A 144,179-nucleotide genomic window follows, 5' to 3' on the forward strand; every position below is an offset into this window, starting at 1 on the left:
AACAAATGAATAAATAGGCCATATGACCGTCAAAACGCTATTCTCTGCCACTTCCTCTTGCTACCAAACTGAAAAAAAAAAAAGAAACCTCCCAAAAAAATAAGAAAACAGGCCCTCCCATCAGCCAGTTGTTCCCATACTGTCCACCCACTGCGGCCTCCTGCCAACCACCCCCCCCACCCAATTGGGGGGGGGGAGAAACACACAACAGGCCCCCCTCATAAAAAATAAAGATAAATAGAGCAGGTCCAACACCCCCCCCCCATTTATTCCCATACAGGCCACCCCCCACACCGCTTCCTCTCACACGCCCCCTTCCCACCCCCAAAAAATAAAGCACAGGCCCCTCCTGTAAGCAATCTGTCCCCACAAAGGCCACCACCCACCATTTCACCCACCATCATACCAAAAATAACAAAGACACACTCCTCCCATCAGCTATTTGTCCCCATAAAGGGGTCACCCACCGCCACTTCCTATCCACCCCCCCAAAAAAAAAGCAGAGTTAAAAAAGGCTAAGGTCCATCAGCAATTTATCCCCATCAAGGCCATGCTCACTGTCCTGTCACTTCTTATTTTTTGTTCCCCTTACAGAAGCAGGACGTTTTGTAACCTTACCGTTTGGGGCCTTCAGTGGTGGTCGGGCCACCTCCAGTCACTCGCTCTCTCTCTCCATGCGGCAACGGCGGGCTTTGACTAATCTTATGCGCGGCCTGGCCTCCGGCTCCCCTGGGCCGCACTGCAGGAGGCAGGCTGAGTGTTCTTCCTTCCCAATTCTCCTCCTCGGTCCCTCCCAGGCAGTGGCACCAAGCAGCCTGGCTTGTCCTACCTATGCACAGCAGTGGACGTCAGACAGCAGCATCTCCTTCTATCTTCCATGTACTCCAATGACTGCGCTCTGGTCTGGGTGGGCTGGCGTGGTAACATAGCTAGCCACGCCCCCGCTTGCAAATCGGGGCAAGAGATCAGAGCATGCATCCTCCTTGGCCAATAGAAGACAAGAAGGACAGAATGAGGCAGGGGAGGATGCTGTGGGGTAGGGTGAGAATACTAGGTTGTTCTAACCCAGCAGTAGCGGTTGTCACGTACCTAGTGGAAGAGCCCGACCTGCAGGGAGAGACCTCTCTTGCGGCTCTGATTTGAGGGCCCTGGTAGAGTATACAGGAAGCACAAGAGTCAGGAGTGGCACGAGTGCCTGGCAGGATCAACAGCAGTGGATGGATCTGGAACCCAGGAAGCACTGTGAAGTGGAACCTCCGACAGGATCAGGAGACAGGCTGGGACCAAGAAGGAACTGGATCAGCAGGCGGGTGCAGCAGGCTGGAACAGAGCAGCAGATAGGCAGCAGGAACCAGGATTCTGGAGCAGGAACTCAGGCTGAAACTGGACTGCAGGGAGGAGCTGGACCAACAACTGGAAGCTGGACAGCAGACAGGCACCAGGATGCTGAGAGCAGGGTAGTCAGACAAGCCGGGTTGTTGATCAGGCGCTCAGCATAGTACCAAAGGAAGAAGCAGGAGGGTAGACGGACAAGCCAGGTCGGTAATCAGGCGGACAGCAAAGGTACCAGAGGATCAAGCAGAAGGGTAGTCAGACAGGCCGAGATCAGGTGCAGGCGGATAGCAGGGATGGTAGGTAGACAAGCCGGGTAAGTGAGCACAGGAGACAGGTTCTCAGAGTCAGGATACGCACACGCTGTAGATCAGACAGCAAGATCTCAGTGTGACAGACAGAACTAAATAGCCCATCTGGCGCCGACAGGCGCACGCACACACACTCGCGCACAGGCGTGCGCTCACGAACGCGCGGCGGAAGGCCCAGACCATCTGTCGCTGGCAGATCTTTCTGACAGTGGTGCTGTTAACTCTGTCATTGGCAAAAAAATTCCTGATGCCTGGGACAAACGCAAAATATCAGGGCATTTAACGTGAAACGTTTAGATCTGGGCATGGGTCCAAAATTCTGTATTGTTCTGGGAAAATCGGGAATATTGGCAAGTATGCCCTCTGTCACCCTCTCCAGTTTCAGAGAGCGGCAGCATGCCATCCCCAAGTTACAGTGGAACTAAAGTGCAGGGGCGTGCCATTACCGACTACAGCCAGGAAAGCCGAGCTCTTCAGGCTCCCCTTCCCACTACCAGTGACAGACGGGCCCAGCCCCCAGCAGGTGTCTCTTTAGTCCATGTCCTCGGCCATTTCTCAGCTTCACATAAAATTTGTTTGGTGTACGACCTATCTGCGCCTCATTCATCCCTCATTCGTAGTTTGAATTCCTTAATTCCTTCAGAGGAATTCTCCCTGAACTATGCTTCAGTTGACATGGTGATCTAGGCCATTATCAAAATAGGCACTAGTGCCTGGCTCTCTAAAGCCGACATATCAGATGCATTTAAGCTTCTACCCATCCAACCGTCCCTCTGGTGCTGGCACAGCATTAAATGGAAAGTCATATTACTTTGCCACTAAACTGACTTTCGGCTCTAAAAACAGCCCGTGGCTCATTGACACCTTCTCACGTTACCTCACTTGGATCCTGTCGCACCAAGCCCAGTGCCAGATGGTCATTTATTATCTGGATGATTTCATGCTAATCGAACAGCCCGGTGTGCCCCCAGTATACCTAGATAGGTTAAGAGGTGTGTTTGGGTATCTAAATGTGCCCATAGCAGAGCACAAAGTGGAAGGCCCAGCACACTCTATCACCTTTCACCTTCCTCAGGGTCAACCTTGACATTCATTACTTTACCAGTACACAGGGGTGTACTAAGAAATAGCTTCAATCCCTCTTAGGGATACTCAACTTCACATTGAGGATTATTCCACAGGGACAATCTTTTATTTTGCGCCTCTTGTTCTTCCTCTCTCACAGGACAGGATATATATATATATATATATATATATATATATATATATATATATATATATATATATATATTTTTTTTTTTTTCTATTAGTATTTATACTTGACTAGAATTTTTTTAAACTACAGTTTGGTGTCACATACAGTGTCTTGAAAAAATATTCATACTCTTTGAAATTTTCCGCATTTTGTCATATTACAACCAAAAACATAAATGTATTTTATTGGGATTTTATGTGATAGACCAACACAAAGTGGCACATAATTGTGAAGTGGAAGAAAAATGATAAATGGTTTTCATAAATTTTTACAAATAAATATGTGAAAAGTGTGGTGTGCATTTGTATTCATCCCCCCTGAGTCAATACTTTGTAGAACCTCCTTTCTCTGCAATTACAGCTACAAGTCTTTTTGGGGATGTCTCTACCAGCTTTGCACATCTAGAGAGTGACATTTTTGCCCATTCTTCTTTGCAAAAAAGCTCAAGCTCTGTCAGATTGGATGGAGAGTGTCTGTGAATAGCAATTTTCAAATCTTGCCACAGAGTCTCAATTGGATTTGGGTCTGGACTTTGACTGGGCCATTGTAACACATAAATATGTTTTCATCGAAAGCATTCCATTGTAGCTCTAGCTGTAGGTTTAGGGTCGTTGTCCTGCTGGATGGTGGACCTCAGCCCCAGTCTTTTGCAGACTCTAGGAGGTTTTCTTCTATGATTGCCCTGTATTTTGATCTATTAATATTCCCATCAACTCTGACCAGCTTCTCTGTCCTTGCTGAAGAAAAGAATACCCACAACATGATGCTGCCACCACCATGTTTCACGGTGGGAATGGTATGTTCAGGGTGATGTGCAGTGTTAGTTTTCTGCCACACACAGCATTCTGCTTTTAGGCCAAAAAGTTCAATTTTGGTCTCATCTGACCAGAGCACCTTCTTCCACATGTTTGCTGTGTCCCCCACATGGCTTCTCGCAAACTGCAAATGGGACTTCTTATGGCTTTCTTTCAACAATGTCTTTCTTCCTGCCGCTCTTCCATAAAGACCAGATTTGTGGAGAGCACAACTAATAGTTGTCCTGTGGACAGATTCTCCCACCTGAGCTGTGGATCTCTGCAGCTCCTCCAGAGTTACCATGGACCCCTTGGCTCTTCTCAGATTGATGCTCTCCTTGCCCGGCCTGTCAGTTTAGGTGGACGGTCATGTCTTGGTAGGTTTGCAGTTGTGCCATACTCCTTCCATTTTTGGATTATGGATTGAACAGTGCTCTATGAGATGTTCAAAGCTTGATATATTGTTTTATAACCTAACCCTGCTTTATACTTCTCCACAACTTTATCCCTGACCTGTCTGGTGTGTTTCTTGGCCTTTATGATGCTGCTTTATTTAATAATAAGGTGACTTCTGAAGGCAATTGGTTCCACTAGACTTTAGTTAGGGGTATCAGAGTAAAGGCGGCTGAATACAAACGCATCCCACACTTTTTAGATCTTTATTTGTAAAAAAAATGTTGAAAACCATTTATCATTTTCCTTACATTTCACAATTATGTGCCACTTTGTGTTGGTCTATCACATAAAATCCCAATGAAATACATTTAGGTTTTTGGTTGTAACATGACAAAATGTGGAAACTTCCAAGGGGTATGAATACTTTTTCAAGGCACTGTATTTGCATTTAATTGGTTTGCGTGTTTATCCTTTTGCCCAAAATCCAGCTTTGCGATAAACAGCGCAACGATAACTCAAAATCTGAGGAACGGGGAATTGCATAGGCTTGGAGGAGGTCATGGCTACCTTTGTCGGTGACACACAACCCAGTAGCACAGGCGATATAGAAAATGGTGTGGGGTCTCTAGCTGGTACAGTTCAGACCTTTAACATCTAATGGAAGTTATGTAACCCGCAGACTAGCATGTAACACTGACCTCATTAATCATTGGAGAAATTATCTCCTAATCCCATAGTCATTTCCTGTTCTTTAACTGGCAAGTTTTTGGAAGAAAGAAAAAAACATAGATCAGTAGTTCTAAAAATCCCACAAATTCCATCTGATCAGATACTGCCAGGGAAATTGTTTTGTTTCTCTGCTTGAGAAATGTACTCAGAAAAGTATCTGAGATCTGCAGTCATTAACCGAGGTATTGATTTCCATGTCATGAAGCCAACGCCGTCCTATCTGTCTATATCGCTTTCCTCCGGGGGCATCAGGGAATAGCCTTGGAGCAACACCACTTTTCCACATTTACTGAGCCTTCTCTGTGTTACTTAAAGCTGAACTCCAGGCAGCTAAATACACATAGGGGTGCGGTTTTACTTGGCAAAGGATTTGTATCTCTGTCCACCCAGTCCTGAGATTTACACAGCTCTGCCACACAGCACAGCCATTTCTGGAGGGGTAAGAGACCTCTGCTGCAATTCAGAAACACTTCCGCCTCATACACATGATCGGACTTTCCGACAACAAAACCGGGGATTTTTGCTCGAAGGTTGTTGGCTCAAACTTGCATACACACGGTCAAACAAATGTTGGCCAACAATTACGAACGTAGTGACGTACAAGACGTACGGCGAGCCAATGAAAAGGAAGTTCAATAGTCATGCGTCACCCTATGACCCTATGGGCTCCTTCTGCTAATGTTGTGTTTGGTGAGCATTGATTTCAAGCATTGCGTGGACTTTTGTGTGACGGACTTGTGTACACACGATCAGAAAGTACGACAATAAATTGTGTTGGCTGAAAATTTGAGAACCTGCTAGCCAACATTTGTTGGCGGAAAGTCCGCCAACAAATGTTCGATGGAGCCTACATGCGGTCGGACTTTCCGCCAACAAGCTCACATCTAACATCCAACAAAATCCGATCGTGTGTACACGGCATTGCAGGTCTTGTCCCTCCCTCAGCCTGTGATTGGGCAGTGAAAGGAAAGGCAACAGACTGATAAGCTCATCTCTCTGTCCCTCTTCTCCTTCTATCAGCGCTTGTCCATAGTCTATGTATAGAAGGAGTGGATTTGTACTTATTTTCTTTCTTTGTTTATTATGGTCAGGGTTAAAAAAATAAAAATAAACAATTTAGATGAAATGTTAAAATAAAACATATTTTTTTAACTTAATAAATAAACAATGTACCATTGACCTCTGGAAAATTTACCCCCCTTCATGACCAGGCCACTTTTTGCGATACGGCTCTGTGTCACTTTAACTGACAATTGCACGGTCGTGCGACACTGTACCTAAATAAAATGTTTGTCCATTTTTTTCCCCATAAATAGAGCTTTCTTTTGGTGCTATTTGATCACCTCTGCGATTTTTTGAACTATAAACAAAAAAGACTGACAAGTTTGAAAAAAAATATTTTATACTTTCTGCTATAAAACACATCCAATAAAAAAAAAAAAAAAAAAATCTAATTTCTTCATCAATATGTGTTCTGCTACATATTTTTGGTAGAAAAAAAAATCCCAATAAGCGTAAATATTGATTGGTTTGCGCAAAAATTATCGTGTCTACAAACCGTGAGATATATTTATTGAATTTTTTTTATTTTTTTTATTTTTTTCAAATATACGTTTTATTGTATAGACAAGGCATACAGAAACGTACAGTACAATGATGGTCAAACATGTTTTTTCGAAGAAAAGAACTGCAAATGGGTCAAATATCGGTGAAGTGGTCCGATCCCAATATACTTTACAAAGAAGAGCTTCCCCCTAAATGGGTGGGATTTTAAATGACCATCAACACCGGACACAAATAGACAAAGAAATATACCATTTTTATTATATGTTTTTTCCAGCCTATATGTGGGTCTTCAATAGAGATGCACATTCAGTCCCTGGAAGGGATAGTATAAGATCTGTCAGCCAGAGTAAAAGACAAGGTAAGTCCTTATATACATATATCGTCTAGGTCGTAAGTCAAACCGTATCCTTTATATAGATGTTTAGATCTGTATATTCTTACTATAAGTAAAGGATGGTGTCGTCCATCTGGCTACTAACTGCTCTCTGGCTTTAGAGCATTGGGGTGCATAGGAAGACCCTTTGAAGATAAGACCCTTAGTTGAGGAAAAATAAAAAGAAAGGGGGGGGGTGCAGTATAAAGACGGTAGGGGGGAAATGGGTAGGGGGTGGGTATCTGTTCAACGCGAGAGCGACGGACATGACAAGGGAGTTGCCATGTCACTGGACTATATCGGTGTGGAATTCAAGAGTTCAGTAAAGTCTGTCCTTCGTCAGAGAAAATGAACATATTCCACAATGTCCAGGTTTTGGGGTGTTTGTCTCGTTTGTGCTCGGCTGTGAGCACCAAGTCTTCCATTTATTTAATATCTTCTACTCTGCGCAACCACAATCCCACTGACGGAGGCACATTCTGCTTCCATGTAGCTGGGATACATGACTTTGCAGCATTAAGCAAATTGCCTGATCACGGATTGCTTGTACGACCGTGCCGGAACCGCGGTTGCGTGCAACAGAAAGAATATTTTTTTTTACTAGTAATGGTGGAGCGTGGTGGCAATCAGCGGCTTTAAGCAGGACTGAAACATTACGGCGGACAAATCGGACACCTAACTGACACTTTTGACACTTTGTGGGAATCAGTGACACTAATACAGTGATCAGAATTGAAAAAGAAGATTGGCTGCACAGCATGAAGGGAAAACGTCTGTAGAGCGTATTCTTTATTGTCAACCATGCCATAGGCCAGTGATGGCAAACCTTGGCACTCCAGATGTTTTGGAACTACATTTCCCATGATGTTCACCTACACTGCAGAGTGCATGAGCATAATGGGAAATGTAGTTCCAAAACATCTGGGGTGCCAAGGTTCACCATCACTGCCATAGGACGTCACAGGAACATATGTTGGTGCGTTTCACACGGGTAATTCGTGCTTGTTCACAACACAAATGTAGCCCTAAACCTGAACTATTTAAATGCTCCACTCCAAGGCAATGCAACAGAAACAACCCGGTTTAATTGGCTGACCAACATGTATAGCAATTAAACACACCAGATATAATCATTAAATCACAGAGTGTGAAAATAGAGAAAAAAATTAAAATAGAGAGAAGAGTGAGGCATAGGGAGAAATATACATAAATAAATAAATATAAATATATATATATATATATATATATATATATATATATATATATATATATATATATATTTATATATATATATATATATATATATATATATATAAAAGCGCTGCGTAAATTGCTGGCGCTATATAAATCCTAAATAATAATAATAATATATATATATATATATATATATATGTTTATATATATATATATATATATATATATATATATATATATATATATATATATATATATATTATTATTATTATTATTTAGGATTTATATAGCGCCAGCAATTTACGCAGCGCTTTTATATATATATATATATATATATATATATATATATATATATATTTAACATATACACATATAGCATAATAAAAAAAATGCCCGGAAGAATATCAAAAAATGAAAAAATACAAAAATGAATATAAAAATGAGACAGAATGAATGTAAAATAATATATAATGTGTTAAGAAAAAGATAAACAGAAAACAAGACATGAGAAGCAACCACCAAACCAAAAAATGAGAACATATGTCAATTGTTGGAAAACGATCGAAAAAATACAATCAGATCGTAAATCCGACAAAAAAAAGTCCTCCCTTAAATTCTTAAAAAAAAAATATATATATATATATATATATATATATATATGTATATATACACATTTTTATATATTATATATATATATATATATATATATAATATAATATATAAAAATGTTTGGACGATATGGATCCAATCAACCACACAAAAACCGTTACAAAAAATTGAGATTTAGGAGAGGATATAATAGGGAAACAATGTAGCAATGGATATCAGATATTCACAAATGCTACATAGAAGCAAGAAACATGACAATAAACTTCAGAAACCTGTCCAGCACAACAGTAAATATCTGTGCAAAAACTCAAGATGGAAAAAAATACCAAAAATTATAAATAACTGGTTGAGGAATGGGAACATGAGGAAAGTCTAATTATATGCACTGTCACTGTACTAATGACACTAGCAGAGAAGGGGTTAAGGGGTGCCTAGCCAGTGTTTTTGTACAGTGGGGGAGGTGCTTTTACTAGGGGAAGACATGAATCCTTATCCTTGCTCTGCAGGAACACAGGATCCATGTCTTCCCTACTCAGAGAACAGCAATCTGCCTTGTTTACATAGGCAGACTGCTGTTCTGCCTCTGTACCGAATGATTTGCAGGCGCATTTGCGCCCTCTACCCATTACAGGATCATGTGTATAAACGTGATCCTGCGCACAGCAGCCACCCTGTAGCAATAAATCTGCTATAGAGTGGTCAGAAGGTGTTTAAAAGTATTGAATAGGTGATTTGTACTTATTTTCTTTCTTAGTTTATTATGGTCAGAGTTAAAAAATAAATAAACATTTTATTTTTATTTTTATATTGCATATTATTATGGTGCAGTCCTCTGCCTAGCCAACGGGTGATGCTCTACTCTCCTTCAACACAATTAGCATGATTCAGCTGTTCAGGTAGAAGCTCATTGTTTGCAGAACTCTGAGTCACTGACTTCTCCCTTATCATACAGCTGAGTACACGGCTTCAGTTAGACAAAGGAAGCTGCAAAGCAAGGTGTTCTACTGTGCTGGCTCGTTAGCAAGCCTATAGTGCTCCAAGAAGCCTTTGTGTTGAGTTGTATGTGTCAAAATATTTATTTGCAGAGCAAAGATTTTTATATACTGTAGATATAACCTTGGGCCGCTCGCAAAGTTGAATCTTTGATAAGATGATCTATTTCAAGGGGTCTCCACAGTAGATAAAATATACCTGTATTCTATATTCAATGTCTGATATGTATTGTCTGACTTGATATGTATTTTGATTAATGTATGTTTTTCTTTTCTTTGATTCATAGTCACAAATTGATAATCTCTCAAAAAAAACTTGCGTATATGTATATAAATAAAGCTCCTCCTGATGAAGCGGTAAACGTCATCCGCGAAACATGTAGAGCAATCAATACACAGATGGTATTATTGTCCTAATTGTCACACTGACTATAGAGCTAATGTTGGTTGATTATCCTTGTTGTTTCCAAACAATATTTTGTATTTTATTCAATATATATTTTTGTAATAAAATTATTAATCTTATTTGAGACTATTATCTTCAGTTTTGCATACGGTACAGTCAACGTCCATTCTAGCCTCCATCCCTGTACACTTTTTTTCTAAATACTGTAAATAGTGGGAAATAAAGGAATAAAGCAATAAATCTAAACAAAAAAAAGGAAGCTGCAAAGTGAGGTGTTCTTTAGCTAGCCCATAGTGCTCCAGAAAGCATTTGAATTGTTTGCATTGAAATATTTACATGTAGAATGAAAATTTTTATATAGATAGTGAAAAAAAGGAACAACAAGTTTATAAACTTTAAAAAAAGAAGCTGCAAAGCAAGGTGTTGTATTATGTTGGTTCTTTAGCTAACCCGCAGTGCTCCAGGAAGCCTTTGTATGAAGTATGTTGTAAAATATTGGATGGTAGAACAATGTTTATATAGATAGTGGGAAAAGTATTTCTAAACAAGGAAGCAGAAAAGCAAGTTTTCTACTGTGCTGGTTATTTAGATAACCCATAGGCTGGCATATCTTTGCATTGTATTGCATGCATTAAATCACTTTTTTTTTTTGGAAAGCATATTTTTTATACAGATATTGGAAAACCAGGAATAAAGTTTTCAAACTTAAAAAAAAAGCAAGCTCTAAAACAAGTTGTTCTAATGTGCTGGTTCTTTAGCTAACCCATAGTGCTCTGCTGGAACTTCTTTGTATTGTATTGTATTGTATTGTATGCATTAAAACACTCTTCTTTTTCTTTTTTGGAAAACATATTTTTTTATACAGATAGTGGAAAAAAGGAATAAAGCTTTCAACCCTTAAAAAAAAAGCAAGCTCTAAAGCAAGTTGTTCTACTGTGCTGGTTCTTTAGCTAACCAATAGAGCTCCAGGAAATCTTTGTACTGTACATTAAAATATTTATTTTAGAACAAATATTTTCAGATAGATAGTAGACAATACGAATCACTGAATGAATCTAATAAAGCTAAAAAAAAAAAAAAGAAGCCTTGAAGCAAGATGTTCTGCTGTGCTGGTTCTTTAGCTAACCCATTGTGCTCTGGGAAGCCTTTATATTGTATTGTATATATTACAATAATTATTTGTAGAACAATATATATATATATATATATATATATATATATATGTATATATATGTATATATGTATATATATATATATATATATATATATATATATATATATATATGTGTATATATATATATATATATATATAGACATATATTAGCAATAGTGTAAAAAAAATCAATACATTTAAAAATCTCAAAAAAGGAAGCTGCAAAGCAAGGTGCTCTACTGTGCTGGTTCTTTAGTTAACTCGTAGTGCTCCGGGAAGCCTTTGCATTGTATTGCATACATTAAAATATTTATTTGTAGAATAAAGATTTTTTTTTTGAATCTGGAAAAAAACCAGAACAACAAGTATAACCCTACATAAATAAATAAACAAATTGACCCAAACCATTGAAGACAAAAAGTTGTTAGAGGTAAGAGTATGTTAAAGGTGTTCAACGTTTTACTTAGCTCTTTGCCCTTTAAGCACCGATTTAAAACCAAAAGAGCTGGTAATACTTACCATAAACATTAACAAGCTGCGGTAAAGGAAAATGAGAGGCATGCTAACATTTGCTAAGCTTAAATGAGCAAGATTTTCAAACAGCGATGCCTTTGTGTTTAGTCCCTGACTCTATATTTATGCGTTTTTATTGAACCATGATGTGTCTGGAAAGAGTTCAAAACTTTGCTCAAAGTTCCATCTCTCTGCAAGTAAATAGTTTGGGGATGTACCATCGCAGACATAATATCACAACAGATAACGATGTTCCATGCATCTTAATTAAAAGCACGCCTTGGCATCCTGATGTAGCCAGGGAACTGGAGGAACTGATGTCTCGTTATAGGTGAGGCTAAGAGCCAACATAGTTTCGGGAGGATGGAAGTTGAACCTTTTCAAGATGGATTGTCTCATATTTTTCTTTAAAGGAATTCAACTCTGACCCTAGAAAATTGCTGCAGCTATGTTACATCTTCATTCCATTAACCTCATGAAGGTAAGATTAAAGAAGTTGCGGTGCAACAATGTCATCTGAAAAAGAAAAGAACTAATTTGTCTGGATTATGTTCATCATGTGATTCCTAATAGAGATGGGGCAACTGGAGAACTCAATAAATCCCCAGTGACCTTACATGTGTTCTGTTAGATTATAGGAGATTTGAAGCCGTACACACAATATCTCACAAAAGTGAGTACACCCCTCGCATTTTTGTAAATATTTTATTCTATCTTTTCATGTGACAACACTGAAGAAATGACACTTTGCTACAATGTAAAGTAATGAGTGTACAGCTTGTATAACAGTGTAAATTTTCTGTCCCCTCAAAATAATTCAACACACAGCAATTAATGTTTAAACCACTGGCAACAAAAGTGAGTACACCCCTAAGTGAAAATGTCCAAATTGGGCCCAGTGTCAATATTTTGTGTAGCCACCATTATTTTCCAGCACTGCCTTAACCCTCTTGGCATGGAGTTCACCAGAGCTTCACAGGTTGCCACTGGAGTCCTCTTCCACTCCTCCATGATGACAACACGGAGCTGGTAGATGTTAGAGAACTTGCGCTGCTCCACCTTCCGTTTGAGGATGCCCCACAGATGCTCAATAGGGTTTAGGTCTGGAGACATGCTTGGCCAGTCCATCACCTTTACCCTCAGCTTCTTTAGCAAGGCAGTGGTTGTCTTGGAGGTGTGTTTGGGGTCGTTGTCATGTTGGAATACTGCCCTGCGGCCCAGTTTACGAAGCATGGGGATCATGCTCTGCTTCAGTATGTCACAGTACATGTTGGCATTCGTTATTCCCTCAATAAACTGTAGCTCCCCAGTGCCGGCAGCACTCATGCAGCCCCAGACCATGACACTCCCACCACCATGCTTGACTGTAGGCAAGACACACTTGTCTTTGTACTCCCCACCTGGTTGCCACCACACACGCTTGACACCATCTGAACCAAATAAGTTTATCTTGGCATCATCAGACCACAGGACATGGTTGCAGTAATCCAAGTCCTTAGTCTGCTTGTCTTCAGCAAACTGTTTGCGGGCTTTCTTGTGCATCATCTTTAGAAGAGGCTTCCTTTTGGGACAACAGCCATGCAGACCAATTTGATGCAGTGTGCGGTGTATGGTCTGAGCACTGACAGGCTGACCCCCCCCTACCCCTTCAACTTATGCATCAATGCTGGCACCACTCATATGTCTATTTCCCAAAGACAACCTCTGGATGTGACGCTGAGCACATGCACTCAACTTCTTTGGTCGACCTTGGTCTGAGTGGAACCTGTCCTGTTAAACTGCTGTATGATCTTGGCCATCATGATGTAGCTCATTATCAGGGTCTTGCCAATCTTCTTATAGCCTATGCCAGTGATGGCGAACCTTGGCACCCCAGATGTTTTGGAACTACATTTCCCATGATGCTCAACTGCACTGCAGTGTAGTGGAGCATCATGGGAAATGTAGTTCCAAAACATCTGGGGTGCCAAGGTTCGCCATCACTAGCCTAGGCCATCTTTATGTAGAGCAACAATTCTTTTTTCAGATCCCCAAAGAGTTCTTTTTAGTGAGGTGCCATGTTGAACTTCCAGTGACCAGTATGAGAGAGTGAGAGCGATAACCCCAAATTTAACACACCTGCTCCCCATTCACACCTGAGACCTTGTAACACCAATGAGTCACATGACACCGGGAGGGAAAATGGCTAATTGGGCCCAATTTGGACATTTTTATTTAGGGGTGCACTCACTTTTGTTGACAGCGTTTTAGACATGAATGGCTGTGTGTTGAGTTAATGTGGTCACAAATTAAAACAGTGTGGGAAGCTGAAAAAGCTGTCCCAATGTGTTTAGTCTCAATGGACTTCAACTGGGGCATGTATCATGTTGTGTAAATTGTATGGAATTTGTTAATAACAAGGAAAGCGGTAAAATTTGTAGATTCCCTGCAGCCAGCAGCACTAGACCCCCACAGCAACAATAGATCTCCCTCAGCAGAAAAAAAATCCACAGCAACAATAGAAACTCCCAAACACAATATCTACACCCAGCAACAATAGACCACCCCAGTCACAACAGATCTCCCTCAGCATAAACAGAACCCCCCCCCCCCCCCAAACACAATACCTACCTCCAGCAACAGTAGATCTCCCAGTAGCCAGCATCAATAGACCCATCCCTCAATAGTAGATATCTCCCAGCAACAATAATCCACCTGCAATAATAGATCCCCTCCAGAGATAATAGATTCCGCAGCAGCCAGTAGCAATAGGCCCTCCAGTACACCCCAGCATCCCTTGCCATTGCATACATTCAATGTCAGACGTGTCAGAACTGCATTCTCTGGCATTCCTGTTTAAAATAAACCCTGTATATAGCCAAATGTCAGCCACTCCATAGCACATTTACTGCTACAGGGTGGCCACGCTGCGCAGGATCACATATACACCATATTGTCAAAAGTATTGTGACACCTGCCTTTACACACACGTGAACTTTAATGGCATCCCAGTCTTAGTCTGTAGGGTTCAATATTGAGTTGGCCCACCCTTTGCAGCTATAAAAGCTTCAACTCTTCTGGGAAGGCCGTCCACAAGGTTTAGGAGAATGTCTATGGGAATGTTTGGCCATTCTTCCAGAAGTGCCCGCCGGCTGCACTGTGTGATTTTACACAGCAGAGCCGATCAGCACCCGCTAATCATACTGTACACTATGTAAACAAGGCAGATTGCCATTCTGTCAGTAGGAAAGGCATGAATCCTGATTTCCTGTAAAGCAGGAACACCGATCCATGCCTTCCACTAGTGAAAGCACCTCCTACACAGTTAAAAAACACATTTAAGGCAAACAGTTAACTCTTTGATCGCCCCTGATGTTAACCCCTTCCCAGCCAGTGTCATTAGTACAGTGACAGTGTATTCTTTTAGCACTGATCACTGTATTAGTGTCACTGGTCTCCAAAAAAGTTTCAAAAGTGTCAGTTAGTGTCCAATTTGTCTACCGCAGTTTCGCAGCCTTGCTATAAGTCGCTGATTGCCGCCATTACTAGTAAAAAAATAATAAATAAAAATTCCATAAATATATCCCATAATCTTTTTCATTACTGCCTCATGGATTGGTCTTTTCTCATTTTTTTCTGCGTTGGATCATCTGGTCCATTGTGGCTACTAGTGAATGTATTTTTTTAGCACGCACTTTATTACTTCACACGATTTATTGTGTTGACATATAATTTTTATGCACTTAATAGAGTACATTTATTTATATCATTATTTGCACATTTACATGTCAGTGTTTATTTACATATTATTGACACAAATTTATTGCGCTTGTATTGTGTTTATTATATGCATAATTTTTCCAGCGCTGCACTTTTCCTTATATAGATATATCCCATAATTGTAGGTGTTATAACTTTTGCACAAACCCATCAATATATGCTTATTGAGACTTTTTTCTTTTTTTACCAAAAACATGTAGCAGAATATGGCCTAAATTTATGAAGAAATTCGATTTTTTTTTAAATGTTTTTATTGTATAAGAAAGTAAAAAATATTTTCTTTTTTCAAAATTGTTTTTTTGGGGGTTTTTTTGTTGATAGTGCAAAAAAAAAAAAAACACGCAGTGGTGATCAAAAGTCACCAAAAGAAAGCTCTATTTGTGGGAAAAAAGGACATACGTTTTGTTTGGGTACAGCGTTGTATGACTGCGCAATTGTCAGTTAAAGCAGTGCCGCATCGCAAAAAATGGCCTGGTCACGAAGGCGGTTACATCTTCCAGAGGTGAAGTGGATAATCCATAGAAAAATAGCTAAATGGATACAGCTAGTAGAAGTACCTGATTTTTCTTTATTATTGCTACCTATAGTCTACGACACAGCAGCACCTAGAATGGGATAGAGGGAGTCTGTAGGCAGGTAGCGGTTAATGCTGCTCCAGCTGGGAAGCTTGGAGTTCATTATGTTTCCTGGGTCTTTCTTGACAGGTTTTTCCTGGGTCCAGCCTCCAAGTCCTGTGTGCTATGAAAGAGATGAAGGTCTGAGCTCTGGGGGTTCTTGTTGCTCCTCTGTTGGTTTATTTCCAGCCAGTTTGTTCTGGTCTGACCCATTCCCTGCCGTTGCTAGAATATGAATTCCCAGTGACATGCCGAGGTCAGAGTTCCCACTCCCTAGGAGGATTCCTGGGACTTACGGTCATTCCTGAAGATACCATGCATGGACTCTACCAAGACTGGACTCTTTTCCTAAACAGGTATGCTGGGGCAGCCACAAGCTTGAGTTAGGGACTAAGGATGTTAGGGAAATGACTGGACTTTATTTCGGACTGTAATCTGTATCAATTGTATCATCAAAATTTTTTTTTCATGTAAAGTGTTTGAAACTTTGCCTTTGCCTAGTGTGAAGTTACTAAAGGGGTGTAATGCAAGTAACCGGCACATATAGTCTACAGCTCAGGTCACTGAACACATTGGGGTATAGACATGCGCACTGCTGAAAAATTTGTTTGTTTTCATATCCGTTTCATTCGTTTTTATATTATTATTTTTTCAGTTCGTTCGTTATGATCGCAATTCTGAAATTCCTAAATTCGGAATTCTGTAAATTCGGAATTCTGTAAATTCGGAATTCTGTAAATTTGTAAATTCGAAAATTCGGAATTTCGTAAATTTCTAAATTTGAAAATCCGAAAATAAGAAAACAAAATCCAAAAATTCTAAATAACTAACTAACTAAACTGGAATTTACTTTCAAATATGGCTGCTAGTGAACGTTCAAATTTATCCAAAGTTACGAATTTATCCGAAATTATGAATTATCCAAAATAACAAATGCCGCATCTAAACAAATGGAACGGAATAAATAATAATAATAAAACCTTTTTATTATTAATACTATTGTTATTTATTATTAATGTGTTACTTTCCATTTGTTTAGATACGGCATTCCTTATTTCGGATAATTCATAACTTTGGATAAATTCCAATACCTATAATTTAATAGTGAGTTAATATTTCCGATTTTCACATTTTCAGGTTTTCGGATTTCCGAATTTAAGAATTAAAAATGTTTCTAATTGTAAATTACAAATATTCTGAAAAATTCATCAAATTGGGTTTTCGATAATTGTTTGTTGAAATTTGTTATAAAAAGAATTAAGAACGAAACGAATTGCACGTCTATTGGGGTATGAACATAACAGTACAGAAATTCCTATAGTCTAAAGATACAGTGGTTACCAAGGGTAACAAAACCTCTCTCTCAAGCAGCCCGTTGCAAGTGTGTACATGTGGCAGGTGAGATAGCCTATTGCAGTGAGGGAGACGTTGTTGCCACTTCTTCAGCAGCGATCTGTCTCCCATAGCAATGAGAGCAAATCTGCACCACCCTGGCCCTCAACCTGAACATAGGTACGGAAGAGGAAGAGTTAAGTGAAGTGCATGCATGGAGTCCACGCTAGCTGCATGGTGGTATCCCTTACCATTACTGGGAGTGAGGTAGTGGTGATACACTGGACAGGTGGAGAGGGCAAGGGCTCTGCATGTCCCTCCAAATTGCAAAAGTGCCCGTGGTGAGTTTGTAAGAGATCAGTTGTCTGTTCCAATAAAGCTACCCCATGTGTACGGCAGTGACCCTATTCAAAGTGCCTAGCATAGCCCAAAAGAACCCACCCTGGGGTAGGCCTCACCTGTGACCCATGCTTGGTGCCCAAAGAGAGGGGAAACATGGCGGTCGTAAAGACGACCAGCCACACCCCACCTACGCTTACAAGTCATTATCGGAGCTCAATGGCTGGTGGTGGGTCAGTGACCAAAGCTGTTTTGCCTAAAGCACCCAACTCTGGAAAAAGCAATAAAAACCTTGCTTGCAGTGGGCCTATGCCTTCATTGCAAGGGTGAGCTGGTTGTTTGGGTCTAAGGGGACAGGTAGAGTACTTTTAATTACTCAATCCACAGCTTCCCCAGCAGACGGCACTCCATCATGCTTTGGCAGTGAACTTTACCTTGGTGTCCTCACATCTAATGTAGGACTGGATCTAATATCTAATACTATTTAATCACATCTAATAAGCCCTGGGTTGCTCTTGATGATGTCAGAGGGCAACTGACCACCGGAGTGCAGGGGAGAGGAGACTGTGGGAACTTGCCTTACAGCCTGGAGGGAACCTGTGGGAGTGGAGGATTAGGTAAGTAAAACTGTTTTTTTTTACATCCCCTAGACATAAACTATGATTTTAAGCTCAAATATAGATAAGGGAATTTTTCCATAATTACATTGGTCCACCATGGACCAATGTAAGCATGTATGTGCCATACCTGTGGGAAATTACTGCAGTATGAATTGATACTACAGCAATCTACATTAGCTTCTGGGTCCCGGGCCATGTGACTGCCCTGCTGTTTACTGAACACAGAAGGTCGATTGCTCAGCACGGGCACCATTCAGGGAACACTTTGCATTTTCTCAATGAATGCAAAACATTCTCTGATTGGATGAGGTGGAGATGGGACGGTGATGTCACAATCTCTACCTCAGCCAATCAAAAAAACATTTAGCATTCATTAGATGTGTCTATGATAAAGTCCAGCTATGGGTGAAATGCATTAGAGGTGTGGCTTCAGGCAGAAGGTGCTTATTCAACTAAAGCCAACTGGAAGAGGTCATTGGTGTGCAGCCCATTTTCATTTTAGTATAAGTGCAGCATTAAACTCCTGGGCTCTGGCACTCGACTAGTTCTCAATAGACATGTGCATTCATTTTCGTCCAAATGCATTTTCGTCCGAATTTCAGGTATTTTCGTTATCGTTTTAACAAAACGATAACAAACGTGCAGAAACCAAAAACCGAAAGAGCCGACATAAACGCTTTATTTTCGTTTTGACAACAGTTCGATATAGATAGGAGATTCGACATGATGCTGACAATAGCAATCTGTGTCCATCAAACCTGCGGTCGAATGTGCCTAACCTTAGCTCTATTAGTCCAAGATTATTCTACATAGAGAGAAAAGATTTGTCATTATAGAGACAATAGCAAAAAAGGTTGAATGTGCCTAACCTAACTCTATTAGTCCAAGATTATTCGACATAGAGAGAAAAGATTCGACATGAAGATTCGACGAAGCAGTCGCCGCGAGTGGACATTTATGGTCAAATGCTCCGCCCATAGGCTATAGAAGAATTCTAATGTTGGTTGACTAGTAATAATAATTAATTAATATAATTATTACTAGAGTCATACAACATTAGAATTCTACTATAGCTTGTAGGTGGAACATTCGACTGGAAATGTATGATTGCGGCGTCGTACAGTTTAGCTCCGTCGAATCTTCTTAGAACATTCGACAGACACCATAAGCCTTCAATGACAGATTGGACCTTAATTATTTCGGATTTTCGGACGAATGCATTTTTTAACGAAACTAAATAAATAAAAACGAATTTCGGGAGTAACTAAATAAATGTATTTTTCAGATGAAAACTAAATTCCAAAACAAAATATTTCAGTGTGCACATGTCTAGTTCTCAACATCAAGGAAGATCAAGGTAGCTTTGGACTTCCAAAGGTTATCCAACTGCAGGACAGGAGGTGTTTGTAAATATCTTCAACAAGCAGACACAATCATGTTTCTCTTTTTGCTTTTTTTTCTGTCAATGCCTTTCTTTGACATCCGTTCCTCACATTTCTTCTATGGGTGTCATGGGAACAGAAAATTAGGCAAAATCTCCCCAATGGGGTCACAGACATTGATAAACACCTGGTATGTTTTATTTCTTCTCCACTCTATACAACATTAAAAAAAATGCCCTGGAGTTTGCTTTCACATAATTATTATCATAAAATCCAATCTGTTATGTAGGTTTTCTTCTTGAAGACCAAAATTAAGCTTTCAGGATTTTATGCTCCACTGTCAAATTAAACCACATAAATACATCTCCAGCTACAAGCAGACAACCATTTTTATACCATCTACAAATTTCACCAGATATGTCACTCTTAAGATGCGTTCAATGGTTTTTTTTTTTTCAATCACGGCTCGTTCCAAACCCCTTAAAATCCCTCTGAATCTCGACAAAAAAAAGAAAAGAAAAAAGCCACAGATCTCCAGCCCAAATCCAATTTTCCTTTACAGCTTAAGAATGTTTTTCCTCATCTTTTATATGTCTTTTGTATTGTGATTTTATTACTTGCTTGAAAACCAAATTGGGAGCTGGCCTATGAGATGACAGAGACATGTATACAGAAAGGCATTGTGCTTCTTACGACTCGTGCCAAAGTGATACTTTATACATATAATTTTCCTATAACATAAAATCTGTGGAGAACGGCAAATGTGGGAAGAAGGAGACTGGAGAAAACATAATTTTAGTGTCAACTTTTCAGGTTTCGTTTGTCTCGAAACTTACATAGACTTTCCAAGAAGCCACAAGAAAGTTATATATATTTATATATATATATATATAAAATATTATTATTATTATTATATTTATCATGCCATCCACAACATCGCCCCCATCTACATCACCAAGCTCATCTGAAGATATCACCCAAATCGCCCCCTCCGGTCCTCCCAGTACCTCCTGCTTTCTAGCTCCCTTGTTACCTCCTCCCATGCTCACCTTCAGGACTTCTCCAGAGCCTCTCCCATCCTCTGGAACTCCCTGCCTCGGGCTGTCCGATCAGCCCCTACCCTATCCACGTATAGAAGATCCCTGAAAACTAATTTATTCAGGGAAGCCTATCCCACACCCACCTAACAACTGTCCCTGAGCCACCCCCATCAAATCATTCTCTGCAGCTATTACCTTTTGTACCACCACCCCCTCCCTTTAGAATGTAAACTCTACGAGCAGGGCCCTCCTGTACCTTTTGTATTGAACTGTACTGTAATTGTGTTGTCCCCCTTATACATTGCAAAGCGCTGCGTAAACTGTTGGCGCTATATAAATCGTGTATAATAATAATAATATAGCACCAACAGTTTTCGCAACACTTTACGTTAGGACAGATAGTACAGTTACAATACAATTCAATACAGGAGGAATCAGAGGGCCCTGCTCGTTAGAGCTTACAATCTAAAAGGGAGGGTCAAGTGATACAAAAGGTAATCACTAAACAAGGAAGTGGAAAGAATTTAACTGTTTCCTGGAGAACTTCAATAAACTCAAAGACCTTTGGCAGTGTCCTTCATGTAATAAACACTGTCTGTGCTCCCTCAGTCTTGTTTCTCTTACTTCTCCTTCCAGGGGTAGATGACTTCCCCAAACAATAGCTTCTTGTACATAATAATATTGTATATGCAGCGCTGATATTTTTGCCAACGAATGCTTTAATATGTAAACCTATGAACAGTTTTATAACTTCGTATGTGGCGCCATCTAGTGGCCAAAAACAGGAAATGGACTTTGATTATTTTCCTTTTCTATAGCACTGAACAAGGGACAGGAAGTGACTATTTTTTACTTTTTATTTTGACCTACCTACCCAGAATGCCAGGTGACCTACCCATGATCACCCTGTACTGAACTGCATGCTGGGTAGGCTATAAAAGGACACACACAGCCATTTTCTTTGTCTTCTAGATGCATGGCCTGCATGTAAGGACCTGTGAGGAGGGCTCCAGAGAGCGCGGCCTACAGCCACTGCGGAGCGCAGCAGTTACAGACTCTGCTATTCATCTGATTGCTGGAGAGACTGAGTGACCGAAACGGGAAGGATCCAGAGACAGTTGTCGGAGCCATCAGAGGGACCCGGAGCCGTGTGACGGAGCCGGCCGGCTAGATGCAAGACAGAGTGCACTGGAGCTGAGCTGTACTTTCTTCAGATACAGTTTGGCGAGAGGGCTGTTACCCACAGTTTATTATGCACTTGCACACACTTAGCCCTTGTACACATGGTCAAACATTCCGACAACAAAATCCGTCGGATTTTGTCTGACGGATTTTGTCCGAAACTTGTGTTGCATACACACGGTCGGAGAAAGTTGTCGGAAAATCCGATTCAGTTCAGTTCAGAATGTGATGACGTTATTTCGTTATGACGGGACTACGTTCAGGCTAGTAACCAATAGCTTTGGTCTAGGAATTTGATCTGAGCATGCGTGGCACTTGGTCTGATCGGAATTCTCTACACACAATCGGACAAAGTCCGATCGGATCATGTTGTCGAAAAGTTTTACAGCTCAGCTCTAAAACTTTGTCCGTCGGATATTCCGATGGAAACGGTCCGATGGAGCCCACACACAGTCGGATTATCCAACAACATGGTCCGATCGGACATTTTTCGCCGGAATGTCCGACCGTGTGTACAAGGGCTTAGACTTCTTCACAGTGTTGCAGGGACCTCTAGTCCCACGGAGGAAGATCTAATAAAGACTGAGTTTAGGCAGGCCTAAAGCCTACCCTTTGCCACACTTTAACACTGTGTCGTGCTAGAGGCAATTACAAGTGGATTACCTCACAACAGTTTCAGCATTCCCTTCAAGTTAACCCTCCTTACTACGCCACTGTTGGGTTACAAATTGTTACAAACACTAATAGCTAGTAGAAGAAAGAAGATCAAAGACTGCATCTAGTATTGCAAGGCCTTGTACCTTTATTAAAGTAGGGGGAGCTCCCTTGTAGTTGTGTTGTGCCATATTTATCTATTGTCTGAACCTTCTGTACTGTCATGTTATGTTGATGTGACAGTGCAACTGCTGTAATTATTACTTTAAACATAACCATAGTAAAGATACGTTTTTGGTTAAGTACTTTGATGTGGAGTATTGTTCCTTTCTCAGCAGGTGGAACCATTGGATGCCCAGGTAATAACAAAGGTATACTGTTATTCTATTGTATATTGTGGGGTTATCCTTCACCATTAGCTCCAAACCAACATTGCACCACAGCTGTGTCAAGGGGACTGAGCCAAGTCAGTGGGGGTTCACTAGCAGAGTGCAGGCCCAAACAAATTCAGTAGCTCCTTCAGTATATATATATATATATATATATATATATATATATATATATATATATATATATATATATATATATATATGTACAATTGCCCCCTTTTCATTACCACCAAGAGTAAAGGCACAACACAATAAAACATTGGACAACAATACACATGGTTTAAATGGTACTTGCAAAGGTGTGCCTACTCTAGAACGGGCAAAGGTGGGGATGAGGGTTAATGAAATGTGGGCAAGTGCAGTGATGAGAGTAGAGTGTTGGGATGGTGGAAGCTGTAGTGGAGTGAACAGGAGATTTAGGTGTTTGCAGGTGCAGTGGTGCATTTTAGAGTGGAATGGGTGTCAGGAGGACTTGTGAAAGTGGGAGCCAGGAGGCTACTCAGCCATTGGAATCAGTGCAGTAGTAAGTGATGAGGGGGGGGGGGGGGGTCAGTGTGCAGGTGTGGTGATGGAGAAAACAGGGAGGAAGGGATTGTGGTGATAAGGCACTGGGTACAGTGTGGTGGGGGGCATTCAAGGGCATTGCCACATGTACTAGACTCCTAGGGGATGATTTACTTGAGTATGCAAAATCTGGTGCAACTCTGCATAGAAACCAATCAGTTTCCAGGTTTTAATTTCAAGGCCTAACTGAACAAGCTGAAGTGTACTCCAATTTTAGTAAATCTCCCACCTAGTGCCTCTCCTGCGATCCATTGGAGCTAATCAAGGACAGAGCATTTGATTAGCTTCTTCCCTGGCCACAGCAACCAGAAATGATAGCTCTGAACCCGGAAAATGAAAATTAGTTTGATGCTTCCAGGTTCATTTACTGTAAGGAGAATAAGAGAGTGCATGTTTGATAAGCTCTACTCACTGACACCCACTATGCTAGTCCCAGGTGCCCAGGAGGGACAGCGGATCCAGGCATACATGGTGGTTTCATATTCCACATGTGCATTACACGTTATATCATTTTTCCTGACTGAGCATCACATTAACAGTTAAAATTTCCTTCATTCTGATTAGAAATGAAGCACAACAAAAAGTTCTCCATCCAACTCCTTTGAATCTACTCATCACTACGATCAAAGACAATCCTTAGTTTCTGCCCATTATCCATTAGATAATTGATTGAACATTTAAAAAAAAAAAAAAAACATTTTGTAGCAAAATTTTAGCTAGCTTAAAACGTCTGTAAACCAAATTTTTTTTAATAACAAGCATGTCATACTTACCTGCTCTGTGTAATGTTTTTGCACAGACCAGCCTCAATCCTCCTCTTCTGGGGTCCCATGCCGGTGGTCCTGGCTCCTCCCCTTTGCCAAGGGCTGTCATAGCAAGCTGCTTGTCATGGGGGCATTTGTGCGGGCTCGACCCTAAGGCACGCTTTGTGTGTCCATTGACACACAGAGTGGCTTGCCCCACCCTCATGGTTTTGAACTTGTTAAGATCATTATGACAGCACCCTAGGCAGTGGCGGCTGGTGTTTTTTGTTTGGGGTGGCAACAAACAACCACTCCCCCAGCAGCCAGTCGGGCATCCTGAAAGGGGCTGGGTGCATGGTTAAGGGGGTGGCACCCGTGCGCCCTTAATGGACGGGTCGTCCGTGACCATAGGGCCAGCATCTACTTCACATCTGTATGCTGACTCGTCGCCTACAGGAGCTGGTGCTCCTGGCTCCTCCCCCTTGCCAAGTGCCCTCATAGCAAGCTGCTTGGTATGGGGGCATTGGTGTGGGCTCGATTCCAAGCTATGCTGTGTGTGTGCTCTGCTTACTGGCTGTGATTGTGAAAAAACTATACAATAAGACATTGGGGTTGATTTACTAAAGGCAAATAGATTGTGCAATTTGCATGTGCAATTTCACTCTGCAAGGGTATTTGCTGCAGAGATTAGTAAATGAGGGAAAGCTTGACATAACCTAGTCATGTGTAAGCAAAAATGCTGGTTTTGTTTAATTTTCCTTGCAACTTTGTTGCAGATTCCTACCTTTTTCTGGTCTGAAGAAATAGCTGTTTGTTTGACCATGTCCTGTGCAGAGTGACTATAAATGGGAGGCCTGATTTATTATAATTACCTGTTGCACTCTCAGTGTTCAGAAGAAGAAAGCATCATCATCATCTGCATGGTTTTGAACTTCTTAAGGTTATTACGACAGCACTATAGGGCCAGTAGATCTACTTCATGTCTATATGCTGACTCGTTGCCATCTTGGATGAGACTGATGGCGGTTGTGTCATCCGTATTAACACTTTCACAGATATTTTCTCTAAGATGAAGCTATTTGGTATAGATCAGGGGTCTCCAAGCTGAAAACAAAGGGACAGTTTACTTCTCTTCAAACTTTAAGGGGGGGGGGGGCAGACTGTGGCCAGTGGGAGTAGAAAATGCCCTGGCATTGGTGGAAGTAAACAATACCATAGGCTTGGTGATCAGTGGGAGTAAAAAAATGACATCATTGGTGTCAGTGGGAGAATTTGTTTCCCATCTCATGTCCGTGGAAGGAATAGTGATCGAAGGCCTGGATAAAAGCAAGCAAATGGTCACATCTGGCCCTTGGCCTTGGAGACCCATGGTATAGAGGACAAAGAGTAGCCAGAAGAGAAAACATCCTTAGAAAGCACCAGTACTGACTGTACAGGCGTTGGATATGATTTACCCCAGCCCCCCCTGCTGCTTCCTGACCTGTTTGTCACAAAGTTAGTAGTACATCGGCAGATTACAAAGAGCTGGGTGAGTTTGGAGGATTTCTGGAGTGATAATGTTGGTGGAATGCAGACCTGAAATCTACAAACAGGATCAATGCATGCATCACTGGGGATTCAAGATATTGTAAAATGTAGTGCAACTCCATATTGAAAGCATCCTTCACTCATCTATTCACTCTACAGTCAAACTGCAGATGATCCAGCAGGGGACCTTCTGTGATGTCCTTCTGGTGGGATAATGCTAGTTTCTGAAAGGTCTTCATCTGGGCTTTTTTTACTCATAAAATAGGTGCAGGAACTCAATCATGACCCCCAAAAACTCTCTTCCCCCACATATACACACACCCTCCAAACCGCAGTCAATTAGTGGGTGTGGGTAAATTTAAACGGTGGGAGGGTCTTAAAGGGGCATTGAATACCAGGAGTGCATAGTACTGATCAGTACAGTGCAGAGTTTGGGGGGGTTTACACACAAAGTGCAGAGTTCAGAACTATGTGCAGAGTTCAGGGGTGTACTACATACACAGTGCAGAGTTCAGGGATGTACTACGTACACAGTGCAGAGTTCAGGGGTGTACTACATACACAGTGCAGTGTTCAGGGGTGTACTACGTACACAGTGCAGAGTTGAGGGGTGTACTACATACACAGTGAAGAGTTGAGGGGTGTACTGCATGCAGCGTGCAGAGTTCAGGGGCGTACTACATACACAGTGCAGTGTTCAGGGGTGTACTACGTACACAGTGCAGAGTGGAGGGGTGTACTACATACACAGTGAAGAGTTCAGGGGTGCACTGCATGCAGCGTGCAGAGTTCAGGGGTGTACTACATACACAGTGCAGAGTTCAGGAGTGCACTGCATGCAGCGTGCAGAGTTCAGGGGTGCACTACACACAGAGTGCAGAATTTAGTCTTCTTTTACAGCGGCATACCTCTGCTTCCCCATCCACATCTCACTTTTCACCCTCTTCTTCTCTAGTATCTCCCAACACACTGTAGGTGGCTCCTCCTCTCTCACTTGCAGTGACATCATCCATTGGGGTATTGGGCATACGCACTGCACCTTGGGCACCTGCATCTCCCTTGCCCCTATCCTGCACTCAGCGGGTGCCTCCCGAGAGGTCAGATCTGTGGGAGCCAAGTTGTCACTTGTAAACACAGAAGCTGGACTTCTGTGTTTACAAGTGATAGTGGTGAGAAGGGAGCAGAGGGCCTGAGCCAGAGGTGGTGGCACTGAGTTGCACCATGTCTGGAGAACACGGTATAATATGGGTTGTACAATATACTGTATGAATATGCTGCATTGGCAGAACCTCTTCTTTGGTCACACTATTCTTCCTCTCCATTTCATGAATGATACACATGGGAATGCAGGCTGCACCTTTACACCTTCCTTTATCCAAACTTATTCCCCAAAGATAACCAAATGAGACAACCAAATGAATAATACACACACCAGACATGTTTATGGCAAAACATGGCCACTTTATTTTGGTTTGAAAACAGTATAATAACCATGCAATCAATAATGTAAATTAACAATGTCGCATTGCTTAGTTATAAAATCCTACGCAAACAAGACATTTTAACAAAATAACAAGCCCCCCCCCCCCCCCCCAATTTCAAGGTAACATACCACAAATAAGTTCTCACGATGGGTGGGAGGGTGGGTATCTCCTTTTGATGATGCACAAAAATTAAAACAGGTTACATTCATGCTTTAATGCCATAAATAACCATAGTTGGCGGGAGGTGGACAGCCGCAGGCCCATGCAAGTGTGCCCAAATAAATTGAGCCCACTTGAGCATACTTCTTATACATACAGGGGTTGATTTACGAAAAGTGAAGAGTGCAAAATTTGGTGCAGCTGTGCTTAGAAACCAATCGGCTTCAATTTTTTCCTTTTTTTTGTCAAAGCTTAATTGAACAATCTGAAGTTGGGAGCTGATTGGCTACCATGCACATGCAAATTAACCCCACAGTATACTGCAGTCTTTACTATTCTCCTCTCTATTTTTTAAATAGCACAAATCATTTCTCCTTTTTTTCTTTTTTTCCACTTTCTCCTCTTTCTTATGATATATGCAATCCAATTATCTCTTTTTAATATATAGTATCTCTTTATCTCTTTTTCTAAAAAAAATAAAAAAATAAAAAAAAGATGTAAAAACCAGACATTTTCTTAATAGTAGTCTCCAAAAATCACAGGGTGGAGAGCCTAAATGATTTTGTTTGTGATGGGAATTGTGCAACATTGGAAGGAGAATGGAAGTATTGAAAAATGGTTACTTGGTAAGGTCAGGGAGGAAAAAAAAAAATAGAAAGGCAATTGGCAGAGGAAAGAAAAGAGGAAAGAGAATATTAGAAGAAGGATTTAAACTGTTTAAGAAATAGAGAGGAGGATATTAAATATTTTAGTGTATGTAGAGGAAAAAGTTGTCAAGAAATAGAGAGGAAGGATAGCGCATACCGAAGAAGCAGTACTGCCAGTGCTGCATATAAAAATTGTGCACCATTCCTATTATAGTTAACACTATATCTTTTGTGAGGTTGAAAACGTGTGGGGAAATTAAAGAAAAAATAAATAAAATATTATTGTTGGGGATAAAAGCTACATTTTAGTACTTAAAGGATAAGATCAATCAATGTCCCAAAGGCTCTCTTTTCTCAATTCTCCCATAGAAATACAACCGTAGGATTGTGATTATATATTGACAAGTTACAAATAGAAAAAAACGCTCTGCACAAATGTCCTCCCTAACTCATGAAAACATCCTCGAATGCCTATTTTAATTGTTGGAAATAAAAGCTAAATTTTAGTATGGAGTGGGTAAGATACTAAGTGTGTCAATTTCCGGAAATTTCTCTTTTATTTATATTCTGTGAATCATTTTTTTTATTTCCTTGATTAAAATGTTGGTATACTTGTTCTGTTTCTTTACATTTTGGGCCCCGGTGCTGCACAAATGATAGTTCTCTTGTAGGAGCTTTAAGGTGGTCTTTGATCATAGATAGCTGTATGAATTAAGAGGTTGTGGGCAACTATGGAGACAAAAAAAAATCTGAGTGGTTGCAAGCTCTCAATGGGAAGCTCTAAGTGGTTGGTGATGAACTTTGGCATTCATTATCACCTGCTGATCAATATCACTATCATCAGGGACATACTGTACTTTATTTTTAGCTTGGATATGATAATGGGTATATTGCATGTTTTTCTAGAAATGATTTGGAACATTTATTTTTTTCATATAAATCTTGCTAGGCACACCCTTTAAGAGTCACCGGGGTTCTATTTCTTGCACTGGAACCTTCTTACAACACTTCTCTACCAGTAGAGATTCTTCCAGCCATAACCCTGGACCAAAAAGTTACTCTGGAGCATAATGACTCAGTCTATTCCTCAAGGTATTATAATATTTCAGGAAAACAGAGCAGAAGGACAATTTATGCTAAACACAGAATTGGCAGTGTCACCAAGGACCAAATAAAAATGATGAATACTATTAATGGATAAAAAATCCACACTATTTTATTTCTCTAGTTGGGCACAGAAGTGGTGGCTCCTGCCAAATGTAAATCTCCAAACGGTTTGCAGTGAATAAAAAAGTCTAATTAATGTATTGACGAAATTTAGGAAATGTGCTCAACAGAACCGCTTCCATTTTAAGTTATTAAAACTAAGACCAAATTATGAGCCATCACCTAATCCTGCTGGTGGTTCTCCAGGACTTCACTCTGGAAGACCTCCACCTGGCAATCACTGTCCGTTCCAGCAAGGAAGCCCTACCCGTGCCTCTTATAATTGAAACCAGTATGGGGCTGTCGATGAAAAATTTGGTTTTAATGTCCTGTGGCTTCCAACTGAGTTGTAGAAAACTCATGTCCAGAAATAGCAAAACAGCAAATGTGCTGCAGAAAAACATTGCATGGAGAGACAGTTTTAGATTCGAACTATGTTTTGTCTGTTTGATAAAAATTATTGAATTAAATGTATTCAACATGATGCAGTCTACATTCTAAAGTATAAGTCCTCCTAAAACCTTTATTTCAGATATGAACAGAGATAAATCAACCAGCCGCATAGTTTTCATGCAACCCTTTCCATGGAGTTCCTCCAATGTGTTTGGCGGTCCTCATGTGCCATGCAGACCGCCATAATACATTAGCTTGCTTTGTGCAGAACATTGTGTATGTTCCTCACTTAAGTCTCTATTGGAATGCAAACGTGGATAATCCATCAAGGGCACCATGCAATATTGCAACCAGACAATATTGTTTTAGGTTGTAATGGAAGCAACATTTAAAATCTCAGAAAATCGTGGGCTTTTCTTGCTTGGTTTACAAGAGTTTAAGAAGCTAGTGGCTTATTGGTCTTCATGATATCTACTCAAACATCTCAGTAATACATTTGAGGCAGCTGTTTTATCTGCCATATAATATATATTTCTGTCCATCCATTTCTGAGATCTATGCATCTCTACTACACAAAAGTTGTCTGTCTGTCAGGATAGGAGACTGAATTTTCCTCCACTGCAGTTAAGTAACGCTTACCGGTCTTTTCCCTCCCACGGCCTGGTACTGGACAGAGAAGCAAAAGAGTTATGAGCTTGTAGGCAGGCGCAAATATATTGGAATTATTGAGTTAGCAGCTGGCAGGAAGGTAGTGGTTAACTGTTGCAGCCTCAATTCCTGGGCTTTTTGGTCCTAGCCAAGGTCCAAAAGCTGTTCTTTTTCCTGCACTTATTGATTCTGTTTGTGGTATTGGGCCTGCTTCGCCTTCAAGCCCGTTGAGGACACTCGGCCTCTCAGAGACATCGCAGTGATGGACAATGCCATAATGTATTCTCACCTCACAGAGGCATGCCTGGACAGCCACATTATTGTAGTTAGGGTTAGGGGAAGGATATTGTTCATATTGAACTGTAATGTTGAAGTCTCTTCAGTAAAGTTACAATAACTGTTATAAGCCTGGTGTCAGTAAGCGCATGCCAGCACCCAAGATGGCTGCCGAAGAAGACAACCTGTTACCTCTTCATGTCAGGAAGGGCATGCCAGCACCCAAGATGGCTGCAGAAGAAGATGACCTGTTACCTCTGCCCCTGTCAGGATGCCATTGATGTGCACGCACCATGTGACAGCTTTTGCCGCCCAAACAGGCTATTTAAACTCAACCAGTTTCCAGGCTCAGTGCCGTCTGCTCTACAGCGTTCCCTGTGTAGCCTGCAATTAGCTACTTGCCTTCTGTTCCTGTTTTGATCCGGCTTGCTTCCTGACGTTCCTGTTTCCTGCCTGCATCCGACCCCGGCTTGTCCCCCACTCCGCACCTGCCTGCTCCTTCTGTCACTCCGCTGCCAGCCTGTTGACGACCCGGCCTGTAATCTGATTCTGCTTCAGCCCCTGTTCCTGGCGTGCCCGTTGTGTATGACCCGGCCTGCCTGTACTGGTGCCACCATCCCTTCTGCTGCATCTGCACTCCTGCCTGTGGGGACCAGTTGTCTACTTGTTCCAGCTACCTGCCTACCACTGCTCTGGGATTTCTACAGACACCTCTACAGCCCGGCCGAGTGCTCCGAGCCAGCTCCAGGTTCAGCGATCTCGCCAGGCACTCGTGCGACTCTGCATCTCGGCTCTTCCTGTCAGCTTTATCAGGGGCTCCAAGTCAGAGTTGTAAGAGAGGCCGTCCTCTGCATATCAGGCTCCATCACCAGGTACGTGACACCTGGTCTGAAGTTATTCAAAGGGGTCCATGTTGGTTCTGGCATATCTAAAGAACCAGGGGCACTACAGGGTATGAAGTAACACCACTACAAAGGGTAATATTCAGCAATATAAGGAAGAGGAATACAGTTGCTAAGCGTAACCAAGTACAAATTCAAGAAGCAAGCAGCCAGTCTTTAGGCGTGGTACCTGGTAAGGTGACAGGTCCTCTTCCTAGTGGTCGGTATCCAAAAGCAACTGGATCTGCACTCTCGATATAGAGATCTATAGCTTGGTCACGAGGTACAGGAAGGAAATACACTGAGCAAAATTATAAACGCAACACTTTTGTGTTTGTCCCTACTCATGAGCTGAACACAAAGATCTACAACTTTTTCTATGTGCACAAAAGGCCTATTTCTCTAAAATGTTGTTCACAAATTTGTCTAAATCTGTGTTTGTGAGCACTACTCCTTTGCCGAGATAATCTTGTCCAACGGATTTTGTCCAAAACTATTGCATACACACGGTTGGACAAAGTTGACGGAAAATCCGATTGTACATAACGTGATGACGTTATTTTGTTACGACGGGACTACGTTCAGGCTAGTAGCCAATAGCTTTGGTCTAGGAATTTGATCTGAGCATGCGTGGCACTTTGTCCGTCGGAGTAGGCTACACATGATCGGAGTATGTCCGATCAAAGCATGTTGTAGGAAAATTTTATAGACAAGTTGGAAAACTTTGTCCGTCGGATATTCCGATGGAAACAGTCCGATAGAGACCACACACAGTCGGATTATCCGACAATACGGTCCGATCGGACACATTCCGTTGGAATCTCCGACCGTGTGTACAAGGGCTTAAATGTGCAGTTTTATCCCACAGCACAATGCCACAGATGTCGCATATTTTGAGGGAGTGTGCAATTGGCATGCTGACTGCAGGAATGTCCACCAGAGCTGTCTCCAAAGGCATTTCAGAGAATTTGGCAGTATATCCAACCCACCTCACAACTGCAGACCTGGACAGCTGCTGCAACAATCAGTTTGCATAACCAAAGAATTTCTGCACAAACTTTCAGAAACCGTCTCAGGGAAGCTCATCTGCTCCTTGTCCTCATCGGGGTCTCAATCTGACTGCAGTTCGTCATCGTAACCAACTTGAGTGGGCAAATGCTCACATTCGATGGCGTCCGGCACTTTGGAAAGGTGTTCTCTTCACGGATGAATCCCGGTTTTCGCTGTACAGGGCAGATGGCAGACAGCGTGTATGGCATCGTGTGGGTGAGCGGTTTGCTGATGTCAACGTTGTGGATGGAGTGGCCCATGGTGGCGGTCGGGTTATGCTATGGGCAGGCGTATGCTATGGACAATGAGCACAGGTGTATTTTATTGATGGCATTTTGAATGCACAGAGATACTGTGACGAGATCCTGAGGCCCATTGTTGTGCCTTTCATCCACGACCATCACCTCATGTTGCAGCATGATAATGCACAGCCCCGTGTTGCAAGGATCTGTACACAATTCCTGGAAGCTGAAAACATTCCAGTTCTTGCACGGCCAGCATACTCATCGGACATGTCACCCATTGAGCATGTTTGAGATGCTCTGGATTGGCGTATACGACAGCGTGTTATAGTTCCTGCCAATATCCAGCAACTTTCTCACAGCCATTGAAGAGGAATGGACCAACGTTCCACAGGCCACAATCAACAACCTGATCAACTCTATGTGAAGGAGATGTGCTGCACTGCATGAGGCGAATGATGGTCACACCAGATACTGACTGGTTTTAGGACCCCTCGACCCCCTAATACAGTAAAAACTGCAAATTTTAGAGTGGCCTTTTAGTGTGGCCAGCCTAAGGCACACCTGTGCAATAATCATGCTGTCTAATCAGCATCTTGATATGCCACACCTGTGTGGTGGATGGATTACCTCAGCAAAGGAGAAGTGGACAGTACTTGCTAGAGAAATTCTGCACTTTTACTGCACACAGTGAAGTCTCATTTCTAAATTGGGGAACTGTCTTAAAGGAGAATTCCAGCCTGAGCTCATTCGGCTGGGCTTCTCCTATGGATCACAGGAGTGCATCATTCGTTTTGCACTCCTGTGACCCGTTTTCAGTGGAGAGTGGTCTGAAAGTCCGCTGTCTGTACTGATGGCAGTCTCAACCTCTCAGCGAGCCACTGAGACAACCGCTCCCTGCCCCTCCACGGCTCAGCGCTCCAGTGAGCGTGGAGGAGCAGAGCAGGAGAGCTGCTGATTGACAGGCAGCATCTCCCCTCTTGGGGGGAGAGAGAACCGAGCCATCTGCAGTGTTCGATGGCTCGATTCTCAGTGAAGAGGCGGCGGGGGACAGATGCAGCATCAGTCTGAGGTAAATATGAATCTCCAAAAAAAAACGAAAAACCCATACTTCTCTTTTAATGTTAGATTCTTCACATGACCACAGTCTCCACCTGGTCACGGGGATTGATAAGCACACTACGCACGAAAGCCACCCCTACATGGCGGGCAATGTAGGACCTGCCCACAACTTGGTGTTGTCAAAAAGACCCTCTTACTAACCAGTCTCTCTATCTCTCTCTTCTCCTATCAGGGGAGGACTCCACTGCCGCCATTGTTTTCATAGAAGTGCTTGAAATCACTTCCTAAAATGTAAGTGTATTACTTTTAATACATTTTAATAGCCATACGGAATTATGCCATGTGGCCCTGTTTCTCTATTTCTCCTACCTACTGATTGAAATCTGGCGCCATCTGATGCATAACCACCTCTGCATGGAGACAGACTTTTCATAAGTTTTGAGACGCATTGGGTCTGAAGTCAGTGAGGATTCCAAAGGTCACATCTTGGTTGTCGGTTGACTCATAGAACGTATGTTCTTTTGGGTTCAAATTATCCGGTAAGCCTACATCTATTTTGGTGGTGGTGCTGCTACACTGGTGTCTTCAAGTTTCAGTTTTGTTGCCAGCATGGTGGTTTTAGGATCTTCAAGTTTCTTAAATATACACTGTTAACTAAAAAAAAATTCTCACGGGCATATACATTTAACCACTTAAGCCCGGACCATTTGGCTGGCCAAAGACCAGACCACTTTTTGCGATTCGGCACTGCGTTGCTTTAACTGACAATTGCGCGGTCGAGTGACGTGACTCCCAAACAAAATTGACGTCCTTTTTTTCCCACAAATAGAGCTTTCTTTTGGTGGTATTTGATCACCTCTGCGGTTTTTTTTTGCGCTATAAACAAAAAAGAGCGCCAATTTTGAAAAATATATAAACATATAAAAAAACATTTTTTTCCTCAGTTTAGGCTGATACGTATTCTTCTACATATTTTTGGTAAAGAAAAAAATCGCAATAAGCATTTATTGATTGGTTTGCGCAAAAGTTATACCGTCTACAAAATAGAGGATAGATTTATGGCATTTTTATTAATATTTTTTTTCACTAGTAATGGCGGCGATCAGCGATTTTTATCATGACTGCAACATTATGGCGGACACGTCGGGCAATTTTGACACATTTTTGGGAACATTGTCATTAATACAGCAATCAGTGCGATTAAAATTGCATTATTCACATGTGAGATTTGGTGTGATATATAATTTCTGTTATACGTTTTGTTAATATTCACTTGTAACTACTGTTTACTGATTTTATGCATGTTAGTTATGGTATTTACAGTTAATGGCATTAGTCTGGCTAAGCCATTAACTTAAACACTTTAGCGCTACACTTATGCACTTCCTTGAATATAACAAAATTATCTGTCTGTTGTGTTAGCTGCTACTATCTGCCTAGGCAATGCAGGGTTGCTTTATTTACACTAAATTTTAGCTGCCTCGGAGGGGACAGGGAGGGGGGTGGGACGAGCGCCATCAGATTACATACAGTGTCCAAATAGTGGGCAGAGGATGACCAGGTTGTAGACATATGCAATTAGTTTCATTCCGAATTAGTTTTTTAATGAATTTTGTCAAATTCATTAATTCGGATATATACCCGAATTAACGAAAACCTGTTTAACAAATTTTTCTGAATATTCATAAATTCGTAAATTCGAAATTTTGTAAATTCATAAATTCGAAAATTCGTAAATTTGAAAATTCATAAATATGTAAATTCGAAAACCCGATAATCTGAAATAATAACTAACTAATAATAACTTAACTATTACTAACTTTTAAATTATAGGAATTGGAATTTTCCTTTCAAATTTGGCTGTTAGTAAACATAATAAATAGGAATTTATGCAAAATTACGAATTATCTGAAAAACAAATGCCGTATCTAAACAAATGGAAAGTAACTAATTAATAATAAACCTGTTTAACACATTTTTCTGAATATTCGTAAACTTGAAAATTCATAAATTTGAAAATTCGTAAATGCATAAATTCGAAAATTCGTAAATTTGGAAATTAGAAAACTGGAAAATCTGAAATAATAACTAGCTAATAATAACTTAACTATTACTAACTATTAAATTATAGGTATTGGAATTTTCTTTCAAATTTGGCTATTAGTGAATGTAATAAATACAAATTTATCCAAAGTTACAAATGATCCCAAATAACAAATGCAGTATCTAAACAAATGGAACGTAATTAATTAATAATAAACCTGTTTAACAAATTTTTCTGAAGATTCGTAAATTCAAAAATTAGAAAATTCTTAAATTCATAAATTCGAAAATTCGTAAATATGGAAATTCGAAAAACGGAAAATCTGAAATAATAACTTGCTAATAATAACTTGTCTATTACTAACTATTAAATTATAGGTATTGTAATTTTCTTTTAAATTTGGTTGTTAGTGAATGTAATAAATACAAATTTATCCAAAGTTACAAATTATCCGAAATAACAAATGCTGTATCTAAACAAATGGAAAGTAATTAATTAATAATAAACCTGTTTAACAAATTTTTCTGAAGATTCGTAAATTCAAAAATTTGAAAATTCATAAATTCGTAAATTTGGAAATTCTTTATTCTTTATACAAGTGTTATCCTTAAGGTTGTGGCTGAAAAAAATGTATTCTTCCAAGAATTAAATGTGTGTTAAAAGTGTTTTTTTAAGGTTCGAGAGCTTTTGGGCAACAGTGTATAGCACCCTCTAGCCAGAGTGCTACTGTATATAGTTAGTTGGTAGTGTAGGTAAATTGGCTTGGCTGTGACCCAGGCCTCGGCTTAATCTGGGTCAGGGTTAGAGTGACTCAGGGAGGCTGGATGACTCATCAGACAGCTCTTCTGGTGCTCCCCTCTGTTTTCTGGAACCTTGGAGAATGTTCTAGATGTAGTGGGTGGGAGCTAGGAGGGGCTTTCATGCTTTCATGCATATTTATGAGGACCCTGGCCAATCCCCAGAAAATGGGCTGGCAGAGGGGCAGCTTACCTTACTAAGAGTCATACCAGTGGAAAGTCTGTGCAAGTTGGAAATGGAGTCTGTTGGAGGCCCTCACAGGGTGCCCCCTAGCCTGGGGGGGGGGGGGGGGTGACTTCAGGGCCGGGGCTTGGGTGCTGGAAGGATTCCCCACAACACACGGAGACTTCCCTTCCTGGTTCAACAGAAGCAAGGAGAGAGGACAGTGGGAGCAGGTCAGCATGTCTGGGAGATCTCCTGAGAGTCAGCCGGGTGGGCTGGTGTGTGTCAGTCTGGGACTGTGGAGGGGGGCTAGTGAAAGGTACAGCTGCTGCCAGGCGGGGTGGCAGTGCCTGAAGAGGGGCTGCTGGGATCAGTAACCACAGAAGGAATGTATGCTGGACACTGACTTTTTGCTACACATCTAACGGTCCTTGGATTCCAGCCTATAATAGGCTTTTGCTCTGCTCTGACTAAGTGCCTTGTCAGATCCATGAACAGAGTAGCAGTGGAATTCTGCAAGCAAGTGAGTGCTGGAAAAAGCAGAAGTGTGTATATAGGTCTGTATATAGGAAAAGTTGTCCCTGAAGTGGCTCTGAAGTCAAGTGGGCCTCCCATAATGCCAGGGGCGGACTGACAACTCATGGGGCCCCCGGGCAATAGGAGATTATGGGGCCCCTGGGCAATAGAAGATTATGGGGCCCCTGGGCAATAGGAGATTATGGGGCCACACAGTATACACATACATACACACACACACACAGACACATACTTTCCCTGGTTATATTGAGGCTGGCAACCCTGATGGGGCCCCCTAGTAGCATGGGGCCCTCGGGCAGTGCCCGAGTGCCCCAATGGTCAGTCCGCCCCTGCATAATGCCCAATCCTCATCCAAGTTGCAATCCCTCAATAAAACAAAAAAAAAACTAAGTACAGGACTGTTCTCTGTCTCTGAAGTGACTGTGGAAATGTGGTGTGCCTGGCAGTGCAGGGTGGGCGATCCCAATTACTTGCAGCTCCTCAGGGTGTGCGCTACACGTGTGAGAGATGAGCACTACATCAGACTGCCTTCACTAACGCAACTGTTCCACTGCCTCAAAGGGAGAGTCCTACCTTGAAAGTTCCAAGACTCTCTGTTTTGTAGCTTCAGAGCACCATGGTTTTAGCTCCTGAGCATTGTGTATATGCATGTTAGACATGTGCACACTGAAATATTTTGTTTCGTCATTTTGTTTTTCTCCGTAAAATAAATTTATTTAGTTACTCCCGAAATTCATTTTTATTTCTTTTGTTTCGTTAAAAAATGCATTAGTCTGAAAATCCAAAATAAATGTACAGTTTAGCTGCTCCGTCGAATCTTCTTAGAACATTCAACAGACATATGGTGTCTGTTGAATGTTCTAAGAAGATTCGACGGAGCAGCTAAACTGTACAATGTCACAAACGTACATTTCCCATTGAGTGTTCCGCCTAAAAGCTATAGTAGAATTCTAATGTTGTATGACACTAGTAATAATTATATTTATTAATTATTATTACTAGTCAACCAATATTAGAATTCTTCTATAGCCTATGGATGCAGCATTTGACCATAAATGTCCATTTGCGGTACTGCTTAGTCGAATCTTCATGTCAAATCTTTTCTCTCTGTCGAATAATCTTGGACTAATAGAGTTAGGTTAGGCACATTCAACCTTTTTTGCTATTGTCTCTATAATGTTGAATATTTTCTCTCTATGTCTAATCTTTTCTCTCTATGTAGAATAATCTTGGACTAATAGAGCTAAGGTTAGGCACATTCGACCACAGGTTCGATGGACACAGACCGCTATTGTCAGTGTCACGTCGAATCTCCTATCTATATCGAACTGTTTTCGCAACGAAAACGATAAAAAAGCATTTGTTTATGTCAGATCTTTCGGGTTTCGGATTCTGCACGTTCGTTATCGTTTGTTAAAACGATAACGAAAATACCCAAAATTCAGACGAGTATGCATTTAGACGAAAACAAATGCACATGTCTAATGCTGCAGGAGGCATTCTCCCTGCCTTCATTGCCCCTGCACATCCCAATGGGATAAACAGAGACAATCACTGTCCTTCCCACTCCAATTCTCTATCATCCCATTTTGTCAATACAATAAAAATAAAACCCCATAGACACCACCTGCTACTCTAGAAAAATAAAGAAGTGAGGTAAGTAGACATATTCAAATTCCCACCCTGTCTATGATGGAGTAAAAATTCTTAAAGAAGCAGTCAATGATAAAGAAGAATGCACAAGAACATTTTTGTGGCATTTGTAGAAGTTATATGAAGTCATTCAATTTGGGGTTGAGGGGACTGAAGCCTAATAAAATGTTGCATCAGCTAATCAACATAAAAAGTCATAAGGAATTGTCATAAATCTCCAAGACGAAACAACATATATCTTGTAACGGAACAATAAAAAATAAATATATGTGCTGTCTGTATCTGACTCATTATGAAGGGGCTGGAAAACTTCCAAAATCAGCTTGGGTTCTACGAGGAAAATGGATTGGAGTCTGTTCAGGATGCAATACTTTTTTCTCTAATGCTTTGCTACCAGGAATCCCATATTTATATAGTAAATGTATAAGTGAATTATTAACATAGAGATCAAGGATCACAAAAGCAAAGACATTTAGGATGTGGAGGAATTCCCTCATATGAGCTTAATGCCAATAATTTAAGCAAGATGGAACTTGATACATTTTTGTGAACTGCTTTTTTTTTTAAACCTATTCAATACATTTAAACAAAAAAAATAGGTTAAATATCTCTAGAAATCCCTCCCTTGTTAAGTTCTGGCAACATTTCGGTGATTTAGCCTAAATGTTTTTTAAAATTGGACTTGGCTGTCCTCATCCTCAACTCCTCCACAGTGCAATGAAGATGTACTGTATGTTCAGACGGGACTGGCTACTTAGCTGGAGGTAGTCACAACAGGGGCCACAGAAACATCTCTAACAAAAGTGTTCTATGGGCCTGAAAAAAGATGAGCTTTCAAGTTCTAACCATTTCATGACCAGGGATCACTGATGACGAGATGCCCAGCCAAAGTTAGCAGCGGCAGTTCTAAACAAGAACTCTTTTGCCGCGTACACGTGACCAGACTTTGACGGACATGGTCCGGCGGACAATCCGACGGACTTTGCAGCTGAGGTCCTCCGGACTTTCAAACGAACGGACTTGGCCACACACGATCACTCCAAAAGTCCAACAGATTCAAACGTGATGACGTAGAATAAGGAAGTTCATAGCCAATAGCCTATAGCTGCCCTAACGTCGGTTTTAGTCCGTCGAACTAGCACACAGACGACCGGATTTTTCAACCGGACTCGAGTCCATCAGAAAGATTTGAAGCAAGTTTTATTTCTAGGTCTGCTGGACTTTTGGGAAGAAAAAGTCTGCTGGAGCCCACACACGATCAAATTGTCCAACGGATTCCAGTCCGCCGGACCAAATCCGTCGAAAAGTCTGGCCGCGTGTACGCAGCATTTGAATAATCTGCAAACCAAAACTTTTTTTTATATATTTTTTTTGAAAGACATTTATGGCTTTTCTTTAGTACTTTATATAAAACACCTTGATTTTTTTTTTTAATTATAGAAATCAATTCGACTGCAGATGAGGTAGAGCTGAATTAAGGCACCATATCCCAACAGAAACCAGAACAAAATCTTCTTTTAGGCGCCAACATTTACAAAAAAACATTGCATGAAATCTATTTTTATTACAAAATGTTTGTTTACATCTCAAACATTGTTAATTTTTTATGCAATACTATGTTTTGTTCACTTTGGCAAAAAAAGTCCAATTTAATATCCAGTTGAAGACCAAGCATTTTCTGGCACTTGATGTGTACAAGTGAAAATCTGTATTTTATCTAGAAAATGACTTATGCCGCGTACACACGGGCGGACTGTATGGCCTACTTAGTCTGTCGAAACACATTTCAGCGGACAGTCCGCTCGTGTGTGGGCTTCAGCGGACTTTTTCAGCGTGCAGTCTGGCGTACTAAGTATTTCGGATTTTTCGAAATTCTGTCCGTCATACTTTGGTTTCAGCGAACAATCCGCTCGTCAGTAGGCTAGTTCGACGGACTAAGAATGGCGCATGCTCAGAAAGGATTTACACGGCGGAAGGGTGCATTGCTGTGTATTGGACTTCCTATTTCTAGTCCCGTCGTACGTGCTGTACACGTCATCGTGCAAGCTTTCGATGGACTGTTTGTGCATCCGTGTGTGGTCAAGTCCGTTCATTCGAAAGTATGACGGACTGTCCGTCGGATTGTATGACGGACTAAGTAGGCCATACAGTCCGCCCGTGTGTACGCGGCTTTAGAATTTCCTAACATTATATATATATATATATATATATATATATATATATATATATATATTTATGGTCCAGCGCCCTCTGACCGATACGGATAAGGATGACAAACAAGGTTAACATAAACTCGCTTACTCGAAATGGACCTGAAAGTGTGCCCTGGTCTAACGTACGGTATACCAAAATAAGGGGGCATACCTTAGATAGAGAAGTGGGTGATAAAATGAAATGAAAATGAAATGGAGTGAAATGAGTACTCTCATGAGGAGTATAACGCTTGAGAAATGCCCTGGAAAAGGGAATGGGAGGGTGGGTATCGCGCACCGGAACCGACGAGGAAGATAGGCGAACGGCTAGTTAAATACCCCACCGGGCTCCTCCCATAATTTCAGGCCACCATACTGGCCTTTCTATTTATGGTCCAGCGCCCTCTGACCGATACGGATAAGGATGACAAACAAGGTTAACATAAACTCGCTTACTCGAAATGGACCTGAAAGTGTGCCCTGGTCTAACGTACGGTATACCAAAATAAGGGGGCAAAAACATTCAGGTAGGGGTTGCATCTTCATTGTTTCAAGCTTGTTACTGGGTGAGCTTGACAAAGGCCTGGGCCATCTCCACTTGCGGATCGGGTATGCAGCGGGCGAGACAGGTGGACCTCCATCTGCCCAACCTCTTGTTAGAGTGGTCCGGGACGCCTTGGCGGGATGCTGTTGAAGCTGCTCCGATACGGAATGGATGTCCGGAGTAGTGAGTAGGATTGAGGTGAAGGATACCCTAGAGTATCCTGACGTGTTCCATAAAGCGGGCAGCGTTCAGAGGTTTAGTGTGAAATGGCAGAAGCAGACTAGTTCCTGGTTGATCAGCCAAAAGGGTCAACAAGCAGGTGAGAATGGCAACCGGGTACCAGCGGTTGTTGGACTTATAGAAGTGTATGTCCATACCCGAGCCAAGCTGCTGCGTCTTAGAGACTGTTAAGTGTAAGACGAAATGGTCTTCGTATCGGACCAGGTGGTGCTTGCACAGCATGCGTGCTGTGGGGCTACTACAAGTAAACTCGTTCGGCCGTAAGAAGCCGTAGAAGGCCAGGTGTATGGCTGCTTGTAAACGACACTAATGTGGTGACCGAAAGGTGAAGTGGCCAGGATATCTGACATATTCCTAAAACGTCTCCTGTGATAGGCAGTCGTTTGGTGCCGGCCATCGGCTGGCGCTTCTGGACACCGCGCATAACCGCCCGAACGGTGTGGTAAGAAATAAGGAGGGTACAGTAGGGTCCTGGAGGGATGTGAAACGTTGTACGCCGGTCAGGTATAGCCGGGTCGTATTAAAGGATAACGCCAACTGCGAGTGGCAGTATGAAATGAAGGCTATGACTTGCTTGACACGGGACGTCTCTGTGCTGAGACGCGTGATGAAGCGGTTAAAGGCCCTCCAGGCTGATTGATAGGCCTGGGGGTATTGCGGGAAAGGGAGTGATCGACGAGTTGGGTAGCCGCTCGGAGGTGAGGGGCTAATCCAGGGTCAGTTGAGACCAGTCCGGGATAGCTGCTGATGTTAGTCCGGCTCCGGGTACCTGATTGAAAATGAAACAATGTTAGAGCGGGAAAGGGCGTCCGCTGCCTGATTGAATTTACCGAGGATAAAGGAACAATGGATGTTGAACTGAGACAACAACAAGAGCTGGACCAGTCGACGTAGGAAGGACATAATTAACAGAGAGGACGCCTTGGCGCAGCCAGGAATTGCCAGTAACTGGGGAGGCCAGGGAGCTGCGAGCCAGAGGTGGCCAAAACAGCCGCAAGCCCGTGGAGGCAGCTGCATCGGTCATCACCTGGGGTGAAAGGGAAGACACACAGGGAATGAACAGGGAGACGCCATTCCCAGACGATAGGAAATCCTCCCGCATGGCAAGGACTGCTACCGCCGCGGGACCCAGGCTGAGGACTTGCTCTGAATCCTGTGAGAGGGACAGTGAGGCCAATAGGCGTGACACAAAAGCGCGACCCTGAGGGATGATGTGCATAGCGAAACTCAACATGCCGTGTAGGGACTGTAGGAGTCTATAGGATGACTAGACTGGGGAATATGCGAGGACATTATATGCCCCTAAAGATGGCAGTTGTGAAGGGCGAGCGTTTGCCGTTGGCTATGAGCTGATGTCTCTGGATGCCTCGTAGTGGGGATCTTGCTGTATGGGCCTTAACGACAGATGGCTCTCCGTGCATTGTAAGGGTAAGAAATGCTGAACGCTGGCTAGAAATAGCCTGGGCGAGCTACAGGAAGAAGCCAGTTGCGTGTGTCAACATGATCCTGGTGCAGGACGGAAGTTGAACTCAACTGTCCTGAGGAAGAGACGGGTAGGCAGACAACAGTGAGTGGTTTGTAAGAAAAGCCACAGGAGACAAGTGGCCAATTGAGTGCTGCTGAAAATGACGTGTAGCCAATTTGTGTGCCACTGAGAATGTGCTTGCCAACGAATGATTGCTATAAGTTATGATAAGTCACGAGCCTTGGCATGACTGAAAAGTTGTGTTTAAACATGTGCTTGCGACAATTGCCCGGGAGTTTATCACTGGAGATGTATGCGTAGTGACTGTGAGCAATTCGTGTTACCGCATGTGCACTGCGAAGACTGCAGGAGTTGTGCTTAAATGTATGTTTGGATGCGTGCTTGCGACGATCGCAAGATGTTACCCAGGATACGTGCTTGTTATGATTGCAGGATGTTATGCTGGAAGCGTGCCTGCCACTAATGCGAGGAGTTATGCCAGGACTCGTGCCTGCAGCGATTGCAAGGAATTATGGTAGGTTACATGGGTAGCCAGGCCGGCAAAGACAGAAGTCCATCCGGTCCAACCACAAATCAAAATAAATAAGGTATCACACAACCCGACACACCTAATTCTACGCCCATAGCTGATCCAGAGGAAGGCAAAAAAAACCCCAACAGAGCATAGGCCAATTCGCTACAGCAGGGGAAAAATTCCTTCCTGATCCCTCGAGAGGCAATCGGATTTTTCCTGGATCAACTATACCTATAATAAGTACCCCGTAATACAACGTACCTTTAGGAAAGTATCCAGGCTTTCCCTAAAGCAACCTATTGAGCAAGCCAGAAGTGCCTGCCAGCCATGATTGCAATGAGCTGTGCCTGGACATCTGCTTGCAACGACTGCAAGAGGTCCATGCTCGAATGCGAGCTTGCCATGATCGCAAGAGGTCTAAGCTTGAATGCGTGTTTGCAATGATCGCAAGAGGTCCGTGCTCGAATGCGTGCTTGTAATGAGTGCAAGAGGTCTATGCTCGAATGCGTGCTTACGATGACCGCGAGAGGTCTATGCTCGAATGCGTGCTTGCAACGATTGCCAGAGGTCCATGCTCGAATGCGTGCTTGTAACGAGTGCAAGAGGTCTATGCTCGAGTGCGTGCTTGCAATGATCGCAAGAAATCTATGCTCGAATGCGTGCTTGCAATTATTGCAAGAGGTCTATGCTCGAATGCGTGCTTGTGATGAGTGCAAGAGGTCTATGCTCGAATGCGTGCTTGCAATGATCGCATGATGTCTATGCTCGAATGCGTGCTTGCAACGATTGCAAGAGGTCTATGTTCGAATGCGTGCTTGTAATGAGTGCAAGAAGTCTACGTTTGTATGAGGAAAGAAAACAGTGAGAAACGCCTAAACGAAGCTGTGTTTCCCTTTGTGGTAACGTATAATGAAATGAGGCCGAGGAGCAAGGCCCCTGGTAGGCATCCAAAACATTGAAGAATCAACTGGACCCAAACCGGGAAGCGGTATGTGACAATGAAATGAGTGAATCTGCCATGACAGAGATCCGAATCGCCATGCCACAAACTTGCGACCGAGCACGAAACGGATTCTGGAGCATGTACTGAAATGAGGCCGTTCCTGGGGCACGCCGAGACGAATTTGGTACACAGATGTGACTATTCGTACCGGAACGTGATAGGTGAAATGAAATGAAAACCCATGACAAAGACAAGAATCAGAGGACGAGCCCATGAACCAAACAGATGAATCCTGTCTTTGGAGCATGTACTGAAATGAGGCGTAACAGCTGGGCACACCGGAACGAATCGGTGCATAAATAAATGCAACAGGATTCGAATCGGAGCGTAATAAGTGACAGAAATGATATGCCATGACAGAGACAAGATTCAACAACTGGACAGATGGTTACCACAAAGAATCCGTCTCTGGAGCATGTACTGAAATGAGGCGTAGCAGCTGGGCGCACCAGAACGAATCGATGCATAAGGAATGCGATGGGATTCGAATTGGAGCGTAATAAGTGAGAGAAATGATAAGCCATGACAGAGACAAGATTCAACGACTGGACTGATGGTTTACAATAAAGAACCCGTCTCTGGAGCATGTACTGAAATGAGGCGTAGCAACTGGGCACACCAGAACGAATCGGTGCATAACAGAATGCGACAGGATTCGCATTGGCGCGTAATAAGTGACAGAAATGATATGCCATGACAGAGACAAGTTTCAACGACTGGACTGATGGTTACAACCAAGAAACCGTCTCTGGAGCATGTACCGAAATGAGGCGTAGCAGCTGGGCACGCCAGGACGAATCGGTGCATAGCAGAATGCGACAGGATTCGAATTGGCGCGTAATAAGTGACAGAAATGATATGCCATGACAGAGACAAAATTCAACGACTGGACTGACGGTTACAACAAAAGAATCCGTCTCTGGAGCATGTACTGAAATGAGGCGTAGCAGCTGGGCACGCCAGGACGAATCGGTGCATAGCAGAATGCGACAGGATTCGAATTGGCGCGTAATAAGTGACAGAAATGAAAAGCCATGACAAAGACTAGAATCAAGGACCGTGCTTGAACCTGCGAGTGACTCAGTCTCTGGAGCATGTACAGAAATGAGGCCGAACCCTGGGGCACTTCGAAGCGAATCGGTGCATTGGAGATGCGACGGGATCCGCATCGGAGCGCGGTAAGTGACAGAAATGATGAAATGATTTAGAAATGGTAGAAATGAAATGATCCGATATAACAGACTGAAATGATGGAAATGACTCGAAATGATTGAAATGACTGAAATGATTGAAATGAAATGAAACGAAATGACAGACATAGTACAAACGGCATGAAATGATTGAAATGTTTAAACTTATTCGGATTTGAAACGGTCCGACCGTTTTTACGGTTTGAACAACATGAGATTGACATTGTCCGGACTGCTCAATTTAACGTGACAAGCAGACAGCTGTAATTTCGAAACGGTTCGATCGATTCGAACATAGAGAAATGATCGGGGGAGTCGTTCAGTTTAGCAACGACGTGCTACGAACGAAGTGCCTGGTGGCACGAACGACATGTACCGAAAAAGTGATAACGACTTCTTTCGAAGAAGGGGTAGTGACATGAAGTAACGAATACGAGTGCCACAGTTAAGACGTTCGTGCAATCTAGAGCGAGTGGTTCGTGAGTTCAGGAATCTAGTTTACGTGATTTGTAACACATGAAATGAAACGGGTGCCGAAGCCCTACCTGCGACAGCCGGCCCAGACGTGTTGTACGACAACGGAAAAATTTCGATTTTGAGTATAGCGACTCAGACGGCAATCAGACGGACGCTGACGAACGACAAGGCTTTGTCGACACGAAGGCGGACGGAATAGCGTGGGAACTCACGAACCCGGCTCACTGTAAGGTCTCGAGGATAGTCGGCCCTTGATTTCTGACGTATCAGATATCGCGCACCGGAACCGACGAGGAAGATAGGCGAACGGCTAGTTAAATACCCCACCGGGCTCCTCCCATAATTTCAGGCCACCATACTGGCCTTTCTATATATATATATATATATTAGAGAAGACCCTAAAAAATAAAATGGCGAATGTTGTTTTAAGTCACACATTTTTTCAAATGCAATTTGTTTTTAAAAACATACACATGAATTTTAATGCAAAAAACACAATATATAACCCATTTTGTTGTTAAAATATAAAAGATGATGCTAATGTGATGATGAGTAAATAGATACTAACACTTTAACCACACACTACTCACACTTTAACCACTTCAATAACAGGCACTCCCCCCCCACACCCCACTTCCTGCCCAGGACAATTTTTTGAATGACAATTGCGCGATCATGCAACACTGTACCCAAACTAAAAAAAAATTCTTCCCACAAATAGAGCTTTCTTTTGATGGTATTTTATCACCACTGGGGTTTTTATTTTTTTGCTAAACAGACTAAAAAAGACTGACATTTGTGAAAAAAAAAATAGTTTTTCTTTGTTTCTGTTACAAAATTAGGTTTTCTTCTTCACTGATGGGCACTGATGAGGCGGCACTGATAAATTGGCACTGATAAGGTGACACTGATGGGCACTGATGAGGAGGCACTGATATGTAGAATTGATGGGCACTGATAGGCGGCACTGATATGCAGAACTGATGGACACCGCTTGGACAAGAAAGGGGGTTACAGTGGTGGGGCAGATGAGCAGGCAAGTCCAGATGAGAAGATGGTTCAGTGGTGAGATAGAAGAGCATTGGGGTACAGTGGCAGGGCAGATAAAAAAGAAGATTACAGTGGTGGGGCAGATAAGCAGATAAGTTCAGATAGGAAGATGGTTCAGCGGTGAGATAGAAGAGCATTGGGGTACAGTGGCGGGGCAGATGAGAAAGGGGGTTACAGTGGTGGGGCAGATGAGCAGATAAGTTCAGATGAGAAGATGGTTCAGCGATGAGACAGAAGAGCATTGGGGTACAGTGGCAGGGCAGATGAGAAAGGGGGTTACAGTGGTGGGGCAGATGAGCAGATAAGTTCAGATGAGAAGATGGTTTAATGGTGAGACAGAAGAGCATTGGGGTACGGCGGTGAAGCAGATGTGCAGGGGGGTACAGTGGTGGGGCAGATGAGCAGGGTGGGCAGTGATCTGAAGTGTGAAGTTGCATGAATTGGGGCTGATCTGAAGTGTAGAGTTGCAGGATGTTAATTTCTCACTACTACTCAAGTAGTTTACAGCATTTACTTTATTAAAAAAAATCCTTTTCATAATTGAGAATGTGAAGTTGACATTTTTTTCTTATAAAATCGTATAAAGAGCTTGCCTTTGAATTTTAATGATACAGTTAGGAACATCTGTTTATACCTGTGGCAAAGAAAGCTGACAGAACATGAGCCCAAGAAATGAAATGATTCGTGCATTTGTTGGTGTGATTTCCCTTGCAGCGCTCAAGCTGGGACAAGATTTGTAGCAGATAAAGGAAACGCAACCTGCCAAGTAAGGCAGATAAAGATCAGATTCAGATAATATCCTGGCTGAGAATATTACAACAAGTAGCAACCATCCCTTTCTCAGCCCCCTGAAACACTTTCTGTTCCAAGGCTTGAAAAGTGTGTGTCCTGGACGGAGTTATTTAGAAATAAATGCTGGTATTATTATTACCCTGTTTTACTGCGATGCAAGGCATGACTCAAGAGTGAGTCACGGGAGTATCATCATACCAGGCCCTCTTCCCGCTATTTCCGTGCCAAAGAAATAAAAAATGAGAACAAAAACACCAATTCAGAACAGTAAATGATCGTAAAAAGCAATAGACTATCCTGCATATGTTTTGCTTTATATTAAAGTGAACCTGCATTTTGCTCCTATTGGTTAATGTGACAGGTTCGCTTTACTGTTGGGGCCCTTAACTACCTCAATACCGGGCACTTTCACCCCCTTCCTGCTTAGACCATTTTTCAGCTTTCAGCGCTGTCGCACTTTGAATGACAATTGAGCGGTCATACAACACTGTACCCAAATGCATTATTTTTTATCTTTTTCTTCACACAAATAGAGCTTTCTTTTGGTGGTATTTAATTACTACTGGGATTTTTTTTTTTTTACAAAAGTTTTTCTTTCAGTAAATTTTGTAAATAAGTAATTTTTCTCCTTTACTAATGTGCGCTAATGAGGCTGCACTGATGGGCACTGATAACCTACCAGAATAAGGAAAGGGATGGTCGGCATTAAGGATGAAATCCAAAATAGTTTTCCTTTTTTAAATACATGTACAGAGCTGTAAGCCCTTGTACACACGGTTGGAAATTCCGACGGAAAATGTCCGATCGGACCGTGTTGTCGGATAATCCGACCGTGTGTGGGCTACATCGGACTTTTTCCGTCGGAATGTCCAACCAACAAAGTTTGAGAGCTGGATATAAAATTTTCCGACAACATGATCCTAGAGTGTAGAGAATTCCAATCAGACAAAGTGTCACGCATGCTCAAATCAAATTACGAGACCAAAGCTATTGGCTACTAGCCTGAACGTAGTCCCGTCGTAACGAACAAACGTCATCACGTTCCGAACGATCGGATTTTCCGTCAACTTTGTCCGACCATGTGTATGCAACACCAGTTTCGGATAAAATCAGTCGGAAAAAATCCAACAGATTTTGTGGTCGGAATTTCCGACTGTGTGTACGGGGGCTTAAACAGCACTACGTGTTTCAGACGTTAGTTCTTAGTCATGACTAAGGATTAACCTCTGAAACCTGTAGACTGTAGAGCTCAGTTTCAGGGTCTTGGCAATCTTCTTATAGCCTAGGCCATCTTTATGTAGGGAAACAATTCTTTTTTTCAGATCCTCAGAGAGTTCTTTGCCATGAGGTGCCATGTTGAACTTCCAGTGACCAGTATGAGAGAGTGAGAGCGATAACGCCAAATTTAACACGCCTGCTCCCCATTCACACCTGAGACCTTGTAACACTAACGAGTCACATGACACCTGGGAGGGAAAATGGCTAATTGGGCCCAATTTGAGTTATTTTGAGGGGACAGCGAATTTACACTGTTATACAAGCTGTACACTCACTACTATACATTGTAGCAAAGTGTTCTCACATGAAAAGATAGAATAAAATATTTACAAAAATTTGAGGGGTGTACTCACTTTTGTGAGATATTATATATATATATATATATATATATATATATATATACACCACATTTATCGGCGTACAACACGCGCCTTAACTTTAAGAGGGAAGTTTCAGCAAAAAAACTTTACACAGCCCCCTGGTATAATACACAGACCTCCTATACATTACACAGACCCCCTGCACATTACGCAGACCCCCTGCATAATACGCAGACCCCCTGCGTAATACACAGACCCCCTGCGTAGTACACAGACCCCCTGTGTAGTACACAGACCCCCTGCACAACACACAGTCCCCTTTCATTATAAAGACCCCCCCTCACTCCCAGGAGACCCCCAGTCTCTTGGGCCAGCGCTGCCAGCATACTCTAAGGTTGACAAAATTTCACACTGTCAGCCCCTTCTCATACACCGCTCCTCCGGTATCACTCTCATTGTAAATTAAAGCTTCTAAATACCTCCATTAAAGCACCCGGTCATGTGACTGCTCTCCTCTCTTTCATTGACGGTCATATGACCGCTCTCCTCCTCCATTCAAAAGCTACATTCGAGGAGGAGGCAGAGAGGAATGAGGAGAGCAGTCACAACGAGTGGCATTTATTCAGGGATTCAGAGGCTTAGATTTACAGTGAGAGTGACACAAGAGGAGCGGTGTATGACAAAGGGCTGGCAGTAATGTTTTCTGAACTTTAAAGTTTACTGGCAGCACTGTCCCAGGTCAAGGAGAGGCAGGGCAGCTGGCCTGACACCCTCCCAATGGGTTGCACCTGGGGCAGACCACCCGATCTCTGCCCCTTGTTGGTAAAAAAACAGATATCGGCGTATAACACGCAGACACAGTATACTCTCTATTTTTAGGGTAAAAAGGTGCATGTTATACGCAGATAAATACTGTATATATTCAGGCCCTGCCAGCCCTCCTGGCTGCAGCTGCCTCTTTCCACTGTCCATGCCACCACAGACCACTCCACTGGCTCTGCACCCATCCCAGACTGCAATCCCCCAGTCCTCTCAGGTGTGCCTCCCCAGTCCTTCCCAACTGTGTGTCACTCACCAGCCCTCCAGGCTGGGATCTGTTGTTCCTCCCTGAAGACTTTGCCTGGCAGTGCTCTCCTGCTGTCCTCTCCTTGCTCCCGTGCCACCTGTCTAGGACACCTCCGTGGATCATGAGGAGGGTCCTCTCTGCACCCGAGCCCCAGGCCCAAAGTCAACCCCCCCCCCCCCCCCCAGACTGGGGAGCAGCTCCCTCAGGGCCATGACAGCCTAGCACTCCAGCTCCAGCTTCCACCCAAACAACTCCTCCCCCACTGGACTGACCCTGGGTATTTAAGGAGGCCTGCCCCCTGCCAATCCAAGTTGGGGATTGGTCAGGGCTCCTCAGAACAACCAGGCAGCTCCACCTTTCCTCTCCTCCTTCCTCTTCAGAAGACACTAGAACATTCTGGAGAGAAGTGGGAGGTCTTGGTGAGGTTGCCTGTGAGTCACCAGCTCTGCCTAAGTCACTCCAAACCCAGATCAAAACACACAGGCTTGGCTGCCAGCCAAGCCTGACAATTTGCCTACACTAGAAAAATGCTATCAATCTCTAGCACAGTAACTAGATGGTGCTACACAAGCATGGCGATTGCCCAGGACTTCTACTTTCTTATAAGGCCTCAGTGCCATCATTTGCAACCTTCAGCAGTGGACCTTTAGGTGCTAGGGTGGAGTTCTCTGCACAGGATCCATCAGCAGCACTGGTTTTAATCTTTCTTCTGGTTCAAACCTACACAACCTACACCACAGGTCACTGAAAGACCCCTGTTCTTTGTAGCCTGCTTGAAATACCCGGTCATATACTGAGGCAAGAAATAATGCCCAAACTTTCTTCCCCCTTACCAAATAAAGTATTCTCTCAGATTAACATATCTGCTGATTGGTGCTATACTACTATTGCGGGGTTCTGCTGATACATGTAGGCCAAGCTAATTGTAAAAGTAAATATTTAATTCCACAGCCAAATATGCACTGACAGTGTTTGCTGTTGCTGATGCTACAGTGCCTTGAAAAAGTATTCATACCCCTTGAAATTTTCCACATTTTGTCATGTTACAGCAAAAAATGTAAATGTATTTTATTGGATTTTTCGGAGATAAACCAGCACAAAGTGGCATATTATTTTGAAGTGGAAGGAAAATGATAAATGGTTTTGATTTTTTTTTACAAATAAATATCTGAAAGGTGTGGCGTGCATTTGTATTCAGCCCCCTTTACTTTGATACACCTAACTAAAATCTAGTGTAACCAATTGCCTTCAGAAGTCATCTAATTAGTAAATAGAGTCCACCTGTGTGTAACTTAATCTCAGTATAAATACAGCGGTTCTGTGAAATCTTCAGCGGTTTGTTATGCCGCGTACACATGATCGGACTATCCGGCGGACTTAGTCCAGCGGACAAACCGCCGGACTTTGCAGCGGAGGTCCGCCAGACTTTCCGAATGAGCGGACCTGCCCACACACGACCGGACTTTTCCGGCGGACAATCCACCGGACTATGGCGGGAGTCTGCCAGACTTTTGAAATGAATGAACTTGCCCACACTCGGAGAAAAGTCTGTTCATTTTGAACGCGGCTCCAGGCAGACTGGACTAGCGAAGGAAGTCAATGTTGCCACCTTCATCGGCGAGATTGACACCCCAAATTCCATATCAGACCCTTATCCGAGCACGCAGCCCAAACGGTCAGGAAAGAGAGTGGGGACGGGCGAGCACCCCCCCCCCCGAGCCGTACCAGGCTGCGTGCCCTCAACATGGGGGTGTTTTAGGGAAGGGGGGACCCAAAGCACCTTGTCCCCATGTTGAGGAGGACAAGGGCCTCTTCCCGCCAACCCTGGCCGTTGGTTGTCGGGGTCTGCGGGCGGGGGGCTTATCGAAATCCGGGAGCCCCCTTTAATAAGGGGGCCCCCATATACCGGCCCCCCACATTATGTTAATCAGAAGACCGGCCACCGCTAGTAAAAGAGCTATAGGAAGATAGCGGAGGCCCGGCAAGAAGAACTGAAGAGGGGGACAAGACCCCCGAAGAGGGGGACAAGACCCCCGAAGTCGGAAGGAAACCCCCAGCCAGCGGCGGCGATGACGAAGAAGAAAGCCGGGCTCGTCCGCTAATAAAAGAGCTAGCAAAAGAGCAGAAGATAGTGGAGGAGACCGGCGAGAAGACCCCCCAAGACGGAATACCACCGGAGCTGTGCAATAAATTATTTTAAAAACATGTGTTGTGTTTTTTTCTTTACACTTTTTTCACCAGGTGAATGGGGAGGGGGGCATGGTACCCCAATACTCAATCACATAGGGTGGGGGGGCGGTATCTGATATCCGATAAGCCCCCCGCCAGCAGACCCCGACAACCAATGGCCAGGGTTGTCGGGAAGAGCACTGTTCAATCCATCATTCAAAAATGGAAAGAGTATGGCACAACTGCAAACCTACTAAGGCGTAGCCATCTACCTAAACTGACAGGCCGGGCAAGGACATCTTTATTCAGAGAAGCAGCTAAGAGGGCCATGTTAACTCGGGAGGAGCTGCAAAGATCCACAGCTCAAGTGGGAGAATCTGTCCACAGGACAACAATTAGTAATGCACTTCACAAATCTGGCCTTTATGGAAGAGCAGCAAGAAGAAAGCCATTGTTGAAAGAAAGCCATAAGAATTCCTGTTTGCAGTTTGCTAGAAACCATATGGGTGACACAGCAAACATGGGGAAGAAGGTGCTCTGGTCACATGAGACTAAAATTGAACTTTTTGGCCTGAAAGCAAAACTCTATATGAGGTGGAAAACTAACACTTCACATCACCCTGAACACACCATTCCCACCGTGAAACATGGTGGTGGCAGCATTATGTTGTGGGGATGCTTTTCTTCAGCAGGGACAGGGTAGCTGGTCAGAGTTGATGGGAAGATGGATGGAGCCAAATACAGGGCAATCTTAGAAGAAAATTTGCAAAAGACTTGAAACTGGAGTGAAGGTTTACCTTCAAGCAGGACAACAACCCTAAACATGCAGACAGAAATACAATGGAATGGTTTAGACCAAAGCATATTCATGTGTTAGAATGGCCCAGTCAAAGTCCAGAACTAAATCCAATAGAGGATCTGTGACAAGACTTGAAAATTGCTGTTCACAGATGCTCTCCATCCAATCTGATAGAGCTTGAGCTATTTTGCAAAGAAGAATGGACAACAAAATGCACCCTAGATGTGCAAAGCTGGTAGAGACATCACCAAAAAGACTTGCAGCTGTAAGTTCTACAAAGTATTGACTAAGGGGGGCTGAATACAAATGCATGCCACATTTTTCACATATTTATTTGTAAATTGGAAAACCATTTATCATTTTCCTTCTACTTCACAATGATGTGCCACTTTGTGTTGGTCTCTCACATAAAATCCCAATAAAATACATTTAGATTTTTGGTTGTAACATGACACAATGTGGAAAATTTCAAGGGGTATAAATACTTTTTCAAGGCACTGTATTTGTGAAATCCCAAGTACAGCTTTACGGCAACCCCCCACTTTATGGTATCTTTTACAAATTGTTTTGGCATTTCTCTACATTCTTCATGGCAGTGCCCAGCTGCCTTTTTACCAATAGTTTGCCTATTAGCCCAAAAAAATTGCTAGAATTTACTAACAGGATTCACCCAACCCCCCTTAAACTTCAATGGGATTTTCCACTAATTTCTTGTTCAACCCATTCCAAATCAAATCCATTTAGATTAGCTTTTTTCCGAGAGATTAATGGTTTTGTTAATAAAATAAAAATACTAACCCAAATGTTATACTGTACACCTATCAGCCATAACATCAGGATGAGCCACCTAATGTTGAGTAGGCCCCCCTTTTGCTGCCAAAACAGCCCTGACCTGTCGTGGCTTGGACACCACTGGACCCCTGAAAGTATGTTGTGGTATCTGGCAGCAAACCATTAGCAGATCCCTTAAGGCCTGGTTCACACCTATGCATTTTTTAGTGTGTTTTTAGTTTTGCAGAAACACATTACAGTCTACTAAACGTGGTTTCTTCTGGGTCATGTTCACATCTGTGAATTTCATGGAAAAGGCCAAGGATTTTTTTCTGGTCTTTGTTCTATAGGCTTCCATGGATCAAAAATGTGTATTAAAAAACACTAAATGCACCTGGAATATGCAAACTGCACCCTGCACAAGTGTGAATCGGGCCTAAGTCCTGTAAGTTGCAAGGTGGGGCCTCCATTAAACTTGTTTTTCCAGCACATCCCACAGTTGCTCAATAGATTGAGATCAGGAAAATTTGGAAGCAAAGTCAACACCTCAAACACGTTGTGTTCCTCAAACCATTCTGGGACCATTTTTGCAGTGAGGCAGAGTGCATTATGCTGCTGAAAGAGGCCACTGCCACCAGGGAAGAGTTTTTATGATGCAATATATTTGGTCAGCAACAATTTTTAGCTAGTTAGAAAAAAGGCAAAGACATGAATGGCAGGACCACATTTTCCCAGCAAAACACTACCCAAAGCATCACACTCTCCGCTAACTTACCTATATCCCATGCTGCATCCTGTTGCCATCTACACCCAGCACCCAGCTATCCATCTGATGTAAAAAAAAAAAACTGATATATCAGACCAACCACCTTGTTCTATTGCTCTGTGGTCCCATTTTGATGTTCACATGCCCACTGTAGGCTCTTTTGGCTGTTTACATGGGTCAGCATGGGCACCCTGGCCATTCTGTGACTATGCAGCCCCATACACAACAAACTGCGATGCCCATTTTTCTGCTTTCAACACATCAAATTCAGGAGCAACATGTTTAGTTGCTACCTAAAATATCCTCCTGACTTTCAGATGCCTTTGTTATGATGTAACGCACCCCGTCAGGAGCCACAAGTAACTGGGATCCCCCCAACCTACATGCACTCCAGTCAAAGAACAGTCTGTAACTTTGCATTTTGTTATTTGTTGAGGGATAATAACTTTGATAAGGATGGGAGATTATGGAATGCCCACTTGACTTCAACAACAAATTTTAGGGACAATTCTTCCTATATATAGTCACTATATATACAGTCTCTACTTTTTCCTCCAGCACTCGTTTTTAGAACTCAGCTGGATCACTGTGAAGATCTGACAGACTCTCAGCCAGATTTAAAGTGTTGGCCCATTACAGGCAGGAACCCGAGGCCCCTTGGAAGTGTAGCAAAAAGAACAGTGTCCAGCTTCTATCACTCTTGTGGCTACTGCTCCCAGCACCATTCAGACACTGCCAACCCACCTGGCTGCAGCTGTCCCTTTCACTAGCCCTCCAGGCTAACTTCTCTACCACAGTCCTCCAGACTGACACTCACCAGCCCAACCAGTTGACTCTCAGAAGATCTCCCAGACGCGCTGATCTGCTGTCCTCTCTCCTTGCTCCCATTTCTCCAGGAAGTGTGTCTTGGCAGTATACTTCCACCCCCCGAACCCCCCGCCCCAAGGACACCCCACCCCCCCCCCCCCCAGACTAGAGAGCACCCTCAAGGGCCATCGACAGCCTCCAACCGACTGAATGGCCCATATCTATTTATGAAGTAAGCTCTGGCCCCTGTAGGCCCCATGGGGATTGTTGGAGCCAACAATTGTTGGCCAACAAGTACGAATGTATTGATGTACAAGATGTACTGCGTGGTTTTTCAGCTCTTTAGCACCACACTTTGGGCTCCTTCTGCTAATTTCATGTTAGTAGAAGTTTGGTGAATGTTGATTCGCTCTTTTCTTTTCGTGTTTTTCATTTCGCGCTTTTCAGTTCATGCTTTTCAGTTCATTTCTGAATGGTCGTTCGTCAACCAGCCATGTTGTGGAATCGGAGGAGATAACGTGTTATTTATTATTGGCCTTGGCGTTATTGCTTTGACATTATATTTTTGGTTGAATAATAATGATTTGATTTGGTATATTTTCTATATTTTCGGATGCATAGAATACACTTTTTGGTTAAGTTCTATTGGCAGATAGCATGTCTAATTTTATTTGTTTTGTTTTTTTAATGCACAATAAAAAAAATTGTGTAGAATAATACTTGGCTATGTGTTTTACTTTAAATGACAGTTTGGGAGTAGGCAGTTACATTTAAAAAAATACAATGTAAAATTGACAAGGGACAACAACATAGATGTATCTTTGTTCTTAAAAAGGATAATGGTGTTGTGGTAACTCGCCCAAATAAAAAAAAAGAAAAAAGAAAACCATAATAATATTATTCTTGATATCACTAGAAAAAAAAGCCTTTGAAAATTTGTTTGCAATAACTCCATCAGTATCACCAGCAAAGCAGCTTCATTATTATCCTACTAAAGAAGAAGAGAATTGTGCGCTGCATTTCGAGATTGCCACGTCACAAATGTTAAAGCGGTTGTATACCCGCTGACACTTTTTTTTGTTTTTTTATACCCCTGTAAGGCAAAAGGCATAATGAGCTAGTATGCACCGCATACTAGCTCATTATGAGATACTTACCTCAGAAGGAGGCGTCAGTATCTCACCTGGTCCACGCCGAGGGAGCTGACTTGTTGCCTCTGCGTATGTTCCAGGTATTGGAACTCCCACGCATGCACGTGGGAGACTTCTTTCCGGAAAGGTCCAGCGTCTGCCAAACTTTCAGCCAAGAATCCCCTGTGCGCATGGGCCGCAGTCAGTGGCTCATTGCAAGGGGAATATTTTTTCTTACATACAGATAAGCCTTATTATAGGCTTACCTGTAGGCAAAAGTAAAAAATGTGACCATACAACCACTTTAATTCTCCATTGCGAATGCTAGTTTACAAGACCGACTGCTTCAGTTTCCGAGCATGCGTGTTTGTACTTTGTACTTTTGACCGATGGACTTCTGTACACACGTTTGGAAAGTCCGACAACACACATTTGTTGGCGGAAAATTTGAAAACATGCTAGCCAACATTTGTTGTTTGAAAGTCCGACAACAATTATCCGCTGGAGTGTCCAAGCGGCCTGACATCCAACATTTCCCATCGGAAAGTCCGATCGTGTGTACGGGGCTTATATGTAAATGTTCATGACTAGGGATGAGCCGAACACCCCCCGGTTCGGTTCGCACCAGAACTTTCGAACGGACCCCACGTTCGTTACGAACGTTAGAACCCCATTGAAGTCTATGGGACTCGAACGTTCGAAATGGAAAGTGCTAATTTTAACGGCTAATATGCAAGATACTGTCCTAAAAAGGGTTTGGGGACCTGGCTCCTGCCCCAGGGGACATGGGTCAATGCCTAAAATGTTTTTAAAAATGGCTGTTTTTGCGGGAGCACTGATTTTAATGACGATTAAAGGGAAAAAAAAAAGTGAAATATTCCTTTAAATATGGTGCCTGGGGGGTGTCTGTAGTATGCCTGTGAAGTGCCACGTGTTTCCCGTGTTTAGAACAGTCCCTGCACAAAATGACATTAAACGGAAATAACACCATTTAAAACTGCTTGCGGTTTTAATCTTATATCTGGTTCCTGCAATATGATTGAAAATCATTGAGAAAAATGGCATGGGTAGCCCTCCCTGCCCATTACCAGCCTATTTGGGTCTTGTACGCATATTAAGGGGAACCCCGTACCCATATTAAAAAAAGGAAATGCGTGTGGCCCCCAGGCCCTATATACTCAGAACAGCAGTATACAGGCGGTGCAAACAAGACAGGGACTGTGTAGGTTTGTTGTGTTAAGTTGAATTTGTTTGTAATTTTCAACTTGTACATTTTTAAAGTGTAGCTCCAGTCAAAAAAACTATTTTAAGCTTTTTGGAAAACATAGGGAAGGGTTATCACCCCTGTATAATTTGTTTTGTCGTCCATCTTTTTTCATCTCACTTGCTGTTGTCTCCTTCCGTTTGCAAGTAGGAGATGTTTGTAAATTGGATGTTTGAAAGTAGGGGCCTGCCCTATATGCTCTGCAGAAATGGCGGAACAAGGTGTTGGTTTTGCCACAACATTGTAAGCCCTCAAAGTTACTCTTGGTGGGCGCTGGAGCGCTCTGCTGTGAACGATTATATCAAGAATTGTAATTACATGCCATTGTTGAACAGTGGTAGAAAAATTGACCTTTGGTGGTTGTGGTGCTGGTGCCACAACACTATAAGTCCTCACAATTACTCTGGGTGGGCACAGGAGCGGGCCTTCCTGTGAAATATTATATCAAGAATTGTAATTACATGTCCCTGTTAAACAGGGGCAGAAAAATTGGGCCGCTGGCACTGGTGTTACGACACTGCAACCTCTCCCATATACTCTAGTTTTATTGCAGGAATTAGCCCTGCTGTAAAGCATTGCATCAAAAATTGTACTTAAACGCCCCTGTTAAACAGGGGCAGAAAAATTGGGCCTTAGGCACTGGTGCTGGTGCCACCACACTCCAACCTCTGCCATATACTCTAGTTTTATTGCAGGAATTAGCCCTGCTGCAAAGCATTGCATCAAAAATTGTAATTAAACGCCCCTGTTAAACAGGGGCAGAAAAACTGGGCCTTAGGCACTGGTGCTGGTGCCACCACACTCCAACCTCTGCCATATACTCTAGTTTTATTGCAGGAATTAGCCCTGCTGCAAAGCATTGCATCAAAAATTGTACTTAAACGCCCCTGTTAAACAGGGGCAGAAAAATTGGGCCTTAGGCACTGGTGCTGGTGCCACCACACTCCAACCTCTGCCATATACTCTAGTTTTATTGCAGGAATTAGCCCTGCTGCAAAGCATTGCATCAAAAATTGTAATTAAACGCCCCTGTTAAACAGGGGCAGAAAAATTGGGCCTTAGGCACTGGTGCTGGTGCCACCACACTCCAACCTCTGCCATATACTCTAGTTTTATTGCAGGAATTAGCCCTGCTGCAAAGCATTGCATCAAAAATTGTAATTGAACGCCCCTGTTAAACAGGGGCAGAAAAATTGGGCTGCTGGCATCACCCAGAACCAAAAATGTTCTTCCAACATATCAGCGGAGGAGGAAGAGGATAGACAATCAACATAACAGGACAGTCACTCAGCATCAGCATAGGCAGTCTTGAAGGGATGTGGTATTTCAAAAAAAATTATTCGGTTACATCAGCTTCAGGTGCTTGGTAGCTGTGGGTGATCCAAGACTGATTCATCTTGATGAAGGTCAGTCGATCAACTGATTCGGTGGACAGGCACACCCTGTGATCGGTAACAAAGCCACCAGCAGCACTGAAGGTGCGTTCCGAAAGAACGCTGGATGCAGGACAGGCCAGTAGCTCAATTGCATACTGTGCAAGCTCTGGCCAGTGATCCATCCTCAAGACCCAGTAAGCCAGAGGATTTTCGGTGGGAAAGGTGTCCAAGTCTGACCTTGCCCCTAGGTATTCCTGCACCATGTAAATTAGACGCTGGCGATGGGTGCTGGAACCAATCATACCTTGGGGCTGCGGACTAAAAAATTGTCTGAAAGCATCAGTCAGACGGCCACCTTCTCCACCGCTCCTTCTGACTGATGCCTCAGCAACACGTTGTCCAGGACCAGGAGTTTGTGACCTCCCAGTCTCTGGGAACGCGTTACACAGAGCTTTCTGCAAGGCCTCCCGGAGATGTCTCATCCTCTGCTCCCTCTGCGATGGCAAGATAAGGTCGGCAACCTTACCCTTGTACCGTGGATCAAGGAGAGTGGCCAGCCAGTAATGGTCCCTCTCCTTGATCCGAAGAATACGAGAATCCTTCCGCAGGCTTTGCAGGATCAGGGAGGCCATGCAGCGTAGGTTAGCTGAGGCATTCGGTCCGGAGTCCTCTGGGTCACTAAGGACAACATGATCTACAGCTACCTCCTCCCAGCCACGTACAAGTCCACGTGTTTCTTGGGACTGTAAATCATCCCTATAAGACTGCTGCTGCTGATGCTGATGCTGAGTGCCAGCCTCCACCTCCATGCTGACACAATCATCCTCCTCCTCCTCTTCCTCCTCCTCACCCTCTTCCTGTGTGATGGGTGGCACAGCAGGAACACTGTCTGGATAAAGGGGGCCTTGAGAGGCAAGGAAGTCCTCCTCTTCCTGCCTCTGTTCTGCCTCAAGTGCCCTGTTCATTATTCCACGCAGCGTATGCTCCAAGAGGTGGACAAGAGGTACAGTGTCACTGATGCATGCACTGTCACTGCTCACCATCCTTGTGGCCTCCTCAAACGGTGACAGGACAGTGCATGCATCCCTGATCATGCCCCACTGGCGTGGTGAGAAAAAACCAAGCTCCCCTGACCCTGTCCTGGTGCCGTAGTCGCACAGGTACTCATTGATGGCCCTCTGCTGCGTGTGCAGCCGCTGCAGCATGGCCAATGTTGAGTTCCATCTGGTGGGCATGTCACATATAAGGCGGTTCTTGGGCAGGTTCAACTCCTTTTGGAGCTCAGCCAGCCGAGCACAGGCATTAAATGATCGGCGGAAATGCACATAGACTTTCCTGGCCTGCTTCAGGACATCATGTAAGCCGGGGTACCTGCCCAAGAACCGCTGCACCACCAGGTTAAGGATGTGAGCTACACAGGGCACATGGGTCAGTTGTCCCTGTCGGAGGGCGGAGAGGAGGTTGGTGCCATTGTCGCAAACCACCATTCCTGGCTTAAGCTGGCGTGGCGTCAACCACCTCTCGGCCTGCCCGTGCAGAGCTGACAAAACATCCGCCCCAGTGTGGCTCCTGTCCCCCAAACAAACCAGCGCAAGCACGGCATGGCATCGTTTTGCCTGCGTACTTGCGTAGCCCCTGGAACGCCTACGGAGCACCGCTGGTTCTGAGGACAGAGCACTGGAAGAGGCCATGGAGGAAGAAGAAGAGGAGGGGGTGGAGGAGAGAGGTGTGTCACAACCAATAGTAGCATTTTGGAGGCGTGGTGGTGGAACAACCTCCAACACTACTGCACCTTGTCCTGCATCCTTCCCAGCAGCCAGAAGAGTGACCCAATGGGCCGTGAAAGACAGGTAACGTCCCTGTCCATGCCTGCTGGACCATGAGTCAGCGGTAATATGCACCTTACCACTGACCGCCCTGTCCAGCGAGGCAAGGACATTGCCTTCCACATGCCGGTAGAGAGCGATTCCGTGAGAATCGCCTTCCGTGAGAAAAAGTGGCGTTTGGGGACCTGCCACTGAGGAACCGCACATTGTACAAACTCACGGAAGGGGGCCGAGTCTACCAACTGAAAAGGCAGCAGTTGAAGTGCTAGCAATTTAGCCAAGCTAGCATTCAACCGCTGGGCATGTGGATGGCTGGGAGTAAACTTCTTCCGCCGGTCCAGCAGCTGGGGCAGGGACATTTGCCTGCTATAATCGGATGTGGATGTACCACTAGCAGAGTTCCCGGAAGCATTTGGCTGTGACACACCTAATTCTACACCTTCATTCCTCTCAGAGCAGGTTTCAGAGAGGACTGAAGGTCTAGTGGGGTTGGAGATGCCAGCTGATGAGGAGCAAGGAGAGGTCCGCTTTGTTCTTTGGTGTGGGTCTTTGAGGTACGCTTGCCAACGAGCTGCATGGCAGGTCAACATATGTCTGGTCAAGCATGTGGTGCCCAAGCGGCTGATGTTTTGGCCACGTGAGATACGCTTGAGACATATGTTGCAAATAGCAGCGGTGCGATCTGATGCACTCGTCTCAAAAAAGGCCCACACCAAAGAACTTTTAGAATAACGCACAGAGGAAGCGCTCTGCGCAGGCGGAGCTCTGCGGTGTGATTCAGTCGGTGTGCTGCCCCTAAGCTGGCCCCCGGAGGGCATCCTGCCTCGTTGGACATGTGCCTCCTCCTCCTCCTCCTCCTCCTCCCTCCTTCCAGGCACCCACGTGGAGTCAGTGCCCTCATCATCCCCTCCCTCTTCATCGCTGTAGCAAACCTGGCAGTATGCTGCAGCTTGTGGAACATGACTGCCAGATTGCTGTCCTTCTTGAGCATCCCCTCTCTCTGCGCTCACGCTACTGCCTTCCTCTAGCTGAGTGTCATCATCAGAGCCCACCAAACACTGGGCATCCTCCTGGAGCATGTACCCAACACTGTGCTCAAAGAGTTCAGGAGACTCCTCAGGAGGACGTGGTGGGTCTAGGGAAGGAGTCACTGATGATGACATTGAGAGGAGGGAAGACGATGTGTTGGCAGCTGCTTTGCTACTACCCTGAGACTGGGTGAGAGAGGATGAGGAGGATGAAGAGGGCTTGGTCATCCACTCTACCAAGTCGTTGGCATGTTGCGGTTCAACATGTCCAGCTGCAGAAAAGAAGGACAAGCATGTCCCATGGCCACGTGCTGATGACAATGCACCGCGTCCACGACCAGCACTGTTGTCTCTAGACACAGAGCCTGCTTGCCCTCTTTTATCGGCTCGCGCCTGTCTGCCTCTCCTTGCTGGCCTTCCAGACATGGTAATGGCCTGAAGGGAGTTGGGTGAAACAGTAGTTGGGTAGTTTATATTGTGCTGGAGGCACACAACACCCACTAACTCCTGCAGATGCCTTTTTTATAGAACAGCAGAGATAAAGGGGTATATACAGATGTATACTGTGCTGTGCTGGAAGCACACACAACTTCCAATAACTCCTGCAGATGGCAATTGGGCCCAAATAGAGAACAGCTATGTAGGTGGATTATAGCGGTATTTACTGGGTACAGAGCACGCAGACAGCACGCACTATCTCCTGACACTACTGACTTCAAGCTCTATTATTAAAGATGGACCACTAGCTATATAGGTGAGGTGAATATCACGGTGTATACTGCAGTCAGGGCACGCAGACAATAACCAGAAAACAGCAGAGTTAAAGGGGTATATACAGATGTATACTGTGCTGTGCTGGAAGCACACACAACTTCCAATAACTCCTGCAGATGGCAATTGGGCTCAAATAGAGAACAGCTATGTAGGTGGATTATAGCGGTATGCACTGGGTACAGAGCACGCAGACAGCACGCACTATCTCCTAACACTACTGACTGCAAGCTCTATTATTAAAGCTAGATCACTAGCTATATAGGTGAGGTGAATATAGTGGTGTATACTGCGGTCAGGGCACAGACAATAACCACTACACAAGAGCAAGATAGGAAATCAGCCAAAAACGATTGGTGTGTAACTGTGTTGAAGGTACACAGAACACCCACTGCTTCAGATGCCAACACACTACACGAGGCCGCCTCAAAGGCGGCCTTATATAGTGTGGGGCGTGCACTACATAGCCTGAGCTATGATTGGCCACAGGCAGGATGCCTGTGGCCAATCATGGCTCTCCTCGCTGCTGGCGCTGCGATTGGCCAAGAATGCGGGGTCACAGTGCATGCTTGGCCAATCACGAGCCAGCAATGCACTGCGCCACCGCAGTGCATTGTGGTCCGCGCGCGCCACACGAATTTTGACGCGAACGGACCAAGAGTTTGGATTTCGCCGAACGCCCGAACAGCCAATGTTCGAGTCGAACGTACGTTCGACTCGAACACGAAGCTCATCCCTATTCATGACATCAGAGTGATATTCTAAAAGCGGAGGTTAGATTTATGGTATGGTTTAGGTATCTGAATTCTAAGAATATTATCAAAGAATGTTAAAAAGCATTGGCTGCCCCCAAAGACACAGGCTTATATATTTCCTTAACATAACAATAGCAAGGCAAGCAGCTAGAAGGTAGGAGATGTTGCTTTTGAAATTACTGCAATAGTCATGTTATATAAATGGGGATGAGATGCTTTTTTGGCACTGAACCTGCATACCTCCTGAGTACCGCATGCAGACGTTTGGCGCTGCAAGCAGGATTCTTCTTTGCTTTTAGGCCAACCTTAATGGTCTATGTCAAAAACCTGTTCCAAAATTTCCATCTTTATTCTTCCAGAAATTCATCTCTGTTGAATTCAGTGTATGTCAGCATTCCTTTTTATTTAGGCCTACTGGATTTCATTGTTATTTTTTGTATACAGTAGTTTCTGGTTAACAACTAGTCCAGTGGCATCAGTCTAATAAAGTCAAACAAAGGGGGAGTTGGACTCAAGCCCGGACTTAGGCTTAACTCAATGCTATGGAAGTAAATCAGCAAATACTTCCCAAGGAATCATCATGCCTGCTGAGCCAAAGTGAAGAATGCTAAAGTAATTAATGTTCTGCTAATTAACCACTTGCAGGCAGCCCACCCGCAATGTACTGTGTACGAGTGGCCCGCATGTGCATGTGCAGATTGGCTGTGTGCAATCACAGCCCAGAGCTCTGTGTTGACAATCAACACAGAGCTCTGTACAGAGGGAACAATTTCCTGCAAAGCAGGAATGAGAAACGAAGCAAGGACGTGCGGTGAGGTCAACGCTGTATCCTGGCCTAGGCCGAAAAGGCCCAGGCCTAGGGCAGCACTTTGCAGGGGGGTAGCAAGGAAAGAGTCCCCACCGGCTTGCTCTGTTAGTGTAGAGCCAGTCTTATTGGGCGGACTGGGCTGAGAGGCAAATTAGTCTAGCGCCCCCATAAAGCAGCCGCACTGCTTCCAGTATGCGGGCAGCCGGCTTTCCGTAACTGTAAGGGGGGCACCGCTTCTAATTTTGACTGTCCTATCATCCTGGACCACAAACCTTCTTCACTGTGCTATATGTTTTCTGCTGATCCATTGGCATGGTTCTATCTTCTTAGTACTCTCCATAAAATTATCAGAAATTTAAGTAGAACTATAGGCAACACTTTTTTTTCTTTCATTGTGGAAAGAATAAGGGAGGGTTATAACCCCTGTCAGTTTATTTTTTTTTACCATCCCTGTCCCATTGCAGAGATTTCCCTTCACTTCCTGCCCCATAGCCAAACAGGAAGTGAGAGGAAATCTATACAAATTAAATGAATCCATTCCCCCCCCCCGACCCCGGGCCCTCACAACTAGTGTCCCCAGTCGAAAATTTCAGGGTGGGTCTTAAACAGCAATGGGTGTGGCCTTGACAGGAATGGGTGGGTTATATCTAAATTAGGGGGTGCACGGGTTTACACAGGCCTAGGGCAGCACAAAACCTAAATACACTACTGGGTGAGGTCAGTGACTGGTGAGGCACTGGCTAGTATCAGAGCCAGATACACACAGGGTACATATTCACAAGTTACGTATTCAATTCTCTTTATGTAAGCAATTGCAGTTCTACTAATTATACTCATTTAACAAAAAATGTTATATAAATAGTGAGTAAACCCCACATCATCATTTAGTGAATAAACCCGCATCACCGTTTAGCGAATAAACCCCCACAGTGTAGCCGAGCGCTGTGAGATGAAAATTTTCATCTTCAGCCAATTGGCTTTTGCTTAAAAACTCGCACGTCTAGACGCAGGCAGGCAATTAGGTTCCCCCGGACAAATAAGCGTCAGGTGAAAGGAATATTGGACAGCAGATTGTTATTTTTTTAACGCCTCGTCTATGGATATTTTTAAGCACTGAAGTTTGGCGCCATTCCACGCGTGTGCACAATTTTAAAGTGCGACATGTTAGGTATCTATTTACTCTGCACAACATCATCTTTCACATTATACAAAAAAATCGGGCTAACTTTAGTGTTTTTTTATTGTTTTATTCATTTTACCAAAAAAAAAACACGTTTGAAAAATTGCTGTGCAAATACTGTGTGACATAAAAAGTTGCAACGACCACCATTTTATTTCCTAGGGTGTCTGCTAAAAAAAAAAATATATATATATATATATATATATATATATATATATATATATATATATATATATATATAATGTTTGGGGGTTCTGACTAATTTCCTAGCATAATTATTATTATTTTTTTTTTACATATAGAAGATAAGTGTCAGAATTGGCCTGGGTGGCAAGTGGTTAATTATCATAAGACCCCTTTCACACTGGGGTGCTTTGCAGGCGCTACGTCGCTAAAAATAGCGCATTCAAAGTGTCCTGTAAGAGCCGCTGCTGTGTCCACAATGTGAAAGCCCTGAATGCTTTCACACTGGAGCAGTGCGCAGGCGGACACTAAAAAAAGTCCTTCTAGAAGCATCTTTGGATTGGTGAAGGAGCGTTGTATACACTGCTCCTTCACTGCTTCTGCCCATAGAAATCAATGGGGCAGCCCGGCTATACCGCCGGCATAGCGATACGGCAGTTTTAACCCTTTCTCAGCCGCTAGCGGGGAGGTAGAAGGGTCCCGCTAGCACCCGAATAGCACAGCGAAATTAACGGTAAAGCGTTTTACTGCCGACGCACCCACCACCCCAGCGTGAGAGGGGCCTAAGTATGTAATATACAAATCATTATTATATATTGTTTTTAAGGTAATTTAATATGTTTTCAACATCTGTACTCACGCCTGTGGCTTAACGGACAAATTACTGACGTTTGATGTTATAACTTCCACCCATTAATTTCACAGTAAATAGATAAATATGGTATAACATATATAGAATAATAATATATGATTTAGCTTGATTAAAAAAGTACCTTTTCAGCAGCAGCAGATTCTCCCTCTTAACTGTGTGAGAAAAACATGGGATTATGGGTAAATCTTATACCCATAAAACCATGCTTTTTCCTTCTAGTTAAGAGGGCTGGGCTGGAAGGCAGTATGTATCTTTTAGACACATGCCCCTTCTATGACACTGCAGTGAGAGACGTGCCTCCACTGCAGAATTTTTATTAAACAGCTTGGACTAATGGTGCTTTACCATTGGTCTAGGGCTCCAAGCTGTCCATTGAGCTCAGTGCTTCTGACAAGAAGTCAGAGGCACTGTGAGCTCATCCTCTCAGTCTGTTGCAAACACAGTGGGGGTTATTCACGAAAAGCAAATCCACTTTGCACTGCAAGTACACTTGAAAGTTCACTGAAAGTGCACTTGGAAGTGCAGTCGCTCTCAATCTAAGCGGTAGATCTGAAATGAGGGGACACTCTGCTTTATCATCCAATCATGTGCAAGCTAAAATGTTTTTTTATTTTCCTTGCATGTCCCTCTCGGATCTACAGTGAATTTACTTCCAAGTGCACTTTCAGTGCAAAGTGGATTTTCCTTTCGTAAATAACCCCCAGTGTGCCAGCTTGTATTTAAACTGGCTGCGTTGTATGTAGCTTCTGACAGGCTGTGCAAGGAGCCCCGTATCTCCGGAACCATAGGTGGCAGGAGCCAGTGGTGGAGTAGGACTTTAAGACTTCAGCTACCTAATTTTGGGTCTCTGTGACCCCAGGTCACCTAGCTGTGATGCTTGAAGATTGATCGTTTTTTAAATTGGTCCAAGACTCCAAGCTGTCCATTGAGCTCAGTGCTTCTGACAAGAAGCTAGAGGCACTGTGAGCTCATCCTTTCAGTCCGCTGCAGAATGTGTCAGCTGGTATTTAAACTTTGTATGTAGCTTCTGACAGGCTGCACAAGAAGCCAAGTATCTCCAGAACCATCTGTGACCCCAGGTCGCCGAGCTATGACCCTTAAAGCTCGATCTTCTTTTTTTTTTTTTTTTTATTTTTTTTATTTCTTTTTTTATGTTAATGGAACTCTGCCTCACCTGTCTCCCCTGACTGCACGTCCCTACTGTGGGCGGATCTTAAGAGGTTTAACAATACTTTCCTGTGTGAAGAAATCTACATAGCGCCAGTTGGAACTTTCAATTCCTTGAAAGTTAGATTACTTGAAATCCTACAAGCTACTGGCCTACAGATGTTAAGTGAAGTTTTATTTTACAAGGTATGGTATTGTGAAAGTGATGCCAATTTCACGGTTCTCTCTAAGCTGAGCTGAAGCACATGTTGGCGCCTGTGTTCAGGTGCCGATCTACAGACCGCACCACGTGATTTTCCTCCCCAAAAAATTGCAGGACTCTAAATTGCCTTGCAAACTCTGACAGCTAACTATGCGATGGTTTGATAAAAGACAAACTTAGCAGTGCAAAAAAAAATATTTTCCTTGCAACCCAAGTGGAGATTTAGACTTTTAACAGAATATATGTCATGATGAGGGATAATCCTTAAGAGGCTGTCAGCAAAGCAAACAGAAGCCCCTTCTTATGTACTCTGCAGCCCTCGTCAACCCATTGCTCTCCAACGTCCCACGCGTTGCCCGACCAGTGACCCTGAACTTACCTATGGGATCTATGTTTTGTAAGAAGGACAACAGGATCAGGCATGGGTAATCTTAAGTCACTATATTGATTAGATGTAGGAAATATTCTTGCTGACCATGGCATCCCAGTGGATATAGGTGTATCTAGGGTTGCACATCCATGCTCTTGGAAGCATCCTTCCATAAAGAATACTACAGTGCATGTATAAGCAAGCCAAAAGCAAAAACAATTCAATTCAAATGAAAAGAATAGCTGCTTAACTACTTGACTTTCGGAAGGTTTTACACCCTTCATGACCAGGGGACTTTTTACTATTCAGCACTGTTGTAAAAGTTCGTATTTTTTTTGTTTTTTTTTAACCACTTCCCACCCGGCCAATGCACATATACGGCCGGGTGGGAGCCGTCTACTCCTGATAGGACGTTCAGGAACGTCCATCAGGAGGAGCGGCGCGATCCCGATGCGCCCGTGTCGCCGGGACACGGCGCATCTCAGATCGGCAGGAGGGCTCTGTGATTGGCCCTCCTGATCACATGATGGCCGTGTCTAATCACGGCCGTCATGTGATGTAAACAAACAGCCGGTTGCTAGGCAATTGGCTCCTCCTCTCCTCACACAGAAGTCATCGCTGAGGAGAGGAGAGCAGATTGCTGCAGCCGGCTGATGATCAGTGAGTATGAGCTGTTTTTTACAGCTTTTTACTCACTGATCACCAGTCTAGTGTAAACACACAACACACCACACAGTGTAAACACAGTCCCCACATATGTCCCCATAACACACATGTCCCCAAAACATACATGTCCCCAAAAAATAAAAACACATGTCCCTAATAATAAAAACATGTCCCCCCACATATGTTCCACTAAAATCACTTGTCCCAATGATTATGTGCACACATATGTACGTGATCACCTGCACACATATGTACATGATCATTTGCGTACATATGTCCGTGATCACACAAACCAATTATTATACACTTAACGGAATTTTTTTTACCAAAAACATGTAGCAGAATACATTTTGGCTTAAATTTATGACAAAATTTGATTTTATTGGATTTCTTTTAAAATAGAAAAAAGAAAATATTGTTTTTTTTCCAAATTTCCGCTTTTTTGCGCTTATATCGCAAAAAATAAAAAACGGAGTCATGAATAAATACCACCAAAATAAATCTCTATTTGTGCGAACAAAATGATAAAAATTTAATTTGGGTACAGCGTAGCATGACCGCGCAATTGTCACTGAAAGCGCTAGAGCGATGAAAGCTGAAAATTGGGGTGGGAAGGAAGGGGGCGAAAGTGCCCTGTATTGAAGTGGTTAAATAGCAAACATGTTCTACTTACCTCCTCTGTGCAAGGGACCTTGCTTTGTGCACTGGTGCGCAGTCATGTTGGAACAGGAAAGAGCCATCCCCAAACTGTTCCCACAAAGTTGGGAACATGAAATTGTCCAAAATGTCTTGGTATGCTGACTCCTTAAGTGTTCTCTTCACTGTAACTAATGCCGCGTACACACAATCAGATTGTCCAGCGTACTTAGTCCGCCGAAACGCATTTCAGCGGACAATTCGATCGTGTGTGGGCTTCAGCAGACTTTTCCAGCGTAAAGTCCGGCGGACTAAGAAAGTATTTTTGCACTCCAATCTTCCCGTCGGACTTGGGTTTCAGCGGACAATACGTTCGTCAGTATGCTAGTACGGCGGACTAAGAATGACGCATGCTCAGAAGCAAGTACGAAAAAGGAAGCTATTGGCTACTGGCTATTGAACTTCCTTTTTCTAGTCCCCTCGTACGTGCTGTACGTCATCGCGCAAGCGAACGTCGGACTTTCTGTGTGTCCGTGTGTGGCCAAGTCCGTTCGGTAGAAAGTCCGCCGGATTATACACCGGATTGTATGTCGGACTAAGTACGCCAGACAATTTGATCGTGTGTACGCGGCATAAGGAGCCAAGCCCAACCCCTGAAAAACAACCCCACACCATAATCCCCCCTCCACCAAATGATTTGACCCAGTGCACAAAGCAAGGTCCATAAAGACATGGATGAGCAAGTTTGGGGTGGAGGAACTTGACTGGCCTGCACAGAGTCCTGACCTCAACCCGACAAAACACCTTTGGGATGAATTAGAGCAAAGACTGCAAGCCAGGCCTTCTCGTCCACATCAGTGTCTGACCTCACAAATTCACTTCTGAAAGAATGGTCAAGCATTCCTATAGACACACTCCTAAATCTTGTGGACAGCCTTCCCAGAGGAGTTGAAGCTGTTATAGCTTCAAAGGATGGGCCAACCTAATATTGAACCCTACAGACTAAGACTGGGATGTCATTAAATTTCATGTTCCTGTAAAGGCAGGTGCCCCAATACTTTTGGTAATATAGTGTATATTTACTTAGAAAAAAACGGTGACGTGTTCAATACATATTTTAACCTCTGTATGTATGTGGAATAGCGTGGAATAGCAATTGCCATGTTTTTTTTTTTTTTTTTTTTTTATGTTTATTTAACCACTTTTTTGCTATATGGCACTGCGTTATTTTAGCTGACAATTGCTTGGTCAGGCAACGATGTACCGAAATTACATTTATGTCATTTATTTTCCCCCACAAATAGAGCTTTCCTTTGGTGGTATTTAATCACCCCTGGGTGTTTTATTTTTTGAGCTATAGACCAACAATTTTGAATAAAAAAAAATATATTTTTTTTCTTTCTGCTATAAGGCTCCATTCACACTAATGCGTTGTTTCTTGCTTTTTGCTCCTTGCATTTAATTTTTTAACATGGGTTCCTAAGGAACACGTTCACATCAATGCATTTTTGTACCTCTGCGTTTTTTGGAAAGGGTTGGGGACTTGTTTTCTCACAAAATGCATCATTTTGCATGTAATAGAGTTCAATGGACCCGCATCCAAAACGCAAGTATTGCATTTTTACCGCGATTCTACTGGGATTTTGCCGTAATTTGCATTTTGTGATTCGTGGTGTTTTTTTGGGCTTTACATTCACTGTATATAGCTGGTTGCTAGGGAGCAGGCCAGGAAGCTGGACGCCGTGTCCTTAACAACTGATGAGTCATCAGCTGTCAGCAGGCTTCCTCGCTGACAGCTGAATGTAAAAAAAAAATATTTGCCGTCTAAATAAATTCACGAAAGAAAAACAGCATTGGTTCCCTCTCAAAAGGGCCTCTTTCCCACAACCCTGGCCAGTGGTTGTGGGTGTCTGTGAGTGGGTGGATTATTAGAATCCGAAAGTAGTAAACAGACAGAGACAGTTTTTGACAAGTCCTTTAATAAAAATGTCTTCTTCCCCCTTTTCTTCCTCCGGTCTTCTTCCCTCACTTCTTCCTCCGGTCTTCTCCTTCCCCGCTTCTTCCTCCGATCTTTTTCCTTCTCCGGTCTTCTTTCTCTGGTCTTCTTTCTCCAGTCTTCTTCTTCCTCTGCCGCTGCTCCCGAACAGCTTCAAAAAAAAGACCCTCCACCGACGCTGCGGCCTGCCAATCTGTCCGCTTCGATGTCACACATTTCATATATAACTTCTTCCTCCAGTCTTCAGTCTTCTTCTTACCCCACTTCTTCATCCTTCCTCTTCTTGCCCCCGCTTCTTCTTCCAGTCATCTTATTTCTCAGCTGTTCTTCTTCCTCACCATGCTCCCTCCATCGACCCACTGAAAATACAAAAATAACCTCCTTCAACGCTGCAGTGGGATGGATGACTTAATTTAGAGACCCCGTCCCTTTATGATGTCTGGGGCATGATGGGTCTGTGACATTGCAAGGTGGATAACGCCACCTGATGGCCACACCCCATAGTTATATATGAAATGTGCAACATGGAAGCAGACAGATTGGTGGGGCGCAGCGTCGGGGAAGGTCCTTTTTTTATTTCAGCGGGTCGGTGGCAGGAGCGGCGGCGGAGGTAGAAGAACACCAGAGGAAGAAGCAGGGGGAATAAGAAGACGGAGGAAGAAGTGGGGTAAGAAGAAGACCAGAGCAAGAAGTGGGGGGAAGAAGAAGAGATTTTTAATAAAGTACTTGTTAAAAACTGTCTATTTTGCTTTTGTCACACTACACTACTTTTTTGGCAAATCGGTAGGGGTACAATGTACCCCATACTCATTCACATAGGGGGCGCCAGGATCTGGGGGCCCCTTGATAAAGAGGGCTTCCGGATTATGATAAGCCCCCCGCCCGCTGACCCCCACAATCACCGGCCAGGGTTGTGAGGAAGAGGCCCTTGTCCCTATCAACATGGGCACAAGCCCCCCAGCCCCAAAGCACCGCACCCCCCCATTTTGAGGGCATGTGGCCTGGTATGGTTCGGGGGGGAGGCACTTGCTCATCCCCTCCCTTTCCTGATCTGCTGGCTGCATGCTCGGATAAGAGTCTAGTATGGATTTTGGGGGGACCCCACACCATTTTTTGTTTTATTTTGGTGTGGGGGTGTCCCCTCCAAATCCATACCAGGCTCTAGATTTTTTTCACAAATTTTTTTTTTCCGGCAATTCTTTTCTCTCTTTTTTTTTACATTCAGCCACCCTGCGATCACTCTGGAAAGATAGAACGGTGGTCTTCCTATGTAAGCAAGGCAGACTATCATGCTGTCAGACAGGAAGAGAGACATCTGTGATTCCTGCTAATCAGGAACACAGATGTCTCTCTTCCTCGAGTCAGTCCCTCCCCCACACAGTAGGAAAACACTCCCACGGAACACAGTTAACCCTTTGATTGCCCCTGATGTTAACCCCTCTCCTGCCAGTGCCATTTATACAATATCAGTGCATTTTTTTAGCGCCGATCACTGTATTGGTCATGGGTCCCCAAAAAGTGTCACTTAACGTCAGACTTGTCCCCGCAGTGTCACAGCCCCGCCTTAAAATCGCTGATCGCTGCCATTACTAGTAAAAACAATACAAAAAAAATAAAAAGTCCATAAATCTATACCATGGTTTGTAGACGCTATAACTATAACAAACCAATCAATATACGCTTTTTGGGATTTTTTTTACCAAAAATTTGTAGCAGAATGCAAATTGGCCTAAACTGATGAAGAAATTAGATTTTTTTTTTAATTGAGAATGTTTTATAGCAGAAAGTAAAAAATATTGTTTTAAAAAAAAAAAAATTACGCTATTTTTTTGTTTATAGCGCAAAAATAAAAACCGCAGAGGTGATCAAATACTACCAAAAGAAACCTCTATTTGTGGGAAAAAAAAGTACATCAGTTTTATTTTAGTACAGCGCCACGCAACCACGCAATTGCCAGTTAAAGCAGCGCAGTGCAGTATCGCAATAAATGTCCTAGCCAGGAAGGGGGTAAAACCTTCCGGAGCTGAAGAGGTTAGTTTCCATTGTTGTAATTTGGTAACTTAACCCCCTGACGCTGACCATAAACAAATATGCGGCCTCTCCTTGGGTGGTCCTTGATGCAGAGACGCTGCATATTTACGTGAATTACTATAAATACAGCTGTGCCAAGAGCATGCCCCCTACCCACCGGCGGCTAACGGAAAAGTTTCCAATCGCTGCTTGTGATCGGGAGCTTTCCAATCATGTGACCGACGTGGTAGCCAATGATGGCGATCACATGATCTTAAACCCCGCCTCCTGGGATCATAAACCTCTTAAAGGGCCGAGGCGCAAAGAGGTTAACAGTCCCATAATTTTTCTTTGTTGTGCCGCGTACACACGAGCGGACTTTTGAACATCCAAAGTCCGACGGAATGATTCCGTCAGACTATTCGATCGTGTGTGGGCTGCAACGGACTTTTGATTCGCAAAAGTCTGACGGACTTTAGAAAATGGAACATGCTTCAAATTTTTCCGACGGAACTCCGCCGGACCCGGTCCCTCCGAAAAATTTGCTCGTGTGTATGCTATTCCGACGGACTAAAACCGACGCTAGGGCAGCTATTGGCTACTGGCTATGAACTTCCTTATTCGAGTCCAGTCGTACGTCATCACGTTCAAATCCGTCGGAGTTTAGTGTGATTGTGTGTGGCCAAGTCCGCTCAGTCGAAAAGTCCATCAGAACTCTGTCAGAACTCCGGCAGAACTCCTTTGGAAGTCTGTCGGACATAAGTTCTCTCGTGTGTACGGGGCTTTAGGGTTTTTTTTAGGCATATTAAATTTGGAATGTTGTACTTTTAATAACATTATAAATATTGCTCCCTTTTTTTCTTGTCTTTGAAGTGCACTGCAGTAAACTGAAAATATGATGCAAGCAGTGGCAAAAAAAATAAATGCCCCAGTATTGGCGGTGTCACTGGAAGGAAAAAATGGGGCCACTGGAAAGAAAAAAAATGCTTTTGCATCGATGGTGTCACTGAAAATAAAAAAAACTAAAATGTCCCTGGAATGGTGATGGCACTGGAAAAAAAAAATGTCTCTACATCAGTAGTGTCACTAAAAGGAAAAAACATCCCTAACTCTGTGGTGTCACCTGAATTCCATGGTGGAAGGAAAGAAAATTTGCATAATCTATGGCCTGCCTAATGGCCCGTACACACGATCCGAATATCGTACAAAAGCGGTCGTCCGAGGAAGGATCGTACGATTTGCGGATCATGTGTACACTACTTTCGACAGCCGCTCACGACCGTTCATCCGATATTATTCGATCGGACATGCACGGAAATTTTCCTCGTACGATTCCAGATCGTACGATTTTCGTTTAGTCAGTATAGTTGTCGTCCGAAAATACAATACAAATACATTACAACACATGATATCACTAACGATTTTTTTTTTTCTATCGTACGAGAATTTTCGTGACTTTATTTAGCTATTCAATTTCTACTTGCGATTATTAACCGAAAACGGTCGTGAGATCAGTCGTACGATATTCGGATCGTGTGTACGGGGCATAAGTAAGGGACCTTGGATTGTAAGCTCCTTGACCACTTATGGACTGCCGCATGCCGATATATGTCCTAACTTTGAAGAGGAATATCGTTGTTATGGCAGTAGCTAGCTGCCAGAACCCCAGTATCTACTTCTTTGGCGAGCGGTCTGCTTTCTGATAATAGTGGTCTCTGCGGCGGATTCCCTGTGAGATCACTTTTATTGGCGGCGGGAGAGAACCCCCCCCTCCAGTTGAGCTCCGGTGTCCTACGCCGCTTACCGGTGCCGTCGGCAGCGGCAGAGGTGATCAGATCCTCTCATGTCAGTATTGCATTTTAGTGTAAATATGATATGTGAGGTCTTTTTGACCCCAGATCTCATATTTAAGAGGTTCTGTCATGCTTTTTTTCTATTACAAGGGATGTTTACATTCCTTGTAATAGGAATAAAAGTGACACAATTTTTTTTTTAAAAGAACAGTGTAAAAATAAAAAATAAAAGATAAAATAAATAAGAAAAAAAAATGTTTTTTTAAACGCGCCCCGTCCCACCGAGTTAACGTGCAGAAGCAAACGCATATGTGAGCAGTGCCCGCATATGAAAACGATGTTCAAACCACACATATAAGGTATCACCGCGATCGGTAGAGCGAGAGCAATAATTCTAGCTCCTCTGTAACTCAAAACAAGCAACCTGGAGATTTTTAAGGGTAATAGTTTGCCGCCATTCAGCGAGCGGGTGCAATTTTGAAGCGTGACATGTTGGGTATCAATTTACTCGGCGTAACATTATCTTTCACAATATGAAAAAAAATTGGGCTAATTTTACTGCTGTGTTATTTATTTTGTATTAAAAAAGTGTATTTTTTCCCAAAAAAGTGCGCTTGTAAGACTGCTGCGCAAATACGGTGTGACAGAAAGTATTGCAACGACCGCCATTTTATTCTCTAGGGTGTTAGAAAAAAAATGTATAATGTTTGGGGGTTCTAAGTAATTTTCTAGCAAAAAAAAAACCTGTTTTTAACTTGTAAACAACAAATCTCAAATAGAGGCTCAGTCCTTAAAGTGGAAGTAAACCCATCGATTTAAACAGTTAAAAAAAAAAAGGCATGCCGGGAATGCTAACTGCACATTGGCTGTGCTCTCAGCCAAACTTTCAAACCATCCAATGGCTGGTGTCATAACGAATCACATGTGCAGCACCATAACAGATGAAGATTAAACAGAGGCAAAGATGGCAGCTTCCTTGGCTGAAAACGATAGGGGAGTTTACTTCCACTTTAAGTGGTTAAGGGTTTACAATGTAAATTGTCGATGCTATATAAATATCTAAAATAAAAATGAAAAATTAAACACTCTAGTGTCTTGTGACTGCAGCTGTCACTGTGCCTCTCTTATTTCAGATGTCCTGCTTATTGATAATGTAGCACCCTCTACCTTAGGTTGGTAGGTGCTGGGTTTTTGTGTAAGCTGCCAACACAGGTAAATTTAAGCAGGTCTATGCTGTGAGCTAGGCCTGTTTGTTTTGATCTGGGGGCAGGGGAGTGGTTTAGTGTAGCAGTAGGTGACTGACATGTACTTCAGCTCTTGGGCGCCTCCTCTGTTTTCAGGGAGAATGTTCTGGAAAAGGGGCAGGGCAGAGAGCTGGAGTGACATGGGGTTAGGGTTACCACCTGTTCAGGATTCACCCGGACAGCCCGGGTTTGGAATTATGTGTCCGGGTTTCAGTCTGCCTGAAACCCGGACACACTATTCAGACTGGGCTGTGGCACCCCAAGTAACTGAGATAGTCACACAAAAATCTGTTGCCATTTGGGAGCTGCAGGCCGCTATCTGGGGGCAGGTTTGGCATCAATGGGGCACAGGGGGTGATGATGTCAGCAAGAGCGGTTTAGCCACATCCACTTTTTGCAGCAGCGCACTGCATTACCTCTCTCCTTGGGGCACCTAAAGATGTCCAGGTCTTTTATAATACTATAGTGTATAGTATTAAAAAAAAAGTGCCCCGTGCTGCTAAAGTGTTCGGGTTAGGATTGAAGAAAAGGTGGCAACCCTACATGGGGTGCATGTGAGAAGCTCTGACCAATGCCCAACTAGGATTGGCAGGGGGCAGGCCTCCGAGATATACCTGTGGTCAGCCTGCGGGGGGAAGAGTTGTCGGCTGGGTGAACTGGATGATGGAGTGTTAGACTGTCATGTCTGAGGGAATCCCCTTTCTGGAGAGGGGGTGTACCTCGGGTGGGGGGCTCAGGAGCCTCTCCTTGCATGGTCATGGAGAGGTGTCCTGGAACAGGAGCTGGAGCTGGAGCTGGAGGAGACAGTTGATCCTCACATCCGGAGTAAAGTCATTCAGGAAGGATCCAGGGCAGGTGTTGGTTAGTGAAAAGCACAATGGAATAATCTGGAAGAGACATGTCAAGGGAGCTGGATGTAGAGCCAGAGGGATTTGCAAGTCAGACTTGCTAGGATCATAGTCCATCTACATTTATTCTTCTCAAGTAAATCGGTTGCTGCCGAAAAAGGGGTACTGCAGGCCCCAGCCTATAAAGGGCTATCAAGTAAAGAAACTGGGACTTATTCAGATGAGGCCTAGTCAAGTTCTGATGGTGTAACAGGATTATGAAAATGAAGTAGAGTGCTGGAGGAAGTGGTCTGAGGTAAAAGTCTGTCAAGTTTAGGGTCAGCCATCTTGTTCTGCTGAGAAGTGTGACACAGTTACTTTTATTCTACAAAGTACTAATACATCCTATGGGCATCCAATGTCCCTTTTCCCCAACCAAGTTCAACCCTTAAAAAAAAAAAAAAACAATAAAAAAAACAAGCAAGAGACTGTTCATTGACTGAGAAGTGTGTCTAATGGATGTTTGGCAGCAGGGTGAAATGTGTGGATGCTGTAACACGTAGCAACCCAGCAGGGTTATCGCTACAATAAGATACTATAACATACACATACATTTCACATTCCACTTCCTGAGGACTGCACGGAGGAGTGTGAATGCTACAGTCGCATGTCCAGTCCCAGTACTGTAGTAAGAGAAAAACAACTGAGAATGCCAGAGAACCATATAACCAGGAGATGACTTTTATGGAGATGTTCTATTGCAGTGATTAGCAAATCCCCATTTGCCATGTTTAGAAGGAAGTAGCATTTTAATTTTTTGTCAGCTTTCAATTAAAACACAAAACTAATTATTTTATAAAATGAAATTGCAAAATGGTTTATGTAGCAATTATATACACTATATTACCAAAAGTATTGGGGCGCCTGCCTTTACACCCACATGAACTTTAATGGCATCCCAGTCTTAGTCTGTAGGGTTCAATATTAGGTTGGCCCACCCTTTGAAACTATAACAGCTTCAACTCTTCTGGGACGGCTGTCCACAAGGTTTAGGAGTGTGTCTATGAGGATGTTTGGCCATTCTTTCATAAGCACATTTGAGAGATCATGCACTTATGTGGACAGGAAGGCCTGGCTCGCAGTCTCCACTCTAATTCATCCCAAAGGTGTTCTATCAGGCTGAGGTCAAAACTTTGTGCAGGCCAGTCAAGTTCCTCCACCCCAAAGTCGCTCATCCATGTCTTTATGGACCTTGCTTTGTACACTGGTGTGCAGTCATGTTGGAACAGGAAGGGACCATCCCCAAACTATTCCCGTGAAGTTGGGAGAATGAAATTGTCCAATATGTCTTGGTATGCTGATGCCTTAAGAGTTCCCTTCACTGGAACTAAGGGGTCAAGCCCAACCCCTGAAAAACAACCCCACCACATAATCCCCCCTCCACCAAATGATTTGGACCAGTGCACAAAGCAAGGTCCGTAAAGACACGAATGAGCAAGTTTGGGATGAAGGAACTTGACTGGCCTGCACAGAGTCCAGACCTCTACCCAATAGAACACCCTTTGGATGCATTAGAACTGTAGACCTCAGGCCAGGCCTTCTAGTCCAACATCAGTGCCTGACCTCACAAATGCGCTTCTGGAAGAATGGTCAAACATTCCCATAGATGCACTCCTAAACCTTGTAGACAGCCTTCCCATTAGCCCCCGTACACAGGGTCAGAGAATCCGTTGGAATGTGTCCTATCGGACCGTGTTGTTGGATAATCCGACTGTGTGTGGTATGCATCGGACTGTTTCTGTCGGAATATCCGTCGGACCACAATTTTCCAACTTGTTGGAAATATTTTCCGACAAACTGGTCCGATAGGACATACTCCGATCATGTGTAGAGAATTCAGATCGGACAAAGTGCCACGCATGCTCAGATCAAATTCCTACATCAAAGCTATTGGCTACTAGCCTGAACGTAGTCCCATCGTAACGAAATAACGTCATCACGTTCTGAAAGATTGGATTTTTCAACAACTTTGTCCGATCGTGTGTATGCAACAGTTTCGGACACAATCCGATGGACAAAATCCGACGGGCAAAATCCGACGGATTTGGTTGGCAGAATGTCCGACCGTGTGTACAAGGGCTAAGAGTTGAAGCTGTTATAGCTGCAAAGGGTGGGCCAACTCAATAGTGAATCCTGCGGACCAAGACTGGAATTCCATTAAAGTTCATGTGTGTGTGTAAAGGCAGGCGTCACAATCCTTTTGGTAATATAGTATATCTTATATCAAATGAATAAACATAAACAGTATTATCATTTACTAAAGACTTTTTAAAATATGTTTATAGATGCTGTAACGTTTTAAAAAAATCACTCCCTTATAGCAGCCCCCATTTATATCCTAAGGGGCTCCTTGCTGCAGCTGATAACACCCCCCTTTTAAGCACCTCACATAAAGCAAAGGTCTGACAGTCTTTGATGTAATGTTCCATAGGAAAATCCCAGATTACCGATAAACATGAAACAAGCATATGAAACGGAAAAACATAATTATTTAAAGATGTCCTGTTGTCGGTCTAGGAAGTGAGATAAGATTTTCTTTCAACAGAAGAGCATCTCACAAATCACAATTCGTCACCAACATGATTCACCCTACACACTTGTTTTATTCTTGTTGAGGAATGGCGCACCATGGCTTGAATGTGACTGCAGTGTGAAAATTATTGTTTTGAGAAGAATTGTAGTAACGTAGGGGGTAAAAACAAGACAGCATTGATCAAGTTCATCGTGGTGGCTCTGCGTTTACCAGCCTGGATTACCTAGGTTCAATACCCACCACCAAGGTGAAGCTCAACCTTTTCAATACAGAGGAATCCTTGAAATAACTTTCCAGGCTCAGGGAACCCCTGATAAAAATGACCATATCTACAACTTATGAAACAATAGTGTGATTGTCAGTGGGAAGAATGTTCCTTACCTTTGTGGTCATTGGGAAAAATTGTCCACTTACAGATAGCTAGATCTATGGTGTCAGTGGGAACTTATCTGAGAGACAGAAATTATTTATTGCTCCGGGAACTCCTAGCACCCTCTGGAGGAACCATAGGGTTCCAAAGAACCCTGGTTGAGAAACCCTGATGTAGCCCATATCACAGGTAAGCTATAGACATGTGAATGCTTGCTTTAGTCTACAGGCAGATTTGCAACAGGCAGCGGAAGTCAAATGACATGATATGGGGGGTCTCATGTACATCACCAAAGGGCCCCACATACTATAGATAACTCTACAGGGAACAGGCATCAGAGACTGTGGAACTCATATAGTCAGGGCTGTCTTTAATATTGATTGGGCCCTGGGCACAAATTCTCATGGGGCCCCAACGCCAAAGCCCAACCCGCCCCCCCCCCCCCCCCCATGCAATTTCGCTCTCCACCTGCTCTGAGATATACAATAAATAGCAGCTAGACTCAAAATCAGTTTACTGTATCAGATCAGGCATGAATGAAAGGATTCTACACCAAGCCCCAATGTAATGAGAAGATTTACTGACCACCAATGTAACTGAGACATTTAGCCTGCGTTCACCTTTGTGTGTCAGGAACGCATGCAAAATCTGCAGCTGCCCTTTAGCAGATACACAGTAATGCCATCAATTGTTAATGACACCCTCACACATCCGCTGACATGTGCCTCAGCACCATGTGATTTTGAAAAAGGGTTAGGGACTTTCATCCGCATTTCTAGCACATAGAGCAGCCTATTGAAATGAATGGGCTGCCCCACACGCGACCTACATCTTTATCCACCCTGTCACTACACCTTTGCATCATAAAACCCCTGCTTACCTCTGCACCCCAAACCTCCCCCATCCTCTCCACACCAACCCTCCACCCCCTTTAACTCTACCTGCCTACTCTGCTCATCTTTGGACCCACCTATTCGCTTGCCTTTGCAGAACAGGCAGATGTTAGGCTTAATGACCACAGTTGTAGGCAGGACTTTCAAGCATGCCCCTTCCTCCCCAGTGGGCAGCATTCAGTATAGGTGATGGTGGATTTGACCTGGAGGGGGCATGATATACATAAGAATGGCGCCACTATTTACATGTAAACACAGGTCTGCAGGTGAGTCATCTGTACACAATAGGGCAGAGCTGGGCAGCATTAGTAGCAGCACTTCACATGAGATATTGGGACATAACTTCAAGGAACAAGGCAAATTAAACCAGGATAGTTGGCAAGTATGTGGCAGCTGCTTTGGGCAGTGACAGGGCCCAGGGCAGCTGCCCCTTTTGCCCTGCCTTAAAAACGGCCCTGCATATAGTAGATGGTTATGAATATGTAGAGACCCTGCACTAAGCAGTGGTGTCCCTAGCATAAATGTTGTGTTACTAGGATGTAGCCAGCCTAAACATGGATTTATAGTTCTGTTTTCCTGAGGTTTTTAGTGTTATTGTTTGATTCAGCCTGCAGTTATGAATATTTATGTCTCTCTGGCCAGCCACTACAAGTTTTATTGCCAGTGGTACATGTTGGTATGGGGGAACTGCATGCTGATAGATTTGTACTGTTACACATTTGAGTTCAGGCCCAAAATATAGAAGGATAACATCCTTTACCTGCCAGTAACACTTGTCCTGTCACTGACCACAGAAACATTTTGATGGTAATAATGCTGAGTATTGATTTCTCTCCACCAGCTCTTCTCGCACTGTTCACTTGACCATGTTCAACATTAAGGTATGAAGAGGGGCATTGCGGCATATACTGCGCAATGCCTTGAACATCGTGGTTTCAGACTCAGTGTCTAGGACAGCCATTCTCAACCAGGGTTCCGTGGAACCCTGGGGTTCCTCCAGAGGTTGCTAGGGGTTCCTTGAGCTGTGGCTGATGAACCACCTATTGGATGGTGCCTACAGAGTTTAAGGTTCAGAACCACTTAGCAAAGCCAGCAGCATGGCACTAAATATCTTTTTAATTGTCTTTAAGGGTGGCATTCTAAACAGAACTTTAAGGGTGGACATTCTTCCTACTGACCACCAATATAAGGAGCATTGTTCCTATCGAGCCCTGATGATTTGGTTTTAGTAAGGGTTCCCCGAGACATGAAAATTATTTTTGGGGTTCCTCTAGGGTTAAAAGGTTGAGAAAGCCTGGTCTAGGAGGTTTCCATTCCATAGTGGGTCCTAAGATAGGGTCCCAGCACCACATGCCAGGCCGCCCTGCCTATGGAACCTCCATCACCAGCCACCACAACTCCCGAGCTAACTGCACTTCCTTCTTATTACGTTTTACTTCATAAACCAAAAGGTAAACTTGTAGTTATACACTTTGTTCACAATTTCACCTAAACACTGTTGAAAGACTTTCTCTCTCTCTCTCTGTTCATAAAGTAAATCAGACCAGATGTTGTTACTTAACCAGAACGTCTTTTACTGAAGTAATTCAATGGAACATTCAATTCTTTTGTAGTTTGTAATAAAGATACACAGCAATGGCATAATCTTCGGAAAACAGTGCTATTTCCATTTCTGCTTTTTTGTTAAGTGTGGTGTCAGGGCTGTGGCTGTGCTATGCTCTGGTGCTCATACCTTAAGTTGTGCTTCCTTTCACAAAAAGGAAAATCGGCTCAGTCCAAAGTCCGGCTCCAGGGTAACCCCAAACTTGGTATACTGATCACATTGCATGCGTATGATTTCAATCCCATATTCCCACAGGCGAGAAGACACCCACATCCTTCTGCATATATCCCCTCTAAACAGGTAGTGACACATGCAGGGGGAAGGTACACCACAGCACAAACTTAATCCATGGATCACCAACCATCAACCCTTTAGTACATTTTTCACCAGCCTACATGCATGCTGAGGAAGGGTATACATATTTGTGAGTTGCCTTGGAAAGCTCTTTTGCCTCCCAGACTTTGCCTGGAGAGGGTGCGTGTTGCTGCGTGCAACAAACCTCTCAGCCATGCTGCCTGGGGTAGGTGTGTTGTGCTAGATAGGGATCCAAGCATAGGGCTTCAAGATTTCTGCTGGAGGGTATCTCCAGGGAAGAGGAACAGGAAATAGAAGCCCGGAGCAAAGAGGAAGAAAGCAAGCATAGCCAGGGCAGGCATGACAGTGTTGTGGTGGGTAGCACTCTCACCTAGCAGTAAAAAGGGTTGCTGGTTCAAATCTGAACCCTGACATTACCTGCCTGGAGTTTGCATGTTCTCCCTGTGCTTGCGTGGGTTTCCTCCGGGTACTCTGGTTTCCTCCCACACTCCAAAGACATGCTGGTAAGTTAACCACTTGCCGACCGCCGCACGACGATGTACGTCGACAGAATGGCACGGGCAGGCATATGGGCGTACATGTACGTCCCTGCCTTCCCGCGGGTGGGGGGCTCGATCGGGCCCCCCCCCGGTGCCAGCGGCGGTCGGTATCCGTGCAGGAGCGATCCGGGATGAGGGGGCGGCCATTCATTCATGGCCACCCTCTCGCGATCGCTCCTGACGAATGGGAGTGAAGCATTGCATCACTTCCTCTCCTGTAATGTAAACACAGGAGAGGAAGTGATGTAATCTCTCCTCCGTGTCGGTATTTTTCGTTCCGGCACCGAGGAGAGAGGATCGGTGAGTTGCACCAACACGACACTTCACAGTAGAACATGCCAGGCACACTCACACCCCCCCTTTACCCCCCGATCACCCCCCAATTACCCCTGCCCCCCCAGTCACAGTGACACCAATTGCATTTTTTTTTTTTTTTGCATTGGTGTCATTTGTGACTGTAATAACTGTTAGGGCAGTTAGGGTTAGCCCCCTTTAGTTCTAATGTACCCCCCTAACCCCCCCAATAAAGGTTTAACCCCGTGATCACCCCCCGTCGCCAGTGTCACTAAGGCTGGGTTCACATTGCAGCGGTTTATGAGAACGGATGTGATTCGCACCGCACTGCAGTGCAAATCACATCCGATCTCTGTGCGATTCGAGTTCAGCCATTCGCCGCACCCGCCGCACCCGCCGCAAATTCGCACGGGACCCTTTTTTTGGTCCGCAGCAGAATCGGATCGCATGGGTGTTCACACCATGCGATCCGAGTTTGCAGATCGCACTGCGATATGCGAACTGATCTGGGGGTGTCATTAACATTTCACTGACACTCCCAGCAGTTCGCATAGGGCAGTGTGAACTGCCGCCGGGAGGCATGCGATGCGGGAACCCGCCGCGGATTCGTGGCGTTCCCGCATCACTCCAGTGTGAACCCAGCCTAATAAGCGATAGTTTTTCTGATCGCTGTATTAGTGTCACAGGTGACGCTAGTTAGGCAGGTAGGTATTTAGGTTCGCCGCAGCTTTTTATAGCGCCAGGGACCCCCATATACTACTGCATAAAGCCCCCTGATTGCCCCCTAGTTAACCCTTTCACCAGTGATCACCATATAACTGTTACAGGTGACGCTGGTTGGTTAGTTATTTTTTTATAGTTTCAGGGCACCCGCCATTTATTACCTAATAAAGGTTTAACCCCCTGATCACCCGGCGGGTGTCATTTGTGACTGTAATAACTGTTAGGGCAGTTAGGGTTAGCCCCCTTTAGTTCTAAGGTACCCCCCTAACCCCCCCAATAAAGGTTTAACCCCGTGATCACCCCCCGTCGGCAGTGTCACTAAGGCTGGGTTCACATTGCAGCGGTTTATGAGAACGGATGTGATTCGCACCGCACTGCAGTGCAAATCACATCCGATCTCTGTGCGATTCGAGTTCAGCCATACAGATAGTATTGCTGAATTCGCGTCGCACCCGCCGCACCCGCCGCAAACTCGCACGGGACCCTTTTTTTGGTCCGCAGCAGAATCTGATCGCATGGGTGTTCACACCATGCGATCCGAGTTTGCAGATCGCACTGCGATATGCGAACTGATCTGGGGGTGTCATTAACATTTCACTGACACTCCCAGCAGTTCGCATAGGGCAGTGTGAACTGCTGCCGGGAGGCATGCGATGCGGGAACCCGCCGCGGATTCGTGGCGTTCCCGCATCGCTCCAGTGTGAACTCAGCCTAATAAGCGATCGTTTTTCTGATCGCTGTATTAGTGTCACAGGTGACGCTAGTTAGGCAGGTAGGTATTTAGGTTCGCCGCAGATTTTTATAGTGCTAGGGACCCCCATATACTACCGCATAAAGCCCCCTGATTGCCCCCTAGTTAACCCTTTCACCAGTGATCACCATATAACTGTTACAGGTGACGCTGGTTGGTTAGTTATTTTTTTATAGTTTCAGGGCACCCGCCATTTATTACCTAGTCTCACTAGTGTACCCCTAAATTTAGGGGTGTCTACTTTCCAAAATTGGGTCATTTGGGGGGGGGGGGTTTTGTGCCATCTTGGCATTTTATGGCCTTCAAAACTGTAACGCCCTTAGAAAGCCTGAAGGCGGTGCTTGGTTTTCGGGGGCCCCGTACGCGGCTAGGCTCCCAAAAAAAAGCAGCAGAATTTATTTTGGGGTGTCATTTCACATATGCCCATGGCATGCGTGAGCAATATATCATTTAGTGACAACTTTGTGAAAAAAAAAAAAAAGTTTGTAATTTTCCCGCAACTTGTGGCAAAATATAAAATATTCCATGGACTCAACATGCCTCTCAGCAAATAGCTTGGGGTGTCTACTTTCTAAAATGGGGTCATTTGTGGGGGTGTTGTGCCATCTTGGCATTTTATGGCCTTCAAAACTGTAATAGGTAGTGAGAAGTGAAATCAAAAATTTACGCCCTTAGAAAGCCTGATGGCGGTGCTTGGATTTCGGGGCCCCGTACGCGGCTAGGCTCCCAAAAAGTCCCACATATGTGGTATCCCCGTACTCAGGAGAAGCAGCAGAATTTATTTTGGGGTGTCATTTCACATATGCCCATAGCATGTGTGAGCAATATATCATTTAGTGACAACTTTGTGTAAAAAAAAAAAAAGAATTTTTTTTTGTCATTATTCAATCGCTTGAGGCAAAAAAATAAAATATTCAATGGGCTCAACATGCCACTTATCAATTTCCTTAGGGGGTCTACTTTCCAAAATGGGGTCATTTGGGGGGGTTTTGTACTGCCCTGCCATTTTAGCACCTCAAGAAATGAGATAGGCAGTCGTAAACTAAAAGCTGCGTAAATTCCAGAAAACGTACCTTAGTTTGTAGATGTGACAACTTTTGCGCAAACCAATAAATATACAGTTATTGACTTTTTTTTTACCAAAGACATGTGGCTGAATACATTTTGGCCTAAATGTATGGCTAAAATTGAGTTTATTGGATTTTTCTAATAACAAAAAGTAGAAAATATCATTTTTTTTCAAAATTTGCGGTCTTTTTGCGTTTATATCGCAAAAAGTAAAAATCGCAGAGGCAATCAAATACCATCAAAAGAAAGCTCTATTTGTGGGAAGAAAGGGACGCAAATTTTGTTTGGGTACAACATTGCATGACCGCGCAATTACCAGTTAAAGCAGCGCAGTGCCAAATTGTAAAAAGACCTCTGGTCATTTACCAGCAAAATGGTCCGGTCTGAAAGTGGTTAATTGGCTTCTGTCCAAATTGGCCCTAGTATATGAATGTTAGTTGGGGACCTTAAAAAAAAAAAACAAATGTGAGTTGGGGACCTTGGATTGTGTGCTCCTTGAGGGTAGGGACTGATGTGAGTAGAGATAGGGACAATTGTAGACACACACCCACACTCACTCAGGTTGAACTGGATGGACTGGTGTCTTTATTCAACCTTACTAACTATGTAAAAGGGGAGACAACAAAGGGTTAACAGCAGGATTTGGGAGAAGGGAGATGGATTACCTAATGGGGGGGGGGGGGTATATCGGGGTGGTGCTTGGGTGATTTAAGGGGAAGTGAGCAGCCCTGGTGTCCAGTGGATGTCAACAGATGTAGGAAGCAGCTTCCCACCCACCCTTCTTGTTCTGGTCAGTTTTGTTTCTTCACAGGTGCAGCAAGAACATGGGACATCATGGCAGCTGGTTGTTGGTCTTTGATGTGGTAAGCAAGCTTATGATAAGGAAGGGTTTGGGACTCATTGGTGGTATGTGTCCCTCTGGTGTATTCCAGTTAACGATGGTTTCACTGGAATATGGTAATGGTTGCACTGCAGGCAGTGTATTGTCTCTGAGCCGGTGTGTTGTGGCTGGAGGCTTATCATGTAAAAGGTCCGGCAGTGCAGAAGTGGAACATATTATAATTGTGGGGTGCTGTCAAAGACCAACAGGCTTAGTGACTGATAGTTTATTCTCTGATGTTTCTGTTCTAAGGAATGTTTTATCGTTCATGTTAAGTTACTATTTTGTTGATAAAGAGGCTGCTATGGCAATTTGTACTTCATTCCTCGTGTGGTCTCCATTAATTTTAAGTAACTGTAAGGGATGGGTTGGAGTATGTGTATGGCTGGGCAGACATTGGGTAAAGTTGGAGACATCGGGTCTACTCTGGTCAGGTATCTGCTGGGATTGGACCACCAGGGGTGAAACTTTATCTGCTGGGGAGTGTCTGGAAGAGCCTTGTAGAGGCTGTGGACTTTGCAGAAAGTTCTAATGGCTCTTCTAAGAGGTACATGTGCTGCAATGAAGCTGTTCTACACTCTGAATAGTACAGAGTGAGGGTCTGACTTAATGGTCCTTTCATCTGTAATGGCTGTGAGTAGAGGTTGAGTCTGCATTTTGTTTTTCTTGGATATCCTGTACTCGAATCTCTCTCTACCTGAGTTTATTGGTTTTACAGTTAGAGTGCTAGATGCTACAAGATAATTAACAGAGGCTGCATGGCTGGGATAAATGACAGTTAGGAGACATGAGCAACCACAGAGATGAGTGTACAAATTCTTCTCTTGGAGGGAATTGGCAGTTGCCAAGAGACCCAGTAGGGTCTCTAACTAGCAGCAGTAGCACTAGCAGCCAGTCTAATTCATAATTCTTCTTCCTCTTCTAAGCATCCAGGTGTGAAAAACAGTAACACGGCCTGAAGGGGCTTACGTTCTACAAGCACAGACAGCCGCAGACAGCCCTCGGGCCATAGGTTGGGTACTAGGCCCCTGACTGGGAGTTGCACTTTGCACAAACTGGGACGAGTCACTCAAATGTAACAACCTGTGCTGCTCTCAGTTTAGTACATGGGATTTTTTGGCTCAAAGCATCGGTTTAAAGCTGTGTCATAATCTGATTCTTTCTCAGTTTTCCCCCAGTTTCAAACTTCAGGTCCCATCATATTCTGAGGAACTCTGTTTTGCTTTCACAGTCACTCTGAATTTTGTAGCAAAGAAATTAAAATAGTTCTAAACCCAGTTACTAAAATGTCATATAAGCATTGGTGTGTTAATCTAATTTCAAAACTTTTCTTCAACTTTTAAAAATTGCAGCTTTTCTTTTTTACCATACTTGGAGATGCCGCTATGAAGACCCTTGTTTAGGCACTTCCTGTTATGATATGACCATTGTCCCATTGTACTCATCCGTTGTCACCGTCACACTCAGCCCTTTGTGGATACTACAAGCAGCCGTGCTTACACATTGCCCAGGCATGATCCACTATTGTCATAATCGTGATAGCCATCCAGAGCAATGATGTGCAGCCATTCCTGGAGCGAGTGTGTAGGCAGGTAGCCTACTGTATATGTAGTTAGCAATCGGCTACCCAGGTCAGGGGGAAGGGGTTATTGTTTTTGTCAACTTTCCCTGGTATGTTTGTGGGCTTTCACTGGGGTCTGTCTAGCCCCCCTCCCATGTCCTATAAAAGGGAAGAGGCCTGGACCCTGGTGGAGCTCCAGGGAACACTTGGAGAAACACATGTAGAACGCACGCTAAAGACTTGCTGGGACCTATGGTCTGCTCTGGAACACCAAATTGCCAGAAGAACCCTGGAACATGGACTTCTGTGTTAGAGCACTACCAAGTTTAGACTTTCCTATAGGAAAGTTAGGAATGGAATGTTATTACATGTAGCCAAGTTTACAGGAAATGTTGATTCAACTGCTCAGAACCTGGTCTAAAGTTATTTATGGGGGTGCATGTGATCTCCTGACATACTATTAAAGAACTTGGGTCCTTAACCACAAAATGAGGTATGTGTAACATCACTATGGTAAAGGTTTATGAGAAATCACAAGGAGAACCAGCAACCAGTCATTGGTGTGGTACCTGAAAGGTGACAGGTTTTTCTGGTAGCGAGAAGGTCAAAGCTTGGACTTCCTCCCTAGCTGTCTGTCTCCATCAGTCACCTGAAGTGAATCAGCATTATAGAGATCTATGCTTGGTCGCTTGCTATGGAAAGAAAAAAGTTAAGTGAGAGCAACGTATGAGATCTGTGCTATGTGCACTGCAGGACCCCAATCTGTTACTGGGAGTGAGGTACCAGAGGTGTGCTGACTGGTGGAGTAGACAGTGGCTCAGCCTGTCCCTACAAATACCACACATACATCAGAGCAAGTGTGTAAGACATGAGGCGAAGAAACTTAAGGAGGAACTCTGTATCTTGGGTACTGCACACATGTGGCTCATCACTGAGTTGGGAGAGCACCTACATGTTTGACTTTCCACATGACTGCGTCTCCTGCCTGGTCCCCAAGCATGGTTGAGCATGCCTTTGGGCGATGTATTAGCCTGTGCCAGAGCTAGTAACCTTGATTAATGTTCCCAGCGAGAGAGCTAAATATGGAGGACATGACAGAACACCAGTCAGCCCTCCTTACAAGTGTATAACACAAAGTAAATACATGCTAAAAAGAAACAAAAACCTTTGCACTTATATACAAATATTAATATGGGCATCTCAGGATACACCTTATATTGGCATATTCTGTTGTAAATATCCTGGAGCAGGAAAGATGTTTCACCTTGGACAATGCCACATAAAGTGGCGTGAAGTTAACATTTTTACCTGTTTGGACTCAACAAGATGCAAATGACCCTGTTTTCCCTAGACTTTCTCCTGCAGATAAGTCATATAGCGTTTCAAAGACTCTAAAGCCCCATACACATTATCAGTTTTTCTGTTGAGTTTTTCCTTCAGATTTACCAAAACCATATAATATGAGGACTCAACAAGATGCAAATGACCCTGTTTTCCCTAGACTTCCTCCTACAGATAAGTCCTATATAGTTTCAAAGACCCTAAAGCCCCATACACACTATGCCCTTGTACACACGGTCAGAGATTCCGACGGAATGTTTCCTATCGGACCGTTTTGTCGGATATTCCGACTGTGTGTGGTCTGCATCGGACTGTTTCTGTCAGAATATCCGATGGACCAACTTTTCCAACTTGCCGGTAAAATTTTCAGACAAAATGCTCAGATCGGACATACTCCGATCATGTGTAGCCTACTCCGACGGACAAAGTGCCACAAATGCTCAGATCAAATTCCTAGACCAAAGCTATTGGCTACTAGCCTGTACGTAGTCCCGTCGTAACGAAATAACGTCGTCACGTTATGTACAATCGGATTTTCCGACAACTTAGTCCGACCGTGTGTATGCAACATCACTTCCGGACCTCTTCCGGAATTAATCCGTCGGAATTACTCCGATGGATTTGGTTGTCGGAATCTCCGACCATGTGTACAAGGGCTATCAGTTTTTCTGTTGAGTTTTTCCTTCAGATTTACCAAAACCATATCACATGAGGTCAAACCTTAGGAGTTTCAACTTGTATGCAATCAGGCAGGCCCTTACACTACATGGTTTTGGTAAACCTGAAGGAAAAACTCAGCAGAAAAACTCATAGTGTGTATGGGGCTTCACTTGCAACAAAGCTTGGTGGAAGAAAACCCTAGCGGTCCATCACCCATAGGCTCCCATAGTCCAGCCATTGTTGGTGCTCCCTTCTCTCCTCTGCAGCAGACTTTCACTGACAGAGGAGCCAGAGCTGTGGGATCAAGTGACCATACCGGAACAGATTCAAATTAGGTAAGTACACCTTGAGCTTTGTTTTTATAGGATAAGTTCACTTTTGGAGTATGTTACATGGTACAGCCGTATTTACAGCAGTCTGTGAATGAAAGAACTACAAGTCCCATCCTCCACCGTAGCAGATGGCTTGTAGTTCTCAATGAACTGGAAGGGTGCTGATGAGTATATATTCCATTGACGCTTCCTTCGGCTTTCAAGCAGAAAGCAAGATAGCTGGAGGACGTGTCTGCAGGAGCCTGACATTGCACCCATGATCCACTGATCACAGGTGCAAGACTTTGCAGGCCCCTGGGGGAAAAATAATCAATGCACATCAATGCAAAAAAACAAAAAACTGTTTCTTCCCCTAAAGATGAACTTATCCTTTAAATATGACTTGTATCTTCTTGCAAGATATATTAAAAATAACCAAGGTCAAAGTCTTTTTAGTAATTCAGCAAAGCTAACTCTTTTTCTTCTTTAACATCCGAGAGGAAAAACTATTATTTCACATGGCCATTAAAAAAAATATATGACAGTTTCCAGAAGCTTTGGAGGAAAGGTCACTAAAATGTGTAAGAAATGCGGATCTATAACATGGTGCATACTTTAGAGATTAACGTCTTGTAAATTAACAGATTGAATGACTAGATTTCATTAACATAATCATTGGAGCCCTTATCTGGGACTGGGCCAGTTAAGGATGATCTCACTTTTTCAGACACTTTTTTTCTTTCCCTGTGCGCCCCTCCCATATAAAGAATATGAAAAACAAAATAAAAATACAACAGATGGGAAACAAACCAAGCGAGGAACACAAAGAAAATGTTTTATAGAATTTATGTCAGCCATAAAACAGCTTCAACATATTAGATTTTATGTTTTCATTTACTTTTTGGTAATAAATTATAGCCAGAGGGCTAGCGAAATCTGATTATCTCCGGAGGGTCATCCCCTGTTTCACAATTCCAGTTTTAGCCCTTAAATTCCTGTGTTCCCTCCTGACCTCAAGCAGGATTGTGGGAAGTAATGATAGATGCAACAGCCAAGTTGTGATATAATGGCAGACTTTACCCGTGCTGTTAGCTATTGATATTCTTATGTTTTCTGGATACGAAATAGAAAAGAATAGTTGGGTTCTGGAAATCTGTGCAATACAAAAATGAACATTAAAGCCTCGTACACACGATCGGACTTTCCTACAACAAAACTGTGTAATTTTGTCCGAAGGATGTTGGCTCAAACTTGTCTTGCATACACACGGTCACACAAATGTTGGCCAACAATTACGAACGTAGTGACGTACTAGACATCTATGTGATTTTTCAGCTCTTTAGCGTCACCCTTTGGGCTCCTTCTGCTAATTTCGTGTTAGTAGTAGTTGGTGAGTGTTGATTTGCGCTTTTTTTTTCGCGTTTTTTATTTATCGCTTTTCAATTCCTTTCTGAACGGCCGTTCGTCAACCAGACATGCTGCAGAATCGGAGGAGATGACGTGTTATTTATTATTGGCCTTGGAGTTATTGCTTTGACATTATTTTTTGGTTGAATAATGATTTGATTTGGTAAATTTTCTATATTTTTGGATGCATAGAATACACTTTTAGGCTATTTTCTATTGGCAGATAGCATGTCTATTTTTTTTTTAATGCACAATAAAAAAATTGTGGAGAAAAATACTTGGCTATGTGTTTTACTTCAAATGACAGTTTGGGGGTAGGCAGTTAAATTTTAAAAAATATAATGTAAAATTAACAAGGGACACCAACATAGTTGTATCTTTCTTTTTAAAAACTAGGGAATAATAGTGTTGTGGTAACTTGCCAAAATAAAAAAAAAAACAACATAATAATATTATTCTTGATATCACTAGAAAAAAAAAAAAGCCTTTGAAAATTAGTTTGCAAGAACTCCATCAGTATCACCAGCAAAGGAGCTTCATTATTATCCCATTAAAGAAGAAGAGAATTGTGCGCTGGATTTGGAGATTTCATAATTTGCCACGTCACCAATGTTAATTCTCCATTACGAACGCTAGTTTACAAGACCGACCGCTTCTGGCTTGTCCTTGCTTCCGAGCATGCGTGTTTGTACTTTGGACCTTTGTCCGACAGACTTATGTACACATACTCGGAAAGTCCGACAACACACATTTGTTGGCGGAAAATTTGAGAACATGCTAGCCAACATTTGTTGGCAGAAAGGCCGACACCAATTATCCGCTGGAGCGTACACGGTCGGACTTACCGCCAACAACCTTACATTCAACATTTCCCATCGGAAAATCCGATCATGTGTAGGCAGCATAAGGCTAGGTTCACACTCGTGCGGGTGATACCGCTGCGGGACTCGCACAAATTCACGCAGCTACAACCACCCGCACAGTAAAATGCAGGACCCTCTGGCGAGTGCCATGAATCCTAAGGGAATCCTAAGGGCATGCCGCCCTCACTGGAAATTGCACCAACATTGGGAAACTTCATATCAGAAGCCACCCTTCACACCAGAGGTTCCCCCATCACATCAGAGGTTTACTTAATCACATCAGAAACACCCTCTCACATAAGAATCCCTCTTTAATATCAGAGGTTCTCTCATTACATCAGAGGTACCCCCTTCACATCAGAGCCCCCCATAATGTCAGAGGTCCCCTTGATGTCAGAGTTCTCTTATCAGAGTCCACCCTTCATGTCAGAGGTCCCCTTGATGTCAGAGTTCCCCTATGCATTAAACGCACCACTATACAGTGCCTTGCGAAAGTATTCGGCCCCCTTGAACTTTTCAACCTTTTGCCACATTTCAGGCTTCAAACAAAGATATAACATTTGAATTTTTTGTGAAGAATCACCAACAAGTGGGACACAATTGTGAAGTGGAACGAAATCTATTGGATATTTTAAACTTTTTTAGCAAATAAAAAACTGAAAAGTGGTGCGTGCACAATTATTCGGCCCCTTTACTTTCAGTGCAGCAAACTCACTCCAGAAGATCAGCGAGGATCTCTGAATGATCCAATGTTGTCCAAAATGACTGATGGTGATAAATAGAATCCACCTGTGTGTAATCAAGTCTCTGTATAAATGCACCTGCTCTGTGATAGTCTCAGGATTCTGTTGAAAGCGCAGAGAGCATCATGAAGACCAAGGACCACACCAGGCAGGTCCGTAATACTGTTGTGGAGAAGTTTAAATCCGGATTTGGATACAAAAAGATTTCCCAAGCTTTAAACATCCCAAGGAGCACTGTGCATTGATCATTTTGAAATGGAAGGAGTATCAGACCACTGAAAATCTACCAAGACCTGGCCGTCCTTCTAAACTTTCAGCTCAGACAAGGAGAAGACTGATCAGAGATGCAGCCAAGAGGCCCATGATCACTCTGGATGAACTGCAGAGAACTACAGCTGAGGTGGGAGAGTCTGTCCATAGGACAACAATCAGTCGTACACTGCACAAATCTGGCCTTTATGGAAGAGTGGCAAGAAGAAAGCCATTTCTCAAAGATATCCATAAAAAGTCTTGTCTAAAGTTTGCCACAAGCCACCTGGGAGACACACCAAACATGTGGAAGAAGGAAGGTGCTCTGGTCAGATGAAACCAAAATCCAACTTTTTGCCCACAATGCAAAACGATATGTTTGGCGTAAAAGCAACACAGCTCATCACCCTCAACACACCATCCCCACTGTCAAACATGGTGGTGGCAGCATCATGGTTTGGGCCTGCTTTTCTTCAGCAGGGACAGGGAAGATGGTTAAAATTGAGGGGAAGATGGATGCAGCCAAATACAGGACCATTCTGGATGAAAACCTGTTGGAGTCTGCAAAAGACCTGAAACTGGGACGGAGATTTATATTCCAACAAGACAATGATCCCAAACATACAGCAAAATCTACAAAGGAATGGTTCACAAAAACGTATCCAGGTGTTAGAATGGCCAAGTCAAAGTCCAGACCTAAATCCAATTGAGAATCTGTGGAAAGAGCTGAAAACTGCTGTTCACAAACGCTCTCCATCCAAGCTCACTGAGCTCGAGCTGTTTTGCAAGGAAGAATGGGCAAGAATTTCAGTCTCTCAATGTGCAAAACTGATAGAGACATACCCCAAGCGACTTGCAGCTGTAATCGCAGCAAAAGGTGTCTCTACAAAGTATTAACGTAAGGGGGCCGAATAATTTTGCACGCCCCACTTTTCATTTTTTTATTAGTTAAAAAAGTTTCAAAAATCCAATAGATTTCGTTCCAATTCACAATTGTGTTCCACTTGTTGGTGATTCTTCACAAAAAATAAAAATTTTATATCTTTATGTTTGAAGCCTGAAATGTGGCAAAAGGTTGATAAGTTCAAGGGGACCGAATACTTTGGCAAGGCACTGTACACGAGACTCCTATCACATCTGACCATCCCCATTACCACAGAGTCTCCAATTACATCAGAGGTCCCCCAATTACATCAGAGATACCCACCTTAATGTCAGGATCGCATCAGAGTCTGCCCATCACAGAGCCCCCCCACCCGGTCACACAGGCCCCTCCTATTAAGGAGCCCACCCCAATCACACAATCCCGCCATCCCTGAGCCACCCGGTCACACTGTCCCATCATCACATCACATTCCTTGTTTTTGGCACCACCAGCATGGCAGAGGGTGGGAGGTGAAGGAGTTCTGGAGGAGGTGGGCTTCTGTTTTCCCTTAAATGTTGGGGGAGGCCCTGCATGTTCTCTGCCCTGGATCAAAGTCATGCATAGCCATGGTGCAGGCAAGCCGGGACTTTTAAAGAGAGTTGGTGGTGATTAGGTGGGCCAAATATATCATTTGGTAGCTACTGTGCCAGATACATCTCTCAGGCTACAGCTGGTTATCTAGCTGCCCCAAAAATATGCTTTCCTAAAAAAGATGCTTACAGTTTTTGGTCGACCATGGCAGGAAGAAAGAGCCCCATTGGCTGGGTGAAGGAGAAGTTCTTCGGAGGCTGTTGAGAGAAGCATTCTGGCCTTGATGGGTAGTAAAAAGTCACTCAACTAATGTGCTGATGCAGAATGAAAGATTGACATGTGGCCTCATTTTTTGCATACATGGAGCATGAAGCACACATTGGTGAATCAAGGAAAGCACCTGAACGGACAATCAGAATGGTGGTACAAGAGCCTTGAGAGGAGCACTTAATAGTAGCTCAGTAGCAGTTGTCTCATTTAATATAGTGTATATCCATGACAATACTAACACATCCTCAAGCAAAACTTTGATTTCATCATCCCCCTTTACAATAGGAATAAAAAGTAGAACTGTTTCTTCTGCATACAACCATTATTTTTCAAACGGCACAGAGACACTCCACACGTGCCTTCTGTTCATTTCCATGCACATGTACAGCATGCTGGGCTTTCCAAAAGGAAAGTCAAGCACTGCCTGTGGCTTTGTTGGCTACTGTTCAATTGAAAATTGATATCAGTCTGTATGATTTTGCAACAGGTAAGTCAGAATACACCACCTTCAGACACATTCAGGTAAGTCTATGCTGTGAGTTGACCCGACTGGCAGAAAGGTAAAATAAACAAGCTTGAAGCTCCAACCTTTTTTACCTAATCCTTCAGTGGTGCCGATGATACAACCGTGTATCATATTACATGGTTGGTCTGTACTTGGAATTTCATGTACGTTGTGACATCCCCTAGATTAAAACATAGCTTTACTGGTGACATTGAAGTCACAATTGCCAATTTATTTTTTTACATATCTTGACAGATTGAAGTCTATACCCTAAAGGCCAACATAAGCCAAATACAGCACATTTGGTTGCTATTACTCTTCTTCATGGTGAACTTCCTCTAAAGAATGAAGTGACCAAGCTTATCTGACTCTTTCAGAGCAGTCACTGCTGAGGCACGCAGCTCTCCATCTTGATTGTGAAAGAATAATAGCATATTTATTTATCTTGCTTTGAGATACGTTGAGCAATAAATGTGCAGAGAGGTTCTGATACCCATGTTCCCATGGAAAAAGCCTTCCAAACCAACAATCTGGGACATTTTTAAGACTTCTCTTTTTTCATCTAAGAAAATGAAAACATTACTCTTTCAACAAAGAAAACTAAATATTAGAGTTCATTATTGTGTGCAATGTGTGAGAGGAACCACTCAAAGTCCTGGTAGAGAATGTGGAAGTCTCCAAAGCAGCAAAAACTCTGACGGGCAGAACTTATCACTATTTCCTCCTCTTACTTCGCAAAATCATTGTGATTTGAGAGTAAATTTGAGAGTAAATTTGAGAGTAATACGGAGAGTTTTTATGGTAAAATTCTGCCCAAGTTATATATATCTATCTATATATATATATCTATATATATATCTATATCTATATATATATATATATATATATATATATATATATAGATAGATATAGATATAGATATATATATATATATATAGATAGATAGATGTATATATATATATATAGAGAGAGAGAGATATAGATATATATATATATATATATATATATATATATATATATATATAGAGAGAGAGAGAGAGAGAGAGAGAGAGAGAGATATACAGTAGGGATGGAAAATATTCAGACCCCCTTAAATTTTTAAATTTTTCACTCTTTGAAGGGTTCTGGTCTTCCATTTAAGAATTATGGAGGTCACTGTGCTCTTAGGAACCTTAAGTGCAGCAGAATTTTTGTTATAACCTTGGCCAGATCTGTGCCTTGTCACAATTCTGTCTCTGAGCTCTTCAGGCAGTTCCTTTGACCTCATGATTCTCATTTGCTCTGACATTCACTGTGAGCTGTAAGGTCTTATATAGACAGGCGTTTGGCTTTCCTAATCAAGTCCAATCAGTATAATCAAACACAGCTGGACTCAAATGAAGGTGTAGAACCATTTCAAGGATGATCAGAAGAACTGGACAGCACCTGAGTTAAATATATAAGTGTCACAGCAAAGGGTCTGAATACTTAGGACCATGTGATATTTCAATTTTTCTTTTTTAATAAATCTGCAAAAATGTCAACAATTCTGTGTTTTTTTTTCTGTCAATATGGGGTGCTGCGTGTACATTAATGAGGGAAAAAAATGAACTTAAATGATTTTAGCAAATGGCTGCAATATAACAAAGAGTGGTAGGGGGTCTGAATACATTCCATCCCCACTGTAGATATATAGATATAGATATATATATATATATAGATAGATAGATAGATCTATACAGGCATACCCCACTTTTAAGTGCACAATGGGGTTTATTTACTAAAGCTGCAAAGAAACCAATGAGCTTCTAACCCCAGCTTGTTCAGCTTTGGTAATAAAACCTGGAAGCTCATTGGTTTATCATGCAGAAGTGAGCCTGATTTTGCACTTTCCAGCTTTTGTAAATAAACCCCATTCTGTACTTAAAAGTGGGGTATGCCTGTATAGATATATCTATATATAGATATATCTACATAGATAAATCTATATATAAATATACAGTATCTCACAAAAGTAAGTACACCCTCATATTTTTGTAAATATTTTATTCTATCTTTTCATGTGACAACACTGAAGAAATTACCCTTTCTACAATGTAAAGTAGTGAGTGTACAGCTTGTGTAACAGTGTAAATTTGCTGTCCCCTCAAAATAACTCAACACACAGCCATTAATGTCTAAACCGCTGGCAAAAAAACTGAGTACACCCCCTAAGTGAAAATGTCCAAATTGGGACCAATGTACACTCACTACTTTACATTGTAATAAAGTGTAATTTCTTCAGTGTTGTCACATGAAAAGATAGAAACCACACAGTTCAAACTTCAGTTACAAGATTTTCTACCATTCTAGGAGATAAGCAGGGGCGGGCTGGGCCGGGGGGCAGGGTGAAAATTTCCCCCCAGGCCGGCGCCTACATTATGTTTAAAACGGCCGCTGGCTGTTTGTTTTTTTTTTGTTTTTTTTCACGCTGTGACGGGCAGCCGGGACCCGGTGCAATAATCCCCTTCTCTCTGTGATTACGTCGCACCGTTCTGATCAGTCCCGGCAGCGGCTGTCACTCACAGCCGAGCAGAGTGAAGCCGCCTCCCCCTCCTCCCTGCACAGCACTGTGTAGACAAGGAGGGGGAGGCGGCTTCACTCTGCTCGGCTGTGAGTGACAGCCGCTGCCGGGACTGATCAGAACGGCGTGACGTGAGTCACGCAACCACAGAGAAGGGATTATTGCGCCGGGTCCCGGATCACTGAGCCGACAGATGTCCCTCCACTCTGGTGCTTCTCGCACCTCCCCCCTGCAATGCCACTGCCTTTGGCTCGAGGTACATTATGGGTCCTTAGGTCCTTCTTTACTGTGGGGGGTCCTGCACTGTAGAGGGGGTCCTGCATTGTAGAGGGGGTCTGCACTGTAGAGGGGGTCTGCACTGTAGGGGGTGTCCTGCACTGTAGAGGGGGTCTGCACTGTAGGGGGGGTCCTGAACTGTAGGGGGGTCCTGCACTGTAGGGGGGGGGTCCTGCACTGTAGAGGGGGTCTGCACTGTAGGGGGGGTCCTGCACTGTAGAGGGGGTCTGCACTGTAGGGGGGTTCTTGCACTGTAGAGGGGGTCTGCACTGTAGAGGGGGTCCTGCACTGTAGAGGGGGTCTGCACTGTAGGGGGGGTCCTGCACTGTAGAGGGGGTCTGCACTGTAGGGGGGTCCTGCACTGTAGGGGGGGTCCTGCACTGTAGGGGGGGTCCTGCACTGTAGGGGGGGTCTGCACTGTAGAGGGGGTCTGCACTGTAGAGGGGGTCTGCACTGTAGAGGGGGTCCTGCACTGTAGAGGGGGTCTGCACTGTAGAGGGGGTCCTGCACTGTAGAGGGGGTCCTGCACTGTAGAGGGGGTCCTGCACCGTAGAGGGGGTCTGCACTGTAGGGGGGGGTCCTGCACTGTAGAGGGGGTCTGCACTGTAGGGGGGTCCTGCACTGTAGAAGGGGTCCTGCACGGTAGGGGGGTCCTGCACTGTAGGGGGGTCTGCACTGTAGGAGGGGTCCTGCACTGTAGGGGGGTCTGCACTGTAGGAGGGGTCCTGCACTGTAGGGGGGTCTGCACTGTAGGGGGAGGGGTCTGTACTGTAGGGGAAGATTCGGCACTGTAGGGGGGTCTGTACTGTAGGTGAGGATTCTGTACTGTAGGGGAGTCTGTACTGTAGGGGAGTCTGTACTGTAGGGGGGGTCTGCGCTGTAGGGTGGAGGGGTCTGTACTGTAGGAGGGTGTGCACTGTAGGGGAGGATTCTGTACTGTAGGAGGGTCTGCACTGTAGGGCGGGGTCTGCGCTGTAGGGTGGAGGGGTCTGTACTGTAGGGGGGGGGGGTCTGCGCTATAGGGTGGAGGGGTCTGTACTGTAGGAGGGTCTGCACTGTAGGGGAGGATTCTGTACTGTAGGGGGGTCTACACTGTAGATGGGGGTCTGTATGGTAGGGAGGGGGGTCTGCACTGTAGGGGCTCTGTGTAACATGCAGGGGGTCCAGAGCTGTGAGGGGCTGTGTAATGTAAAGGGGTGCAGAGGTGCAGGGTGCTGTGTAATGTAAAGGGGTCCAGAGGTACTAGGGCTGTGTAATGTAAAGGGGTCCAGAGGTTCAGGGTGCTGTGTAATGTAAAGGGGTCCAGAGGTACAAGGGCTGTGTAATGTAAAGAGGTTAGGAGGTTCAGGGTGCTGTGTAATGTAAAGGGGTCCTTAGGTGCAGGCTGCTGTGTAATGTAAAGGGGTCCAGAGGTGCAGGCTGCTGTGTAATGTAAAGGGGTCCTTAGGTGCAAGGTCCTGTGTAATGTAAAGGGGTCCAGAGGTGCAGGGTGCTGTGTAATGTAAAGGGGTCCCTAGGTGCAAGGTCCTGTGTAATGTAAAGGGGTCCAGAGGTGCAGGCTGCTGTGTAATGTAAAGAGGTCCTTAGGTGCAAGGTCCTGTGTAATGTAAAGGGGTCCAGAGTGCTGTGTAATGTAAAGAGGTCCTTAGGCGCAAGGTCCTGTGCAATGTAAAGGGGTCCAGAGGTGCTGTGTAATGTAAAGAGGTCCTTAGGCGCAAGGTCCTGTGTAATGTAAAGGGGTCCAGAGGTGCAGGGTGCTGTGTAATGTAAAGAGGTCCTTAGGCGCAAGGTCCTGTGTAATGTAAAGGGGTCCAGAGGTGCAGGGTGCTGTGTAATGTAAAGAGGTCCTTAAGCGCAAGGTCCTGTGTAATGTAAAGGGGCCCAGAGGTGCATGGTTCTGTGTAATGTAAAGGGGTCCAGAGGTGCAGGGTGCTGTGTAATGTAAAGGGGTCCAGAGATGCAGGGTGCTGTGTAATTTAAAGGGGTCCAGAGGTGCAGTTGTGGAGAGGGGGGGGTACACAGTAGTGACAAAAAGATATTGAAGGATGCAGAGGTATGCAGGGGACACAGTGGGTGTTTTTACATTTTATGGTGGGGGGGGGGTGCCATATATAGGATCCGCCCCTGGTGCCAAATGCTCTAGGTAGTGGTATGCCCCTGGTGTGAGCACAGCAGACTACAACTCCTACCTCCCAGGAGTCTCAGAGGCAGGCCAGGTGTGTGGCACGTCAGGGGAGGGGACGCCCGGCGTCAAGAACGTCACGCCGCACGTGACCTGCTGGGCTTATGGGGAGCAGTGGCTAGCTGCAGTCTGCAGAGAAGATGAGACCTGCTTCAGGATCATCATCCCCCCCCCCCCCGAAGAGTGGCAAGGACCTGGCTCAGTGTCTCCAGTCCTCACTGAATCAATGCTCCCCAGCCTGAAGTAAGTCATCTGTGATAACCTTCACAAATGGAATAGAATGGGAAAATCTGCTTCAGTTGTAAATTTAATTAATAATGCATAGTCATCATGACAATTTAAAATTTTGGCAGTGGCAGCGTGTGTTTTTTTTTTTCTAGCACCTCCCTCCCCACCAGCGGACTTGACACCCTCCCCCCCCACCAGCGGACTTGACACCCTCCCCCCCACCAGCGGACTTGACACCCTCCCCCCCACCAGCAGACTTGACACCCTCCCCCCACCAGCAGACTTGACACCCTCCCCCCACCAGCAGACTTGACACCCTCCCCCACACCAGCGGACTTGACACCCTCCCCCCACCAGCAGACTTATCTAACATCCTCCCCCCAACCAGCGGACTTATCTAACACCCTCCCCCCCAACCAGCTGACTTATCTAACACCCTCCCCCCCACCAGCAGACTTATCTAACACCCCCCCACCAGCAGACTTATCTAACACCCTCCCCCCACCAGTGGACTTTTCTAACACCCTCCCCCGGTGATGTACAACACGTACGACGGGACTAGAAAAAGGAAGTTCAATACCCAGGAGCCAATAGCTTCCATCTCGTAGTTGAATCTGAGCATGCGTGAGTTTTTGTGCGCCGGAATTGCATACACACGATTGTAATTTCCAATAGAAACTTTTTCCATCCGGGAAATTGAGAACATGCTATCAAATTTTTGCTGGTGGGAATTCGGCCAGCTAAATTCCGATGGAGCATACACACGGTCACATTTTCCGATGAAAAGCTCTCATAGGTCTTTTGCTAGCCGAAATTCCGTTCGTGTGTACACTCAAAGCCCTTGTACACACGGTCGGACATTCCGACGGAAAATGTCCGATCGGACCGTGTTGTCGGATAATCTGACCGTGTGTGGGCTTCATCTGACTTTTTCTGTCGGAATGTCCGACCATGTCCAAAAGTTTGAGAGATGGATATAAACATTTTCCAACAACATGATCCGATTGGACTTTGTCCGATCGTTTGTAGAGAATTCCGATCGGACAAAGTGCCACGCATGCTCAGATCAAATTCCTAGACCAAAGCTATTGGCTACTAGCCTGAACGTAGTCCCGTCGTAACAAAATAATGTCATCACGTTCCGAACGATCGGATTTTCCGACAACTTTGTCCGACCGTGTGTATGCAACACCAGTTTCTGCCAAAATCGGTCGCACAAAAAACGACGGATTTTGTTGTCGGAATGTCCGACCGTGTGTACAAGGGCAAACGGAAATTCTTGTCATTCCCGGGAACAAACATTCTTTCACTGCTGTCTGTGTTCCTTTATACGTTATAGTGTATATATTTCTTTCTATCCCATGGACTACAATTAGAAAGTTTAAAGCGGAGGTCCACCCTAAAGTGGACCTTCCGCTCATTGGAATCCTCCCCCCCTCCGGCGCCACAATTGGCACCTTTCAGGGGGGAGGGGGGTGCAGGTACCTGTACAGTACAGGTATCTGCACCCACTTCCGGGATATCTCTCTGCGGAAAGGGGCGTAGATCTACGCCCCTTTCCGAAAGTCCCCCGCTGCCTGCTGGGAAAACACACAGATCCCAGAGGCAGCGGGTCCATCCTTATTGCGCAGCGCGACTCGCGCATGCGCAGTAGGGAACCGGGAATTGAACCCGAAAGGCTCCACTTCCTGATTCCCATACCCAAGATGGCGGCGGCAGCACCCGAAAGACGATCGAGAGATCGGCTTCGGGTGCCGACATCGCGGGCGTGCTGGGCGGGTAAGTGTCCTTATTTTAAAAGTCAGCAGCTGCTGTATTTGTAGCTGCTGGCTTTTAAAAAAAAAAAAAAACGGCGGAACTCCCGGCGGACTCCCGCTTTAATTCTCCCCAGCGGGGAAGCACACAGCAATAAAAAAAAACTCAAGAGCGGTTCTATTCTTTCCTCAATCTATCCAAAGCTATAAAATTAAAGTGTAGTTCCATTATTTTGTTATGGGTACTGGACTCTGCCCTCCCTTAGTATTTTTGACCTTCTTTGCTTTCAGCGACAGATATGAATTCCATTATAAAAACTTTCATACTGAGTCATGTGGCATCCTTCATAACTTTGTTTTCCAAGTATGACTCATGACATCACAGATGTCCAACTTATGTAACATATTTCAGGAGAGACCGATGACTAAAAAGTGGTGGATTGTACTGGAGAGGCGTTGCGGCTCTTTAAATCAAGTCAAATGTTATGTAAGTTAAATGTAGATTAGATGGAAACCCTAAAGCCTCTAAATGACAGGCTGTTGGCGGTAAATCTGACCGTGTGTACGCTCCATCGGACAACTGTTGTCGGATTTTCCGCAGACAAATGTTGGACCACCTGCCCCACCCCATTAGATTGTAAGCTCTTCTGAGCAGGGCCCTCTTAATCCTCTTGTATTTTATTGTATTATAACTGTATTGTCTCCTTTTTATATTGTAAAGCGCTGCGTAAATTGGCGCTATATAAATCCTGAATAATAATAATAATGGCAGGCATTAAAATTTGCCGCGGAGGTCTGTTTTCGGATTTTCTGAGCGCGTGTACACAAGTCCGTCGGACAAAAGTCCAAAGTACAAACACACATGCTCGGAAGCAAAGAGGAGCCAGAAGCGGTCGGTCTTGTAAACTAGCGTTCGTAATGGAGAATTAACATTCGTGACGCGGCAAATTATGAAATCTTGAAATGCAGCGCACAATTCTCTTCTTCTTTAATGGGATAATAATGAAGCTGCTTTGCTGGTGATACTGATGGAGTTATAGAAAACAAATTTTCAAAGGCTTTTTTTTTTTCTAGTGATATCAAGAATAATATTATTATGCTTTTTTATTTTTTTATTTTTTTTGGGCAAGTTACCAAAACACCATTATCCTGTAGTTTTGAAAATCAAAGATACAACTATGTTGGTGTCCCTTGTTAATTTTACATTGTATTTTTTAAAATGTAACTGCCTACTCCCAAACTGTCATTTGAAGTAAAACACATAGCCAAGTATTATTCTCCACAATTTTTTTTATTGTGCATTAAAAAAATAAAAAAATAAAAATAGACATGATATCTGCCAATAGAATTTAACCAAAAAGTGCATTCTATGCATCCAAAAATATAGAAAATATACCAAATCAAATCATTATTATTCAACCCAAAAAATTATGTCATAGCAATAACTCCAAGGCCAATAATAAATCACACGTTATCTCGATTCCGCAACATGGCTGGTTGATGAACGGCCATTCAGAAACGAACTGAAAAGCACGAAATGAAAAGGACGAATCAACACTCACCAAACTTCTACTAACACGAAATTAGCAGAAGGAGCCCAAAAGGGTGGCGCTAAAGAGCTGGAAAAACCACGTAGTACATCACTACGTTCGTAATTGTTGGCCAACAATTGTGTGGCCGGGTGTATGCAAGACAAGTTTGGGCCAATGCCCTTCAGACAAAATTCTGTGGTTTTGTTGGTCAACAATCCGATCGTGTGTACGGGGCTTATCTGGATGTGTGTATCCTTTGTGATCTGGTCCTGGTGTCCCACCTGTGGCCTTCAGGGCCCATGCAGACACTAAATTTGTGTTTCCCTATTTGTATCCAAGAACATCTACGCTATTACTAATTGTTGGGCTGTTAAAATATTAATATAAACAAAGCTGATAAAACACCTCTGTGTAATCACCAAGACTACCGGAATTAAATCAATAAAATAAAATAAATAAAATATATGTGGAGCTTCCTCAGTGTGCAGTTTATTTCATATCAAAAAATCTATAAATTGCATACAAAAAAAAAAACTAAATAAAAAGCACAAAAATGTATCAGAACAAAAAAAAACTTGATTTGTGAAAAAATACAGTGACTCTGAAATTGAAGATTTATTTTTCAGGATTAATTTATTGATTGCACTTTATTCTTTAACTAATCAAGGGCTTGGGGTTTATGATACATATACTTTTTTTTATGTATATTTGCTTATGGTATGAATTACGTTATGCACAGAAGTGTTATGCTATATAGTATACACTATATTGTCAAAAGTATTGGGACACCACATGAATTTTAATGGCATCCAGGTCTTAGTCCATATTGAGTTGGCCCACCCTTTGAAGCTATAACAGCTTCAACTCTCCTGGGAAGGCTGTCCTCATAGTTTAGGAGTGTGTCTATGGGAATGTTTGACCATTCTTCCAGAAGCTCATCTGTGAGGTCAAGCACTGATGTTTTGGACGAGAAGGCCTGACTCTCAGTCTCCACTCTCATTCATCCCAAATGTGTTCTATCGGGTTGAGGTCAGGACTCTCTGCTGGGCAGTCAAGTTCCTCCACCCCAAACTCGCTCATCCATTTCTCTATGGACCTTGCTTTGTGCACTGGTGTGAAGTTACATTGGAAGCAGAAGGGGCCACCCCCAAACTGTTCCTACAAAGTTGGAAGCATGAAATTGTCCAAAATGTCTTGGTATGCTGACCATTTAAGATTTCCCTTCACTGGAACTAAGGGGCCAAGTCCAAACCCTGAAAAACAACCCCACAACATAATCCCCCCTCCACCAAATGATTTGGGGGAGGGGTGGCCCAATACTTTTGGCAACATAGTGTGAATGAGTGAGTTTGGAGTGGAGGAACTTGACTGGCCTGCACAGAGTCCTGACCTCAACCTGATAGAACACCTTTGGGATGATTACAAATGTATTACATATTCTACATTGTAGAAGTAGAATGGAAAGCATTAAAGAGGAAGTAAACCCTGATGAGTTTACTTCCTCTTTTTTTCCCTACAAAGGTAAAGCATAATGGACTACTATGCATCGCATAGTAGCCCATTATGTGTCACTTACCTGACACAGGAGCCAGCGAAGTCGCCGCTGTCCCCTGTAGTCCGCCGCATCCATCTTGCTGGTGGCGTCTCGCAGCTCCGCCGCTGTCATTCGGCGAAGCCGCGATGACGTCACAACCGCGCATGCGCACAGGAGTCGACAAATGCGGCAGCTCCATTTTTGGAACTGCCGCGTAAAGTGCGCCTGCGCGCCGCTGTCTACGGCGCATGCGCCGTAGACAGCGGTGCCCGTTTTCGGGCAAATATCTCCTAAACCATATAGGTTTAGGAGATTTTGCTTGGACCTACAGGTAAGCCTTAATCTAGGCTTACCTGTAGGTCAAAGTGGTTTGTAAGGGTTTACAACCACTTTAATGCCCAATATAACAGAGGCAGAAAGTGTAAATATGTGCTGTACAACAGAGCCCCTAGGAAACATATTACCATTGTAAAAGCGATACATTCCAAATATTGTTACATATTTTACACAGTTCTCCCTGTGCCTGTGTGGGTTTCCTCCTTGTACTCCGGTTTCCTCCCACACTCCAAAGAAATGCTGGTAGGTTAATTGGCTCCTGTCTAAATTGGCCCTAGTGTGTGTATGTATGGATGTAAATTAGGGACTTTAGATTATAAGCTCTTTGAGGGCAGGGACTGTACAATATGCACTCACCGGCCACTTTATCCTGTGCAATTGCTTGGTAACACAAATGGCTAATCAGCCAATCACAAGGCAGTAACTCAATGCATTTAGGCATCTAAACCTGGTGAAGACGACTTGCTGAAGTTCAAACTGAGCATCAGAATGGGGAAGAAAAGGGATTTACCTGACTTTGAACGTGGCATGGTTGTTGGTGCCGGACAGGCTGGTCTGAGTATTTCAAAAAACTGCTGATCTAGTGGGATTTTCATGCACAACCATCTCTCGAGTGTACAGAGAATGGTCCGAAAAAGAGAAAATATCCAGTGTGTGGCGGTTGTGTGAACAAAAATGCCTTGTTGATTTCAGAGGAGAATGGGCAGACTGGTTCCAGATGATAGCAAGGCAACAGTAACTCAAATAAACACTCGTTACAACCAAGGTTTGCTGAATACCATTTCAGCATGCACAACACATCAAACCTTGAAGCAGATGGGCTACAGCAGCAGAAGACCACACCGGGTGCCATTCCTGTCAGCTAAAAACAGGAAACTGAGGCTACAATTTGCACAGGATCACCAAAATTGAAAAATAGAAGATTGGAAAAAGATTGCCTGGCCTGAGGAGTCTTGATTTCAGCTACGGCATTCAGATGGTCGGGTCAGAATTTGGTGTAAACAACATGAAATCATGGATCCACCCTGCCTTGTATCAACGAGTTCAGGCTGGTGATGAAATGGTGTGGAGGATATTTTCCTGGCACACTTTGGGACCCTTAGTACCAATTGAGCATCGTTTAAACACCACCTCCTACCTGAGTATTGTTGCTGACCATGTCCATCCCATTATGACTACAGTGTCCCCATCTTCTGATGGCTCCTTCCAGCAGGATAATGCACCATGTCACAAAGATCCAATCATCTCACCACTGGTTTCTTGAACAGAACAATAAGGTCCCTGTACTACAATGGCCTCCACAGTCACCGGATCTCAATCCAATAGAGCACCTTTGGGATGTGGAGGAACGTGAGATTCGCATCATGGATCTGCAGCCGACAAATCTGCAGCAACTATATGATGCCCTCATGTCACTATGGACCAAAATCTCTGATGAATGTTTCCAACACCTTGTTGAATCTATGCCAGGAAGAATTAAGGCAGTTTTGAAGGCAAAGGGGAGTCCAAGCCGGTACTAGTAAGATGTAACTAGTAAAGTGGGCGGTAAGTGTATATGTAAAGTGCTGCATAAATTGATGGTGCTATATAAGTACCTGTAATAAAAAATAAAATAATGTACATCATAGAAATATAACATAAAGCATTAATATCAAATGCAAAAGAAGCATAAAGTGTATATACAGTGCCTTGGGAAAGTATTCGGCCCCCTTGAACTTTTCAACCTTTTGCCACATTTCAGGCTTCAAACATAAAGATATAAAATTTTTATTTTTTGTGAAGAATCACCAACAAGTGGGACACAATTGTGAAGTGGAACGAAATCTATTGGATTTTTGAAACTTTTTTAACTAATAAAAAAATGAAAAGTGGGGCGTGCAAAATTATTCGGCCCCCTTGCGTTAATACTTTGTAGAGCCACCTTTTGCTGCGATTACAGCTGCAAGTCGCTTGGGGTGTCTCTATCAGTTTTGCACATCAAGAGACTGAAATTCTTGCCCATTCTTCCTTGCAAAACAGCTCGAGCTCAGTGAGGTTGGATGGAGAGCGTTTGTGAACAGCAGTTTTCAGCTCTTTCCACAGATTCTCGATTGGATTCAGGTCTGGACTTTGACTTGGCCATTCTAACACCTGGATACGTTTATTTGTGAACCATTCCTTTGTAGATTTTGCTGTATGTTTGGGATCATTGTCTTGTTGGAAGATAAATCTCTGTCCCAGTTTCAGGTCTTTTGCAGACTCCAACAGGTTTTCATCCAGAATGGTCCTGTATTTGGCTGCATCCATCTTCCCCTCAATTTTAACCATCTTCCCTGTCCCTGCTGAAGAAAAGCAGGCCCAAACCATGATGCTGCCACCACCATGTTTGACAGTGGGGATGGTGTGTTGAGGGTGATGAGCTGTGTTGCTTTTACGCCAAACATACCGTTTTGCATTGTGGGCAAAAAGTTTGATTTTGGTTTCATCTGACCAGAGCACCTTCTTCCACATGTTTGGTGTGTCTCCCAGGTGGCTTGTGGCAAACTTTAGACGAGACTTTTTATGGATATCTTTGAGAAATGGCTTTCTTCTTGCCACTCTTCCATAAAGGCCAGATTTGTGCAGTGTACGACTGATTGTTGTCCTATGGACAGACTCTCCCACCTCAGCTGTAGTTCTCTGCAGTTCATCCAGAGTGATTATGGGCATCTTGGTTGCATCTCTGATCAGTCTTCTCCTTGTCTGAGCTGAAAGTTTAGAGGGACGGCCAGGTCTTGGTAGATTTGCAGTGGTCTGATACTCCTTCCATTTCAAAATGATCGCTTGCACAGTGCTCCTTGGGATGTTTAAAGCTTGGGAAATCTTTTTGTATCCAAATCCGGCTTTAAACTTCTCCACAACAGTATTACGTACCTGCCTGGTGTGTTCCTTGGTCTTCATGATGCTCTCTGCGCTTTCAACAGAACCCTGAGACTATCACAGAGCAGGTGCATTTATACAGAGACTTGATTACACACAGGTGGATTCTATTTATCACCATCAGTCATTTAGGACAACATTGGATCATTCAGAGATCCTCGCTGAACTTCTGGAGTGAGTTTGCTGCACTGAAAGTAAAGGGGCCGAATAATTTTGCACGCACCACTTTTCAGTTTTTTATTTGCTAAAAAAGTTTAAAATATCCAATAGATTTCGTTCCACTTCACAATTGTGTCCCACTTGTTGGTGATTCTTCACAAAAAATTAAAATTTTTATATCTTTATGTTTGAAGCCTGAAATGTGGCAAAAGGTTGAAAAGTTCAAGGGGGCCGAATACTTTCGCAAGGCACTGTATGTGTGGTTCAATAGAGGCACCTACAGGAAATGCTTGAGAACATATGCAAAATCTAAGATATCTCAATTCCTGGACACCATTACCTGCATTAAACGATAGTTGTAACAGGTTAGCATGGCTTCACATGGCCATTTCTCTGTCTCCTCGTGCACTTGCAGGCAGGTGTTGGGCTGCAGTATAGCCATTAACCTGAAGGTGGCAATGTGCAGCTTCTGTGGGCTGGCAGGGGGCCATTGATAACCAATTTGTCCCCTGATTTGGGCTCCAGGCAGCCATCTTGGGAAGGACAGTATAACTTATTAGATGCCAAACCTCATGAACTTTGCTTGTAAATCTTGACACAAAAGTTCTTAAATACGAGTTTTAGTGTAATTCAGTGTGCCCGTAATATGGGATTAAGAAAGGGACAGAGTCCCCAATGGCTGGGGAGAGAGTAGGAGCAGAATTAGGGAGAGATACCTGTTGAGGATCCCTCTAAGGCAGTGGTTCTCAACCTGGGGGTTGGGACCTCCTCGGGGGTCAAATGATGATATGCCAGGAGTCACCGAATCCTGGGCTGTTCCTGATGCCTGCATCGCTCTCCCAGCCTTTTTGCGGCCACCCAGCAGGGCTGTCCCTGGAGCCTGTGGCTGCCCAGCTGGGCTGTTCCTGGAGCCTGTGGCCGCCCACTCAGCCTCTTCGCAGCCGTCCATTCGGTTCACGGCATGACTGGGGGGCATAGACTAGAGGTCAGCTGACTGTTGAGGAATGTGAAGTGGGAGGGGCTGGAGGAGACCCTATCTCCTGATTTCGGCATAGGTGTCACTGCTACAAGACACCACAAAGTCGGAGACACAGTGAAGCCAGAGACACAGTGAGTTACACCATCAAGTTGCCATCAAAAGTCTTCAGTACAGTTCTTAGATCAGCAGATGACCTTGATCACAAGCACCTACGTTGGCTGAACAGAACTCCCCCCAGTATTGCCACTCATCCCAACTCCCTGGCAGCACTGGCACTCATCCCCCTTGCCAAGGAGAAAGAGAATGAATAAGAATAGCGAAAACATGAAAAGGAGAGGAAAAGAGGGGGAGGAACAAAGAAAACAGGAGAGTAAGAATAAGAGAAAGAACAAGAAAGATGGCTAGAGAGAGAGATGGGGGGGACAAGAAATTAGGATAAAGAGAGAGATAAAAGGGAAAGAAAGGACAACAAAGAGAAAGAGTGATATATCCTACAATGTACCATAAGGGGTTTTAATACTGTACAAGTGGAAGGGAGTGCTAAATGTCCATGGATTAGGGGTGCAAATTACTTGTCTTGCCTTGAGTGCTGACCCCCCACGCTACGAAAATAATTTTACTCTTGGGGAAATTTTAGCAAGGGGTCAAAGCACTAGAGGGGTTGAGAACCATTGCTCTAAGGGAAGAGTGCTCCTCCGGCATCCTGTCATCTGTAAGTTTGTATTATAACACTACTGGAAAACCTCCTTACTGATAAACATGACTTTCTCAGCCTGAAGGACTGTACGGTCTGCATCTGCAGCATATGTGGTACCATTGCTATAACTGCCTTGTTTGTGGCTATTTAATTCCTCCAATATAAACAATGTTAGATTTATATTTAATATTTTATATTTAATAAAATTGTCACTTGTGATGATAGATAGATAGATAGATAGATAGATAGATAGATAGATAGATAGATAGATAGATAGATAGATAGATAGATCATATTGGCATTTATTTTAATATTATTTAATATTAATTAGATATAGATGTCACTTATGATCTAAATACAATCTCTGAGGTTCTTCAGAGACTGGATCTATATTGTGTACAATTCTGTAGTTGCATTCAACATTCTAACACTTTGGAAGTCAAGAGTCTCCAATCTTGTATAGCGTATGTAATAGGCTGTGGTCTAAGCGCTCCTTATCTCCACAACACAGGTTTTCTGGAATTATAGAGGTGTTGACATATTTGTTTGAGTCTCCAAGGGCCCTACAGCCACTATCAGATGGGTTCCCATAATAAACAAAGAGTAGGCTACATTATCCATAGTGTATGCTCATGCCGTGTGCAATATATCAAGCCGTTGCCTGCTATCCTGAGACTTCTCTGGTCCAGCATGAAACCTGAGGATCAGCAGAGTTTCCAAAGACATAAAAACGCCATTAAAGCTTGATAACACTTACTATTAGCGTATATATTAATGGATAGTGTGATGTATTGTGAGTCTCACCTTATACGACCACCACAACTCTTTCCAAGGTCTTCTTGGCTCTGAATGGAACATTACAATTTCCTGAGTCTTCAATTATAGTTTTAAAGTACGTCTACTTTCACAAGTTCAAAATGGTGTACAGGGTTGTGTTAAAACCTATCTCCGGACAAGTCAACATTTTTACCTTAAAGGCTTTTTCACCCTTGTGTAGCCCCCCCCCCCCTCTTTTTTTTTGTACAGTGGTAAAGTTACTAAATAACTTTTACCTGGTTCCATGGCTCTCCCGAACCTCCTGGGAATACCTAATGGCTTTGGATGGAGAATGGCAGCAGTTTCAGGAACATCCATTCTTCAATCTACCCTACACAGAATGAGCCCAGAAGCACTCAAATCGAATCACTTCTGGGTTCCGAGCTGTCAGAACCTAGCTGCTGTAGCCAGGTAAACGGGGGATTGGGGACTGTGTGTTCTCAATCCTGGGCAAGGTGCAGGGGATACATTGGGGGGGGGGGGGGGGGGGTGATTACTAAAACTGGTGCACACAGAATCTGATGCAACTGTACAAAGTATTATAAGAAAAACACTGTGGTGGTAAACAACAAATAACAGGAGCTGCAACTCAAAAGTGAAATATACACCAAACCAAAAAATTAAGAAAAAGAGCTGCGCTAATAGTGAGGGAAAAAAAAATGTATATATATATATATATATATATATATATATATATATACACACACAATATGATGAGCAGGCAATAAACAGTCAAATGAACATATAGGATAGTGATTACAGCATAACCTGCAAGAAAAACCAATATAAATGGATGTAGTCTAGAGGAAACACACACATATCACTTCTTGAATAAGCAAAAAAAGAATCCAATATAGCAAATAGATAGGTGATAAAAATAATCAGTGAAAAAATATAACATGTGAGATTTAAATAAAAAATAAAAAATAATAATTTAATGCATATAAAGTCTCTTCCATGAAACGCCCCAACAGGGAATAAGGGTTAAGAACACCTTGTAGGGATCTTCTATACTTAAGGACACTGTGAATCCACCACCACATAGATTGAAGGCTTACCAGCTGGACAAGCTGTGGAAGCTTGTGGCCAATACCCGACCTGGGCCTTTAAGTCCTCCCGACACCTCCAGTGGCTGATCATGCCAAGCGTTCCTAAAGGCTTAGTGGAAATCAGCACTCAAACGAGCAGCCACGAGTGTAACATCAATGAGTAGGTTTAAGCCTGTAAGGCTGTGCGGGGCTCCAGGTGGGTCCGCTCTTCTACAAGGACCCGGTGTAAGAACTCTCTATATTTTTTCTCACTATTAGCGCATCTGTACAAAGGCTTTATTATTAAAGTGGTTGTAAACCTAGTTACACCACTTGTACCTAAAGGTAAGCCTATAATAAGGCTCACCTTTAGGTACTGTAAATATCTCCTAAACCTGCACAGTTTAGGAGATATTTACCATATACACTTGCGCCACTGTCATCGGCCCTCCGTACGCTTTCTTCACTAGCAAGTGCTGTGACTGATGGCTCAAGTGACGTCACGCAACTCCGGCCAGTCACAGAGCCGGAGTCTGTGGCCCCCGGAAGGAAGAGGGGTGAAGATGGATACAGCCACCAGCAGAGACATCGTGGGCTTCGTTTGCAGGTCAGTGCCACATAATGGGCTAGTATGCAATGCATACTGGCCCATTATGCTTTTACTTTGCAGGGGAAAGCAGGGGAAAAAAGAGGAAGTAAAACTCATTCTAGGGCCATCTTTCATGAAAAACTCTAAACTAGGGATGAGCCGAACACTCCCCGGTTCGGTTCGCACCAGAACCTTCGAACGGACTTTAGAACCCTATTAAAGTCTATGGGACCCGAACGTTCGAAATCAAAAGTGCTCATTTTAAAGGCTAATATGCAAGATATGCAACATACAACACCAGCAATAAGGGGTATCTTCAGGTGTATACTGTGCAGGAGGCTGTATTAGAGAACACCAGCAATAAAGGGTAGATACAGGTGTATATTGTGCTGGAGGCACACAACCCCCACTAACTCCTGCAGATGCCTTAATTAGAGAAAAACAGCAATAAAGGGTAGATACGGGTGTATACTGTGCTGGAGGCACACAACACCACTTTAACTTTAAGATGCCTGAGAAAAGAACACACTGTCCCTGCCTATCTAGCTCTTTCCCTGCACGCCGGAACACACTACACAAGGCCACCATGCTGGCAGCCTTACATAGTGTGGGGTGTGTACTAAACCCCCTGAGCTATATGCCTGTGGCCAATTATGGCTCTCCTCGCTGCCGGCGCTGTGATTGGCCAAGCATGCGGGATCACAGTGCATGCTTGGCCAATCATGAGCCAGCAATGCACTGCAGTGCCACACGAATTTTGTGCGAAAGGTCCACAAAGTTCTGAATTTGCCGAACAGATGAACGGCCGATGTTCGAGTCGAACATGCGTTCGAGTCGAACACCGAGCTCATCCCTACTCTAAACTGATGAGCTGTAAAAGTTTTCAAAGCAACACCTATTAATAATTTTGGATAATGTAATTGTTTTGCCCTTTCACGGATATTTTTAAGGGTTTTTAAGGGTTGACATATTTGTTACCTATTATTTCACCCAACTTACTTTGCAACAAGCCCCAGTTCTAGGGTGTGTCTACATCCCACCGGTAGACATGTGCACCCCGAAATATTTAGTTTCGGATATTCGTTTTCGTCCGAAAAATACATTTATTTAGTTACTCCCGAAATTCTTTTTTATTTATTTTGTTTTTCGTTAAAAATTGTATTAGTCCAAAAATCCAAATTAACCACTTGGGTACCGCGCTATTGCCGAATGACGGCATTAGCGCGGACCTAGATTTCCGGGACTACGTCTATTGACGTCGTCCCGGTTACGAGCGGCCTGCGCGCCCCCTGAGGGGCGCGCGCGGCGCGCTCTGTGATCGGCGAGTCTATGAGACTCGCCTGATCACCGATCCGTGCAAGGGGTCGATCCCGACCCCTTATCACGTGATCAGCTGTCAGCCAATGACAGCTGATCATGTGATAGAACGGAGCCGGTAATCGGCTATTATTCCTCCTCGCGCTGACAGCGCGAGGAGAAAAAAAAAAAGCCGATCACCGGCGGCCGTGATCGGGACATCAGTCCCGATCACGGCCAGCAATGCAAGGCACCACATGCCACCTGCCAGTGCCCACCTGCCTCCCGCAGTGCCATCCTGAAGTATAACTAAAAGTAAAAGTAAGTGCCCCCCGTCTGTGCCCATAGTGCCACCCACAGTGCCACCCACAGTGCCACCCACAGTGCCACCCCACAGTGCCACCCACAGTGCCACCCCACAGTGCCACCCAATCTGCCTCAAAGGTGCTGCACCCCAGTGCCGCCCATCAGTGCCCAGCAGTGCCGCCCATCAGTGCCCAGCAGTGCCACCTATCAGAGCCACCTATCAGTGCCACCTATCAGTGCCCATCAGTCCCATCTATCTGTGGTACCTATCAGTGCCCATCCGTGCCACCCATCCGTGCCACTTATCCGTGCCACCCATCCGTGCCATCTTATCTGTGCCCATCTTTGCCCATCAGTGCCGCCTTATCTGTGCCCATCGGTGCCGCCTTATCTGTGCCTATTAGTGCCGCCTTAACTATGCCTATCAGTGCCCACCAGTGCAGCCTATCAGTGCCCACCAATGCAGCCTATCAGTGCCCACCAATGCAGCCCATCAGTGCCCACCAATGCAGCCTATCAGTGCCGCCTTATCAGCGCACTTCAATGAAGGAGAAAAATGACCCGTTTGCAAAATTTTATAACAAACTATTAAAACATGATTTTTTTTTTATTTTTTTTTTGCATCTTTTTTTGTTTGTTTAGCAAAAAATAAAACTCCGAGCTGTAACTAAATACCACCAAAAGAAAGCTCTATTTGTGGGAAAAAAATGATAAAAATTTCATTTGGGTACAGTGTTGTATGCCCGCGCAATTGTCATTCAAAGTGCATCAGCGCTGAAAGCTGAAAATTGGTCTGGGACTGAGGGGGGTTTAAGTGCCCAGTAAGCAAGTGGTTAATTAACCACTTGCCGCCCGCCCTATAGGCAATTGACGGCAGCAAAGTGGTTTCATAATCCTGACCGGACGTCACATGACGTGATCAGGATTATGAGCCGCTGCGCGCCCCCGGGGGCGCGCATCGCGGCGATCGTTGTTGCGGGGTGTCAGTCTGACACCCGGCAACTACGATCTCGGTAAAGAGTCTCCGAAGGAGACTCTTTACCATGTGATCAGCCGTGTCCAATCACGGCTGATCACAGTGTAAATGGGAAGAGCCGGTGATCGGCTTTCCCTCACTCGCGTCTGTCAGGCTGCTCCTCTGACAGGGGGGGTCTGTGCTGATCGATTATCAGCACAGCCCCCCCGAGGATGCCCACACTGGACCACCAGGGACGCCACCAGACCACCAGGGAAAAGGTAATAAAGGTCATAATCCTCCCTAGACCACCAGGGATGCCAGTCAGCACAATGGGTGCCACTCAGTGCCCATAATGGATGCCAATCAGTGCCCACAATGGGCATCACTGATTGGCATGCATTATTGTTTGGCACTGATTGGCATCCATTACTATAGTATAACACCGATGCCACCTATGAGTGCCCACCTGTGCCGCCTATGAGTGCCCACCTGTGCCGCCTGAGTGCCCACCTGTGCCGCCTATGAGTGCCCACCTGTGCCGCCTATGAGTGCCCACCTGTGCCGCCTATGAGTGCCCACCTGTGCCGCCTATGAGTGCCCACCTGTGCCGCCTATCCATGCCCACCTGTGCCGCCTATCCATGCCCACCTGTGCCCATCCGTGCCACCCATTCGTGCCGCCCATCCGTGCCAGCTATCAGTGCCAATTTGTGCCACCTATCAGTGTCCGTCCGTGTCGCCCATCCATGTCGCCCATCCGTGTCGCCCATCAGTGCCGCCTATCAGTGCCACTTCATTGGTGCCACATTGGTGCCCATCAGTGCCGCCTTATCAGTGCCCATCAGTGTAGCCCCATCAGTGCCCATCAGTGAAGGAGAAAACGTACTTATTTACAAAGTTTTGAAACTGAAACAAAAAAAACATTTTTTTTTTTCAAAATTTTCGGTATTTTTTTATTTGTAGCGCAAAAAATAAAAACCGTAGAGGTGATCAAATACCACCAAAAGAAAGCTCTATTTGTGGGAAAAAAATGATAAAAATTTAATTTGGGTACAGTGTAGCATGACCGCGCAATTGTCATTCAAAGTGCGACAGCGCTGAAAGCTCAAAATTGGTCTGGGCAGGAAGGTGTTTAAGTGCCCTTTATTGAAGTGGTTAAGGTCGAATCTGTCATTGAAGGCTTATGGTGTCTGTCGAATGTTCAAAGAAGATTCAACGGGGGAGCAGCTAAACTGTATGAGTCCGTATAGTTTAGCTGCTCCGTCGAATCTTCTTAGAACTTTTGACAGACACCCAAAGCCAAAGATTCGATGTTTGTATGTTTTTCGCTGCTTTGTCAAATCTTTGCCGTTCATGTTGAATGTATATAGTTCAAAACAGAAAATGGACTGATGATAGTTATCACTGATCAGACAGGTAACAAGATAGGGTATATAGAATCTCAATCTATAATATAGAATCTATAATAATAAATCCCCCCCCCCCCCCCCCCCCCAACAACACAGGCAGCCTCTGAGGCTATCACAACACTAGAAACACCAGTATCACCATCAGGTTCACAACACTAACACAATAGCAGCAGATTATTATGAAAAAAGTTAAGTTGAACTGTAGCTTGCTTCACTATTGTTCTGCTGCTGTGCTTATGCTTAATAGCTAAATAAATTAGGTTTTCTGACAAACGGACCAGATAAGATTGACTTTCTTCTGAAATGATTCAGAGAGTGTGTCTCTCTCTGCTAGCAATCCTAAGTGAAAGTAAGTTGGCTGTACATGTGTACTTTTTTCTAGCTACTTTACTGCTCCTCCCCTTTGGTTACAATCAGCCAATAACATTCATCATCATCATTATTTTTATTTTACTTCCCCCACCCAATTCCAGCAGCGATCTTTTCTCTCGATGTCGAATCTTTTCTCTCTATGTCGAATCTTTTCTCTCTATGTCGAATCTTTTCTCTCTATGTCGAATCTTTTCTCTCTATGTCGAATCTTTTCTCTCTATGTAGAATAATCCTGGACTAATAGAGTTAAGGTTAGGCACATTCGACCACAGGTTCGATAGACACAGATTGTTATTGTCAGCATCATGTCGAATCTCCTATCTATATCGAACTGTTGTCAAAATGAAAATAAAGCATTTGTTTATGTCGGATCTTTCATTTTTCGGATTCTGCACTTTCGTTATCGTTTGTTAAAACGATAACGAAAATACCTGAAATTTGGACGAAAACGAATGCACATGTCTACCCACCGGCAGATCTTCAGTGCAAGGGTTATGCAAAAAGGATTAGCACTCTATGAAAGTGCAATTCTAGTGTGTGCTTAAAAATATTGGCATCACTAAACCCAAAGAGCCTGCAAGCATGCTATCACAAATTGCTAGTTTCCTAAAATACTTGGGGCAGCCCTGGGCACCTAAATGGAAATGCGGCTCATAGGATAAAACTAAAAGCAGGTGTTTTGTCTTCTCCTTGTTCTTCTTTCTCTTTGTTGTCTTCCATCTATGAAGTCTTCTATCCCTTTTCTGCTTTTCTTAGATAGAAGTCATCAGCTATTTGTCTCTTTGCTGACAGAGGCCCCGGGTCAATAAAATAGGGATCTCAGAAGGATAAACTTCAACCCCACTGCTTCCACCATGCTGCATATGCTTCGCTAAGTCATGTAGAGACATAAGATGACACTGGGTAAAGGATTTCACTGGTATTAATGGGAATGCATATTGATTTTGTACATATTTTTTATTTTTTTATTTATCATGTTCAAAGCTAAAAAATTAACTAGCCAATAATTGGACAATGAATGAGACCCAACATATTTATGAGGTTATCTTTCTCCTCCTGTCAGCCTGTTTTTTATTGTTTTTTTTTGTAAGTACGTGTGCAGATCAGCATCTCTTACAACTTTGTGGAAGGCTCTAGATTAATTTACATAATCCCCCTTAGCTAATATAATGGAGATTCTGCTATACAGTCACATGTCTATCTGTGGCAAGGTAAAACTATTGGGCCATCATAGAAACTACCCCTGCATTCTTTCCCACAATTTCACTTTATAAAAAACATAGAACAACTGGTTGGTAAAGAAGTTCATCCTGTCATTCTTCCTTCTGTGAAGTCACATCTTGTAATCCCATGAACATGAAACTCTGAAGGAAAGAGAGGGGGTGGTGGGCCCAAGTGGCTTACATAACATGCCCCAGCAAATTGGGTATGTGGCTAAAATATTAGGTATTTATTTAGTATTAGGGGTGTGGTTTGATAGTGGCAGGCCAGCAATGAATTCGTAATAGGCTCCTCAAAAGAAAGTGTTGACTAGATATCACACTCACAAGATGACACCATAAAAACAAACTGTGGAAATATATGCACAAGTGTGTAAATGTAAAACAATCAGAAATAGTGATAATGTGTGGGCAACAAACAGACAATGATGGCAACACATGGGCAAAAAATGGGCAATTGTGACAATTAAAGGGCAAAAAGCTGGCAATTGTGACAATATATGAGCAGAAATCGATCATGTGTGACAATATGTGAGCAGAAAGGGGTATTTGTGGCAATAAACGGGTAATTAGGAAAATTCACGAGCAACAAATTGGTAGTTGTAATGTGAGCAGAAAATTGGCATGTGTGACAATATCTAAGCAGAAAGCAGTCATTCAGACATTAGCAATAAATTGGCAATAGTGACAATTCATGGGCAACAAATTGGTAATTGTGATAATATGAGAGCAGAAAAATGGGTGTGTGAGAAAATATGTAGGCAGCAAATGGGCAATCATGGCAATTCATAGGCAAAAAATAAGCAATTCACGGGCAACAGATTGATAACGGTAATGATATGTGAGCAACAAATGGGCATTTGTGACAATACAGTATAGTGGCAAGAAATGGACAGTTGTGACAATATATGAACTGCAAAGAGGGAGTTGAGACAATACCTAGATAACAAACTGACAATTGTTAAAATACTTTGACAGTAAGCTGCCAATGATGACAAAACATATGCTAAATATACAAAGAAAATAACTGGAGCCAAGTTTGTCTCCCGCCTCCTCTTACCTTTATTCCAGGTCTCCAGCTGTAAGCAAGGGCCCCTGTTTCCTGGCCACACCCAGCCTCTTTGTGGTATAAGGGAGGAGCTGAAAAAGTAAGGAGTACACTCTTGCCTTCGCCAACTTCTCTCCTCCCCTGCAGAGCCAATCCACTGCTCTGGCTGCTGTGTGATTGGTGCAGTCAGTAATCCTATTAGCTGCGGTTTATAGGCCAGTCCCAAATAATTTTCAGCTACATATCGTATATCATGTCTTATAAAATATGGAGTAACATTACTTAGAACTTCTCTTGCTCTCTGCTTCTTTCAGTTTAGCGATCGGTTCTACAGTCCACACATGGGTTAAGTCATTCCTCACACCGCCATGGAACTTGGCCTACCAGACGTCTGCCGGTGCGGTGATGAAACCTTTCCATGATGAATAAACCGTGGTTAGATCGCTCTGATTGTGTCTGAGTATGAAAACACAGCAGTCCCCCTTCAGCAAACTCCAAAACCTGTAAAACAACAGATGCCACGGCGGTGACGACTGAATGGATTACCATTACAACCACAGGAGGAAATACCTGTACAATAAAATGTTTCGCTAACGACGCACACTCCTCTGATGGCTCTAACAGGTGTTTGGGGATAAATGTAACATTTGTAACAATGTGACAGAAAAGGAATAGGAGAATGTTATCTGTAACATGGTCCTAAACATGATAGACTGAGCGTTTAACATGATGGAATAATCCCACCCAATACTGGAAGAGGAACCAACTAATGTAGAATAATTCCACTCCTTGGTTTCTGTATATTGTCTAACTATCCATCCAATATCTATCTACCTACCTACCTACCTATCTATCTATCTATCTCCCCATCCATCAATATATCTACCTATTTATCTTTGTCTACGTATATTATTTAGAAATCAAATTCACCTGAAAATTTGCAAGGTAAATAGTGTATAGATGCACTCAAAATGATCAATGCATAAGATCTCTCATGACCATATGTGTACTAAGACAAAAGCCGCGTACACACGTAGCCGTCTGTCCGACGTACTTAGTCTGGCGGACTTGCCGCCAGACTGTCCGTCGGACTTTCCGAACGGGCTACTTGCCCACACACGGCACTTTTTCAGCGGACTAATACGGCGTACTAAGTCCGCCGTACTATCTGCCCTACTTTTGAAATGAACGGACTCGCCCACACACGCGGAGGAAAGTCCGCTCATTTCGAGTGCGTCTCCAGGTAGGCGGGGCCCGTGAAGGAGACGCCGCTGGCCCCGCCACCTGGTATGGACTTAAAGGGGAACCCCAACGCCGAAAAAAATCAGCGTGGGAGTCCCCCCAAAGTCCACAACAGACCCTTGTCCGAGCACGCTACCTGGCCGGCCAGGAAAGGAGGGGCGAGCGAGCGCCCCCCCCCTCCTGAGCCGTACCAGGCCGCGTGCCCTCAACATGGGGGGTGCCTTAGGGAAGGGGGGGCCGCAGGGCCCCCCCACCCCAAAGCACCTTGTCCCCATGTTGATGAGGACAGGGGCCTCTTCCCGACAACCCTGGCCGTTGGTTGTCGGGGTCTGCGGGCGGGGGGCTTATCGGAATCCGGGAGCCCCCTTTAATAAGGGGGCTCCGGATACCGGCCCCCCACCATATGTGAATGAGTATGGGGTACAATGTACCCCTACCCATTCACCTGTAAAATAAAGTTAAAAAAAAACACAACACACAAGATAAAATAGTTTATTGCACAGCTCCGGGGGTCTTCCGTCTTCGGGGGTCTTCTCGCCAGACTCCTCCGCTATCTTCTTGTAGCTCTTTTACATTTTTTCATTGTGAGCGGAGGACTCGGCGAGGCAACATCTGAAGAAGAAGAAGAGAAGAACGGAAGGCGGCTGCGGCGATAGAAGAGCGGGCCACCGCCTGTAAAAGAGCTAGAAGAAGGCACGGTGGCCCGGCAGAAGAACCGAAGAGGGGCACAAGACCCCCGAAGTCGGAAGAAGAGGCCGCGGCGACGAAGAAGAATGCCGGGCTCCTCCGCTAGTAAAAGAGCTACAAGAAGATAGCGGAGGAGTCCGGCGAGAAGACCCCCGAAGACGGAAGACCCCGGAGCTTTGCAATAAACTATTTTATCTTGTGTGTTGTGTTTTTTTTGTACTTTATTTTACAGGTGAATGGGTAGGGGTACATTGTACCCCATACTCATTCACATAGGGTGGGGGGCCGGTATCCGGGGCCCCTTATTAAAGGGGGCTCCCGGATTCCGATAAGCCCCCCGCCCGCAGACCCCGACAACCAACGGCCAGGGTTGTCGGGAAGAGGCCCTTGTCCTCATCAACATGGGGACAAGTTGCTTCGGGGTGGGGGGGGCACGCGGCCCCTCCTTCCCTAAGGCACCCCCCATGTTGAGGGCACGCGGCCTGGTACGGCTCAGGAGGGGGGGGGGCGCTCGCTCGCCCCTCCTTTCCTGGCCGGCCGGGTAGCGTGCTCGGACAAGGGTCTGTTGTGGACTTTGGGGGGACCCCCACGCCGATTTTTTTCGGCGTTGGGGTTCCCCTTTAAGTCCATACCAGGTGGCGGGGCCAGCGGCGTCTCCTTCGCGGGCCCCACCTACCTGCAGACCCGCTCGAAATGAGCGGACTTTTCTCTGGGCGGGAAAAGTCCGTTCATTTCAAAAGTACGGCGGACTGGCGCACACACGGCCGGATTGTCCGCCGAAATGCGAGTCCGGCGGGAAGATTGGAGTGCAACACTGCCTTCTAAGTCCGCCGTACTTTCGGGTCAAAAAAGTATGCCGGAGGCTACACACGGGGGGATTTTTCCCCCCGCTTGTTTGATCGTGTGTACGCGGCATAAGAAAAAACACCCGGTGATGAATAATAACAGTGAAAAACAAAAAACAAAAAAAAGTCCAAATAAACACAGTAGTGTAAAGCCTCGTACACATGATCGGATTTTCCGCAAACAAAACCTCTGACTTTTGTCCGAAGGCATGTGCCTGGATTTTGTCTTGCGTACAAACGTCAAGGGATTTCCGGCCAACAAACATGAACATAGTGATGTATGACGTGGTTTTTCAGATCGTTAGCGCCATCCTTTGGCATCCCTCTGCTAATTTTGTGTTAGTAGAAGTTTGGTGAGTGTTGATTCGTGCTTTTCATTTCACGCTTTTCATTTAGCTCTTTTCAGTTCGCACTTTTCAATTTGTGCGTTTCAGTTTGCGCTTTTCATTTTGTGCTTTTCTGTTCATTTCTGAGCGGCCGTTCATCAACCAGCCATGTTGCGGAATCTGAGGCGATAACGTGTTATTTATTATTGGCCTTGGAGTTATTGCTTTGACCCAAGTCCAGTCCAGGAACAAGAGGAGGAGGAGTTCTTAGACCAAAAATTGTTTGCTTTATTAATCGTGACCAATTATGTCATATGCCTTTGCTGCGAGAGCTCCAGGAGAATAATCCGGATGTTTTTCGGAATTATCTCCAGATAACAGACCCCTGCTTTCACCAACCCTTGGCATTGTTGAACCCCTATATTAAGAAGCAGGACACATGCATGAGGCTTTTATTTTATTTTTTGGTTGAATAATAATGATTTGATTTATTATATTTTCTATATTTTTGGATGCATAGAATGCACTTTTTGGTTAAGTTTTATTGGCAGATATCATGTCTAATTTTATTTGTTTTCTTTTTTTAATGCACAATAAAAACAAATGGTGTAGAATAAAACTTGGCTATGTGTTTTACTTCAAATGACATTTTGGGAGTAGGCAGTTACATTTAAAAAAAAATTCAATGTAAAATTGACAAGAGACACCAACACAGTTGTATTTGGATCTTAAAAACTATGGGATAATGGTGTTGTGGTAACTTTAAAAAAAAAAAAAAAAAAAAAAAAAAAAGCATAATAATATTATTCTTGATATCACTAGAAAAAAAAGCCTTTGAAAATTAGTTTTCCATAACTCCATCAGTATCACCAGCAAAGCAGCTTCATTATTATCCCATTAAAGAAGAAGAGAATTGTGTGCTGCATTTGGAGATTTCATAATTTTCCACGTCACAAATGTTAATTCTCCATTACGACCGCTACTTTACAAGACCAACCACCTCTGGCTCGTCCTTTCTTCTGAGCATGCGTGTTTGTACTTTGGACTTCTGTCCGACGGACTTGTGTACACACGCTCCAAAAATCCAACAACACATATTTGTCTGCGGAAAATGTTAAAACCTGCCATCCAACATTTGTCCGCAGAAATCCGACAACAATTTTCCGATGGAGCATACAAACGGTAGGATTTTATGCCAACAGCCCGTCATCACACATTTCCCGTCGGAAAATCTGATCGCCTGTACGCGGCTTAAGTGCCGGTTCACATAGGGTAGCCCGATTTACAGCGCAACTTTGCAAGGCGATCTGCACACAACTTCAGCGGCGGCTTGCATGACTTCCATAGAGAAGTTAATGCAAGTCGCCCTGAAGTCGTCCCAAAATAGTACAGGAACCATTTTCTAAGTCGGAGCGACTTGCGTAATTCCTTTTAGAATGGTTCCATAGCACAGAACGGAGCACGACTTGCCAGGCGGCTAAGTCGCCTAACAAGTCGCCCCTGTGAGAACCTGTGTTTTCAGCTCATGAAACGCTCATAAAATGCCTGGAAAAACACCCAACAAGCAAAATCCCATTCATTTCAATGGCACCTGTTCACATCTGAGCGTTTTGTCACCAGAAGCAAAATGTCGGAAAAACGCCCTAAGCTCAAAAAAGAACACAAGCTTCTTTGGGGCAGATTACAGGTGTTTTTCTGTCTTTTACATTGGTGACCTGAACAAAATCGCAGTGAAAATGCAGCAAAATTCCGGTAAAAACCCTGCAAAAAAGCGGAAAAAACGCATGACTTTGAAACACTCAGGTGTGAATGCAGCCTAAGTGTTCATAAAATGCAGTCCATAAAATTCCAATGATGTGACGTTATTATATCTTCACACCGCAGCACGTGAGAGCATGCCACCTTCCCCATTAGGTTTAGACTCACCAGATGAATTTTCCTTACATTCTCGTGTTTGGCAAATAGGCAGTTTTCCCCACAGGGTTAAAGTTGTTGGAACCCTAAAAAAAAATAAAAAAATGGATCCTGTTCCCTTAAAGCATGTTACCCCCTGTATCACCTAAAGTACCTGGCTGATCTTGCCTGGTTCTGCCCCCCTCCCTGTAAGCTGACCACGGTATATGATGATTGCTGAGCCCTGACACCGTGGTCAGTTTACGGTCCTCCGTCATCCGCAGCTCTCCTCTGTCCTCTTCACCCCCTCCCCTCCCTGCCGGTCAGCTGGTACTCGTACCAGTGCCCACCCCCACTCCTGCTGCTATCAAACCACAATGGAATTCCTACAATCAGCTCTGCTATATTAAATAATGTCCCCAGTGTATGTGTGTTTTTTTTTTTTAAATGCTTGGCGCTCACGTGACTGGTCGCCTCTCTCCTCCTCTCATCTTCCTGGTTGACGTCAGTGGGGGTTTCTCAGCCCATGCCCGCTTTGCTGTCAGATCTAGAGAGGCAAGAGGCAGCTGGTCACGTGAGCACCGAGCGGCGCTGTGAAATGAGGTACACAGCGGCATTTTTTTAATATATCTATCTATCTATCCTATATGTCTATCTATCACTCCATTTACTTACCGACCAATTTATCCTATCTACCTATCTATCTAATTCAATATCTATATATCTTTCTCTATCTATCTCTCCATCTATCAATATACAGTATCTACCTATCTATCATTGTCCGTCTATCTATCTGTTGACCAGATTACTCTATCTATCTATTTATCTATCTATCTTTGTATCTAATTCAATATTTATATATTGTTCTCGATCTATCTCTCCATCTATCAATACAGGGGGTCCCCGAGTTGCGAATGGGTTAGTGACTGCCTGTTTGTTTCTAAGTCAGATTTGTTCGTAATTCGGACGCGCATGCGCAGAACGGCTTTTCAAATGCTTTCTGATCTTTTCTGCTGTTTTCCGACATCTTTTTTTGATATTTTGCGCTGTTTTACAATGTTGTCCAATGTGGCCGCCGGCGCCACCTGCCATTCGTAAGTACAAGTTGTTTGCAAGTCGGAGGTTCATAACTCGGGGAACCCCTGTATACAGTATCTATCTATCTTTGTATCTAATTCAATATTTATATATTGTTCTCTATCTCTCCATCTATCAATATACAGTATCTACCTATCTATCTTTGTCTGTATCTATCTGTTGACCATTTTATCCTATCTATCTAATTATCTATCTAATTCTATATATATATATATATATATATATATATATATATATATATATATATATATATATATATATACATATATATATATATATATATATATATACATATATACATATATATATATATATATATATATATACAGTGCCTACAAGTAGTATTCAACCCCCTGCAGATTTAGCAGGTTTACACATTCGGAATTAACTTGGCATTGTGACATTTGGACTGTAGATCAGCCTGGAAGTGTGAAATGCACTGCAGCAAAAAAGAATGTTATTTCTTTGTTTAATTTTTTTTTAAATAGTGAAAAGTTTATTCAGAGGGTCAATTATTATTCAACCCCTCAATTCAACAGAATTCTGTTCGGTTCCCCTAAAGTATTAAGAATTAGTTCCGGCACAAAGAACAATGAGCTTCACATGTTTGGATTAATGATGTGTTTTTCCAGCCTTTTCTGACTATTTAAGACCCTCCCCAAACTTGTGAACAGCACTCATACATGGTCAACATGGGAAAGACAAAGGAACATTCCAAGGCCATCAGAGACAAGATCGTGGAGGGTCACAAGGCTGGCAAGGGGTACAAAACCCTTTCCAAGGAGTTGGGCCTACCTGTCTCCACTGTTGGGAGCATCATCCGGAAGTGGAAGGCTTATGGAACTACTGTTAGCCTTCCACGGGCTGGACAGCCTTTGAAAGTTTCCTCCCGTGCCGAGGCCAGGCTTGTCCGAAGAGTCAAGGCTAACCCAAGGACAACAAGGAAGGAGCTCCGGGAAGATCTCATGGCAGTGGGGACATTGGTTTCAGTCAATACCATAAGTAACGTACTCCACCGCAATGGTCTCCGTTCCAGACGAGCCCGTAAGGTACCTTTACTTTCAAAGCGTCATGTCAAGGCTCGTCTACAGTTTGCTCATGATCACTTGGAGGACTCTGAGACAGACTGGTTCAAGGTTCTCTGGTCTGATGAGACCAAGATCGAGATCTTTGGTGCCAACCAAACACGTGACGTTTGGAGACTGGATGGCACTGCATACGACCCAAAGAATACCATCCCTACAGTCAAGCATGGTGGTGGCAGCATCATGCTGTGGGGCTGCTTCTCAGCCAAGGGGCCTGGCCATCTGGTCCGCATCCATGGGAAGATGGATAGCACGGCCTACCTGGAGATTTTGGCCAAGAACCTCTGCTCCTCCATCAAGGACCTTAAGATGGGTCGTCATTTCATCTTCCAACAAGACAACGACCCAAAGCACACAGCCAAGAAAACCAAGGCCTGGTTCAAGAGGGAAAAAAAATCAAGGTGTTGCAGTGGCCTAGTCAGTCTCCTGACCTTAACCCAATTGAAAACTTGTGGAAGGAGCTCAAGATTAAAGTCCACATGAGACACCCAAAGAACCTAGATAACTTGGAGAAGATCTGCATGGAGGAGTGGGCCAAGATAACTCCAGAGACCTGTGCCGGCCTGATCAGGTCTTATAAAAGACGATTATTAGCTGTAATTGCAAACAAGGGTTATTCCACAAAATATTAAACCTAGGGGTTGAATAATAATTGACCCACACTTTTATGTTTAAAATTTATTAAAATTTAACTGAGCAACATAACTTTTTGGTTTGTAAGATTTATGCATCTGTTAATAAATCCTGCTCTTGTTTAAAGTTTGAAGGCTCTAACTTATTTGCATCTTATCAAACCTGCTAAATCTGCAGGGGGTTGAATACTACTTGTAGGCACTGTATATATATATATATATATATATACATATATATATATATATATACATATATAAATATATATATATATACATATATATATATATATATATATATATATATATATATATATATATATATATATATATATATATATATATATATATATATATATATATATACATATAAATATATATATATATACACATATAAATATATATATATATACACATATATATATATATATATATATATATATATATATATATATAAATATATATTATATAAATATATATATATATATATATATATATATATATCGTTCTCCATCTATGTCTCCATCTATCAATATACTGTATCTATCTATCTAATTAAATATCTATATATAGTTCGCTATCTCTCCATCTATCAATATACATTATCTACCTATCTATCTTTGTCTGTCTATCTATCTGTTGACCATTTTATCCTATCTATCTATCTATCTATCTATCTATCTATCTATCTATCTATCTATCTATCTATCTATCTATCTATCTATCTATCTATCTATCTATCTATCTATCTTCCTGATAATCTATTATGTGAGTGATGTATAGTAATAACACCTGGGTCGTTCTTCTAGTCAGTAATGTTATGTAATAAATCCTTGTTAGAGGTATGTGTTTCATTATTAGGATATTGTTGTCCGTCTGCCATGAACAGGAAACTGAGCCGTATCATCACACATTCCAAGGCTGAAACATTGCCGGTATGTTTTTTATAATCTCTCTGCGGTCTATATTTATTGGTGTTTTTCTTATATTGTCTGGCTGTGAACCAGATCCCTACCTGCACTGGAAAGTGACATTTGAGAAGTGAAAGTCTGAATGTAATTGGGTGGTGGGGGGGTAATAAGTATTAAGCCAATTACTAAACTCTCATTGAAAGTGATTCTAAAGGCTTATTTTTTTATTTATTTTTTAAAACAACAAAACATGTTATACTTGCCTGCTCTGTGCTAAGGGGTTGCACAGCTTAAAAGGAGAGAGAGGGAAGCATTTAGGGGCAGTAAAAATGCGGTTCAACTGTTTTTATTGCTGACCACCAACAAGTGTTGGTCGATTGATAAATATTATTAACATATGAAAAAATGTGGATGGAGACAGTTCCTCAGACTAGTCTCCGAAGATCAAGGAAAATTGACTATCTCGGTACCAATAGGACATAGTACACATTTAAGTAAAAGTTATAGTTTTAACCGGTTCCCGACCAGCGCACACCGATGTACGTCGGCAGAATGGCACGGGCAGGCATATTGGCGCACAGATACGTCCAATCTCTAATGCTGCCCTGCCCTGCTCGCATGCCGGTCGGGACCCCCGTGAGCCGCGGTCATAACCGTGATCGTCTCACGGGGCGGCTGAACTGAGATGCCGTTGTAAACAGCATCTCCCCATTCGGCCTAGCAACTAGTGACGCTGATCTCTGCTCCATGTGATTGGAGCAGAGATCAGTGTTCACTAAATGAAAGCCCAGCCCCCAACAGTTAGTAACACACCCCTAGGAACACTTAACCCCTACACTGCCACCCACTGGTTAACCCCTTCACTGCCAGTGTAATTTACACAGGAATCGCTGCATTTATATAGCAGTGATTGCTGTATAAATGACAATGGTCCTAAAAATGTGTCAAAAATGTCTGATGTGTCCGTGTCCGCCGTAATGTCGCAGTCACAATAAAAAAAATCGCTGATCGCCGCTATTACTAGTAAAAAAAAATTATTAATAAAAATGCCATAAAACTATCCCCTATTTTGTAAACGCTATAACTTTTGCGCAAACCAATCAATAACCGCTTATTGCGATTTTTTTACCAAAAATATGTATAATACGTATCGGAAACATTTTTTTATGTATATTTTGGGGAATATTCATTATAACAAAAAGTAAAAAATAATGTGTTTTTTTTCAAAATTGTTGCTCTATTTTTGTTTATAGTGCAAAAAATAAAAACCGCAGGGGTGATCAAATACCACCAAAAGAAAGCTCTATTTGTGGGGAAAACATTTTTTTGTTTTGGAGCCATGTCGCACGACCGCGCAATTGTCAGTTAAAGCGACGCAATGCCGAATCGCAAAAAGTGCTCCGGTCTTTGACCAGCAAAATGGTCCGGGGCTGAAGTGGTTAATTATACACAAAGATTAAAAAAAACAGTATATCCAGACATAAATGAGAACATCATTTGCATACGAAACAATATAAAAAATATAAGGGTGTCTATAAAAGTGTGTTACTGATACTTAGTGTACTCCAAGAAATGGAGACAGATGGTATAGTAGGTTCCCAGAGGACATATAGTTCTCTACATGTTTCGTGGAGTGTTAGGGCCGGTTCACACTGCAGGCGAGGTGAGGCGACTCCGACTTGCCTCGCCGCGACCTGCCGCGGCGACTTGCAAATGACTTCTGTATAGAAGTCAATGCAAGTCGCCCCGAGGTCGCCCAAAAGCACAGGAACCTTTTTTCTGAGTCGGAGCGACTCGAGTCGCTCCTCTCAGAACGGTTCCATTGTACAGAACGGGGGCGACTTGCGAGAGCGAGGCGAGGCGAGTCGTGTCGCCTCGCATCGCCCGCTGTGTGAACCGGCTCTTACTGCTTTATCAGGAGGATAATGTCTAGGATGAAATAACAAGTGTTACATAATAATCAAAAATACAGAGAACAGATGCTATATAATAGATACAATTGGTAAATGGGGAAAGAAAACAATGAGTTCACTGCCGCTTACCCATAGGCCCACACACGGCCACAGCCACAGCCAAGGTACCACCAACGTTCCCGCACGGCGGATATGGGGGATGTATGCAAGTCAATGAATTTAACTTCCGCAGTAACTAAATATCTCTCTCTCTCTCTCTCTCTCTCTCTCTCTCTATATATATATATATATATATATATATATATCTATATATATATATCTATATATATATATATATATATATATATATATATATATATATATTAGGGCTGTTACTGATTAAAAATTTTGTGTTTGATTAATCGTTTTTATTTTTTATAGATTAATCGTTTTTATTTTTTATAGATTAATCGACTAATTTCGATTAATTATAACGCACATACAGATCCAACTACTTTTAGCTGATCTCCTTGCATTGCATTAGTCAGTGGTAAATGTGGTATACACTATATACAATCACCCAACACTAGTTCTTTCTACAATCCATGACTTAACTTCACAGTTCACACAAATATGTTTTAAATTCAAACTGTAGCACTGACGTAAGTCATTTATTTTTTTCCACAGTAGTGTGACAATCCCTCTACCCCTGGTCTAACTAATCACTCTCACCTTATGGCATGGACCCCTGTGCAAACAGGTGGTCATGCAAGCGGGTATCAAAAGGGTTAACACGGACCATAAACTTCTCTCACGTCTCCTTAGATCTCAGCAAGGACGCCAAGTCATGGGTAGAAAGAAAAGATCTAAGTGCTCACCGCTTAAGTATAAGATACATTTTTGTGTTCAAACACAAACTACTCACATAAAGATGATAAAAAACACAGCATGTAAAGCCGACAATCATGTTAGTTCTGTAGGGTAGCAGCGGGTGACGTAATGCGTAGCTCCTCCCCCATACGCGTTCCGTTTAATCAGAACTTTGACGTCACCGGAGTCCGGTGACGTCGATGTCCGTGATGTCACCGGATCACTGATGGAACTCCATGAAGACCCGGAGAGGTGAGTATTTTGATCGATCAAAAAAATTTATGATTAATCTAGGAATTAATATTTAATTAAAAGCCCTAATATATATATATATATATACATATATATATATATACACACACACACACACACACGTAAGTAAACTTGTATATAAGGGGCAAAGACAAAAGATTGTAAGCTCCATCAATATTGGCAGGGCATAATTTTAACTATTAATGAGGTGCTTCAAATCAAACTGTTAGTGGCTCCTGGAATTTGTATATTAATAGAGTAATCTAGTTTGTCTAAAAATACTAATTATACATTAGCTAGAAGTTTGTTCCAGGCATGTAAATTCAACTCAGCAATTGCAGTCTTTCTATTTTCCATTGATAAGAGCACATCACATTCTCTGATATACGGATGACCTATGAGGGAAGCATTTACAAATGTGTAATTAAACATAATTGTTGAAATATGGAACATCAGGAACATACATAAAATGTGAGAATAGGAGATCAGGTGTCTAATACTATTATTTTGAATACAGAGGTACGACAGGGATGTGTGTTAAGTCCAGCCTGTTTACATTGTTTACGCACGACTGTACTCCTCCCATACATGCATCTAACACTATAGTGAAGCTTGCCGATGACGCCCCTTTAGTGGGACTCATACGGGATAATGATGAGACAGCTTATAAGCAGGAAATTCAACATTTGGTTGAGTGGTGTACAGAAAATGATTTAACCAGTTGTGTAACGCCCACCGTACATTTACCGTGACAGGGCAGCCGCTCTGTGCCAGATTAGGTACGTGATCTGACACTTCCGGGGTCTGGGCGCGCACACGTGCCACCAGGAGACCCGCTCCCGCTGTGATCACACACATTGGGTGCCCAGCTAGGGTTGCCACCTTTTCTTCAAACCAAACCCAAACACTTTAGCGGTCTAGGACTCTTTTGGGTGCCCCAAGAAGAGTAGTAATGTGGTGCACAAAAAGCATGCTGCAGCGAACAGTGGGTGTGGCCAAATTGCTCTTGCCGATATCATCACCCTGCCCCCCCAGTGATACTGAACCTGCCCCCACAGACAGCTGCCCACAGCTTCGGGATGGCAACAGATTTTGTGTGTGACTATCTGGGTTACTTGGGGAGCCCAAGCCCGGTCTGAATAATGTGTCCGGGTTTCAATCCGCCTGTCCGGGGGAATCCTGGACAGGTGGCAACCCTAAGACTCGATGGACTCGATGGACTCGATGTCCTCCAGCACCTGCTGATTACACAGTGCACAGGCACCCTGGCTGAAGCCCTGGGCGGGAAGACTTACCCTGATCACCTGACTTCTTTCCATTAAATAGCTTTTGCCAGCACGCGTCGCACAGAATATGATTGGCTGAGAAAAGTATGTTTATCATAACTTAAGTATACTGAAGCTCATCACACTAATGTCAAAGGCAACAGCGCCAACTACTGACAAAAGGGAGAAACCACAACTTATGCCACGTACACACGACCAGACTTTCCAGCAGACTAGGTCCAACGGTCTTCCTAAAGGGCTTTCGGACTTTCCGAATGAACGGACTTGGCCACACACAACCACACCAAAGTCCGACGGATTCGAATGTGATGACGTACGACCGGACTAGAATAAGGAAGTTCATAGCCAGTAGCCAAAAGCTGCCCTAGCATTGGTTTTCGTCCATTGGACTAGCATACAGATGAGCGGATTTCTCCATAGGAACTAGGTCCGGCGGAATTCTGGCAGAAAAATTTGAAACATGTTCTATTTCTAAAGTCCGTCAGATTTTTGGACAGCAAAGGTCCGATGGAGCCCACACACGATCGAATTGTCCGACGGATTCGTTCCGTCTGACCTTTGCTGTCGAAAAGTCCAGTCGTGTGTACATGGCATAAGAACAGAAGTCAATTGACCATTAAACACTACAAATTAGCCAGGCTGGCTACCACCCAGCACAACTAAATTTACCTGTAGCCCTATTCTAAGGACAAGGGTGCTACACCAATGTTGAGGGACAAGACAAGAGCGTTTTGCCCACATCTGAAGCCCCAAGAAAGAATTAAAGATGTGGGGGTAATATAGGGGGCACTTATAGTTACTAGAATCTGAAAGACCCCTTCATAATAAAGGGCACCCAGATATCTGCCCCTGCTGAATAAGTACATTTGTACTCCTTATCCATTTTCACAAAGAGGTTAAAAGAAAAAGAAAACCCAATATTGAGGAAAAAAATAACTTTAATTACAATAAAACAAGCACACAAAATAGATCCACATCAATCACACAGTCCAATTATGTAAATCCTCGTCAATCTAGATGACCTGATGCCTGCCCATGTTTACTCTCGCCAAGGTCCCCAATGCTGTGGTCATGTTAACACGCCACCAGGGCTCCAGGCAGACGTCATTGACCAGAAATGGTAAAGGAAGTTCATCGTTAGGCTTTACATAGTAAACTGCTAAATCTGGTCTGGTCAAAAAGGGTTAAAGAAAACCTGTTTCAATGTAGATTTACCCATAAACCTCCAGAGACGTACCACTGCCAGCTCCAACACATGTTTTGGTTTTACCACTATGTTCAGCTAAACGGCCTAAAGAGTTATCATTTCCATGTTACCACTGATGGATTGAAACCATACAGGAATATTTTTGGTCAGCGACAATTTTCCTTTACGTGCCGGGATGAGGTTAAGGTTCTCGGGCATGATATTTTCTTGTTTTCTGTTCCTCTTCAACGCACTAATACATTCGCTTGCCGTTTGCGCACAGATTGTTTGTCTTGGTCCAGTCAGGTCCGTCATGTTAACACAAATTTTCTTTCAGATATAAACCCGCAATACATTTCGGGTTGCGGGGTTTTGTTACTGCCAGATGTCGTACGCTGCAGGAAAATAATAGCGGAACACGCGAGTCCATTGAATTTGTTATGGGGTGTTGATTTCAGGAATGCTGCGGCTCCAAGTGTATCAGTACGGTTATGGAGCTCTCCTTTAATGAAAAGCCCAGAACTTGAGAAGAGACAGGAGCGTTCCAACTCACCTACTCACCTATAGAGTAAATAACATCTATTGTGCTGTGTACTCTTGACTAACCTCTTCAGCCCCGGAAGATTTTACCCCCTTCCTGACCAGAGCACTTTTTGCGATTCGGCACTGCGTCGCTTTAACTGAAAATATCACGGTCGTGCGGCGTTGTACCCAAACAAAATGAATGTCCTTTTTTTTCCCCTCAAATAGAGCGTTCTTTTGGTGGTATTTGATCACCTCTGCGGTTTTTATTTTTTGCGCTATAAAAAAAAAGAGCGACAATTTTGAAAAAAAAAACGCAATATTTTTTACTTTTCGCTATAAAATCTATCCCACAAAAATATATTAAAAAAAATGTTTTTTTTCCTTAGTTTAGGCCGATATGTATTCTTCTACATATTTTTGGTAAAAAAAAAAAAAAAATCGCATTAAGTGTATATTGATTGGTTTGCGCAAAAGTTATAGTGTCTACAAAATAGGGCATGGTTTTATGGCATTTTTATTATAATTTTTTTTTATTAGTAATGGCGGAGATCTGCGATTTTTATCATGACTGCGTCATTATAGCGGACACATCAGACACTTTTGACACTCTTTTGGGACCATTGGGATTTATACAGCAATTAGTGCTATAAAAATGCACTGATTACTGTGTAAATGACACTGGCATGGAAGGGGTTAAACACTAGGGGGCGATCAAGGAGGTAAGTGTGTCCTAGGGAGTGATTCTAACTGTGGGGGGGGGGGGGGAGGGCTACCACTGACATTACAGCAATCACTGCTCCCGATGACAGGGAGCAGTGATCTCTGTCATGTCACTAGGCAGAACGAGGAAATGCCTTGTTTACATAAGCATATCCCCATTCTGCCGCTCTGGGACACGATCACCAGGAGACCGGCAGACATCAAGTACGCAGGTCCCGCGGGCGCGGTCACACTGTATGCGGCGGGTACGCGTCTGCTGGCCTCGCCAATTAAAGGGGACATACAGGTACGCCCATTTGCCCACCGCTGCCATTGTGCCGACGTATATCGGCGTGTAGCAGTCGGCAAGTGGTTAACAGACAATTGCGCGGTCGTGCAACGCTGTAACCAAGTAAAATTGATATCATTTTTTTTCCCCCACAAACAGAGCTTACTATTGGTGGTATTTGATCACCTCCTCCTTTTTTTATTTTTATTTTATTACCAAAAAAAAGTCTGACAGTCTTGTAAAAAAAAATAAAAAAACTGTATTTTTTACTTTCTGCTATAAAACATATACAATAAAAAAAACAAATGACTTTGATCAATTCAGACCAATATGTATTCTGCTACATGTTTTTGGTAAAAAAAAAAATCCCAATAACCGTATTTTGATTGGTTTGCACAAAAGTTATTGCGTCTACAAACTATGGGACATTTTCTGTATTTTTATCAATTTTTTTTTTTTTTTTTAGTAGTAATTGTGGTGATCAGCGACTTATAGCGGGACTGTGATATTGTGACGACATTTGAATACTAACTGACACTTTTTTGGGGAACCAGTGACACTAATACAGTGGCTAAGTGCTAAAAATATGCACTGTCACTGTACTAATGACATTGGCTGGGGAGGGGTTAAACATCTAGGACGATCAAAGGGTTGAGTGTGTGTGCCTAGCCAGTGTTTTGGTGTACAGTGGGAGGTGCTTTTACTAGTGGAAACAATGGATTTTATTCTGTGCTTTGCGGGGAAAAAAATCTATTACTTCCCCTGCTGGCAGGCTAGGGCTCTGCCTTGTTTACAAAGTGTCTGATGTGTCCGCCATAATGTCGCAGTCACGATAAAAATCGCAGATCGCCACCATTAGTAATAAAAAAATTATAAAAATGCCATAAATCTATCCCCTATTTTATAGATGCTATAACTTTTGCGCAAACCAATCAATATATACTTATTGCGATTTTTTTTTACCAAAAATATGTAGAAGAATATCTATATATCTAGATATATTGGCCTAAACTGAGGGAAAAAATTTTTTTTTTTTATATTTTTGGGGGATATTTATTATAGCAAAAAGTAATTGCGTTTTTTCAAAATTGTTGCTTATGACATGACAGAGATCACGGTTCCCTGTCATTGTTAGCAATGATCGCTGTCATGTCAGTGGTAGCCCATCCCCCCCACAGTTAGAATCACTCCCTAGAACACACTTAAGCCCTTGATCGCCCCCTAGTGTTTAACCCCTTCCCTGCCAGTGTCATTTACACAGTAATCAGTGCATTTTTATAGCACTGATTGCTGTATAAATCCCAATGGTCTCAAAATAGTGTCAAAAGTGTCCAATGTGTCCGTCATAATGTCGCAGTCAGAGCCCTATCACACTGGGGCGTTTTTTAGGCGTTTTTCAGGCGCTTTAGCGTTAAAAAAAATTTGCCTGTAAAGCGCTTGAAAGAAGCCTCATCTGCAATCCCAATGTGAAAGCCCAAGTGCTTTAAGGACCCTTTCACACTGGGGCGGTACGGGCGTCGGTGGTAAAGCGCCGCTATTTTTACCGTAGTTTTAGCGACGATATGTGGCCGCTAGTGGGGTGGTTTTAAAAAGGGTTAAAACCGCTGCAGCGGCGCTTTGCCGGCGGTATAGCCACGCTGCCCCATTGATTTCAATGGGTAGGAGCGATGAATACACCGCTCCTTCACTGCTCCAAAGATGCAGCTAGCAGGACTTTTTTCACCGTCCTGCTAGCGCACTGCTCCAGTGTGAAAGCCGGACGGGTTTTTCAGGCGCTACACAGGCGTTATTTTTAAAGCTGTAGCACCTGAAAACCGCCCCACTGTGAAAGGGGCCTAAGAGCCCTTTCACACTGCCAGCGCCTAAAAAACGCTCGTAACCCCCACTAGTGCCCAATTAAAGGGTTAAAAGTGCCCACAAAGCGCTGCTGCCAAAAGCGCTTTGCAGGTGCTTTTCAGGCGTTTTGCAGGCGCTTCCCATTGATTTCAATGTGAAGGGGCGCTTTAGGAGCTCCAAAGAAGCTGCTTGCAGGACTTTTTTTGATGCCCTGCCAGCGCAGCGCCTCAGTGTGAAAGCACTCGGGCTTTCACATTGGGATTGCAGTTGCGGCTTCTTTCAGGCGCTTTACAGTCGCTTTTTTTTAAGCTAAAGTGCCTGAAAAACACCCCAGTGTGAAAGGGTTCTCAGTGTGAAAGCACTCGGGCTTTCACATTGTGGTTGCAGATTAGGCTTTTTTCAAGCGCTTTACAGGCGCTTTTTTTAACGCTAAAGCGCCTGAAAAACACCCCAGCGTGAAAGGGGTCTCACGGTAAAAATTGCAGATCGCCGCCATTACTAAAAAAAAAATAATAATAATAAAAAAAAAAATGCCATAAAACTATCCCCTATTTTGTAGACACTATAACTTTTGCGCAAACCAATCAATATACACTTAATGCAATTTATTTTACCAAAAATATGTAGAAGAATATATATCGGCTTAAACTGAGGGAAAAAAAAATGTTTTTTTTAAATATATTTTTGGGGGATATTATAGCAAAAATAATGCGTTTTTTTTCAAAATCGTCGATCTTTTTTTGTTTATAGCGCAAAAAATAAAAACCACAGAGGTCACCAGAAAAAAAATCTCTATTTATGGGGAAAAAAAGGATGTCAATTTTGTTTGGGTGCCACGTCGTACAGCAGCGCAATTGTCAGTTAAAGCGACGCAGTGCCGAATCGCAAAAAAAGTGCTCTGGTCAGGAAGGGGTGAATTCTTCCGGGGCTGAAGCGGTTAAAGTAACGCAGTGCTGTAGCACAAAAAATGGCCTGGTCATTAAGGGGGATAAATCTTCCAGAGGGCAAGTGGTTAAAAAAAGTAAGTCTGAGGTTTTCTGCTGACAGCTTTGAATCTGAATGTATATTATAATACATGATGACATCATCGAAAATGAAACATACAGCATGTGGAATTGTTTGCAAACACCCAACCCCCGGTGTAATGTCTCGGGCAATCTTCAATGCTTATGTTGCAGTGACATAACTCTGTAGCCGACAAGCAGAGAGAATACCTTTCCTCCATCATCCACATACCAATCCCTCCCGTCACATTCCATCCACTGACCTCCTCTTTGTGGAATGGCAATCCAGAGAACAGCCAGGATCTGGGGAACATTGGCTGGACTGCTGTCTACACTCTGAAGATAAGGGGGGACCGCAGGCTTTTATCTGGACTCCATACATGACACAACATTGTAGTCTTTTGGGATTTTTCTAGAAGACCTGCCAATCCTCACTTTACACTTAGGGATTCACCCCCTTCAATACATGGCATTTTTACCCCCTTCCTGCCCAGGCCGATTTTAAGCATTCAGCGCTGTCACACGTTGATTGACAATCATGCAACGCCAGGGGCGGACTGACCGTTAAGCCACTTGGGCACTGCCCGAGGGCCCCAGGCCACTAGGGGACCCCATCAGGGTTGCCAGTAAAACCAGGAACAGTACGTAAAAAATCTTAGTTTTTTTTACATCTGCCTCTGAAATGTCCCTTACCGACATCCTTTTGGTCTAAAAATACAGAGATTATAGCTGCCCCACCTCTCCAGTACCTTCTCAGCCAATAGAAACATGTATGTATGTATATACTGTGTGTACATGTATGTGTATACTGTGTGATTGTATAATGTGTGTATACTGTGTGGCCCCATAATCTCTGATTGCCTGGGGGCCCCATAATCTCCTATTGCCCGGGGGCCCCATGAGTTGTCAGTCCGCCCCTGTGCAACGCTGTACCCAAACTCAATTTTTATCATTTTGTTTACACAACTAGAGATTTCTTTTGGTGGTATTTAACCCCCCTGACGGTATTCCCGAGTCTGACTCGGGGTGGATTTTTTATACCAAGAGCGGTATCCCCGAGTCAGACTCGGGACTGCATCGCTGGATCCAGGAGGAGGATTACTTACCTTCTCCCTCGGATCCAGCGTTGTCTCCCCGCTGTACGAGCGAGCCGTGTCTCGCTCGATGCATTACATCGCCGATCTCCGTGCCCTGCGAGCGTTGCGACGCACGGGCACGGAGATCGGCGCCAAATTCAAAAAGTGAAACAAACAGTAAACATACAGTATAATGTAATCTTACAGATTACATTGCTGTATGTAAATATGTCACATCCCCTTTGTCCCTAGTGGTCTGCCCAGTGTCCTGCATGCAGTTTTATATAATAAAAACTGTTCTTTATGCCTGGAAACTGGAGATTGCCCATAGTAACCAAAACTGTCATTTTACATCAAAAATGATTTTAGACCAGCTAGAAAACAGCGATAATAAATTAGAATCACTCGCAGAATTGAGGGATAGTGATTTGTGGGGAGATCCGTCATCAAATATTGAAAAGTAATGACAGTGACAATTCTGCAACTGAGCAAATTTCAGTGTTTTTGATTTGATTACATTATTGAATAATTTTTATTATTGTTTTATTATTATTTGGTACAATTATTTATAATTATTTATTATATTATAATTTATGATTTAATTTTTCAAACTTTATCATACCCGGGATGTCTGCTAGACTCTGGTTTGGACAGATTTAAAAGAGTTATTCCTAAGAATTGCAGGACTACAATATAAAACGCCAAATTTTCATGCAAAATAATGGTACCGCTTTTAGCACCTAAAATCCGAAATAATCATACCGCCAGGGAGGTTAAACACTTGCTGAGCAGCCGCCGCAGCATTACTGAGGCAGAATGGCACAGCTGGGCAAAACAAAGTTATGTTACATCGCTTCACCCTGCGGCCACTAAGGGGCATGCACGTGCCCGCTATTCGCCCACTGAGCCTATGTGAGTGCCCTGAGGGTGCGACACCTGCCGTGATCGCCCGTGACACACTGAGAATCGGGACCTGTGTGTGAAAACATACAGATCTCGGTTTTCTGAGGGGAGAAGAGATTGATTGTATGTTCATACAAAGTATGAACAGCGATCTGTCATCTAATCTAGACAGTCCACTCCCCCCTTCAGTTAGAACACAGAGAGGGAATACACTTAACCCCTTGATCGCCCCCTAGTGTTAACCCCATTCCCTTCCAGTGACATTTTTACAGTACACGGCATACCCCACTTTTAAGTACACAGTGGGGTTTATTTACTAAAGCTGGAATGTGCAAAATCAGGCTCACTTCTGCATAGAAACCAATGAGCTTCTAACCCCAGCTTGTTCAGTTAAGCTTTGGTAATAAACCTGGAAGCTCATTGGTTTCTATGCAGAAGTGAGCCTGATTTTGCACTTTCCAGCTTTAGTAAATAAATCCCATTGTGTACTTAAAAGTGGGGTATACCTGTAATCAGTGCATTTTTATAGCACTGATCGCTGTATAAATGACAATGGCCCCAAAAATGTGTCATAAGTGTCCGATGTGTCCACCATAATGTCGCAGTCCCGATAAAAATCACAGATCGCCGCCATTACTAGTAAAAAAATAATATTAAAAATACTATAAATCTATCCCCTATTTTGTAGACGCCAGGAGCATGGCTAGGTCTACAAAAGATTTGGGGCTAGAGCCCATAGCAGCGTAGTAAAGAAAGTCATATGCTTGGGCGGGCATACACATATATAAAGTAATATATACGTGTGTGTGTGTATCCCCAGAGAGCCCCCCACTTACATCAGGGGTCCCAGAGAGCCCCCCTTACATTTGGTTCCCCAGAGAGCCTCCCCCTTAAATCAGGGTCCCCAGAAAGCCTCCCCCTTGCATCAGGGTCCCCAGAGAGCCGCCCACTTACATCAGGGTCCCCAGAGAGCCGCCCACTTACATCAGGGTCCCCAGAGAGCTTCCCTTCCTCTTGGGGACCTCTGCAGAGACTCAGGGCTATGGGTCACAGATTTGGGGCTATAGCCCCAAAAGCCACCCCCCTAGCTACGCCACTGGTAGATGCTTTAACATTTGTGCAAACCAATCAATATACACTTATTGTGATTTTTATTACCAAAAATATGTAGAAGAATATATATCGGACTAAACTGAGAAAAAAAAATAGCTTTTAAAAAAAAAAATGGGGACATTTATTATAGCAAAAAATACAAAATATTGTGATTTTTTTCAAAATTGTACCTTTTTTTGTTTATAGCGCAAAAAATAAAAACTGCAGAGGTGATCAAATACCACCAAAAGAAAGCTCTGTTTGTGAGGAAAAAAAAGTTGTCAATTTTGTTTGAGTACAACATCGCACGACTGCGCAATTGTCAGTTAAAGCGACGCAGTGCCGTATCGCAAAAAATGGCCTGGTCATTCAGCAGCCAAATCTTCCGGGGCTGAAGCGTTTAATCACCACTGGGTTTTTTATTTTTTGCTAAATCCGCAGGAAAAAAATTTAAATTGAAAAACAAAATGAAAATTAAAACAAAAATGCGTTTCTGTTATAACATTTTACAAATGAATAATTGTTCTTCATAAATTTAGGCCAAAATGTATTCTGCTTAATTTCTTTGGTGAAAATAACCCAAATTAGTGTAGATTATTTAGTCTGTAGGAAAGTCCACAAACTATAGTGTATACTGTATGT

Source organism: Lithobates pipiens, unplaced genomic scaffold (genome assembly GCF_037356315.1).
Source record: "Lithobates pipiens isolate NorthernLeopardFrog02 unplaced genomic scaffold, aLitPip1_a1.2 Scaffold_23, whole genome shotgun sequence".
In the NCBI taxonomy this organism is placed as follows: domain Eukaryota; kingdom Metazoa; phylum Chordata; class Amphibia; order Anura; family Ranidae; genus Lithobates; species Lithobates pipiens.